A 112016-nucleotide genomic window follows, 5' to 3' on the forward strand; every position below is an offset into this window, starting at 1 on the left:
TTCTGGTCACGAAAGTGCACGAGGCCATGTGGCCCAGAAGAGCGAGGCACGTGCGTGCTGTCGAGGTCGGGAAGTTTTGGAGGCCATGAATGATGGTCATCATGGACTAGAAGCGGGCCTGCGGTAAGCACGCCCTGGCAAGATTTGAGTCTAGGATTGCCCCAATAAAGTCTATTCTCTGTGTAGGTTCCAGAGTGGACTATTCAGTGCTGAGCAGCAGGCCGAGTAGCTTGAACAAGCTCATGACTAAACGAACATGAGACCGCACCTGCAGCTCGGAGGAACCTCGAATAAGCCAGTCATCGAGGTACAGAAATACTTGTATCCGATGTCGGCGGAGCGAGGCCACTACGCCAGCCACACATTTTGTGAAGACTCTTGGCGCTGTGGACAGGCCGAAGGGAAGGACAGTAAATTGGAAATGCTGCTGGTTGACCACAAAGCGAAGGAATCGCCTGTGCGGCAGGTAAATCGCTATGTGGAAGTACATGTCCTTCATGTTGAGGGTGATGTACTAGTCTCCAGGATCCAGGGAAGGGATAATGGTCCCCAGGGAAACCATGCAGAATTTCAACTTTACCATGAATTTGTTGAGTCCGCGCAGGTCCAGGATGGGCTGTAGACCCGCCTTTGCCTTGGGGATTAGGAAGTAATGAGAGTAAAACCCCCTGCCCCTCAAATCCTTCGGGACCTCTTCTACTGCTCTGGTAGCCAGGAGCGCCTGTACCTCCTGTAAGATGAGTTGCTCGTTAGAGAGGTCCCTGAAGAGGGACGGGGAGGGAGGGTGGGAAGTGGGGGGCGAAACAAATTGAAGACGGTATCCAGTTTCCACCGTGCATAGGACTCAGTGATCTGACGTTATGCGGGACCACGCAGGGAGGAAATAGGAGAGGTGGTTGAAGAAAGGTGGGAAAGGATCCTGCAAGGAGACTGGTGCTCCGTCCTCAAGCACCTTCAAAAGTTTTGTTTGGGCCCCGCTGATGGTTTTGGGGGGCCCTGATTCTGGCCTGATTGAGGTCCAGATTGTCTCCTCCTATTACCACGGCCACTAGTGAAGTCTTGCTGTGGTCGAGAGTTAGGGTAGGTGCGCTGCAGCTGGGGCCGGAAGGGTCTGCTTTGCGTCACCGGGGTATGCATGCCTAGTGGTTGTCCTTCAAACTCTGAAGCCTGGGGTCAGTTTTATCAGAGAATAGCCCCTGACCATCAAAGGGCAGGTCTTGAATGGTCTGCTGCAGCTCCGGTGCAAGACCGGACACTTGTAGCCATGAGATGCGGCGCATAGCCAGCCAGAGGCTAGAGTTCTAGCCGCTGAGTCCGCCGCATCTAAAGATGCCTGCAGGGAAGTCCTCGCCACTTTCTTGCCCTCTTCGAGCAAGGCCTCAAACTCCTCTCTGGACTCCTCGGGGACCAACTCTTTGAACTTCCCCATCGAGGTCCAGGTGTTATAGTTAAACGGTTCAGGAAGGCCTGCTGGTTAGCTACCCTGAGCTGTAGACCACCAGCAGAATAAATCTTGCGCCCGAATAAATCCAAGCGCCTAGCGTCCTTGGACTTAGGGGCGGGTGCTTGCTAGCCATGTCTGTCCATCTTGTTCACCGACTGCACCATGAAAGAGCAAGGGTGGGGGTGAACATACAGATATTCATATCCCTTGGAGGGCACCATGTATTTCCTCTCCACCCCTCTGGCTGTGGGAGGAATAGATGCTGCGGACTGCCAGATCGTATCGGCATTAGCCTGGATGGTCCTAATGAAAGGTAGGGCGATGTGTGGGGGCATCGGCCGATAAAATGTCCACCACCGGATCCTCCAATTTCTTCACCTCCTCCACCTGCAGGTTCATGTTCTGTGCCACCCTGCGCAGGAGATCCTGGTGTGCACGAAGATCCATAGACGGTGGGCCAGAGGAGGACGTGCCTGCCACAGCCTCGTCAGGTGAGGAGGAAGAGGATACCCCCGGGACAAGCGGATCCTGGGAAAGGTCTGGTTGGGGAGGGTCCTGCTGCTGGGAGCCGGATCGGTACCGATCGTACTGGGAAGGAGATCTGCGTGAGGCGGAGCGGTGCCACGAGTACAACCGGCGCCGAGATGGGGATTGGTGCCGGGACTGCGAGCGGTGCTGGGTCCAGGACCATCTCATGACCTGGACCGGGACTGAGATTGGTGCCGAGCTGTCCTACTCTGTGAGGAGGGTCGCATGAAGGCAGGTTTCCCTATGGATTGAACAGTCCGCACCAGCAGTGCCGGGGACTGAGGCAGTCCAGGCTCTATCTGTGCAATCAGGTCGCGAGTGGTGGAGAAGGTCTCTGGGGTGGGCGGCAGGCCAAGCTCAATCACGGTGTGCACTGGGGAGCTTGTGTGCACCGGACTCAACGGCCCTTGCGGCGCCGGAATCGATGGTGCCGAAATCGGCAGTGCCAGAGTTGGAGCCTTAGTGGGATGGTCCAGTCCAGGCTGTTGCTCCAATGGGGCCACAGGTGGTGTCTGCAACTGTATAGAAGCAGCAGGTGGTTTGTGCTGCTTCTTGGGCCACGGAGACAGCGAACAATGTCGAGACTGTACTGGTGCCAGAGATGTCCGGCGCCGAGAGTCTTTGCTGGTGCTAGGTCGTTCCGGTGCCAGAGGTGTGCTTTGGACTGATGGCGTCTGGTCTGCGCGTGGTACCAAAGGCTCCGGGCTAAGTGCCGCTAATTGGAATCAATATGAGCAAGCACTCGAAGAAGAACTTTTAGTTTCAGAAGATGGAGGAAGTAACATGGGGGATTTCTATGTTAGATTTGATTCTGACTACTAGGAAGGAACTGGTTGAGAATCTGATGGTGGAAGGTAATGGGTGAAAGTGACCACAAAATTATAGATTTCATCATGATTCTAAGGAAAGGAAGAAGTGAAAGCAGCAGAATAAAGACAGTGGACCTCAGCAAAGCAGACTTTAACAAACTCTGAGCACTGGTAGATATGGTCCCATGGGAAGTGTATCTAAGGGATAAACAAGTTCAGGAGAGCTGGCAGTTTCTACAAGAGACAAATATTAAAAGCACAGCAGCAAAGTACCCCGCTGGGGAGGAAAAGATAGGAAGAATAGTAAGAGACAGCTCTTTACGGATCTGAAAATCAAAAAGGAATTGTAGAAAAACTAAAACAAAGACAAATTGCTAAGCAGCAGTGTGACATGCACTCCATATGCTTTATAAAAATGTTTATGATTGTGAATACGATGTAACTGGAATATGCTTTATGCAAAAGGTCTCTTGTAAGGTATCATTACAAAGCTTATGATCTGCTGAGTGTGTTCATCCTATTTGTATGTTGTGGTGGGCCTGGCACCACATCGCCCCTTTATGGCAGGGAGGGATGGGGTGTCAGAACCTCACCACTCCCAAGTTCATGCGCTCGCCTCTCTGTGAGCGGCCTGATGCGGCCTAATAGCCTGTCTCTATGCAATCGCCCCTCGGTCGGGGTAGTGGGCCCTAACAGCTAGTGTCCATGTAGCTCACGCCAAGAGTGAGGGCTGTGTGGCCCAACTGCCAGAGTCCATATAAATCCCCCCTCTCAGGTGGGGTAGTGCGGCCTAGCGGCCAGAGTCCAAGTAGCTCACACCAAGAGTCAGAGCCATGTCGCCCAATGGCCAGAGTCCATACAACTCCCCCCTCGCAGGTGGGGTAGTGCAGCCTAGCAGCCACAGTCCATGTAAATCACCTCAAGTGTCAGGGCACTGTGGCCCAATGGCCAGAGTCCATATACTTCCCATGTGTGGGGGCATGTGAGGCGGTAGGGGGACCCGGACCCACCTTCTCCACTGGGTCCCAACCCAGGGCCCTGATAGCAGCAAGTTCCCCTTGCAACTAGCCCGGCGGGAATCCACCCGCAACACACTGAGCATCTGTGCAGCTCTAATGCCGTTTGCCTCTGAAGTTCCCCTGGGTCTCTTCCTATCATAAATGTCGGGTTCTCCGCTTCGCGGAGGGGTCCTCCGGTCTGTTCCCCTCCTGTGACATACTCCTTCTGGGTCTCAGGGTGCATCCTGGCTTGGATGGCCTCCGGATCCTGGAGCACAGGCTGTCCCTCCTCGGGAGCTGGCGGCATGCCTCCTTCCCCTCCAGCAGTCCGCCCAGACTGAGCAGCTCTGCAGGCTTTTATACCTGTTCTCCAGTTGGAGCATGCCCAGCAGAGCTTCTGGGGCGTGGCTTCCTCTGCTAGGAATGAAGGGTTAACCCCTGTGGTACTGGTGCGGGGTCACTCTGCCCCGTCACATATGTATATATCATTCTTGTATCTAAAACTAGAAATATGAAGTATTACTCTGAAGTCCTATTGTAATTATGCAAAGTGTGGGCTATTAATGGTGGCTTGGAATCTTGATGGCTCCCATTAACTAGGACAATTTGTTGTGAATGGCTCTGTTTACTTGCAAAACTTCCTGGGTACCTGCCGGCCAGCCTGGGAAGAATGGAGACTAGGGTTCTCACAGGACATGTGACCATGTCACATGATATTGGAATCCATCTTAAACCTGGTGCTTTTCCATTTAGAAGGAGGGGTGGGAACCTGGAGAGAGACAAAGGATTCCTGCCTTATGCCAAAGCTATAAAATGGGGTGAAACAGAACAAATGTGCCCAGTCATGTGGAATCCCCTGCTTTTCACCTAAGATGCCTGCTGGAACTAATAAGATCTGTACCAGGAGAAAGGATTGGGCCCAGACTAGGAAGGAGTCTAGTCTGTGAAAGAAGTTTATTGGAACATCTCTAAGGGTGAGATTTATCTGTATTCAGTTTCTTAATGTATTGGGCTTAGACTTGCGTGTTTTGTTTGATTTTGCTTGGTAACTTATTTTGTTCTGTCTGTTATTACTTGAAACCACTTAAATCCTACTTTTTATACTTAATAAAATCACTTTTGTTATTAATTAACCCAGAGTAAGTGATTAATAGTTGGGGGAGCAAACAGCTGTGCATATCTCTCCATCAGTGTTATAGAGGGCGGACAATTTATGAGTTTATGCAGAGTAAAACGGATTTATTTGGAGTTTGGATCCCATTGGGAACTAGGTGTCTGGGTACTGGAGACAGGAGTACTTGCTAAGCTGTTTTCAGTTAAGTCTGCAGCGTTGGGGACGTGGTTCAGACCCTGGGTCTGTGTTGCAGCAGGTTAGTCTGTCTGGCTCAACAAGGCAGAGTTCTGCAGTTCCAAGCTGGCAGGGAAAATGGGCTCAGAGGTAGTCTCAGCACATCAGGTGACAGTCCCAAGGGGGTCTCTGTGACCGAACCTGTCACAATGAGTACAACAGAATAGCACAAGCATGCAGATCAAAGCCAGCTCGAGTAATTCTACACAAGCATCAGTCACACTTAGTGCTTGTACGCAGCCTTGCTTCACTCCATTTGAGATTTCAATGCATCAGAAAAGTCACCAGTGGAGAGCACTTGCACTGTCATCCAGTTTCAGAATCAGTAACTGGTTAAACGATGGGAAACAGGGTAGGAATAAATGGTCAGTTCTCATAGTAGAGAGAGGTAAATTGCGGGATCCTCCAGGGATCTATACTGGGAACAGTGCTGTTCAACATATTAATAAATGATCTGGAAAAAGGGATAAACAGTGAGATGGGAAAGTTTGCAGGGGATACAAAATTACTCAAGATAGTTAAGTCTAAAGCAGACTGTAAGGACTTACAAAGGGATCTCACAAAACTGAGTGACTAGGCAACAAAATGGCACATGAAATTCAGTGTTGATAAATGCAAAGTAATGTGCACTGGAAAACATAATTCCAACTATACATACAAAATGATGAGGTCTAAATTAGCTGTCACCACTCAAGAAAGAAATCTTGGAGTCATTGTGGAGAGTTCTCTGAAAATATCTGCTCAATGTGCAGCGGCAGTCAAAATGTTGGGAAAGGGATAGATAAAAAGACAGAAAATATCATATTGCCTCTATATAAATCCTTGGTATGTCCACACCTTGAATACTGTGTGCAGATGTGGTCACCCCATATAAAAAAAGATATATTGGAATTGGAAAAGGTTCAGAAAAGGGCAACAAAAATGATTAGGGGTATAGAACAGCTTCCTTACGAGGAGAGATTAATAAGACTGGGACTTTTCACCTTGGAAAAGAGGCAACTAAGTGGGGATATGATAGAGGTCTATAAAATCATTAGTGGTATAGAGAAAGTAAATAAGGAAGTGTTGTTTACTCCTTCTCATAATACAAGAACAAGGGGTCACCAAATGAAATTAATAGGTGGCAGGTTTAAAACAAACACAAGAAAGTATTTTTTCATGAAACACACTGTCAGCCTCTGGAACTCCTTGCCAGAGGGTGTTGGGAAGACCAATACTATAAGGGGGTTCAAAAGGGAGCTAGATAGATTCATGGAAGATAGGTCCATCAATGGCTATTAGCCAGGATGGGCAGGAATGGTGTCCCCAGCCTCTGTTTGCCAGAAGCTGGGATTGGGTGACAGGGCATGGATCACTTATTCTTTAATAACATGCCAAACTAAGCCTTTAAAATCATCTCTCCTTACTAAACCTAACCAAACACTCTTTCTTCTCTTTAATAACCTTTCTTTCCTTTTTTCCTCTAAACATAAGAACAGAACATGTTATTAAAGAATAAGAAAAATTAAATAAATTTAAAACGTTTTTAAATATAAAGTTAGGTTAAAAAAGAACACATGGCAAAAAAGGGAATTGTATAAAGCAGAGACTGTGTAGTAAGCACATGGTAAAAACATAAAGGCAGGTTAAGAAAGAAACATTTAAAATATTAAATATAAGGGTAGGTTAAAAAAAGAGCATTTAAAAACATTAAATAAAAGAGAAACATATAAAGATAGGTTAAAAGAGAGACCAGGGCAAGAAAAGGGAAAAGAAAGCCCCTTTGCAAAGGGCAAAGATAGACAGCACGTGGTTGAGTCAGAGAGAGAGAGAGAGAGAGAGAGAGAGAGAGAGAGAGAGCTTACCCCTTGCGGCTGCTCCTGGGTAAAGAGAGTGCTTCCAAGACTCACAACCCCTCAGGATTGTTATCACCGCCTTTGGGTGAGACCAATCAGATGCTGTTCTATAGCTGTGTCATAGAATACATTTTCCTGAACCAATCCTATAGTCCCAAGATTTTTAAACAAGAGCCATCTCTCTCCCCTCTTTACACCCCCCTTTAACTGCCTTATTCTTATCTAAAAAACAGACTTGAAGCATCTTTCCCACCATGTAGTACTTTTACATAAGTGTTTTAATAAAGGTTAAAACCATAAGCCCTTAGTAACAAATTTTTTTAAAAAGTTTTCCACTATATTTTAGACTAACATTGGTCATTTTTTAGTAAGAACAAATTGAAGCAGCATGCTTTTTCGGCAAAGCCACTGTTAGCAAAAATAGCATCTGTGAGTCAGTGGATCAGAGATAAGAAGGCTGCTTCTTTTTCTGCTTTTTAACGAAAGCAAGTAAAAGATATATTAAGTTTTGTCAAGGAATAAAGCTCTGCTTTCTAATCACTTGAAAAGACAAGCCTATATGAAGAAACTGCCCTTTATTTAGCACTTTTGCATGTGTTTTACTAAAAAATGGGCATGCAGAAACACTCCAGGGTTAAACCCACAAACACTTACTAACAAAATATTTATAAAAGCTTTTCCCTCTGCTTTTAGTGAGGACAAATTGAAGCTGCAGGAAAACAGCATCTGTGAGCCAGTGGATCAGAGAGAAGAAGATTGCTTCTTCCCCAACTTTTTAACAAATAGAGGTGAAAGTTAGATTAAGTCTTGTACAGGAATAAACACTTTAAAAGACAAACCTGTATGAAAACACATCCCTTCATTTAGCACTTTTGCACGTGTTTCAATAAAAAGCTAGCATACAGAATCATCCCAGGGTTAAAGACACAGAGAACCTCTTTATAAAAGTAATTTATAATGATAAAATAGTTTTCCCCTCCATGTTTTAGACTAATATTGGTCATTTTTTAGTAAGGACAATTTGAAGCAGTGTGCTTTTGCAGCAAAGCCCCTGTTAGCAAAAACAGCATCTGTGAGTCAGTGGATCAGAGTTAAGAAGATAAGAGATAAGATAAGAAGGCTGCTTCTTCCCCTGCTTTTTAACAAATACAACTTTAGATAATGCTTTTACTACTGAAAGGTATATTAAGTTTTGTAAAGGAATAAGCGCTTGAAAAGACAAGCCTATATGAAGACACATCCCTTTATTTAACATTTTTACAGGTGTGTTTCAATAAAACAGAGCATGCAGAAACACCCCAGGTTTGAAACCACAGGTCCTCGGTAACAGCCAGTTTATATTCCCCTTATTCTGTAATTCAGTGGATCAGAGAGAAGTTTATTTTCCTCCACACTTTTTAACAAAATTAACAAAAGTTATATTAAGCTTTCAGTTTCTTAGGACTTTTAGATTTAAGTATGAATTTTTCTGTTACATTATCAGAATGTCTTTGTTTTTTAAATGTTTGCAACCCATGTGCTGAGACACAGGTACACGATCCTGTGTTTGTTTTGGGTCCATAGATTTTATTAAAATAATACATCACAGGCTGGAGCCTTGGCTTTCTCTATATTTTAAAAACAGATATGACTAATTAGGCTAGCCAGTGATCCATGCACTATAGTCTTTACTTAAATCTCTGTACTTCTCTTTGATCCACTGGATTACAGAATAAGGGGAATATAAACTGGCTATTACTAAGGACCTGTAGTTTTAAACCTGGGGTGTTTCTGCATGCTCTATTTTATTGAAACACGCCTGTAAAAATATTCAATAAAGGGATGTGTCTTCATATAGGCTTGTCTTTTCGAGTGTTTATTCCTTTACAAAACTTAATCTAAGTTTCACTTGTATTTGTTGAAAAGTGGGGGAAGAAGCAATCTTCTTCTCTCTGATCCACTCGCTCGCAGATGCTGTTTTTCCTGCAGCTTCAAATTGTCCTCACTAAAAGCAGAGGGAAAAGCTTTTAAAAACTTTAGTAGTAAGGGTTTGTGGGTTTAACCGTGGGGTGTTTCTGCATGCTCATTTTTTATTAAAACATATGCAAATGTGCTAAATAAAGGGCTGTTTCCTCATATAGACTTGTCTTTTCAAGTGATTAGAAAGCAGAGCTTTATTCCTTTACAAAACTTAATAGTACTTTTATTTGCTTTCATTAAAAAATGGGAGAAGAAGCAGCCTTCTTATCTCTGATCCACTGAGTCAAAGACGCTGTTTTTGCTAACAGGGGCTTTGCTGCAGCTTCAAATTGTCCGCACTAAAAATTGACCAATGTTAGTCTAAAACATAGAGGAAAACTTTTAAAAATTGTTTGTTACTAAGGGCTTATGGTTTTAACCCTTATTAAAGCACCTATGTAAAAGTGCTACATGGCGGGAAAGATGCTTGGGGTCAGTTTTGTTAGATAAGAATAAGGCAAGTAAAGGAGTGGGAGGAGAAGGAAATGGCTCTTGTTTAAAAGTCTTGGGACTATAGGATTGGTTCAGGAAAATGTATTCTATCACACATCTGTAGAACAGCATCTGATTGGTCCGATCCAAAGGTAGTCATAACTAGCCTGAGGAGTTGTGAGTTTTGGAAGCACTCTCTTTACCCAGGAGCAGCCGCAAGGGGTAAGCTTTCTCTCTCCCTGAATCAATAGGGTGACCAGATGTCCTGATTTTATAGAGACAGTCCCGATTTTTGGGGCTTTTTCTTATATAGGCACCTATTACCTCCCACCCCCGTCCCGATTTTTCACACTTGCTATCTGGTCATCCTATTAATCAGCCATGTGCTGTCCTTCTTTGCTCTTTGCAAAAGGGTTTTCTTTTCCCCTTTCTTGCCCTGTTCTCTCTTATCCTATCTTTATATGTTTCTCTTTTATTTAACTCTTTTAAACACTCTTTTCTTAACCTATCCTTATATTTCATATTTTAAATGTTTCTTTCTTAACCTGCCTTTATATTTTTACCATGTGCTTACTACACAGTCTCTGCTTTATACAGTTTCCATTTTTTTTGCCATGTTCTTTTTTAACCTCATGTTATATTTAATCAATGTTTAAAATTTATTTAATTTCTTTTTATTCTTTAATAACATGCCAAACTAGTCCTTTAAAATCATCTCTCCTTTCAAAACCTAACCAAAAATCTCTTTTCTTTAATAACTTTTCTTTCCTTTTTTCCTCTAAACCTTACCAAATCTTTTTTTTTTTAATCTTTAAGCTCTCTCACTCTATTCTTTCAACCTTTTTCTCTAAACCAGTGGTTCCCAAACTTGTTCTGTCGCTTGTGCAGGGAAAGCCCCTGGTGGGCTGGGCCACTTTGTTTACCTGCCAGCTCCCAGTGCCCGTGGTTCGCTGCTCCAGACCAATGGGAGCAGTTGGAAGCAGCGCAGGCCAAGGGACGTACTGGCTGCCCCTTCCAGCAGCTCCCATTGGCCTGGAGCAGTGAACCATGGCCACTGGGAGCTGCAATCGGCAAAACCTGCAGATGCGGCAGGTAAACAAACTGGCCCGGCCCGCCAGGGATTTTCCCTGCACAAGCAGCGGAACAAGTTTGGGAACCACTGCTCTAAACAATCAACCAAATGTATCAAAGCACAAGCATGCAACATTCCCCCTATTCAAATATGAAAAATAATTTAAAAAAAAATCAAAATGGCAGACACCGCCAAACCTCGATATCAATGGAAACGGGAACGGAGGGCAGGACATAAGCATTAAAGGGGGCCTGGACACCTGTCAAAAATACATGGTGATGAATGCTATCAAGGTTATACTACTCTCAAGCTCCCCTTCTCTGAACCTTAGTCTCAGTTCCCTGTCCGGAGCTGGGAACACAACCCTGGGGTTAGTCAGCTTTGCTTTCCCTTATGATCCTGATAGGGTCAATTGCCCCAGAACTATTTTATTCTGGGATTCTGTTCTTCCATAGATTGACAGCTGTTTGACAATGGATCTTTCAACTAGAATCAGTTTTCTGGGCAAAAGCAGAAAACAAAAAAAAGTCATGGTCTGTTTGGGCCTTTTATGTTTGCTTGTTATTCCTTGGTTTGTTGTCTTTCCAATTCCCCCCATTTCACAGTGAAATGGAGGGTTGAAAAGGGGGAGGGGAAATGAAAAACAAAAAATGGCAAACCCAAACATTTCCAGGATTTTTTTGTGAAAACAAAATTAAAAGTAAGAAACGGAATGCAAATGGCTTCAAATTTTTCATGAAAAAATTCCCCTTTAAACCAAGAGTTGCCACTCATTAAATATTATTACTTTTGGGATGGCAGCAGCCCTACCATAGTTAAGGTTCCATCAGGCTCTTTGTTACAATCTGATTTTAAGTGTTCAGCAATCTACATATATTATCCAATTATCCTAAAAATGGGTATGACAGTAAAGCAATCGTTCTCAACCTGCAGCCCACGGGCCGCATGCAGCCCAATTAGCAGACAGCTGCGGGCGCGGCCCAGCTCAGCTGTGTGCTAAAGGCTGCGAGCTCTAGACTGCTGCTTGACCCTGCACAGCAGCTTGGGGTCCAGGGTCCCGGCTGAGTCTGGGATCTTGGTAGGGTCCTGGGTTGGGGTCCTGGCTGCTCCTCAGCCCCACAATGTTGGCGTCAGGGTCCCCATGGGGTCCAGAGTCCCCATGGGGTTCAGTGTCAGGGTCTCCTCCCTGTCCCTACCCCATGCAAGCATCTAACATCATTGGGGAGCTTCCGCTGCTTGTGGCTTTGTAACAGCACAACAGGAAACTGTGCAAACTGCACTCGAGTGGGGAGCAGGGGCACGTCTGGCTACACTTATAAATAAAAGACAGCCTGGTAGACTCTGTGGCTTATCAACTCAGGACCAGGAGATGTGTCTGCTGTGAGGACTGGTTCCCAATACTGGTATTACTTTGGCTATAGGTGAGTGCTATTCCAGCTTTACTTTACTATGAAAGCCCTCTATTAAAATGGTTGGTCCACCACAGTGTGTCTTACAGACCTTTAGAGCAGTGGTTCTCAACCAGAGATCCAAGGCCCCGTGGGGGCCTGAGAGCAGGTTTTGGAGGGTGGGCGGGCGGGGGGGGGGGCACCAAGCAGGGCCAGCATTAAACTTACAAGGGCCCAGGATAGAAAGCTGAAGCCCTGCTGCATGGGGTTGAAACCTGGGCCCTGAGCCCTGACATCCGAGGCTGAAGCCAAAATCTGAGCAATGTAGCTTTGTGGGGATTTTTGTGGCATGAGGCTCCAGGCAATTGCCCTGCTTGCTACCCCCTAATGCCGGCCCTGGCTTTTATATGCAGAAAACCAGTTATTGCGACACAGGTGGGCCATGGAATTTTTATAGCATGTTGGGGGGCGGGGATTGAGAGAAAAAGAATGAGAACCCCTGCTGTAGAGGGAGAACTCTGAGGGGAACACTTGTTGCCCCTAGGGATTGTACAGCCGGTGGAATTGACATTTAGCTATTAGCTAATGCTTTAGTTGGAGATTCTGTCTCAGTTAAAGAGCATGGGGCAGCACTTAGTGAGGTGGGGGTTTATACATTCTTGCCTGTCATAGCTGGGTTTATGGGGGAAAGATATTTCCCTGTGGAGTAAGAGTCTTATAGAATCCAAGGAATGGATATTTTATATGCTGCTTCCAATGCCTAGACCACTTTGAGTACAGGCTATAGATTTCTGTATCACCTGCAACTGAGAGGACCAGTCAGCTATTAACCCAAATGCTGGAATGCTGCTAGCTGTGCAGATTACTCCAGACAGTTTGTTTGCTGACAGGGTTCTCAGACATTTTAAAAGACTCAGATGCTGCCACTCTCCTCCAACTCTGAAGAGTTCAGGTGACACACGCTTGCATATTATGACTACAGATTGAGAAATCATCATCAGAGGGGAAGGTATTTTGATGTATGTACTAAAGTATAGGAAATGTTAGATTGAAACCTTATATTTGAATGTATATGAGAGGAACAAGGTGTGAAGGAAGTCTGTATTAGGTACACAAATTGTATGCAGGATACGTATAGCAGTGTTAGTCCCAGGATACTAGAGACCTCTGACCTGAGGAAGAGCTCTGTGTTGCTCGAAAGCATGTCAGGTCTGTTCAGTAAAAGACCCATCTTGTCTCTGTAAGGAACACCAGTGCATTTACTGCCTAACAGTTTTTGTTGAAGTTATTGATAGTGTTCCAAATGCTATTTACAATATTTTCTTGAGCATTAAATCTTTGTTTTACTGAGTGCTTGTCTTCATATACAGCGCTACTGTACGGTAGCACTTTAGTGAAGATGCTACTGCACCATTAATCCACCTCCCTGAGAGGCAGTACACACAGTTGCCAACTTTCAGCTTTCCCCAGGTGTGCTCCACGACCACTCCACCCCAAGGTCCCACCCCCAATCCCACTCCCACTCCACTCCTCCCCCAAGGCCCCACCCCACCTCTTCCTGCCTCCAGTCCGCCCCCTCCCCGAGAGCACCCTGCCCTCGCTCTGCCTCTTGCCCCTGCCCCAGCACCTCCCACCTGCTACCGTACAATTGATCAGCGATGGGCAGGAGATGCTGGGGGGAAGGAGGAGCTGATCGGTGGGGACTCAGTGGGTGGCTGCTGAGCACCCACTATTTTTTCCCCTGGGTGCTCCAGCCCCAGAGCACCCACGGAGTTGGTGCCTATAGGCAGTAGCCATGTCGACAGCAGAAACTCTCCCATTGACAAAGCGCTGTCCACACAGGGGGTTCGGTCAGTATAACTACGTCACCCCACACCCCTGAGCGACACAGTTATACTGATATAGGTCTGTAGTGTAGACCTGACCTAAGAAACTGTGTGGTACTCTTTGTAGTTGACTGGGAACTATTAACACCTATTTATCAGGGTTTTACATATAGCCCTAAAGTTGAACTCTGTGTAAATGGTTTCACAAAAGACAGAACTCTGGCCTGTGCTTCAGCAAAGGGCTATGCAGAGGTGAAGGAAGATGGTGAGTGTAATAATTATAGATAATATTGCCCCAGCACACATTTACCCCATCACACATGCTCGGTGCATGGCCCAGTACATGGCCCTGAGATCAGGGCAAGGGGGCAAGAGCTGAGAATGAGCATTCACTCTCTCTTCTCAAACAGGCACCCTATGAAATTAAAAGGCAACAAGGGTAAAGGTGGCAGATGAAAAAAACCTTCGGGTGCTTTACACAACCCGTCATTAACCTGTGCAGTTTCCTGCCCCAGGAAATGCTAATAGTTCCTGGGCACCTTCAACCTGATGTTTAGTGACTAGGGCTCTACCAAATTCACGGCCATGAAAAACACGTCACGGACCATGACATTTGGTCTCCCCCTGTGAAATCTGGTCTTTTGTGTGCTTTTACCCTATATTATACAGATTTCACAGGGGGAGACCAGCGTTGCCCAAATTGGGGTCCTGATCCAAAAGGGAGATGCAGGGGGGCTGCCCAGCTCTGAAGGCAGCACCCCACCAGCAGCACTGCAAAATTAAGGGTGGCAATACCATACCATGCCCCCCTTACTTCTGCACTGATGCTAGTGATGGCTCTGCCTTCAGAACTAGGCTCCCAGCCAGCAGTCACTGCTCTCCAGCTGCCCAGCTCTGAAGACACTCCCAATGCCAGCAGCAGTGCAGAAATAAGGTTAGCAGTACCACAACCCCCCAAAAAATAACCTGTGACCTCCCCACAACTCCTTTTCTGGTCAGGATCCCTACAATTACAATACCATGAAATTTCAGATTTAAATAGATGAAATAATGAAATTTACCATTTTAAAAATCCTATGACCATGAAATTGACCAAAATGGAACGTGAATTTCATAGACCCCTATTAATGCCACTTACATCACACCATCCAATTTATTTCCTTTTTTCAGGTGGAATTCCTCTTGTGACTTCCCTTCAGCCCCTGCTTGTATAAATCCTCTGGACAGAGAATTTGCTGCATCAGAGACCCCAGCTCCAATTCACGCTCTTCCTATCATCATGAAGGCTCCTTTCTTTCTCTGCATTCTCTTTGCTCTCCTAGGTCTGGGTGAGTCAGGGCTGTTTCTCTGCAGGGACTTGCATTCTAGTTTGTATAAAGTAGCAAGAGTCCAACTTGGTCCTTTGTATAAATTTGTTTATAAATGTCACCAAAAAGCCAGTATTGGGAAAAATGGGCCAACTGGACATGTTGAAGGGAAAAGAACAGATTCCTTGTGAAGTCCCGAGTTGGCATGACAACACGTTGAAATATTCTAGAAATAAGAGGAAATATTGATACTTGAGGTCCTCCAAGACATGTTCTGATTGGTTCCTTTTTAGAAACGGCTGGAAAATTGGTGTTTTATCCCCCACAAAAAATGTTGTGGGAAAAATCCACTTTTGAAAATCTCCTGTTGGGAAATGCTGATTTTCCTGTAAGAAATTTTAAAAATGGGGAATATGCAGCCAGGGTCAGAGGGTGTGTGTGTGTGTGTGTGTGTGTGTGTGTGTGTGTGTGTGTGTGTGTGAGAGAGAGAGAGAGAGAGAGAGCGAGAGAGCGAGCACGCACTGGCAGGTTGCACCAGTGTGTGTGTGTGTGTGTGTGTGTGTGTGTGTGTGTGTGTGTGTGTGTGTGTGTGTGTGTGTGTGAGAGAGAGAGAGAGAGAGAGAGAGCGCGAGCGCGCACTGGCAGGTTGCACCAGATGGTTTCTCTAAGAACCCAGGGGAAGGTGAGGGGGCAAGGGACAAATCTACATGATAATTGTCTCTCTCCTTTTCTAGGTGCCTGTCTGCAGTGTGAGGTTTGCTCTGAGTTCGGCAGGGACTGCAGGGGCAGCATGGAGACCTGCAGTTCTGGAGAAGATTCCTGTGCCATCACTGTGTTTGAAACCCTAATAGGTAGATGAGCCAGATCTCACATCAGCATGGTCCAGTGCTCAGAGCACACTCGGTTCTATTCCCAGTTCTGGGTGAAGAATGAGGTCTAGTGGGTTGCAGCAGGAGATAGACTGGGAGTCAAGTTTCCTGGGTTTTATTCTGAACTTGGGGAATGGGGCCAGTGGGTTGAAACAGCGATAGTTTTAGGGGGGATCACCTGAGGAACGGTCAAGGGTGATATGGTCAGGGGGGTGCTGTGCATCAGCGTAGAGATGTGCATTGCTGACTGGTAGGAGAGGGCCACAAACTCACAGAGGTGACCCTCAAGGATGTGAGGGAGATTCCCAAATCTGAGCCATTCTTTTTAGGTGGCAAATCTGAGGAACTGTCCCAGATTGAGGTGTCATAAGAGGAGGTTTTGGAACAAATTGATAAACTAAACCAGGGGTTCTCAGACTTTTGTACTGGTGACCCCTTTCACACAGCAAGCCTAAGTGTGACCCCCCCCCACGTTAAAAACACCTTTTCATATATTTAACACCATTATAAATGCTGGAGGCAAAGCGAGGTTTGGGGTAGTGGCTGACAGCTCGCGACCCTCCATGTAATAACCTCATGGCCCCTTGAGGGGTCCAAACCCCCAGTTTCAGAACCCCTGAACTAAACAGTAATAAGTCACCAGGACCAGATGGGGTTTACCCAAGAGTTCTGAAAGAACTCAGATGTGAAATTGCAGGACTACTAACTGTCGTCTGTAACCTTCTGTACCAAAATGACTGGAGGATAGCTAATCTGATGCCTGTGATGGGTTGGATCACAGAAACCCCCTTGGGACTGCCAACTGATGTGCTGAGACTACCTCTAAGCCTGTTTTCCCTGCCAGCTTGGGACTTCAGTGCCCTGCCTGGTTTGAGCCAGACACACTAGCCTGCTACAAACACAGACCCAAGTCTGGACCACATCCCCCACAAGCTGCAGGCTTAACTGAAACAGCTTAAGAAGTGCTCCTGTCTCCAGCATTCAGATACACAGCTCCCAATGGGGTCCAAACCCCAAATAAATCCATTTTACCCTGCATAAAGCTTATACAGGGCAAACTCATAAATTGTTCGCCCTCTATAACACTGATAGAGAGGTATGCACAGCTGTTCCCTCCCCCACCGGTATTAATACATACTCTGGGTTAATTAATAAGTAAAAAGTGATTTTATTAAATACAAAAAGTAGGATTTAAGTGGTTCCAAGTAATAACAGACAGAAAAAAGTGAATTACCAAGCAAAATAAAATAAATCACGCAAGTCTAAGCCTAGTACAGTAAGAAAACTGAATACAGATAAAAGCAGCAAAGAATCCTGTGGCACCTTATAGACTAACAGACGTTTTGCAGCAACGTATTCACGTTTGTATTCAGTATTCACCCACGAAAGCTCATGCAGCAAAACGTCTGTTAGTCTATAAGGTGCCACAGGATTCTTTGCTGCTTTTACAGAACCAGACTAACACGGCTACCTCTCTGATACTTGAATACAGATAAAATCTCACCCTCAGACATGTTTCAATAAGCTTCTATCACAGACTGGACACCTTCCTAGCCTGGGCACAATCCTTTCCCCGGTACAATCCTTGTTCCAACTCAGGTGGTAGCTAGGAGTTTTCTCATGACTGCAGCCCCCTTTGTTCTGTTCCATCCCCTTATATATATTTTGCACAAGGCAGGAATCCTTTGTTCCTCTCTGGGTTCCCACCCCTCCTTCTAAATGGAAAAGCACCAGGTAAAAGATGGATTCCAGTTCAGATGACATGATCACATGTTACTGCAAGACTTCATTACCCACTTGCCAGCACACAGGAATACAGGAAGACTAAGTAAACAGAGCCATCTACAGTCAATTGTCCTGGTTAATGGGAGCCATCAAAATTTCAAACCACTGTTAAGGGCCCACACTTTGCATAATTACAATAGGCCCTCAGAATTATATTTCATATTTCTAGTTTCAGATACAAGAGTGATACATTTATACAAATGGGATGATCACACTCAGTAGATTATAAGATTTGTAATACCTTACAAGAGACCTTTTGTAGGAAGCATATTCCAATTCCATTACATTCAAACTCATTAGCATGTTTTCATAAAATCATATAGAGTGTAACGTCACAATGCCAATTTTTAAAAAGGGCTGCAGAGGAGACCCTGGCAATTACAGGATGGTAAACCTGACTTCAGTACTGAGCAAACTGGTGTCAGACACATAGATGAACATAATTTGTTGGGCAATAGTCCACATGGTTTTTGTAAAGGGAAATCATGCCTCACCAATCTACTAGAATTCTTTGAGGAGGTCAACAAGTATGTGGACAAGGGGGGTGGGGTCCAGTGAATATAGTGTATTTAGATATTCAGAAAGCATTTCACAAGGTCCCTCACCAAAGGCTCTTAAGCAAAGTAAGCTGTCATGGGATAAGAGGGAAGGTTCTCTCCTGGATTGGTAACTGGTTAAAAGATAGGAAACAAAGGGTAGATATAAATAGTCATTTTTCAGAATGGAGAGAGATAAATAGTGTTGTCCCCCAGGGGTCTGTATTGGGCACAGTCCTATTTAAGATACTCATAAATGATCTGGAAAAGGGGGTAAACAGTGAGGTGGCAACATTTGCAGATGATACAAAACTACTCAAGGTAGTTAAGTCCCAGGCAGACTGCAAAGAGCTACAAAAGGATCTCTCAAGACTGGGTGACTGGGCAACAAAATGGCAGATGAAATGTAATATTGATAAACGCGAAGTAATGCACATTAGAAAACATAATCCTAACTATAAATATAAAAAGATGGGGTCTAAATTAGCTATTACCTCTCAAGAAAGAGATCTTGGAGTCATTGTGGATAGTTCTCTGAAAACATCCACTCAATGTGCAGGGCAGTCAAAAAAGCGAACAGAATGTTGGGAACCATTAAGAAAGAGATAGAGAATAAGACAGAAAGTATCATATTGCCTGTATATAAATCCATGGTACGCCCACATTTTGAATACGGCATGCAGATATGGTCGCCCATCTCAAAAAAGATATATTGGATATTGGATTCAGAAAAGGGGAACAAAAATGGTTAGGGGTATGGAATGGCTGCCGTATGAGGAGAGATTAGTAAGACTGGGACTTTTCAGATTGGGAAAGAGACGACTAAGGGGGAAGATGATAGAGGTCTATAAAATCATGAGTGGTACAGAGAAAGTAAATAAGGAAGTGTTATTTACTCCTCTTAACACAAGAACTAGGGACCACCAAATGAAATTAATAGGCAGGTTTAAAACAAACAAAAGGAAGTATTTTTTCACACAACGCACAGTCAACCTGTGGAACTCCTTGCCAAAGGATGTTGTGATGGCCAAGACTATAACAGGGTTCAAAGAAGAACTAGATAAAATAATGGAGGATAGGTCCATCAATGGCTATTAGCCAGGATGGGCAGGGATGGTGTCTCTAGCCTCTGTTTGCCAGAAGCTGGGAATGGGCAACTAGGGATGGATCACTTGATCATCACCTGTTCTGTTCATTCCCTCTGGGGCACCTGGCATTGGCCACTGTTGAAAGACATGCTACTGGGCTAGATGGACCTTTAGTCTGACCCAGTATGGCCGTTCTTATGACACATGGAGGGACGTGCCGAGATTTCTCCCTGCTTTCTCCCAGTGGAGGAATGGGGGTGCAAAGAGTGACGCACATATACTCTTCCTGTTCTCTCCCAGCCTCCTGCATGCCGCAAAACAGCTGATTGTGGCGGGAAGGAGGCATGGGGAAGGAGAGAGAGATACTGATCCATGGGGTAGCTGGGGAGGAGGCACGAGCTAATAGGGGGCTGCCAGTGGGTGTTCAGCACTTACCATTTTTTCCTGGTGGGTGCTCAAGCCCCAGAGCACCCACACAGTCGATGCCTATGTGGGGCAACGTGGAGCAACGCTAGGCGTTCCGTGCATCCAGGTCACTTTCCCCACCTGGGCTGTGCTGTGAGGCAAGCATCAGGAGCTGTGGCTCTCCTACCCTCCCCTTATGCAGGCCGGGAGCGGGGGAAAGTGACCTGGGTCTAGGGAGCCCTGACATTGCTTGTCGCTTCCACCCATGACTCGCTAGGGGTGCATGGATGAGCAGTGTTGGAGGGGGGAGCAAGCAGCAGTGTCAGCTGCTCCCTGCATCCAGGGCAGTTTCCCCATGTGGGCACAGAAGGAGAGTGCAAGAGCTAGGCGCGCAGGAGGAGGGTGCATGGGTTCGGGGCAAAGGGGGCATAGTGCAGGGTTTAGGGGCACAGTGCAGGGTTTAGGAGCACAGGAGGGGGATGCAGGGTTTAGAGGCACAGGCGGGGGTGCAGGGGTTGGGGCAATGGGGGTACAGTGCAGGGTTTAGAGGAACAGCAGGGGGTGCAGGGATTGGGGCGAAGGGGGTACAGTGCGGCACAAAGTAAGGGTGGCAATACACCATATACAATGGCACCCTTACTTCTCTGCTGCTGGTGGCGGCCTTCATAGCTAGGCACCCAGCTAGCAGCTGTCACTCTCCAGCCACCCAGCTAGTGCTTAATTTGTGCCGAGGTTTGCTGGGGCTGAGCTCCTCTTTCAATATCAATTAAGCACTGGGGGAGGGAAAGGCAGCAGGGCCCTGGTGGAGGGGGAAGCCTTGGGGGCCAGAGGTGATGGGGGGTGGGGAGCCCATGGTGGCCAGGGGAAATGGAGGGGCACCGTGCCCACGGGGGCCAGAGGTGCCAAAATACAAGTTCATCCAGGGCGCCATTTTCCCAAAGGCCAGCCCTGGGGTGGAGCAGGGTGTGGGCTAGGACTCAGGCCTCCAGGGTTCTATTATTGACTCTGTGACCTCAGGCAAGTCTCCATGCTTCAGTTTCCGCCTGGATAGACTAAAGATAAAGACACAGACGTCTTTTTGAGGAGCATGGGGATAGGGTGGCTAGGGTGACCAGGGTGGCAGAGTTGGTGAGTAAACATTGGTCTTCTCCTTCTGTACAGTGGGATTGGCTATACAGAAAGTAATCAAGTCCTGCATGGCATCCAGTGAGTGCAGAGCCAGCCCTGTTGTTACCAGGTTTGGGGAGGGAATGGCAATAAGGAAGAGCACCACCTGTTGTGTGGGGGATGCCTGCAGTACAGCCTCCGTTACAAGTACGTATCCCTCTCTCTATCTTCCCACCTACTACCACTCCCACACCAATTCTTCCTCTTCATTCCCCCTCCTCCCCTTCTGCCCAGCTACACCCCTCTTTTCTAGAACAGTCTCAGCAATGAGCCCTTGAGAACAGTCTTCTGCCCCTCAGGGGGTGCTGCAGTGAATTATACTGAGCCCTAAGAACAGTCCCACTGCCGGCAGTGAATAGCACTGGGTCCCTGGGGGAAGAGGTGGAATTAAGTGAATGTGGCTCTAGACTGCCACAAACTGCAGCTGATTCCACATGGGGCATGGTTCAACTGGTCTGTGCTGCAAACTGATGCCACTAACCTTACTACCTCCAGTGTCTCCTGAGCTCCTGTATGTGGGATGTGGGGCTGAGCTGTTCAACCCTAACCTGCTCTCTCTGTCCTGAAGCCTATTCTGGAATATCCCCTAAATTGACTGCATTTGCTTGGCTTCTTCACAGTGCCCCCAGAAAGTACAATCCCAAATGGTCGGCATTGCCCCACCTGCTCTTCTGTGTTTAACTTTCCATGCAGCAAAGAGACCTTAGCTTGCACTGGATCTGAGACCCAATGCATCGCAGTAACCGGAAGCATAACAATGGGTAACTTGAATTTATTTATTCTGGTATGCTATTTGCTTTCTTATTATTTCCTCTCAGATGACACCTATGGTCTGGTAGATAAGGGATTGGGCTTGGACTCCAGACACCTGAGTTCTAATATCAGACAGCAACCAGCCTATTGTCTCACCTCAGGCAAGCCTCTGTGTCTGTTTTCCCTTGGACTAGATCTCTTGCTATTGGGGCCCTGTTATGCTAGGCGCTGCACAGACCCTGACTGAGATTGGAAGGGTCCCCCATTGTGCCAGGCACTGCACAGACACAGCCATTCACCGCTGCATAGATTTTACCATCTAAATAGTAAAAGAACAATTATTATCTCCATTGTACAGATGAGGAAACTGAGGCCTGGAGAGATTGTGGCTGGGATCTTCAAAGGAGTTCGGGGCACTAGAGACCCAGATCCCATTAAAATTAAACTGCCGCCTATGTTACACTCCTAAAATCTGCACCTAGGTGATGTGCCCAAGGCCAATGAGGGAGTCTGTGGCAGAGCCAAGAATTGAATCCAGATATTCTGAGTCCTAGCCCAGTCCCTTCATTAACACAAGGACTCTCTTCTTAGAGATCCCACTCCCTGCCACCAGCTGTGAATTGTTTCGTTACTCAATGAAGAGTGGGACTAATACAAAGCCTACTGAAGTGAATGGGTGTCGTCAGTGGGTTTTAGATCTGGGGTCCCAGTGATTTGTCCAAGGGCACACAGTGAGCCTGCATCAGAGCAGAGGAGGGAGACTGACACTGACCAGCTGCTTCTTTTTCCTGGGGCAGTTTTATTTCCTGTACAGATCACCATGAAGGGTTGCGCCACTGAATCCGTCTGCACCCATTTAAAAGGAGATTCAGGGATCTTCGGAGACTACATAGACCTAAGCACGGCCACATGCAGGCCAGCCCCTGGCAAGTCTGAACTGACTAAGGGACCAGCCCCAGGTGCAAGTGGCACAGCTAAGGGACAAGCCCCGGTTACAAGTGGCACAGCTAAAGGATCAGCCCCTAGTGTAACCAGCCTGATTAAGGGACCAGCCCCCAGTACAAGTGGCACAGCTAAGGGACCAGTCCCTTTTGCAGCTGGCACGACTCCAGGACCATCTGGGCTTCTCCTCCTCCCAGTCCTCACAGGGTTATTCCTGGTGAAGCTCCTCTCCTGAGCCCCACACCATGCACTGGCGACACTGCACTGAATAACACCTGTTCAGCTTCCATTTGCCCTTCTCAGCTGCTGCCTTTCCATTCCAGAGGCTCTCCCTTTCTGGACGGATTTGCTTCCCCTTTAGTTTGTTGCAGTGAATAAAATAAACTGGAGATCAGAAAACTCTGGAACTGGCTGAATTATTTTGACAGGAAAAATTTGTCAAAAAGGTGATCTAGATTTATGGAGACCCCTAGTGATGAAATTAGACAGTACACTCAGGCCTGGTCTACGCTACAGAGTTAGGTCTAATTTAGCCATGTTAGGTCGATTTTAAAATGAATGCACCCCAGGGCCGCCCGGGCAGGGGGGGGGGGGTGTTGTGTATTTGGTTGTCATGGTTTTTGTTGCTATGGCAACTGAGTTAGATTATTATGGGTTAGCTCAGCCAGCTTCAGCCGGCTGAGTGAGCTCTCTGTCTCTGTAAATAAAATGGTGGTTTTGTTAGCTGTCAGCTCTCTGGCCTCAAGTGATTTCTTCCTAAACCGGCTCCCCCCAAGGATATAACAGGGGGCAAGTGGGGCAATTTGCCCCAGACCCTGGGCCCTGCAGGGGCCCCCCGAGAATATAGTATTCTATAGTATTGCAACTTTTTTTTTATGGAAGGGGCCCCCGAAATTGCTTTGCCCCAGGCCCCCTGAATCCTTTGGGCGGTCCTGATGCATCCACACAACCAACCCCGTTCTGTCGACTTAAAGGGCTCTTAAAATCGACTTCTGTACTCCACCCCGGCAAGGGGAGTAGCACTAAAATCAACCTTGCTGGGTCGAAATTGGGGTAGTGCAGATGCAAATTGATGGTACTGGCCTCTGGGAGCTATCCCAGAGTGCTCCATTGTGACCGCTCTGAACAGCACTTTGAACTCTGATGCACTAGCCAGGTACGCAGAAAAAGCCCCAGGATCTTTTGAATTTCATTTCCTGTTTGGTCAGCATGGTGAACTCAGCAGCACTCAGCAGCAGAGGTGACCATGCAGTCCTCCCAGAATCGTAGAGCATAGAATGTTTCTCTGCTCCCCTTATCATCTTCGTCCCTGAGGTTATCGCAGAGTAGAAGGCAAAAAAAACGCACTCGCGGTGACACGTTTTCCGAGCTCATGCAGCCCTCCCGCACTGATAGGGCACAGCTTAATGCATGGAGGCATTCAGTGGCAGAGGCCAGGAAAGAATTAAGTGAGCGTGAAGAGCAGAGGCAGGACATGATGCTGAGGCTAATGTAGGAGCAAACGGACATGATGAAGCGTCTGTTGGAGCTGCAGGAAAGCCAACAAGAGCACAGACCCCCGCTGCATCCACTGTATAACCGCCTACCCTCCTCCCCATGTTCCATAGCCTCCTCACCCAGACGCCCAAGAACGCGAAGGGGGGAGGCTCTGGGCACCCAGCCACTCCACTCTAGAGGATGCCCCAAGCAACAGAAGGCTGTCATTCAAACAGTTTGATTTTTAGTGTGGCTACAATAACAAATGTGGCCTTGTCCTTCCCTCCTCCCCCACCCCACCGGGGCTACCTTGTCCGTTATCTCATTTTTTTTAATTAATAAAGAAAAAATGCATGGTTTCAAAACAATAGTTACCTTATTTCGAAGGGGGGAGGATGGTTGGCTTACAGGGAATTAAAATCAACAAAGGGGGCGGGTTTGCATCAACATACAACTGTCACACCGAAGCCTGGCCAGTCATGAAACTAGTTTTCAAAGCCTCTCTGATGTGCAGCGCGCCTTCCTGTGCTCTTCTAATCGCCCTGGTGTCTGGCTGCTCAAAATCGGATGCCAGGCAATTTGCCTCAACCTCCCACCCCGCCATAAACGTCTCTCCCTTACTCTCACAGATATTATAGAGCACAGCAAGCAGCAATAACAATGGGAATGTTGGTTGTGCTGAGGTCTGACCTAGTCAGCAAACAGCGCCAGCAAGCTTTTAAAGTGCATGATGGTGAGCTGAGTGGGCTCCATGCTTTCTGTGGTATGGAGTCTGCATGGATAACCCAGGAAAAAAGGCATGAAACGATTGTATGTCGTTGCTTTCACGGAAGGAGGGGCGACTGACGACATGTACTCAAAACCACTCGCAACAAAGTTTTTGCCCCATCAGGCATTGGGAGCTTAACCCAGAATTCCAATGGGTGTCGGAGACTGCGGGAACTGTGGGATAGCTACCAACAGTGCACCGCTCCATAAGTTAATGCTAGCCATGGTAGTGAGGACGTACTCCGCCGACTTAATGCGCTTAGTGGGGACATACACAATCGACTGTATAAAATCGATTTCTAAAAATCGACTTCTAGAAAATCAACTTAATTTCATAGTGTAGATATACCCTCATGGAGTGCCTATGTCCAGCAGCCTTAATGAAAGATCCTCTATTCATCAAAGCCAAATCCTGCCACTTCTACTGGTGGTGCACCCTAGAGTAGGGAGCTGTAAATTTACAGTCTAATCTGGAAATTATTTTTCAAAATCTGGAAGAGATGACTTTTTGTGGCAGAGCTGGGAACAGAACCCTGGCCTTCCAAGCCCCACCCAAGCACTTGCATTGGAGTTACTCATGTTTATACTTAGGCATCATACTTAAATAACTTCCTGAAGGGGGACCTAAGGTGGCAGTCTATTAGCTCATGTGTTAGGCACATGGAGCTTTTCTCTGTGGTAAGAAAAAGCCCTTGATTTTCCCACTTAGTCTCCTCTAAGCAAAAGAAGCAAGTGGAGGGAGCATAATTAGACAGACAAGGAGGGGAAGCAAATAGAATAAGGGGGAAGGAGGATTTCTGCCCTGGGAAATGTTCCCATGCCAGGAACCATAGGCACCAACACCATGAGTGCTCTGGGCATCAAGCTACAACTGTTCTGTGCTGCTGCCGATCAGCTGTTTGGTGGCTGAGGGAGGTGCTTGGGGGAGGATGGAGAGAAGGAGGCAGAGCAGGGCAGGAAGAGGTGGAGTGAGGGTAGGGCCTCAGGGGAAGGGGCAGAGTGGTGATGGGGCTTTGGGATGGAGCAGGGGTGGAGCCCCCCCAGGAAAAATAAAAGTCAGTGCCTATGGCAGGAACAATCAGCTCCTGTGTAACAAACACCATGATTAGAGCTGGTTGAATTTTTTTCGACACTCTTTATGTTGAAAGTTGGCCTTTTAAAAAATAAACTGAAAATTTTGTATTTTTTTTAAAACTTTCCATGTTTTGGGGATGAAGCCCCCAAATTCCAGGGGATGTTTCCTCCTTTCTTCTTTTTTCAGCAGTAAAATGGAAAAAAGGAAGCGTGCGAGAACACCAAAACATGTCCATTTTGAACATTTTTTGAAAGCAGAAAAGCTCTGATTAAAATTTTTTACCAAAAAAAAAAAATCAAAGAAACAAACAAAATCTCCCTTTTAAAAATTATTTTGAAAATGTTCCCCCAAAATTATTCTGTTTTTCAACCATCTCTGGAGATCATGACTAAGCTAAGATTTTGTCATGAATATTTTTAGTAAAAGTCACGGGCAGGTCACAAGCAAAAAATAATAATTCACAGAAGCCGTGACCTGTCTGTGAATTTTACTAAAAATATCCATGACAAAATGGGGATCTGTGTGTCCCCACACTGCCTGAAGCGGGGCAGCTGTGCAGGGGCTAGGAGCTGCCTGCAGCAGCTGGGGGCTGCGGGGTACCTCTGCTGCCCACAGCTCCAGGGGCCATGGCAGCTTGGAGCTCAGGGATTCCCCCACTGCCCATGGCAGCTGGAGCTGTGGGGTACCCTGCCACCCGCAGCTCTGGGGGCCAGAAGCTCAGGGGTTCTGCCACCACCGCTCCCAGCCACCGGGAGCTCGGGGGTTCTGCTGCCGCCGCCCCTGGTGGCCGGGAGCTGTGGGGTTTCTCCTGGCGTCCGGGAGAGCTCTGGGGGTTCCTCCAGAGGCTGGGAGCTCTGGGGGCCACCAGATGCAGCGGGGGTACCCCACAGCTCTTTGCCCCTGTGGGTGGTGTGGGGGACCCTGCAGTTCCCGACCACCACAGGCTGAAGTCACGGAGGTTGTTGGAAGTCATGGATTCCATGACTAATAGCCTTAATCATGACCCTAATCCTGCACATATTTCACTGATGTGCTTAATTTTGCTGCCATGAGTTGTCCCATTGACATCGACAGAGAAAATTAGGGCGTGTGTGTGTGTGTATGTGTATTTTGGGGTGGGGGGAGGATGAAAGTTTTTGGTTCAGAAAACCTTTGAAATGGAATGTTTTCTAAACAAAAAAATTGTCTGTGGGGAAACATTCCCTCCCATCCACCCATTTCTGACCCATTTCTCCACTCCTTTTTTCAACAGCAAAAGGTTGATAGAACCAAAAATTTTCTATTTCCACTTTTTTTCTCTGGCTTTTATATTTCATTCTAAATGATGATATAATATAAAAGTCCAAATGAAAAAGTCAAAATGAAATGTTTTGACCTTGCTGAAATATTGTGATAATTTTGCTGTCAAATATTTTAGTGAATCTAATCTGATACCTCAAAAGTTTTGATTTTGATGATTCAGCATTTTCTGGGGAGTGGAGACAGGGAGGGAGCTCTTCTTTTGGAAATATTTTGACTAGCTCTAATGTTTACTACTTTACTAGCCCAAGCTACAAACCCCAGCCACAGTGTAATTGCTGCCAGCAACAGACAGAAAGTGGAGATGAACATAGTTTGGGGTTTCCTACAGGAAAGGCAGATTGAGGGAGAGTGTGACATTCTGTACCTCATTAGTAGCACCATGGCATCCCCATATTCACCATGGTGATATGATTATGACAGGTTTTGTACAAAGTATACCTTGCAAGGTATCATTTAAAAAGTCTTGATCTGTTGAACATTAGCATTCTGTTGGATTGTAATTGCAATATATGTTACCGACATATGTTTTGAGGTTGGGAACACCCACAACCAGCCTTTCAGGTACAACAGTGGAGTAGCTAGGCAGTGTTAATGGCTCATCAACACCCATCTGGGAAAGAATCCATTATCCCAGGGACTGTATGCAATGGAGAATTCTCAGAGAAAGCATGTATGCAATGGAGACTGCTTGACCAATGGGGACTGACTGACCCCCATATCACAGCATAGATCTTTCCAGCAATCTGGAAGAAACTATAAAAGAGGGGAAATGACATCATCAGTTGGCTTCACTCCCCCCACAACTCAACACCAGGAAACACGGCTGGAGGACAAAGACTTTGAACTGGAGGAAGGTGGCCCCAGGCTGTAAACGAGTCCCAAGCCTGTGTTTTGAAGACCTGTAACCTGCTTGTACCATCTGTCAGAGGGAGACACTGCCTGAGATAAATCCTGCGTAGTTTGTAGAACTTAGACGGCAACTTTATATTTATTTCTTAAGCAACCAACTTTGATCTCTATGCCTGCTGCTTATAATCACTTAAATTCTATATTTCTGTAGTTAATAAATCAGGCTGTCAGCCCCAGGGCAAAGTGGGATGGCTCCAGCTGTCAGTGCTCCACAATGCCTCACACATTTAAGTCAGTGGAAGTGCTCCTGGTGAGGATGCACAACACCGACAGAAGGGGCATAGTATGAACATGAGCCACCGTAGTACTTACTCCGGTGTCTCTATGTCGACCTAACTCAGGTCAACTTAATTTTGTAGTGTAGACTTGCCCTTAGAGTCTGAAAGAACTGCGCAGCTCACACCCATCTTGAGATGAGACTGTCTTAATGGAACAACAACTGAGTGAGTGTTGAGGCTCCAGCAATGGAAAGAGTCAAAGAAGATATGAGATATCTCAGAGGAATAGTGTGGCCATTTTGGCTACTTGTCAAGAGCCAGAGCAGCCCCACCCAACTTGTGTTATTTGTATATTTAATCTTAGCAAAAAGAAATGCTCACAAGCCTAATATTTGCATGTATCATTACCTTTCTTTGTAGATGAGCAGAAGTTGCTTGCTGCGTTGGTTCACCAGCAATAAAAAACTGCAGTTGGTCAGATTTGTTCTCCCTTGCACTTACAGGGAAATGGTAACATTTTAGGACTCTATAAGCTACTATGCGGTAGGTAGGTTCAGGGGGCTGGCACTGGTGACCTACCATGTCCCATCTTGTGATCCTAGATATTCTAGGAATGAGGAATTGCTAGACTGGATCAGACCCGAGGTCCATTTAGCCCAGTATCCTGTCTCTGACCATGGCAAATGTCAGTTTAAGGCTAAAAGGGACTAACAGACCATGTAGTCTGGCCTCCTGTATAACACAGCCCCTTGAATTTCATTCAGCTACTCCTGTGTCAAACCCAGTCATGCTACAAAGGAAGGTAGAAGATCCCCACAGTAACAGATTTGTGGTATTCTGGTCCCCCGCATTAGGTCTCATTCAGTATCTAACACTTGGAGATTGTCTTAAGCCCTGAAGCATGAGGTTTATACCCCTTCCAATGTTTTTGTTATAATTAATTATGATAACTGGATGTTGTTGATATCCACATAAACGTCCAATTGTATTTGAATCTTGCTGAATTCTTGGTCTTAATTGCTTCCCGTGGCAGTGAGTTCCACAATCTAATCCTGACTGAGTTGTGATTCTATCTTTACAATGAGTAGGACCTGTGACCCCAGTGATGTCATGAATCATTTAATAAAATAAAGCACTTCCCCTTTCTCTGGTGTCTTCCGTTCGAGGATTTCAGAGAGCTTTACAGACGCGAATGAGTTAAGCCTCACAACCTCCCCAGTGTGAGTGCATAGGCGCTGACTCCATGGGTGCTCCAGGGCTGGAGCACCCAGGGGAAAAATTGGTGGGTCCCTGCACCCACCGGCAGCTCCCCGCCCTGCCCCAGTTCACCTCCGCCTCCACCTCCTCCTCTGAGCGTGCCTTCCCCGCTTCTCCCCCTAGCTCCCAGCGCTTCCCGCCACAAAACAGCTGAGGGGGGGTCGAGGACCCACCAGTGCCGGGAAAAGTTGGCGCCTATGTAATAGTGCCTCCATTTTACCATGGGAGACATGGAGGAACTGAGTTGTCTGAGTCACACAATGAATCAGTGGCAGAGTCAGGAATGGATTCTTGTTTACGCTAAGGCCCTTTTACCCTGCTCTGATCTTAAATTCGGCACAAACAGCCCACTGGCTGGTATACAGCTGGCATAAGGGATCTGCCTTGACCCTGCTCCCAGCCCCAGGTGTATATGGTTTGGGGTGTGTGGCCAGAACACACTGTACTATGGCTATTCTCTGCTCCCCAGATCTCATAGGTCGGGGTGGAGCACACTGTGCTGTTACTATTCTGTGCTCCCAAGGCCCCCAGGAGGTAGATTGGGAGCAGGGTCAGAGCACACTGCTATGGCTATTCTCTGTTTCCCAGGGCCCATATAGGATGGAACAGGGGCTTCGGTGGAGTACAGTGTGCTGTGACTATTCTCTGATGCTCATAGGAGGACATAGGAAACAGAGTGTAAGTTAGAGCTGCCCTGAGGCCGGCCCGGCTCTCCATAGCTTCAGAATATGAGGAGCATAAAGGTGGCTTTCCCCCACTCCCAAATGCAGGGACGGAATAACCAATAATCTGGCCCCAGATGTCCTGACTCCTAGTCAAAACCAGACAAAACTCACTATCAGTTGCTTTTCATTGTGGCTAATAACCCACCTGCCTTGCTCCTCTACATCACAAAACCAACAGGTTTATTTAAACAAGATTTGCATACCTAGCCTCTGTTTGCCAGAATCTGGGAGTGGGCAATAGGGGATGATTCATGATGACCTGGCCCTTTTTGCTGCCAACAACACCTGGCAGAAGGGTTCCATGTTCATGATTTGAACTGAAGAATGACTAAGGATGGGTCCCCACACAGCAAATCTGTGTATGGGCTAGTTTACCTGAGCTAGCTTGAATCCAGCTAACATGGGTAAGCTAAAGAGCTTTTGGTATGTAGATGTACCCACAGTCTTGCAAAATGACAAGAGAGGGGATGGAATCCGGCTGTAAACAAAATATTGGATGTACTCTTTTGCTTGAGCAAAGAGTCACTGAACCAGATTCAACTCTGATGTTAGTAGGTGCAACTTTCCTGGACATCAGGTCTGAATTTGCACTAGTCTCTGCAGCAAACCCATTTCTCTCTCTCTGACTAGACCAGGGGTAGGCAAACTTCTTGGCCCAAGGGCCACATCTGGGTGGGGAAATTGTATGCAGGTCCATGAATGTAGGGCTGGGCAGAGGGTTGGGGTGTAGGAGAGGTGAGGATGCAGGAGGGGGTCGGGGTGCAAGCTCCAGCCCGGTGCTGCTTACCTTGAGTGGCTCCGGGGTGGCAGCGGTGCACAGCGGAGCTAAGGCAGGTTTCCTGCCTGCCCTAGCCCTGCACCACTCCTGGAAGTGGCCAGCATGTCCGCCAGTGGCTCCTGAGGGTGGGGTGTGGCAGGTGGCTCCGCCACACGCTGCCCTCGCCTGTGGGTACCACCCCCGAAGCTCCCATTGGCCGCAGTTCCCTGTTCCTGGCCAATGGGAGCTGTGGGGGGGCGGTGCCTGCAGGCGAGGGCAGCGCATGGAACCCTCTGCCCCCACCCTACCCCCAGGTGCCACAGGGATGTGGTGCCAGCTGCTTCTGGGAGTGGCGCGGGGCTAGTGCAGGCAGGGAGCCTGCCTTAGCCTTGCTGTGCCACAGGGCTGGCAATCCCGTGGTCCGGACTGAAAGCCTTGATGGACCGGATCAGACAGAGTGAACTGGTTTGTGAGTTGAGGGAACAGACTGTCACCCAGTTCCCAGAGGTCTTAGGATGTCTGTAAACAGCTTAAACTTACCAGGATCTCCAGGTGGAAGGTAGATTGGCATCTGGTAAGCTAGACATGCATAGAGTCTGTTTGTAATTTTAAGATCTTTTTCCCTGAAATGCTTTTATTCTAAATAAACAATACTTTGCTTTAAAAGGCTGTTTGTGGTCATTGCTCCCAGCAGGAGTGGACTGTAGGTTCTAAGCCTAAATTGAATCTGACGAGATAATCAAGATTAATACCAGTGGACTGCAGCTCAAGGCCAGTCTGAGAGTGGGGGAACTGTGTGATTCCACCCTGAAAGATGTGGTGACTCTATCCATGAGACCTGGAGGAAGTGCACCCATAAAGACCAGGAAGGAGTCAGAGAGGCAGTTAGGCCAGGAACCCTGACAGAGGGAAAGACGCAGAATTTGCTGAAGTTGTGAATAATCAGCCAGATCCTCAGCTGTTGTATATTGGTGTTGCTCTATTGACTTCAGTGGAACTATGCCAATTTACATCAGCTGAGGGTCTGGCCCTACAAGTCTAGTTGATGCAGGGAATAGGAAGTGGAGTGATGAGTCTTACCCAGAAAAAGAATGTCTCGAAATATTGCTCACACGTTTCCCATTCTCCTTCACTTCTGCCTGTTACTGTCAATTCTCCTACCTGAGGCCGGGTGGCAGGTCTGGGTTGGGTCCATCAAGGCCCTCATTGTTCATAGCCGTGAGGCATCCTCTCCATCCTCTTCTCTTCTTTCTTCTTTTTTTTTCCCCATTCCTTCTCATCTCTGTGCTTATAGCTGTTCCTTCTCTCTCCAGCCCACTGTCCTCTTCCTCCCTCACTGAGAACCAGGGAGTTAGCCTAGGGTTGCCACCTGCCCAGGTTTTCCTGGGATTGTCCCTTTGTTGAGGTAGCTGTACTGGGGAATCTGTAATATTGTGCAGCACACACTGCCACTTGTCCAGTTTTAAGGGCTCAGGATCATCCTGGATGCCCTCAGAGGTGGCAACCATATGTCCTTCTCAGAGGTACTGCTAGTCATGCACCAAGCCTGGTGCCTAGGGTGATGCTCCGGAGCAGTAGGAGAGACTGAGAGTTAATCAGAATGCCCCCTGGGGAGTGGGAAGCTGGGTATGGGAGTTGGAAAGTGGCATTTGGGGGTAACAATTGAGTAGGAGCTGGAGGCTGAGAGAATGCATCTGGGAGGAATTGTTGGGTGGCAGGGAGGTGGCAGTTTGGTGGGTGGGAGAAGGAAGTTGGCAGCTGGGAGTAACTGTTGTGTGGTTGGTGGGAGTAACTTGGGTGGCTGGGAGGTGGAAGGTGGGAGTAACTTGGGTGGATGGGAGATGGCAGTTGGAAGTAACTGTTGTGTGGCTGGTGGGAGTAACCTGGGTGGCTGAGAGACAGGCGCTGACAGTTGAGAGGCACCATTGGGAGAGGTGGTAGTTGGGATGGGAGTAACTGTTGGGTGGCTGGATGGTGGCAGTTGGGATGCACAGTTGGGTGGCTGGGTGGGGGCAGTTGTGTGGCTGAAAGACAGACGGTGATAGTTGGGAGGCACTGTTGGGTGGGAGATGGCAGTTGGGAGTAACTGTTGGGTGGCTGGATGGGGGCAGTTGTGAGGCACGGTTGGGTGGCTGGGTGGTGGCAGGTGTGTGGCTGAGACACAGGCGCTGACAGTTGGGAGGCACCGTCCAGCCGCTGGCTAACAGGCAGGGCAGCAGATTCAGTTCGAGGCTGGCTATGTGCTCTGAGGTATTTCTGAGGGGAGTGGAGGAGGAGGGATCCGGTGGTCAGGTACGGTGATGGGACTGGAGGCGCAGGGGCTAAGCACATGGAGGCGGCGTCATGGCCACCAGCAATGTGTCCCCATCACATGGCACACGGGGGATGAGGGGCTTTGGGTGGCGAGTGTGGTCTGACGTGAGAATTCGGGGAGGGATCCGCCTGCGCATGGGGAGTCATGGTGACATAGGCTTGTGGGTGGCTGTGTGTAGGTGGGGACACAACTTTCCTACTGAGGTACTATGTGAGGGGACAACAACCCCCTCCCCACCCCAACTGGCAGTTGGGCAGAGCCTTTTGGGCGGGAAAAGGCTTCCCACCCACTCTCCCTCTTCTCCTTGCCCCGCCGTCCCTCGCTTGGGACTTAGCCCCTCTCCTATACTGTAGCCTGGCCCCGCCCCGCCCCTTATTTTCCCGCCCTCATCGCCCCGCCCCTTAGACCGCCCCGCCAATCACCGGGCCCCACCCCCCAAGACGCTCTTCTCCACAAAAGCCCCGCCGCTACTTCCACGCTTCCCTATTCACACACGCCGGCAGCGCGCGCCTCAGCTCAAGGCGCTCGCGCGCGGTCTCTAGGCTCCTCCACGCGCCCGCCCGCGCACCGGGAACCCGACGCTCCCGGGGGGCCATGGCCGCGTGCAGGGACCGCGTGCGCCTCCGAGATGCCGGGGAGAAGGGCGCCTCCAACGGGGAGGTCGGCCCGCAGGACGCCGGCAACGGGGCCCTCCTCCCCGCGCCGGGCTCCCCCTCCAAGGCCGCCCGCGTGCGGGGCTGCCTGCGCGCCAACCTGCTGGTGCTGCTGACCGTGGCCGGGGTGCTGGCCGGGGTGGCGGTGGGGCTCGGCGTGCGGCAGGTGCCGGGCGGGCTGAGCCGCGCCGGGGTCCTCGCCTTCTCCTTCCCCGGCGAGCTGCTGCTGCGCCTGCTGAAGATGATCATCCTGCCGCTGGTGGTCTGCAGCCTGGTCTCCGGCGCCGCCAGCCTGGACCCCGCCGCCCTGGGCCGCCTGGGGGGCTGGGCCATGCTCTTCTTCCTGCTCACCACGCTGCTGGCCTCGGCCATCGGGGTCAGCCTGGCCTTCATCATCCGGCCCGGGGAGGGGGCCGCGGCGCCCAGCCTAGGGGGCGAGGGGGGCGGAGCCGTGCCCGAGGCCAAGGAGGTGGCGGACTCCTTCCTGGATCTCATCAGGTGAGGCGCTGGGGAGGGGGCAGAAGCCAGTGGGGAGCCACGTGTTCCCTGGGGTAGATGATGCGTGTGGGGGGGAACGGGAGCAGGGAACACGGGCGGGGGACGGCGCTGTACATAACTCGGCGCTGGTGTCTGGGGGGAGCTGGGGAACGTGGCGGCCTGTGTCTTAGGCAAGACCATGATCCGGTAGCGAAGAGGAAACGGACACGTGTCGTTCTGTCCTCCACCCCGGATCTAGGAGGGACCCCAGTCCCGGCTGGCCCTGCTGATTCCATCCCGGCTCCAGCTCCGTGCCTGGAGGGGGGCTGCAGATCCCTTCCTTCACCTGAAGGTGCCTTTGCTACCCAAGCCACCTGAGTCGCCTTTCAGGTGGATGGGGTGGGGGGGGTCTTCCTCCCCTGCTAGCCCCGTGGTAGTGGCTGCTCCAAGGCCTGGATAGGACAGCTGGGGGCTCCGGTTGCAGGTGGTGGAGAAAGATAAGCAAGAAATGTTGGATGAGAATGTGACTTGCCACCTGCACAGCACTCCCTCCATCTGGAGCTCCCAAGAATGACTTTAGTCTCCCTGCCTCTTTTCCCAGTACGGTTGCGGAAACTGGGATACAGTGTAGGTATCTTGGGCAGGTCATCAAGCAAGTTTATGGCAGAGCTGGGCATGGAACTTGGAGCTGCTGACTTCCAGTCCTGTGTCCTGCTCCCAACTCCATTCTCCTCTTCTCTCCCCCCCCCCCCCCCTTGCTGAAGGCATGTTAAATGCTTGCTGTGGAAAGTCTTTTTGCTTCTTAGGTCCAGCAACCTGGATCCTATGGGAAGCTTGTAAAGACCTGATTGGCACTTCAAGCCACGTAGTATTGATGGGAGATCCAACAGGAGGCCAGAGGAATGTGATAGTCTCCGAACACTTCTGATTCAACACGGCCTGCATATTGCGTGTGACATAAATGTCACATGTCTGTTACTGACATCCTCTTCCTCATGCTGTATGTATGCAGAGGCAGCCTGGCCTCTAGGCTGTTAATTCGTTAATACTCAGTTGGCATGTCAAGCTATACAAGTGTTGCCAAAGTATAAAAGGGGGAGATCCCTCTGGGCTGTGTCAGATGCTGACGCTCTACCAGGGCTTTACTCTTTTCAGGGTCTCAATTGCAGTCAATATGGTCCATTTGCAGTAGATATTCCCGATCTGGTTGCAGACTGCTACGTAGCAGCCTGCTACTGTGAGAAACATGATTGCATCTCTCAGTCTCTCTCCAAGGGTTAAGGGCAGGTTTTTTTTTCTCTCATAGCTTTTAACAAAAAGCTTAGTAGGGAGAGTCTATTTGTGATAGCAGTTGCCTGGAACAGGGACCATCTTCCCATTGAATCTGCTGAGTCACAGTGAGTGGTGGTTGAATTCAAGTCTCTCCTTGGTAGCTGGGGATGAGAGAAGTGGCATGCAGCCCATAAGGAAGAGAATTGTCACAAAACCTGTAACTTGCTGCTGAATGAGTATAGCCCTAACCCACCCCAAGGGCAGAGGCATTGCAGGCAAAGCTGAGTGAGCTGAACCATCAAATGTTCTTTGTTTCTGAATTATACTAATAACTAGATCACATCCCTGCTCCACCCAGACCGGGAGGTAGGGATTATTCCTATGTTGTGACTTGCCTACAGTCATGCAGGCTGTGGCAGAGAGGGGATTAGAACCACAAAGACCAGCCTTCTGTAGCATCTTTCATATTAACTTTATGCCCAAGGGAGTTGACTTGGAGGAGAACAAATAACCCCAGATCACAACTGATGAATGCAAAGGCTCTTTGTGAACGGATTGGTTTGAAATCTGGGGTGACGACCATGTTGTGCTGGTATAAATCTGATATCCTGAGTCTGTGAGGTGGGAGTTGGGATTGGTTGAGCTGCTAGTCTGGACTGGCATTGGGACACAGAGTGAAGGAGTCAGGCTTGTTGCTAACGGAGAGCGCCTGTTGTGGTAACAGGCTGCTCCTTGTGTCTGTGAGAGCTGATGCGTGGCGGGGGAGGATGAACACTAGCATTGGCTATTGTCTGTCTTGGCCAGTGCAATATCTTTGATCACTGCACTGCCAGTCATGGAGCCCCAATGTGAGAGATGACCAAACTTTGCAATAGCTGCAAGCTCCTATGCTTCATTTGTGTCTATTTATATGCTTAAATCAGATGCCCTGTTCCTGTTTTGATGGATGAACAGAAATTTCTTGTTGCAGGAGTTTTCCATCAACTAACACCCCTGTATAGATGACTTATGTCCTAGCCCCACACTTGGAGTGTCATGCCTATTGGCCAGAGAACTAGCTAGCTGTGTTTTGGACACTTCCTCCGAACTACTCTCTGGTCTTGTTGGCTTCATGGCCGAGGTGCTGCTGTGTCCCTAACAGCCTGAATCTTCTCTCTTCATTGGAACAGCCTGTCAGAATTTCCTCTCTTCCTGGCAAAAGCATAACGTCTTGATTCATGCATGATTCATGTGAAATGAGTCACACGAACTGACATTTGAACTGTCTCTTTGGGTTCTTTATGGGCTTTTTATGTGGCTCGGGGCTAGCAAGCTAGCTACTGAAGCCATCCCTTGCCAAAGGGCTCCAACATAGTGCTCTGCCAGTGGCTAGCTTCCACGTAAGCCCGTGTCTTATGCTGAAACTCCCTCACTTCAGCGGAATGAAAATGTAGCTTGCATTAGATGCCCTGGCTTTTTCAGGGACCAAACCAAACGGAGGGGGAGTCACCACTGGTCCTGTCTTTAGGAGATGCAGGGGTTTGAAGTAGGTGGAGTCCTGTCTGTCTGATGCAATGTTGACTGTATGTTGAGTCTGCTGCCAGGCAAAGCAAGTGCTGCATAGGGTGGGGCTGAGACTGGAGCGCTGCTCTGGGCAGGCATTCCAGCACTAGCCATGCAGAGGCTGGGTAGGGGGCTGCTAAAGCAGAGCTTTGAACTGTCAAGCATGGGTTAATTTCTAAAATGAAGCTGTCTGCCTCAAGTCTAGGAAAAAAGGCTAAAAATAGCTCTTAGGCGCTCCTGCGGGGACATCAATGTAGCTTTATCTATGCCCTGAGGGCAGCACAAGAAGTCGGTGGTCTTTGGGGAGCACCACTAGAATAGTAGTGGGGGGGGGAAGTGAGAGGGTTAATTAACCCAAACAAAATAGTCTTGTTGCCTGTGTTTGTAAATCAGAAATAGCAGCCCAAGTGTAGGTTGTTTCCTTGCCTTTTGCAAGGGTGAGTTAAGGGTGCCAATGCTTTAGTTGCTTGGCTGAGTCTGGATCAGGGATGCAAATGGCTCTTACGAAAGAGGAGAAATCTCGACCTGCCTATTGCCAATGAATTATTAGTGCCTTTGTCCGAGTTCAAATAGGTGGAATTATAACTGTCTATTGCTATTATGCCGCAAGGTGCTCCTGGGTGCCAGCAGGTGTGGCTGGAATCCAAAGTCAATCCCAACCCTTGTTAAAGCCTGTGGGTTCGCCAAGTACTCCTGGAGCATGGCTGCATTTGAATGTTAATTTAGATTCAAGTATGTTGTGGATTCAAAGCTCAATAGCTGTCCTTCTAGAACTCTGTGTATAGACAAATCCTTGAACTATGTCTTCACTGTCCAAAAAAAGAAGAAGAAAAAGTGGGTGGGTAGGTCTTTATTTTGTTTGCAGCAGGAAAACTGTGGAGACAAGGCCCTGTCATTGGGGGGGCTACCACCAAAGGCACTAGGATGCATGGCAGGTCAGAGTAAAGTTGTGTGGACTGAGTTGCCAATGAAGGAGCTAAGAGTTGGTGTTGGATGCAGAGAGCCAGGACAAGGAATTGTGAGCATGACCCTCAGGGGAAGCTCCTTTGGTATAGAGCATGCTAGAGTGGCAGGCTGAGGAATTTCAGAGCAAAGAAACTGCCTTGCTCGGAAACAGGGCTTTGGCTGTTGTGAATAAACAAGGTACCAAGAACACTGACTCATCTATTTCTCCTCCTAATAGAAATGACCTTGCTGGGCCCGGGGTATTGGCCAGCTGATCAGACCAGAGGGGCAACTCTGATCATTACCTCTAATTATCCAGTCTCCTCTAAGACACTCCCCTTTGGAGCCTTTCCAGTGAAGTGTTCAGCAGAAAAATGACTAACTGGTGGTGTGGTCTGTCTGAAACTTGCTGATTCCAGATCAAACAACCTTTTTTTTTTTTTAAAGCCAAAAGATGATGAACAAGCTAAGGAGAATCTAAAGAGCCCAGCTGGGCTTTCTGCATCAGGCCTTCTCTAGTGGCAAAGGAGAGTACAAACTAGATCTCTATGCTCGCTCCCCCATCTGCAGGGCCAAGAAAGCGTAACTATTCTGGAATAGTGTGTCCACACACAGCTGTTCTAGAATAGCGTATTTGGTGATAGCTAGGCTGTGTAGACACTCTCTGCTTTACCCAGTTGCTACTTGTCGGGGACACTTACCTCCTTGCCCAGGATAGCACCTGTTCTACATGGGCCAAAATGGACTACCTTAAACCAAAACTTCTGGGCAAAACAAATGCTGAGATAAAACCACGCACAGCTTAGAGAAAGGGATCGTCACTAATGCATCTGATATTTAATGGGGTTTGCATGCTTTCTCTCTCCAATTTACTACCAGATTTGGAGGTGAGTAGATATTGGACTCCTGGATTTTTATTCCCGGCTCTGCTGCTGTCTTGCTCTGTCACTCAGGTCAAGTCTGCATTGATCTTTTTTTGAGGCTGTGTGTAAATGAATACTGCAGCTGGCTAACGCTTGGCAGGCCCCAGAGGCTGCCATGGGATTGGTAGCTTAAACTAATATAAACTGCTTTAACTGTCCAAACTCTTCAAGCACAGTCGTAAATGGGCTTGGAGTGGCTGGGTGTGATTACAATGTGCATTCTGCTGCAGCTGGAATCAACTCTGTAGCTTTCATAAGTGACAGTAATCCAACATAAGGGGAATTTGGCTCTTTTTTAAAAAAGCCACCGTTAAATCTGTTCCCAAAACAAATACGCAGACCTATGTGGCAGAACCCAACAGTTCCATTCAGCCATGGTGCTCTGTCCAATGAAGGGCCTGTGCACTCTGCATGAACTGACAATTCCTTATGGAGTGCTTCTCGTCAGCTCTCAAAGTGCTTCACGGTCTAATGTATTTACCCCCAGAATCCCCCTGTAGGGCACAGGACTATTACCCCACATTGAGGGGATGGGGGAATGAGGCACAGAGAGGCTAACTGACTTGTCCGAGGTCACACAGGAAGTCTGTGATGGAGCAGGGAATTAGGCTGGGACTTGGGGTGCCAGCTTTCATGTTGTAACCAATGGACCATTTTTTCCTGAAGTGGCTGGCTCGTGCCTAGTTGTCCACAGGACCCAGGTCAAAAGGAGCGTTTAAATTGATTAGACCAAGCTAAATAAGTTTAGAAAGGTTATTTTGGGTCCTGTAACTGTCCTGAATCTTTTCTCACTGCTCTTCCCTCCCAGCCAATTTGTGGGCATTACAGTCTTTAAAGAGTTTTATGTCTGACTCTCACACAGAGCTGGGAATAGCTCACAGGTGTGACAGTGAAACTTCAGAGAGCAATGAGATGCCCAAAAGAGGCAAAGAACTTGTTCTAACAATAGTGATCTTGGGTGTCTGTAGCAAGAGTAGGATGGTGGAGGGGTGGGATTTGGGCCAATGTGATTGATGGGAACCTGTCCATTTACCAATGTGCATTCTGCTGCAGCTGGAATCGACTCTGTAGCTTTCATAAGTGACAGTAATAGGAGTGTCAGCTGGGTGGCAGCACAAATTTAGACAGATGTCAATGGTTCTGCTCATGCAAAACTGCTGCCCACTTGAGACATCCGTTAGAAGTGGAAGAGATACCTGAGGGTATGGCTACACTTGCAGCTGTACAGCGCTGGGAGTTAAAGCTGTCTTCGTACAGCTGTGTAGGGAAAGCGCTGCAGTGTGTCCACGCTGACCGCTACCAGCACACTGTGGTCACATTTGCAGCATTTGCAGTGGTGTTGGGAGTGGTGCATTATGGGGAGCTATCCCAGCGTTCAAGTGCTTTTCAAAAGAGGGGTGGGGTGGAGTGTGACAGGGAGCATGGGGGAGAGAGGGAAATTGGATTTTTGGAGCCGACACTGTCAGCTCCCTGCCTTGCAAATCAAAGTGTAGTGTCTGTTCTTATCAGTTTAATATCTGATAGGTCCTTTATTTGAGAACTGTATGTTAAATTGATTTTTAAAACAAGGGGATGGTATAGGAGCTTGCTCTGTCTACCCCATGCATTGACCTGGTATTGCAGTGTCTCCAGGACCAGTGCTTCTCCTTCTTGGGAGGGAGGGGATTCTGACCTCTTCCCCCACCCCTCTCTCATTCACTAAATGCAAATAGCCCTCTTTGTTTTTTCCTCACAGACCAGATAAGCAGCTGCTCCAAAATGGACCCCACCCGCCCGCTGTGTTGTTTTCTCCTCAAGCAAACACTAGCTGTGGACATTCCAAAGGGATCCCCCTGCCTGCCTCATTCACAGCAAACAGTAGCTGTGTTTGTTTTTTTAGATAAGCCGCTCCGGGAGCCCCCCAGTTCACAACAAAACAGAGGCATCACAACAAAACAAAGAGTGTAATCTTTACTTAAAAGCATTATGGGGAGGTTCTGGAGGTCAGTTACAGCACAGTAAGATTAATCACTGTTTACACTGGCACCCCAGCGCGGCAGCGCTGTTCTCTTTATTCCTCTCGTGGAGTACATGCAGCGCTGTAGCCAGGGAGATACAGCGCTGTATGTGCCTTGCCAGTGTGGACTGGGAGTGAGTTACAGCGCTGTAACTCTCAAGTGTAGCCAAGGGCTAAGATAAGGCTGCACCCAAAACTGCAGCGCTGGACTTCCTTAAGGCAGATCTTTTGTCATTAATAGGCTCCATCTCATCCCTTTGCAGCAAGGGGGAATTGAGGACAGAGTCCATTGGCTTTACATTGGAATTTCCTGGCATTTCACTAATCTTCAGTGATCCTGTTTTGTGGTTTGTTTTTTAACCAGGACTTTGCTCCATGTGTCTTGAGTATGCTAAATCCTCCCTAGTGCCAAGTGACATCGTAAGCATGTTTATCCAGAGGGGTTAGAACAGGCAGCAGCAGCTGGGATCTGAAATCTTCTGGTTTGAATCTGACATGGGTTGAACATCTGTTTGCCCTCTTATGGCTGCTCAGCAGCCTGTGTGAAATAAGTGTGGTCTCAGCTCAGTTCTAGCAGGCAGGTATCTATATCCAACGATTACTGCTGGCATTATTAGTCCTGTTCATGACCCCTAATCCCGCACTTTCCCTCCCCCACTGGAAGCTGTGCTGAAGCCTCTTTCAAAGGAGAACTGTGTACACAGTCAGAACTGAACAGGTCAAAATGCCCATCCAAGGGCACCTGGGCACATCTGAATAAACTGCTTCCTCTCCGCTTTGCTCCCAGGAAAATGGATGATCCCTACAGCGTGTTTGGATCCTCTAGGTCAGTGGTCTCCAAAGTGGGATGCGCAAGAAGATCCTTGGGGGTGTGCAGCAGGAGGAGCATGCTTTTTTTTTATTTGGTGCGTGGCAGGGGGTGCATGCTCAAATTTTTTACTGATAGGGGTGCGCGATCAAAAAAGTTTGGAGACCACTGCTCTAGGCTCTGCTATCCTGATCAGAAGAGGGGGAGTGAATGAGCAACTGCCAGAGCTGAGGACCCTTCTGGGAGGCAGTGTGGCCTGGTGGTTAGAGCACTGCACTGGTGTGCTGTAGACCTGTTCACTCTCACTGGCTTGCTGGATTATCTTGCCCAAGCCACTTCCTCTCTCTGTGCCTCAGTTTCCCCCTCTATAAAATGGGGGGTGAATGGTACAGACCTCCATTGTAAAGTGCATTGAGCTCTACAGATGAAAAGCACTGCTGTACACTGTAGGTATTGCCACACAATTAGTGCTGCTGGCTGAGGCATGCCTGGGTGTGTGGTCATCCTGCCTTTGCCTGCGCTATACCTGCCCTGGGGATACAGGAAGCGCTTCAGTCTCTGGGGGTGGCAGGATAGCACTTTATTTTGAGATTAAATCAGAGAAGCTTGAGGATGTTAGATTCTGTCCCTACTTGCTAGGCTTCCTGCACTGAGATGTGTGATTGTATCAAAGCATCCGTGTGCGCTTGGTTATAAAAGATCAAAGACCTTATCCCTGCTACTGGAAGCTCTGACACAGACACCGCCCTGGGAGAGCCAGAGAAATGTTCCCGCTGGGCTTCTGCTTGTCCGGAGCGAGGGGTTTTCTCCCATTATTTCTGCCAAGGGACTAGAAGTTTCAGAAATGTGTAGAATCCATCTTAACAACCAGTTAAATTTCCTGCCATCAGACACCAACAATCTCCTCTATTTTTCACTAGTTCTAACCAGCACTCATCTGAATCAGCTGCACAGACTGGCTTGTGCTCAGAGAAACCTTCCTAACAGCTTGGGTGGAAACAGAAGGAAACCGTGGCCTATTGATCCTGGGGAATGTGAGGAGGAGAGATGCTGGCCTGGGATGCTCTGACATGTTTGTGGACGATCTACTGCCTTCCTGAGCTCAAGGGCAAGTCTACACTGGAGCGCTACAACAGCGCAGCTGTAGCACATCTGCTGAAGCGCATCGGCACTCTCCAGTCAGCAAACTTACTCCACCTCCGTGAGAAGCTATGTCGGCAGGAGGTGTAGCGCTGGTGTGGCAAGCACTTAGATCGATGTAATTTATGGTGCTCAGGGAGGGTGTGTGTCTTTTACAGCCCCATAGCGACATAAGTTACATAGACTTAAGGGCTGATCTACACTACTGCTTAATTGTAAAAGTCAGCTGGACCCAGTGTGAGAATTATCACGCAGACATCAGAGCTAGGAGGCCTACCTAGAGTTGGAGCAGGGGCTGATAAGATTGGATGTGAAATCCTGATCTTATATGCCTTAGGTTAGTAGAGCATGAGTGCTCCGTTATCAGTATCGTCCCCTCTTCTGGGGAGGCCGGGCAGGATATTAACTCCATTGTACAGATGGGGAAGCTAAGAAACAGGAAGTCTGGTAAAATATGGTCTTTAGCTGCAGGTGGTGGGGTTGGGGCTGGGCCTGCAGAGGCTATAAAGGGAAGAGACGAGGCTAGAAAGCCACTCCTTGGTTTGAATGGAAAAAAACAGAACCACTTCAGACATCTGGGAGCTGATTCTGTTGCTTGTGGGATCTTGTCCAGTTGCTCACCTCAGTGCACATAGTGACATGCCACCATGCTGATCTGGTGGTGGTTCACTGATGCTTTGCACTAGTGAGAACGAGTCACAAGGGCAACAGTTGGGCCCTATGAGTTTTCCCCCATTAGTCCTTTCCAGCCAGCATAAACCAGTCCTATGTTGTTGTGGATGGGACCAGTTAAGGCTGCTCAAACTCCAGTTCAACTGGCGCGTCTACTTAGAGGGATCTGACCCCTTGCAGATGGGAATGAGTGCCATGAATGCAGGGTATGAATTCAGACTGTCAGTCTGTGAAGAATGGCGCTCTAATGAATGTGCCCTTCTCCCCATGGGATTGAGACCAGCAGGGACAGAAGCTGCTGCAGGAGACCCCTGTGCTGGAGTAGAGCTCTGTACATGTGCAGAATATCACCCTGCCCCTTATGCTGGGCTCTGTGACTGGTTGGGGAGTCCTGTAAAGGAGGGTGACTGGGAACTAGATCCCTAATGCAGTCCATGGCAGCGCTCTGGGAATTTGGCAGGAAGGCTCACACTAGCCCTGTTGTGCGGGATTAGCTGGGGGCACATGACAGCGGAGTCTGCGGAGCTTTGTTGCTTTTGGTACTTAGTAGCTGCGCTTTGAGAGGAAAGCTGGCTCCTGTCTTTGGGTAACTTGGGGACAGGGTGTTGTGTCCTTTAAGAGGATCACAAGAATGGCAGCCATATACTTCCCTTTCCAGAGCCTGCCTGAATACTCCCTTTACCTCTGCGGTGGGTAAGCCCCTTCCAATGGTGGACAGGGGGAAACAGTCCCCCCTACCCACCCGCCTCCCAGCTAGGGCTGAGCTGGGCTCATGCCATGTTTGTTTTGGATCAGGATAGTTCTCTTGTGGGCAAAATGCAGTCGCTCCCTTTAGAACCAGTCCTGTGTTGGAATGTGGCAATCGCTGGGGTTTGATTGTGGCGGCCCCATGTGACTGCTGTTTCGTGATTCAGGGCTGGCTGCTGGCAGAGAGGATGCAGGCATCTCCCCACTGCCCCAAGGGGTTGTGCTGGCCTGTGATGGAGTCTCTCAGCCAAGCTTCTCCACGTGGGCTGGGAGAAGCTGGGTTTGGACTGTGACGTGAATGCAGCGCAAAGTGCCTGGGTTACTCTCCAGCCCACCTCAGCTGTAGAGGCACAGATCATTCAGGTCTGCTTTCAGCCTTGGGAATTGCTGGCTCTACCAGGGGAAATCCCCTCTCCCTGATCTCATCTAAAATATCTGATGGAAGTAGCTGTTAGTGTCATGTTGCCCAGGGAGAATAAAGCCCTGTTCTGTGTGGCTGAGGTGCAGCTTTGGGAGTCAGGACTCCAGGGTTCAATTCTCATCTCTGCCACTCGCTTGCAGTGTGACCTTGAGCGAGCCACCATCCCTTGTCTGGGCCTCAGTTTTCCCCATCTCTGAAATCAGGAATTGCCAGACTGCATCAGATCAGAGGCCCATCTAACCCTTCCACTGAACCCAGTGCCAGCTGCTTTAGAGGCAGGTCCAAGAAACCCAGCAATGTTGGGATAACCTGCCCCCAGAGAAACTATACCCATACCCCAAAAGTTAGCAGCTGACTTGCCCCTGGAGCAAGGAAGAGTGTTATCCCTTCCAAAGCTCCTGGCTTTTAATATTAATGACCAACTGTGGATATCCTAGTTATCCTTATGAACATCTAGTTCTCTTATGAATCCTGCTAAGCTATTGGACTTCATTTTGCAGTTAAATTAATGGTTTCAAAGAGCTTGGAGATCCTTGCAGGGATGGGAGGTGCAGAGAGAAAGGAGGTGGTTCTTATAGTCAGGGGATGTAGTGTTGGGTCTAATCTTGTCCAAGCTATGCTACTCAATTCCCTGGAGGAGGTAAGACAGATCTGTGGGTGATCCTTAACTAAGAGGGCTGGTCAGTATGTTTAGAGGAAGGTGGTGGGACCCAAAGGATCAATGAGGGGCTGATGGGTCAAGCACAATGTAACATACAACTGTGTGAAACTGACCAAAGGAATACTGACCAAAGGAGGTGATACCCATAGAGTGGGTATCACAACTGCCTTCTGGGTGCCAGGCATAAATTCCTTTATCTAATCAAAGGCAACAATAGAAACTGCAACCGTCCGGGAAAGAGGTGATGGATCCGGATATCGGAAACAACTAGTTAGGTGCAGCGTAGCATGCTCCAGGATACGCAGCTAAGCTGGTATTTACTCTGCTGGGAACAGTCATTCTGTTGTCTAGTGGCTCACCGGAGTGGATGATCTGATCAGACAGATCACTACTAAATGAAAGTGACACAGGCGCATGAAAAGGCCCCATGAACAACTTGTGAGGCAAATACAAATATTGCCTTTGTGCCAAACCTCTGATAAAGCGGGGGTGGAGAGCAGGGGTGCTGTTACTAAAAATTCCTTTATAATATGGTCCTGTCGTCAGGTGATGGAGTTCTTAGCACCTTGTTAACTCAGAGAGCAGCCTAGATTCTAACTCTCCTCAGATCAACAGAATTGTCTACCAAGTTCCAATCCAACAAAAACATTGCTGCAGATGACAGTGTGCTTCCCTTGGAAAATTCGTCAACCTGATGATTGCAAGAAGGAATGAAGAAGCATGGCCCATTGGACTGGGGCTTGGGACCTGGGTTCTAGTTCCAGATCTGCCAGTGACTTGCTGGGTGACCTTGGGCGAGTCACTTCTCTTCTCCCCGCCCCAACGCAGTGCCTTGGTTTCCCCGTTTGCTAGATGCAGGTACTGGTCACAACAGTGGGACTCCCTAAATCAGTTGAGACCTCTGTGCTACCGTAATACGTGTAAAGTGAGCCCACTGGGATAGGGGAGACCTTACAAATGTGGGGTTCCATGGTGCCATCTTTTAGTGGCTTTCAGGTGAGAATATCACTCCAGTGCAAGTCCATCTTGGAGCACACCTACCACTCCCCTACCCTAACTCGTAAGGACGTCACTGAGTTCTGAGCACAAAGGGCATTGCAGGTTCCTGCTCTTTTTCTAACCAGGTATTGTGCTGCTAGCAAGGAACCCGAAAAGCCATGCAAACAGGGCAGGTCCAAAGCCTCCATGTCAGGACTTCTGGGTTCTATCCCCAGTGTTGACACTGCAGCCTTGGAAGAAGCACTTGATCTCTGTGATTTTTGTAAAATGGCTAGAAGCTCACCGTGGTTGTGAGAGTCAGGGCTTGTCTAAAGAGGGATGTTGCCAGATCAGGCTGTTCTAGTGAATCCTATTTAGAACAGGAGTGACTCCACTCTACAGTTTGTCTGGTTAAGGGTCATATGGATGCATTCCTAACTGTTCTGCTGCTGGCATTCCTCCTGTTGCTATCCCACGCTGCACTGCTTCACAGCTGGATTGGCCTGTCTGTGCTGCTTTCTGCTTTGGGCTCATCTTGACTGGATGCATACTCTGTGGTGGCATTCAGCCAGCTTTGCCCCTCTACAGTACCAGGTAGGGGTGAGTTCATGCCCTGTATTTCCTGGAGACCACCTGAGTCTGCTTGCAGTGTCCAGCATTGGACTGCAGACATCTACAAGACACTGAGATGAGGGGGCAGTGCCAGGCCTGGTTCCAGTGCCCAGCCAGAGGAAAGGTGCTCTGTCAGAGGTACCTGAAAGGAAGGGATGAGAACAGGGTTTCCAGTAATGCTCATCACAGGAGTAGGTAATGGGACTGGACTCCAGTGATGACATTCTTAGGGGCCGTTTTCTACAAAGCATCCAAGGCAGCATGACAATATCCAAGATGTCTAGGGTCTGTTCCCCACCATGGGGTCTAATCCAGAGGAGGTCTTCCTGGGTAGACAAGAACTGTGTGACACAGCACGTGCAGAGTTCACACAAGAACCCTCTGTGTGCAGCCTGACTGAAGCTGCCATGGAGGAGAGAGCTACCAGCAGTCAGTTTCACCATGCTGTGGGGGGGAGGTGTACCCGTATTATGTGCCGTGTTACAATACAGCTACCTAGGGGGCGTTAAACAGCTCTTCTGGGTACCAGCTGTCCTCTGAGCAGAGCTCAAAGACAAACCGTCAGAAGTTATCATCCATCCTCCTCTATGCTCAAAAGGGCACCTGTGCCAGAGACTTAAAGCTATAAAATAGCAAATACCACAGCCAGTGCCATGGTGGGGGTTACTCGTACACAGTTTATGCTTGTTGTAGCAGCAGCTCCAGCAGGAACTGTACTCTGGGTCCCAGGTTGTTCCAGTGCACTTCAAGTGAAGATGCAATTAAACTGTATGAGGTAAATGGCCAAAATCAGCTTATGGAGCCACTCCAGAATCACAAGGCACTTTCTATCCCCCTCCTACAGGCCGTTAACCTTTGTGTTTAGTTGCGGTAAAGGTTTATTTTTTTACACTTGTTCATAAAAAAATTAAGGCAGAGGGAACGCTGTGCTTTAGCGCACGTTTCATGGCCATATACGCCCTGTAGCGCTAGTAGTCTCCTTCCATTCCTGCAGCAGCTGGGCAGACCCCATCCTCAGGAATAGCAGCGCTGCATCTCTCCTAGGTTTGCCCATTGCCTTCTAGAACCAGACTGCCTGAGGCCAGTTCTCCAGCATGAGGATGGGATAAGCACCCCTGCAGGCTAATACTTACCTGCCCCCTACCCAGCACTGCTAGAGGGCTGTACAAGTGGGAAGAGAAGAGGGGAAGGGCATTCTGAAATCCGAGGGAGAAGCAATGTTTTGTCACTATTGGTATGGGGACTAGCACTGGGAGAATACATGTGATCATTCTGATTGCCCTCAGCAGCTGGTTCCCATGGCCTGTGCATCCAGGCTCCTGGCACCAATAAAATTAGCTCAAGTCTCTTCCTCATTGTTGGAGATAAGAGGAAACCTTCAGGGAACTAGTGCCTGCAGCCTATGAAGGCAGAAGGGTGGAGGCTTATAGGAGAGCGTGTGGCCCGGGGAAAGAGACATGGTGGAGATTTTTTTGTAGCAAAGGTCAAGCACTGCCCTGAAATCTTGCCCTGCCCTGCCAACTATGTGGAACACACCACACTGGGATTGCTGTGGTGTGGAAAGACCTCAACCCTCTGCAGCAGGATAGGCCTGAGTGCCCCTCCTCCAGGAGATTGTGAGCACCCCCTAGGCTGGGTGTGACACACTTCTGTGGTCTACATTCTTAGTTAACTGTCTGGGTTTCTTTTATTAAAGGAGTAGTGTGTTTGTGGTGGGTGTTACTTTTTAACTCAATGGATCTTTTCGTCCAGCTTGGCTGGGACATTCTCTTACATCACTTATATAACTTTCCTCCATCATATGAGTTCCTAATAAATCCAGTGCCCAAACATGTGAGTCACTGTTTTAGTTGCAGCACATTCCCTTGGCCTCAGTGTAGGAGCACGATTGCATCACTGCTCCTGTTTCCCTGAACTCTTGGGACATGTTTTCTCAGAGGTTGTCTAGAATGTTCAGAAATTCTCTCCACCTCCTGTCCAGGTTCTCTTCCCTGGCTCATGGGTGTTTTGTGATGAGCATTTGCTGTGTTCTGCACAAGGTATACAATGAGGAGAAATAGCCAGCCTGGCTCGGTGCCATGGCTGCTTTCCCTTCACTCTTCCAAACGCAGGTGCCACTGTCATTTTGCAGCTGCTCTGCAGCCCTTGTTAATATTGGTGAACTTTGCCCAGGGATCAGCCAGGCTTTGCAGCAGCATTTTCATCAAAATCTCTGGCCTGGGGTGTGGGGGTGGTGCAAAGAAAAGGCACTGATCTGGTAGCAATCGCTCCTGTACCATGCAGGCCCCCCATCTATGCAAAGGCATTGCCAAACTTTGACCTGGGGCAGTAGCATCCTGTTAATAGCCTTGCACACCTCCACAGGACCAGCCCAAGCAGCTGATTTCTCTTTCCCCACCCCCAAAACAAAACTCCAAATCACTAAGTGTTGACCACTAGCAGTGGAGGGGGGAGGAGATGAGCTTCCAAATGGCCCCACACTTCTCTGTGCAGAGGGGAATTCTCATGTTGGGCTTCTGCTGCTCCAGGGTGAGCTCTGCAGAGATCTCTAGGAGCATAGGCTGCTGCAGCTACTGCTGGTCAGCCCCATTCTGCAGCACTGTCCTGTCCTCCATCTGCGCTAGTTGACCAAGCCCCAAAACAGCAGTGCACTCAGGAAGGCTGCTTCGGTTCAATGCCCTGCTGAAGTAACTGCTGGATTTCCTCATCTCCCCCTCAGTGGCCGTGTCACTGCAGCATCCAAACCTACTGAACCCAGACCTGTTAGCTGAGTGACTGCCAGTACACGTGCCTCATCCTGACATGAGCACGGCGCTCCATATGTCCCCAGCGTGGCCTGATTAGCAGTTTGAAAATGGCGCTGGCAACATACAGATGAATTATGGGATGTTTGGAGGGGGTGTGTTTCTCAGATCTCCTTCCCCAAATCTCAGAAGTCCTCTAGGTTCTGGGAGGCTTCCCACTATTCAATGCGAGAAAAATCCTAGAGCATTGAGTTGAGCGGCAGAACTTGGCACTATGGGGATAGCTGTCCAGAACGCTACCTGCTTCATTTGAACAACTGCAGAGCTGTGTGGCTGCAGTAATTAATAAGGGTTGTACCTTAAGGTGATATAACGGCTCCATGCTGCGTACTTCAATTCTATACGGTTAATTCAAGGTACTGAGAGTGAGACAAACCTTTGCTCTGAGATCTCTAATGCAAAGGGGGCCGATTTAGTGACCTTGTATTTCTCTGAAGCTTCGCTGTCTAAATCTTTTCCTTCTCCACAGAAACATCTTCCCTTCCAACCTGGTGTCGGCGACATTCCGCTCGGTAAGTGACTCGCTGCATCATCCCACACGCTGTGCTTTGTCCCGCAGGTCTCCCCTTATTAACCGATCTAGAAACTGTCATTGGGCTGGTTGTCCAAGTATAGGAGGCTGTCCTAATGCCACCTGCACTGCAGATCTCCTCCGTGTTGGGGGCAGAACAGTCCGTCGCAGTTCAGTAGTGTAGCTGGAACCTAGTGTGTTCCCCAGTTTTCATACTACAGATGGTACCCTGTTTTGTGCATGTTGCTGGCAGCCAGCTCCCCAGCACTGAATCCAGTGGTGTATTGCAGGACTCTCAAGAGCTGCCTTCCATAGGCTTAGCGTGGGTGAGAAGTGCCCTCAATATGTTTATACAGCACCTAGCACAGTGGGGCGTCTGGGAAGAGAATAAACGATGTCTAGAGCAGGCATTATGCACTGTTGGGTGCATAATGCCTGCTCTAGACATACAGTGGTGGTTTTGCTGTGTCACTCTGAATTAGGATCAGGTAGATCAGTCTCTCCAGGTTCTTGTAATGGTCTGCCATGGTATCTGACGGCCTCCTGAGACTGAAAAAGGACAATCAGTGCGTGCCTTTTAGAGAGGGAGAGAGCCCTTAAAAGAGAGCTAAGCTCAGGTGGGTGGGGTGGTGGGGGAACTCAGGCTGAGAATTATGTTAACAACCAAGGCAAATCCCAGATGGGGACGTAAATGGGCCCCTTCTCCATTGTGTGGGAACTGCCTGCTCGCACTGCAGTGCATTTCATGCACCTGGATTCTAAAAATACACCTGGGAACTGGCAAGCTCTGTGGCTAAGCACCTGGTTATAGGATTTGGATAGCAGGTGAAGGCCTCAGTGTAAGCACTGTGGTAATTGCAGGGTTTACATACAATGTTGTTTGGCAGGTGCAGTTACTGCTAATGGAACAAGGGGGTCATAAGCAAATCTGTCACAGCGCTAACCTTTGGGTTATATTCATTTGTGGCAATTATGCTGCGGTTATAGATGTAATTGCAGTGTAACTAAAGTGTAACTGGTCACTATGCTGTACAGTGTGACCCCTAACTTCCTTCCGAGCGCGCACACTCCTCCACCCTGTTGGCCATTAAACAACATTGGGCGGGTTTTTCCATCTCAGCCTATCTTGTGATTAACCCCACACGGGTTGGGGGCCTACAAGACATGGGTGAAGCAGTTTATCTCCCCTTTTGTCTCTCCAGTATGCTACCCACTACAAGCTGGTGGTGACCAGGAAGAACATCACCGATGAGCTGGGAGTTTTCAATGAAACTGTCACAGAGGAGAAGGTAAGAACCTCATCTTGGGGAACGGCGCTGCTACAAGCCGCTCTGGTCTGATCCCTGCTGAGATGAACCTTCAGCCTTGCCTCTGCTGCTAAGAACACAGGGAGCAGGTGAAACTGCTGTCCTCCCAACCCCTTGTCAGAAGCTGCACACGCAGGCCTCTGCTTTACAGCAGAGCCAGAGACTAGGCTGCCCTGAGTTGGTCCCATTTGTTCATATGGGATTGGTTAGTGGCCCAGTTGGGGTGGGACCATCTAAATCCGCTAAGCTGTTGTCTCTGTTCGGATTGGAGGGGACTTGGTGCTAAGAGTCCTGTCCAGACAGGAACTCTCCAGTCCCACCCTAATTCCTCCTTGTCTGTGACTAGGACACTGCTGGTGCCCCATTGGCCTCTTCTCCCTTGCTCTGGAGTAGAACATAGTTGCAGGGAGCTTATTCCTGGTCTGTATGTAGTAGTCTCTCAAAACTAGAGGCTTTGCATCCTGCTCTGTTCCCTTCCCAGCTGTGTCCAAGGAACCCCTGGGAGAGCTGGACAGGCCTCCTTAGTACAGACATGGTGCTGTTGCCCAAAGATGAAGCCCCGTTTTTTTTTTAAATTGGATGGTGACTGGATAGGTATGTTCTAAGAACATGAATCTGAGAACAGGCAGTTCCCACTGCTCCCCTTTGTCCTCAGTCAGGTGGTCATGGAAGGACTCTATGTATGATGCCAACCTTCACAAATGCTATCCAGACCATCTCCCTTATTCCTGGAGATGCCACCCAGCATAGTCTGCTATGGAGGCTCATGACTGTACAGACAGTACAGTAGTGTGAGTGCTGGGCAGAGGATTGCAAAGACAAGACCCAGACAGTGCGTGTGTCTGTGCCTCGCAAATGCAGGGAGGTCACCTCTCCAGGTTCTCCAGCCTTCTGAGACCTTAAAGTACTGATGGCTAAAGTTCTACAAGGCTCTCCTTCCTTGCCAAACTCATGCCTGTCAAGCATCCGCAAATAGCTAGAGCCTTTCTCTGTTCCGTGGTCTGTTGTCTTCTCTGAGCTATCTTGTTCCTCTGATGACAAATGTTGATCTCTTCTCTGCTCAGGTTCCCCTGGGAGATGAGGTGGAAGGGATGAACATCCTGGGTTTGGTGGTTTTTGCCATCGTCTTTGGGATCGCTCTGCGGAAGCTTGGGCCCGAGGGGGAGAACCTGATAAAGTTCTTCAACTCCTTCAATGAGGCCACCATGGTGCTGGTCGCCTGGATCATGTGGTATGAAAGGGCAGCTAGTTGCACCTATGGGGGAGAAGGGGGTTGATTCAGTGAGGGGTGGGCAGTGACTGGTAACTTGGTGAGAAGACTGTCTCCTGTAGTGCGTCGCCCTGGGTAGATAGCCAGAGCTGGGGGGCGGTGGATGCAAAGGCCCGTGCGGATAATTATAGAGCTAGATGAGCTGGTGATGGGACTCTACCAAGCTGCTCAGACAGCTGTGTGGCGATTCTGTGCTGTAATGGAGACTGGTGTATCATAGACCATTCCACTTGGCTCAGTGCTAATTTGTTAACATTCTCGCTCTGGAAGAGCTGGGCTCACTCACTAGTGCGTAGAGTTAGTGCCTTGCTTTCAGACCCTCTGAGAACTGGATGTGAGCCTGATTACAGAAAGGGAGATGTCAAGTGATTCATCCAAGGTGGAGAGTCATCTGCAGAGCCACAAATAGAACCTATCCCTGCTCTGCTGACCTCGGGTCAGACACATGCCGGGGGCGTAATATTATACAGCAGCTGCTCTTGGACACGGTTGTTGGCACTTTCTTTCCCGGTGTGCCAGTATGCCGGGTGTAGCAGTGACTATGCGTTAGTGCTTACACCCCACTCTGCCTCCTCCTAGCAGCTGGACGTTCCTGTTCTTCCTGCACTGTTGGGAGATGGGTAAATGACTTGCTGTATTGGAAACGCTATGGTGTAGTGTGAGATGGGAGTGGAAGGATCATGGGAGTTTTTTCCCTAGTTGAATGGGGGGACCATTAGCGGGTTGTGGGGTTCTTTGCTTCTGGAAGGGTCTGATGCTCGCATCTCTGGACCGGAAAGGGCAATAAATAGAATCCTCTCTCTGGGCTTGAGGAGTGGACAGCAAGGATCAGCAAAAGTCCTCCTGGCTATGGCTGGACTCCTTATCCACTTCTCCTGGGATCCTGTCCCAGTGAGTGCTCTTGTTGTATTTGGACTTTCAGAAAGCCTTTGACAAGGTCCCTCACCAAAGGTTCTTAAGCAATGTAAGCTGTCCTGGGATAAGAGGGAAGGGCCTCCCGTGGATCAGTAAGTGGTTAAAAGACAGAAAACAAAGGGTAGGAATAAATGGTCAGTTGTCACAGTGGAGAAAGGGTAAATACCGGAGTCCCCCAGGGGTCGGTACTGGGATCAGTGCTGTTCAACACCTTCATAAATGATCTGGAGAAAGGGATGGTCAGTGAGGTTGCGAAATTTGCAGATGATACAAAATTACTCAAGACAGTTAAGTCCATAGCAGACTGTGACTGGGCATCAAAATGGCAGATGAAATTTAGTGTTGATAAATGCAAAGTAAAGCGGATTGGAAAACAATCCCAACTATACATACAAAATTATGGGGTCTAAATTAGCTGTCACCACTCAAGAAAGAGATCTTGGGGTCATTGTGGATAGTTCTCTGAAAACATCTGCTCAGTGTGCATCTGCAGTCAAAATGTTGGGAAAGGGATAGATAAATCAGACAGAAAATATCATAATGCCACTATATAAATCCATGGTACGCCCACACCTTGACTATTAGATGTAGTTCTGATCGCCCCATCTCAAAAAAGATATATTAGAATTAGAAATGGAAAACAAAAATGATTGGGGGAGTGGAACAGCTTCCATATGAGGAAAGATTAAAAAGCCTGACTGAGGCTGAGAGATGACCAAGGGAAGAAATGATAGAGGTCTGAAAAATCATGAATGGTGTGGAGAAAGTGGATAAGGAGGTATTATTTACCTCTTCCCGTGACACAAGGACCAGGCGGTCACCCAATGATATTAATAGGCAGCAGGTTTAAAACTAAAGGAAGTACTTCTTCACCCAGTGCATAGTCAACCTGTGAAACTCATTGCCAGGGGATGCTGTGAAGGCCAAAAGTATAACTGGGTTCAAAAAAGAATGAGAGAAGTTCCTGGTGGATAGGTCCATCGATGGCTACTAGCCAGTATGGTCACGGGCACAACCCCGTGCTCCTGGTGTCCCTAAACCTCTGACTGCCAGAAGCTGGGACTGGATACCGGGATGGATCACTTGATAATTGCACTGTTCTGTTCGTTCCCTGTGAAGCATTTGGCATTGGCCACTGTCAGAAGACAGGATACTAGGCTATGTGGACTCTTGGTCTGACCCAGTATGGCCATTCTGATGTAACCTTCTCTCCACTCACGAGCAGCATGTGCTGGGCAGACTTGCTTCAGGAGATGTGGATTCCTCCTGACCTATGAGAAGTAGCATGAACTAAGAAAGGGATTTGGCCCAGATTTCGGTGGAAGTTAGGGAGCTTGAATATCTTTGAGGATCTGAGCCTGGAAGCCAGGACTCCTGGGTTCTCATCCTGGCTTGGCCACTGCACGCAGATCTGGGGAAAGACCCTTAACCTGGCTTTTCCCATCTACAAAATGAGGATAATTGCCAACCTCTGGGAGGTGTTAATTGGTCATTGTTTGCAAATGTCCTATGCTGGCTGGCATCATTGTCCTGCCATAGTGGCTGAGGGGGGGGTCTGCCTGTCTTCACTGGTCTCTCCTGCCCTTAGGTACGCTCCCCTTGGTATCATGTTCCTGGTGGCTGGCAAGATTGTGGAGATGGAGGATGTGGTGGTTCTCTTCACCAGCCTGGGCAAGTACATCTTCTGCTGTATCTTAGGGCACTTCATCCACGGCTTCATCCTCCTCCCAGTTATCTACTTCATCTTCACACGCAAGAACCCCTACAGGTTCCTCTGGGGCATCTTCACAGCACTGGCCACTGCCTTCGGCACCTCCTCCAGGTATGGCAATGCTAGCTGAGGGCACAGGTGCTTAGGGGCTTGAGTAAACCTCTCATAGGGAGGCTTCCATCAGATCAGGGAGGCCCTGGCTGCTCGGCCTGGCAAGGAGAGAGGGTGATAGATACTGGGGTTGTTAGAAGGTCCCTTCATAGAGTCCAAGACCAGAAGGGCCCACCAGCTTATCCAGTCTGACTTCACCACCCCAAAACCACCCTGTTGCTCGCATACTGAACCCAACAATCTCTTTATGTGATACAAGAACCAGAGACCGTACTTGATTATGCTGAAAGTCGAGGAGAATGCTACCTCCTCTTCAGCGGTCCTGGGCTGCAGCTACTCCCATTGACTCCTGCTGGGTTTGTGGTTGCTCAGCAACGCTTAACTTGCAGCCACAGTGTTGTGTTAGCCTGTAGAACTCACTGCTGCATGATACTAACAAGTCTAGTATCTTTAAGAGTCAAGAAAAGTACTCAGGTTTTTCTGGGCAGTAGAACCATATCCTAGGGAGGATGCAGTAAGTAGGGCTCTCCATCCTTGGGCTTCAGGGCATAAACACTTCACTGGGGTCAGGAAGCAACTTGCTTCTGTTAAGTGAGGTGCATTCATTCTCCTGTGAAGCACCTGGCTTTGGCTGCTGCGCAGCAGAACATATAGACCAAGGAGGTAACAAACTTGGTGGGGGCTGTTTCCCATTTGTAGCGCAGCCTACGGGTGCCCTTCTCCCACAGGGAAGGGGGCCTGTGGATCTATTAGGAAGTTCTGCATTGGCCCCTCCCTACAGCTGGGGGGCTGCCTGCCCTTACGTACACACCTGGCTCAAGGCCTAGCTGGGCTGGTGCGTGAGGACTCAGCGTACACGCTCTGCTCTCTCCACAGCTCTGCCACGCTGCCGCTGATGATGAAGTGCGTTGAGGAGAACAACGGCGTCTCCAAGCACATCAGCCGCTTCATCCTGCCCATCGGGGCCACGGTCAACATGGACGGGGCTGCCCTCTTCCAATGCGTGGCGGCCGTCTTCATCGCCCAGCTGAACAACATCCCGCTCAACTTCATCCAGGTCATCACCATCCTGTGAGTGGGGCAGCCCGCACCCTGCTCTGGCGCTAAAACACCGAGCCACAGAATCTGCCCCACCCCACTCCGAGAGCTGGGCTGGTTATTAGCTCTGGCTTGCACGGGGCGAGGGGGGTCCTGAGGCACAGGGAGGTGATGGGACTTGCCAAGCGGTGGCAGGGCTTGGAATAGAACCCAGGTGTCCTGTCTCCATCTCAAATCATGAGACCATGCTTCTGCCCAGAGGCGAGAGTCCTAACTCCCAGGTTCTTGATCTAACTGCTAGGCACCGTTGTCTGGCCCCACCCGGCTGTTCCCCTTCCTCTTGCGGCTTTCTGCCGGAAACTGGGAATCTCCCTGCTTGCCTCCCATAGGAAAAATGTGGTCATGAGCTTGCTGCCGAGACCAGGGGAGATTCATGTGACGCTGGCTCACGGCAGGAAGTTGATTCTGTTTTATAACTGAGCTCAGTGAATGACTAGCTGAGCCCTGGCACTAACCAGTGCGTGTTACAAGGGTTAGCAGCCAAGAGGCTGAATGTCCTGCCTCTGCATCACTCCCAGGTCTTGGCAATCCAGGGGCTTGGGGAGCCCATCTCCACCCCCCACACCCGCCACGCTGTGCTCTTAAAAAGCGACCTTCACGCCTGGGTTGTGTCTGCATTTCCCCAGTACAGACACTGCTGGGGCGATGTTTGGGATACGGTCGCTGTCTGAGCTAAGGCACAGATGAGCTGTTGTCGTAGGAGCTTTCACTTCACCCAGCTCCTCTGCCCCAGCCCCGAACCCCCGTCCCAGCGTGGGCACTGAGTCAGACTGGGATATGCCGTCGCCTGTGAGTGCGGGGCACTGAGCCGTGCCGATCCATCCAGTACAGATCACACAAGGGGACCAGAGGGTCAGTGATCAGATGGTCCCGTGGCTCATTAGAGCCGGATGCTTCCTCCTTGGTCGAGAGACGCTGCCCACGCTCCTCCCCAGCAGTGGGTGGAAGGGGAAGAGCTCACTCTGCCCTTGGCTTTGCTGGCTGGCGTGGGGCCTGTCACTGGCTGGTCGTGCTGCTGGGAGGTCCCTTCTCTGAGCAGTGCTGACACACATCCCTTGGCCGCGTACTCAACTCAAGGATCATGTGGTTAGGGCACTACCCAAGGACTTGGGATACCTGGGTTCAAGTCTCAGCTCCACCACAGACTCTGTGACCTTGGGCAAGTCACTTGGCCCCTCTGTGCCTCAGTTTCCCCATCTGCACAATGAGAATAAGCGCCCCAGGGGAGTTCTGAGTGTAAGTGAGTTACACTGTGAAGTGCTTTGAGATTCATCAGTGAAAAGTGCTATGTAAAAGCACTCCTGTTGCACTAGTGACGTGTCTGATCTCTCTCTCTCTCTCTCTCTCTCTCTCTCTCTCTCTCCCCCTTGCAGTGTCACAGCTACAGCCTCCAGCGTAGGGGCAGCGGGGATCCCTGCTGGTGGCGTCCTCACCCTCGCCATCATCCTGGAAGCCATCGGGCTGCCAACCAACGACATCTCCCTCATTCTGGCTGTGGACTGGCTTGTGTAAGGGCAGGACAGGAGGGCAAAGACACTGACGCGGGCTGTATGGGGTAGAACAGACAGATCCGTCTGAGGGGCTCGGTGGGTGCAGCTGCCTGGAATGGGCTGGCTGGCTGGGTCCATGGGAATCCGCTTCCCGGGGGCCCCCTACGTTTCCGCAGCCTCAGCAGAGCAGGTTAAAGCAGCTGAGAGCAATCGTGCACGGGGAGAGCCCTGGCAAAGTGACACAAGGCTGCACTCCCCATAGGCTGTCTCCGCTTGGACAGGGCCGTTCCTTTGGCTGGCCTTCAGCTCAGGCTCTGCAAGGCTGCGGTTGCTGCGTTCGCCTGCCGCGCAGCCGCACCTGCTCCCAAAGGGGAAGGGACGGTGCCACGTAGACAAGCCCCGCGGCACAGTGCAGTGTCGCTTTGCCAGTGGGCAGCTGAAGCAAGGGGGTGCATGGGTTAGTCTCCAACGAGAGCAGCCTTTGGGGCAGATGCCTGCGAGGTTGCCCTTGCGTGTAACCAGGCGTGGGAGGGGGGTGGGGAGGTCAGGACGGAGGAGTGTGTCTCGGTCGTGGGCACGATCAGTGCGAGGAGCCTGATGCTGGCTCCTGTCCAAGGTGAGCTAGGGAACTAGCTGGCCTGGTTAGTGGGCTTGGTGCTACTTCCCCGTGTCTGAACACTCCGGGCCTAGCAGCTAAAAAGCCTGATTGAGTGGGACCAGCTTGGAGCAAATCCCAGCTCTGAATGGGATGTGCCCTGGGGCACAAGGGTGGATCCTGCGGGGTGCAGCATTCCTCCTGCTCTAGAAATCCTCTGGTGGCATCTGCCACAGTCACGCATCCAGCCCAACCAGAGGTCAAGAGCTGCGTGAGGGTCTCTGGGTTGCTGGGCAGGGGCTTTGTGGTGGCGCTGGGCTGCCGTCTTCTGGTGACACTGAAGCACCTGCCCCTGGTTCAGAGCTGGGGAGCAGTGTCTGACTCCCTGCTGTCGCCTGTCTGCTCACCCACCGATCCTCCTGTGTTTTGTTCAGGGACCGCACCTGCACCGTCCTCAACGTGGAAGGAGACGCCTTTGGAGCCGGCCTCCTGCAGGTGTACACAGAGAGGACAATGGGGAAGGCTGAAGCTGAGGAGCTGGTGGAGATCAAGACTGAGTCCCTGGGCCCCAGCAAGGTTCCAGGCGAGGAGGAAGGCTCCCCACTGATCAAGAGAGACGGGCCCATCCTGCTGGCTGCCGTTGGCTCCTGCGAGAAGGAGTCTGTGATGTAATCAGCGCCCGGAGCGTGGTCCTGGTCGGAGACTTTTCCTTTTGTAGGGTTCCTTTTTAAAGATGTCAATCAGGGCAGAAACGGCCACTTCTGGTTTTCTTAAGCCGTGAACCTCCTGGGCAGAGGCAGTCTCGGTGAGGGGGCTGATTAGCTCGAGACAATCCTGACAGCTCTCTAGAGTGACCCCCTGACACCCACCAATCTGACTTGAGTTCAGGGAGCCGGAATCTAGGCTGGGCTTCCAGCCTCACCTCTTATTCCTTTTCTGTGTCGATCCCATTCTCCTTACACGGGGGCTGCAGCCTGTACTGGCTCAGGGGCCTCTTCAATCACTCCTTGCCTCTGACCACCTGCTGGCTGCCCTCCACCCTTGCCCCCTTCCTGTTAATTTTCTGGACCAAGCAAGCACCTGAACTGGCCTCCCTGCGCTTTAAACGTGCTGAAGCATCCGGCGTTTCTTGAATGACAGGTAACGCCACTTTCCGTTGTGCACTCGGCTGCTCGAGTGGAGGCCGGCTGGCTCGCGGGCCCCTCCTGACCTCTGACCTCTCCTTGCCTGAAAGACTTGATACTCTAGCTCAGCCAGAGCTCCGGCTGGGGGTTCCTGCAAGAGGTCCCCCCGCATTCTTTCCATGTGGCTACAACTCGGTTGTGAAACAGCTTGTGCCTTTGTCTGTGTGGCTGTGGTCCAGTCCTGTCTGTCACGCCGGTCCCGGAGGAGCCAGCGCTGACGTTGGTGTGGAATCGTGTGTCTGTGTCCCACGGTCTCTTGGTGTCCTGGTTGCTCCAGCCAGGCTGACGTAATTTATTTTGCTATTTAAACGATACGAGTGAGTTGGTCTCTCCAGAATAGAGGGGAGGGAGCCCTTAGACAGCACCAATGGACTGGAGCCTGCACCTGGCATCTGCCATGAAAAGGGGATGGGACAGATCCTGGACGGATGGGTAACCCTGTATATCAACACTCCAGCTAGGCATTGCCTTAATTATTTGACTCCAAGCCCTGGTTCTTGGGCTGGACACTCCAGCCCAGGGTTACAGCTCGGTGCTGATGTGTCAACCCTCTGGCGCTTCAGCGTAACCTCTGACAGGCTGCGGTTCCTCTGGCCCCATTCACTCCTTAGCCTCGTAGACCCAAATCCTGCAGGGCTGTTCCCATGCCAGCTGGACCCTGCTGCACTCGCCTGTGCCACGATCAGCCATGTGAGGCTCTGATCTGGGGCTGTTCTCGGGGGGAGCGGAGGGAATGGCTTGTTCTGTTCTGGCCCCCAGCAAGCCGTTCTGGGGGCTGTCAGGCCCTGGTAGGGGCTAAGCTATTGACCTTGGCCATGGCCTCAGTCGGGTGGGTTGGTCCGTTTGAATCTCTGTCGTATCTGCCCCAGAGAGGCTTTGTGGTGAGGAATCATGGGGGCAGGGGGCTCCTGGCTTCAAGGTCCGATCTTGTTTTAAACAGACGGGGGGGCAGGCTGGGAGAAGATACCAGGCCCCTCGGTAGATCTGACCGGGGAGGGTGTTTGCAATACTGGCCGGCTCAGGGCCAGGCCAGATCTTGGATGTGATTGCTCTCTCTGCTGGCTCCAAGTGCTGTTACTGACCTAGTGTCTCTGGCTGATTCCCCCCTGGGACAGGGGCTGGGCATTTCCGTTACTCAGACTGGCTCTTCAACCCTGGTTTTCCTTGGGTTTTTGGAGGCCCTTCGTTTGCCCTCTAAGGATCCCTCAGCTCAGGGCTGAGCCTGGGGCTCACTGGGGGGTGCTGGGAGAACCAAGACATTCCTGGGAGATGCCAGGGCTGCCTGCTGTGCCCTGTCTGCCCGCAGGCTGCGGCTCTCTGCTAAACCTAGGCTGGTGCTGCTGAGCTGCGACAGCCTCGTCCTCTGGGCTGCCTCCCTTCTCTGAAGAAGCAGCAAAGAATCCTGTGGCACCTTATAGACTAACAGACGTTTTGCAGCATGAGCTTTCGTGGGTGAATTTCCACTCTTGCATCCGACGAAGTGGGTATTCACCCATGGAAGCTCATGCTGCAAAACGTCTGTTAGTCTATAAGGTGCCACAGGATTCTTTGCTGCTTTTACAGAACCAGACTAACACGGCTACCTCTCTGATACTTCTCTGAAGAAGAAATTTGAGCTGCTAATCAGGCGGCCTGGCCTGGGGTGGGGGGGGGAGTCGCACACCATCCACCAGGGTCTGGTTCCTCTTAGCAGCCCCAGGCAGCCGTGCTTCCACCCAGGGCGCTCCTGGCACCAGGCGAACATGTGGGCAGCTGCTGCAGATTGGCGATTCCCCCCCCCCCCTTCGAGCCAGGCCTCGGGGGTCGAGCCGCTTGCTGGTGAGAACAAGCCCCGGCTGATCCCCCTGTGAACTCCCTTTTCGGGGGGGGGGGGGGGGTTGTGTATTTTTAATGTGGCTCTCGCTGCTGGGGACATTGGCACGAAACGGGCGGTTCAAGGCATTAAGTGGCCTTGTGCCAAGTGTGCCTCTGGCAGCCGTCTCCATGGCAACCAAGCGATGGCAGACAGGATCATTACTCCAGGTGAGGGAAGAAACTGGAGCCGCGGGCGAGCTGGCTCTAGAGGCACCAGCTGTACTGCCAGTTGTGCGGCTGTCTTTGGGCTGTAGCGTGGGCCTCTTGACCTCTGCCATAGCTTCACGGCGACCTTCAGCCAGTCTCCTTCCCCGGGGGAGACAAATGTCCTTGGCTGCGCAGATAACCTGGGTTTTAGCCCAGCCATCTACAAAACCTTCTGGCCCAGTTTGCTTTAAGGCTGGGCCAGCTAGCACAGCTGGGAGAATCTGCTGATAGTCCTCCCAGGCCTGCCCACAATCCCCCCACAAGGATAGACCCATTCTGCAGCTGCCTCGGAAATAATCCTCGGTCCAAGAAGCAGTGGCTGTGCCCCCAGATCCACACAGACAGGTCGGATCTAGCCCACAGTAACACAGGTAGGGCTTTGCAGGGGCGTGCTCCCACCTGGGCTAGCCTGCGCCAGCTGCCTCTCACCAGTGGGGCCTAGACAGAGACTCTATCCCCTTTGTTCCAGCGGGGGGTGAGAAAAGGCCCAATAGGGGGGATAACTGAATCCTGGGGGTGGTGATTTGAGGGGCATCCCCCACTGGGATATGACTCCTGCTCAGGCCCCATAGCTGCTACGGTGATACAGCACTCCTCAAGCACAGCCCTATCTGCAGTCTTGGGTCTGTACTAACCCAGGATTTCAGTGGATCTTTGCCATCCTAGTCCCGGGGAGATGGAAACACAATTTGAAGCAAGAGTAACTAGTGGCAGCTCCGTGATTTTCAGGCAGACTCTACTGGGGGGACTGCAGGTTGTCTCATCAGCTGTTGGGTTTGAAAGCCAGCCCTGGGCCCTATCCCTGGAGACAAGAATTTCCATCTCCAGAAGGTACCTGTGCGTAGGAGCAGCAGAACTTGGTTTACACTGGCCAGGCAAGGCTGGCCCACAGATCAGTGCCTGTGGGTGCAGGCAGGTTGGGTACAAGTCTATCTGAATCTGCTTCAGCTTTTTGGAAGCACGAGCAAATCCCTAGACTGGTCCTTCGGCTGAGATCTCCCCACTGCCCCTGAGCTGGATGGGGATGCAGGTGCAAGTCCAAAGTACATGATGCCAAAGGAATTGCTGGTAGGAGCCCTGCAGGGGCGGTGCTGCTCTCAAGGGTGCTTGGCATGGGTGGTAGCAGTGTCTGTCCTCAATGCTGCAATGACTGTAACTCTAAAATGTGTCCAGTCTTGACTGTGTAGACAATAAAACAGACTGTCCACAGGTGTGTTTGTGCTTTATATGCTGTGACTCTCCTAGCGTGGCCTTGGGGGGGCTCTGATATGGCCTGGGCCTGGGCGCCCTTAGGCTGGCATTGGAGGTGAGCAGTGAGCTAACCCTGAGATGATGGGTGTCAGACAGGATGTGTGGGGAGGGGAATTCAATAAAGACAGCAGAGTAAAGAACCAGGTTCTAGCATGTGGAGGAAGCAGGGAACACTGGTTCAGGCAGGCCCTGGGCTCTTAGATATGGGGCCAGCTGCCGATGGTGCTGGGGCCGGGCTTTGCTTCCCGGCTGCAGTGAGTCAGGTTGGCCCAGCCATACGGCTCTCGACTGGACCCCCGAGCTGCCTCCCCTGGGGCCAGCCACTGAGCCTTTGCTCTCCCCCATCCTAGGGAAATCCAGTGCTCCACAATCACCCAGTGCGAGCAAGTCTCCAGCCGGCACCAGCCTTGGCTTGCAGCCTCTGGGGGCCTGGAATCTGCCTCCACTCACTTGCATGGGCTTCGGCACAGCAGAGCCTGACAATCATTAAACTGCTGGCTGCACACTGGATGACTGCGGGTGAAAGTTGGTGAGCAGGTGACAGCACGAGGGCTGGCGGGGGGAGGAGGCGCTGCCCTCGTGTGCACTGCTTAGAGAAGAATAAAGATTTTCTGTGTCCCCTTTTCTTTCCCCACCCACTGCTTCCAACCAAGCTGTTGTCCTTTAAGGGGGGGGGGATAGCTCAGTGGTTTGAGCATTGGCCTGCTAAACCCAGGGTTGTGAGTTCAATCCTTGAGGGGGCCACTTAGAGATCTGGGGCAAAAATTGGTCCTGCTAGTGAAGGCAGGGGGCTGGACTCAATGACCTTTCAAGGTCCCTTCCAGTTCTAGGAGATTGCTATATCTCCAATTATTACCCTATTATTACTGGCCCACTCCACTCTTGTTCGGAAGAGGAGCTCCAATAGGACAACTGCTGTGAACTGGGCCCTTTCCAACACGGTGTCCCTTCCCAGTGTCTGTCTTACACCTCCTGGTTCTCCAGTTGGCCACAGCATTGTCTATGGTAGCCAAGACAGGACCTGACTTTCTACTGGTAACCTCTCAAGCTACCCTCTTAAGTGCATAAGGAAGCATAGCCCAAGCTGTTCTTCCCCTGTGGGCCAGATTTAAATGATTGATCTATACTCCCTTTATTGTTAATAATTGTTTGTTATAGGGGATGGCATTTGTACAGCCCCTGGCACAATGGTAGCAGTCTGCCCTCCCGGGTGGACAATTGAACAAGACCAGACACAGCCCGGGCTGGGGCAAGGGTGGAGCGTGAACAATGTGATGGCATCAAAGGGCAGGTTCATGCTATGATTTTATTTGGGTGGGTTTAGGAAGGGAGTGGGGAGCAGAGAGGAAGAGGGTGAGAGGAAAGTTCAGTCCACTGCAGAGTCCCTAGCAGCTCCTGGCTGGAGTCTCTAGTTAGTTCCTTTCTGCAGTTTTTCTCCAAGGCCTCATGTCAGGGGCTCTGAGAAGCACCAGTTCCCCCAGAGAGAGGAGGTGGGTCTCCCCTGTATGGTTCTGGGTCTGTGGGCATAGGCGGCAGGTTTGTATAATTTTTGGTGGGGCCCAAAATGGTGGTGCCCCCCCCACTCCCACCCTTTAAGCCGATATAAAATGAAGCTACAACGCGTCAGTGCCGCAAGATTACAAGGTTGGAGAAGGGGTAGGGGGTTCCAGGGGCCAGTCAAGGGACAAGGAGCAGGGGGGGTTGGATGGGGCAGAGGTTCAGAGGGGCAGTCAGGGGACAGGCAGCAATTGGATAGGCATGGGAGTCCAGGGGGTTTATCAGGGGACAGGTAGGGGGTGGGGTCCTGGGGGGAAGTTGGGTGGGGTCTCAGGAGGGGGCAGTTGGGGACAAGGAGAAGGGAGGCTTAGATAGGGGCTGGGGTCCCAAGGGGCAGTTAGGGGCAGTTGTCTCGGGAGTGGGTAACGGGGGACAAGGACCAGTGGTGCTTAGATAGGGGGTGAGGGTCCTGGGGGGCAGTTGGGGCAGGGGTCTGGGGAGGGGGCAATCAGCAGCCAGGGGCTGGGATTCAAAGGGCTCTGAGCTGCTGGCAGCCACGGGGAGCCCTGAGCCCTTTAAATCCCAGCCGCCGCGGCTGGGATTCAAAGGGCTCTGGGCTCTCTGCCCCTGCGGGCAGCCCAGAGCCCTCTGATTCCCAGCCGCGGCTGAGATTTAAAGGGCTCTGGGCTCCCTGCGGTTGCAGGCAGCCCAGAGCCCTCTGATTCCCGGCCACGGCTGGGATTTAAAGGGCTCTGGGCTCCCCGCCGCAGCAGGCAGCCCAGAGCCCTCTGATTCCCGGCCGCGGCTGGGATTTAAAAGGCTCTGGGCTCCCCGCAGCAGCGGGCAGCCCAGAGCCCTCTGATTCCCGGCCGCGGCTGGGATTTAAAGGGGCGAAACCTAGCTCCAAATATTGGTGGAGCAGAGCCCCTGATTTTGAATATTCCTGGGGCTTTAGCTCCATGAGCCCATATAAGTTGGCACCCATGTCTGTGGGAGGTGGCCCTGCATCAGCTCTCACAAAGGTTCTCAGTCTGTGGGTGGATTATTTATGGGAACCTCCGAGGGAAACTGAGGCAGGGTGGCAGCAGGCCACTGGGGGTGCTCTGGAGGTGGTGACCCAGCTACACTGGGCCAGTCGAAAGGGGGGGTTTCTAGGCCTGCAGAACAGCAGAAGGTTGAATCAGGGTTTCAGGGTGTTCTGCTGTAGAGAGCTTGAGCCGGGCTTCCCTGTAACCCTGCCCCTGCCTGCTCAGGCCAGGAGGGCAGCCCCCAGTGCTCGGACTGGAGACGGATTTCCCATCTGTGTCCAGCAATGGCATGTGAAGATGAGGGTGGATGGTCGGTGCTGCTCTCTGCTGGCAAGAACTGGGTTACACTGCATGGGTTTGGCAGGCCCTGCGGTAAACATGCCAGGCCCAGGTCGCCTGCAGAAGGTCCACACGGCTTGATTCTCTATGGCGGGGGTCGGCAACCGGCGGCACGCGGGCTGATTTGTAGTGGCATGCTGCTGCCAGCCAGGGTCTCAGCCACCAGCCCGCTCAGCCCACTGCCGGCCGGGATTATGGACCCCCAGACCAGCAGCAAGATGAGCTGCTCAGCCCGCTGCCGGTCTGGGGTTCTGGATGCTGGCCCCTTGCCGGCTGGGGTCCCAGCTGCCGGCCCCGCTCAGCCCGCTGCCGGCCTGGATAGACGGAACCTGGGCCGGCAGCATGCTGATGGGGGCTGGCGGCTGGGACCCTGGCAGGGGCTGCCGGTCTGGGGTTCCGTCTGCCGCCCACGCTGCTGGTCTGGCACGCGAAACCTTAAATTAATGAAGACTTGGCACACCACTTCTCAAAGGTTGCTGACCCCTGCTCTATGGTAACAGCCAGTCCTGGGATGAGGCTGTATTCACTGGAACCGAGTTAGTCCCTCAACTCCTACTTTGGCCACACAGCGCAACTCCTCATCTCCCTCCTAATCAACCCTACGTGTCTGTGCAGGAGGCATTTCCGCTTCTCTTTTCCGGAGGTAGAGCGGCTTATTTCCTCTGCAACCGGCACAGGACCCAGCTTCCCTTCCCCCCAGCTGCACTACAGCTAGTGGACATAATTTTACTGATGCTGGGAGCTTGCTTCTGCCCTATTCTCCCTCCAGCATCTCCCTGATGGCTAGATGGATTTGTTTTTACCACTCTCAGTTTGGGAGATGATAGCCCTGTGACAGGATCCCTGGGGTGCAGCCTGGGACTGTGGGACCGCTGTGCCACCTTAACTCTCCTGCCTGGGTTGTCTCTCGCAATGTTTTGCTAGTGACAAACAGCAAACCCCTCAGGTGTTGTGATCACTCAGCACAACCGCATGTGGAGCACATACCTGGCTAGATTGCATGCATGCTCCCAGAGCCACTCATGAATCACACGGAGAAAGGCACCAGCCCAATCCCCCCAGCTCCTGGCACTGTACCTCAGGAATAGACCGTTTTGCACTGCTCAAGACAAACAGAGCAAGTTTATTAATTAGTTCCCCACTTCATCAATGGAAAGTGGATGCATCTAGGAATGCAACAAAACCAAGGGCTCATAGGCAAGAACTGATGATAGGGTGAAGGAAATATGCTAAAATGCAGGGGATCCTGCAGCAGGAATGGGCACTTGCAGGCACCTAACTCCCCTCAATTTCCTGCGAGTTAGGTACCTAAATAACTTTGAGGAGCTGGGCCTAGCCATTTCTTCAAGAGCTGCCTGTCCATGCCATGAGCCTCCATTTATTATCAGAGGGGTAGCCATGTTAGTCTGGATCTGTAAATCTATAAGGTGCCACAGGACTCATTTATTTATTCTCATTTTAGATTTCTAACTAGGGCTCCATCGTTACAACATTGTGGATTTCTTTACTGCGAGGAATGGAGAGAGAGAACTGCCCTGGTGTGTCTCGGGGATGTTTTCTGACAGATCCCAGGGGCAGCTATCAGTTGGGGTGAGTTTTAAACACAGCACTGCTGAGCCTGGGGGTTACCGTGGAGCTCCAAAGCGCTATCGGCTCGCAAAGCTCAAATCAGTTCCCATTTGGGCCCAGATCCTCAACACTTCAGATTCCCCAGGCCAGAAGGGACTATTGGGATCACCTCGCCTGACCTGCTGAATAGCACAGGCCAGAGAACTGCCCCAAAATAATTCCTAGAGTGGAGCTTTTTAGAAAAAAAATCCCATCTGGATTTAAAAACTGTCAGTGATGGAGAATCCACCATGGCCCTGGATAAGCGTAATTACTCGCGGTTAAAAATGTATTTCCAGTCTGAATCCATCTAGCTTCAGCTTCCAGCCCTTGCATTGTGGTAGGCATTTCCCTGCTAGATTGAAGGGCCAGTCATTAGCTATTTGTTTCCCATGTAGGCTGAGATCAAGTCACCCGTAACCTCTTGCCGTAGGCTGTAGGTGTTTGCCAGGTAAGGCAGGAGTATAAATTAATGCAGTAATGCAGTGAGCCGACAGGCCTCCAAGGCAATAGCTTAGCTAAACTAAGCAAGGCATATAGCCCCCAAAACCTTCGCATGAGCAGCTAACCTTAGGAGTGACCCTGGCTCAGAAGATCTCACAGGACAGAACACGGTGGTGACTAAACTGCTCTCAGGTAGTCACGAGATGCTCCGTTTCTATCAGCTTGGGGGGATATTTTAAGTTAGGAACACCAGCAGATGGCTGACCACAAGGGTGCCATGGTAACTAATTGACATATATGCTAATAAGCGTGAGGTAAACAGGCTAGCAGCCTATGGGAGAAGGGCCCCCAAGGGGGAGAAGCCCCTACTGAACATTAGGCATAGTGATGTCTGTGTAACACCTTCAGAAGTTGTATCCTGGCCTGAGTTTCTTGGGAGATGTAACTCCTGGGAGGTGCCAGGTTACGACCACTGGTGATAGTGACGAGGATAATAACTAACACTTCAGGTTGTTCAGCAAGAGATGGTGCGAGTATATAGATACTCAAATGCACTTTCTGTATTATCTCTATCTATCTTGCTGGCTTGGCGTGTTTGCAATTTTACCAGTCGTGTTAATAAAACGAGTGCGAGTGTTGCAACCGAGCACACCTGGGTTCCCAACTGAATTTTCATTTTAATAATATTGGGCCGGCGCTGGAGATAAGAACCTACCAAACCTCAGAGTGTTAATGGGGAATTCTTAAGTAATTAATATAATTAATAAACAATCAATAGGTCAGGCAACAGTTAAGCTAAATAGTTTGAGCTCCTGGAGTCTGTCGCTGTAAGGCAGGTTTTCTAATCTCTTAATCGTTCTCGTGGTTCTTCTCTGACTCCTCTCCAGTTTATCAACATCCTTCCTGAATTGTGGGTACCAGACCCAGACACAGGATCCATCAGTGGTCACACCAGTGCCAAATACAGAGGGGAAACAAATAACCTCTCTGCTCCTACTCAAGATTCCCCTGTTGATGCATCCAAGGACTGCATTAGCCCTGTTGGCCAAAGCATTGCTCTGGGAGCTCATGTTCAAGTGATTGTCTGCCCCCTGCCCAAAATCTTTTTCAGAATCACTGTTTCCCAGGCTAGAGTCCCCCATCCTGGGAGTACGGCCTGCATTCTTTGTTCCCAGATGTACACATTTACCCATATCAAAATGCCTATTGTCTGTTTGCGTCCAGCTTACCAAGTGATCCAGTTCAATCTCTATCAGTGACCTGTCCTCTTCATTATTTACCACTCCAATTTTTGTGTCATCTGCAAACTTTATCCGCAACGTATGTCTTCTTCCAGGTCACTAATAAAAACATTAAATAATGTTTAATAACGTTAAATACACCTGTGCAAGGCTGATTCCTGACTTACAGTTACATGTTGACACCAATCAGTGAGCCAGCTTTTAATTCATTGAAAATTCATTTAATTCATTATAGCTTTCTAGTTTTTTACTCAAAATGTCATGAGGTACGAAGTCAAACGCCTCACACGAAGTCTGTTATATCAACACTGTTATCTTTATCGACCAAACTTGTGATCGCATCCAAAAAAGGTATCAAGTTAGGTTGACGGGATCTATTTTCCATAAACCCATGTTGATTGGCATTAATCATATTGCCTTCCCACGTCAGCCACTCTATTTTGCCCGGGATTGATATGAGACTGACAGGCCTCTAATTATCTGGGTCATCCTATTTACCTTTGTACAATATTGGTACAACATTAGCTTTCTTCCAGTCTTCTGGAACTTCCCCAGTGCTCCAAGACTTAGTGAAAGATATTATCATTGAACAGTATTTAGATTCCTAACTTCTACTGAAATTAATGAGTTAGGTGCTTAAATATTTTGAGGATCTGAATTCAAGGAGGTCGAGATTCTCTGACATTGTTCACAGCCCCATATGCGATCAAAACAAAGGCTGAACCAGATGGCAGGAGATGCCAAGAAAATCAGATGGGGAAATCACTTTGAGTTTTAATGATTATTTAAAATAACCCCCTTGGTGGACTTTGTCCTGAACTCCACAAACGAAGGGACTAGGTCTACAGTCCTTCCTGAGGCAGAACTTCCACTGACTTCAAGGCCGTGTGGGTATGGGGAGCTTGCTGGAAACTGTTGCTTCCTGTCTGTTCTGCTTAAAAGGGCAACATACTTGAAGTGGGGTCAGCATACTTAAAGGGGGAATGCACTTTGGAAAGTCAGCACCTGTGCAGCCGTGCATGCGCTGTCAGGAGGAGGGAGTGGTGCTCCAGCGTGGGATCATCATGTTCAGTTTTTGCAGGGAAGTGTTTGCAGCTACTGCTCTGCATCTATTGTGTTTCCTCCCTCCTGCCTCAGTCCATGCTGCCCTGTAGAGCGTGAGGCTACATTAACAACAGCGTATTAACCCTTGAGCGCTCAGCCAAGTGCTAGTTCATCATTTAGCAGCAAGGCATTCCCTGGGAACTATCCCACCCTCTGACTCCACCACCTCAACCAAGCTTCACAATCATTCATTGCTGTGTACAATATTCAACTGTTTGTTTTAAATTGTTTTAAATTTATACTGTAGGTGTATAGAATGTCTTTTGTCTGGTGAAAAAAATATCCCTGGAACCTAACCCCACCCCCCTCTTATGGGGAAATTGGATTCGCTTAACATCGGTTCGCATAAAGTCGCATTTTTCAGGAACAGAACTACAACGATAAGTGAGGAGTTACTGTACTGAAGCCGCAGCTCCAGGAACTGTGACTGGGTGAAAATCTCATGTTTCACTGCAAAATAAAAAAGTGTCTATCCCTCATGCTTGCACAGAAAAGCTTGAAAACCTGATCCAAGGGCCCCCTAAAGGCTTAATAACCAGAAAGCAGAGTAAAGGAACCCAACGTTTACTATTCTTTAAAATCTCACGAGTCTTACGCCAATCTCATGATTTTTAAGCATGTGGGGCTGGCGATACTGGCTGCTGGACCAGATTTTCTGTAAGTGTATTCAAATTATATTAAGAACTTGGCCTTTCAGCTGAAGATCCCCAGCTTTACACACATGAAGCAAGCCTCATGCTTCCCCATGGGAGAGGGAGGGAAGTATCATTAGCTCCATTCTACAGGTGAGAGGAAGTAAGCTGTCCTACGCTTCACACAGGGAGTTAGAGAATAGAACCCGGGTCTCCTAGCTCACATTTGGATGCTTCCCCTGACCAACGGGCAAATGCCTGGGATTTCCTTGTTATTAAATTCTCGCATTTCTGTTACTCCTGACGCCGTCCATGAGTAAAACAAAGGGTTAATAAACTCAATTTCCTTTACATTGTGGAGGCAGTTTAGTTACGTTTCTACACTTTGCTCAGCTTGGGGCAACAAAATGTGGCTGGTTATTTTCACTTCTTGTTTAGAGGCAGTTTTGGTTCCTCGTTCTCCCACACCAATCCTGCGCTGCCCTGTTTGGGTTCCCAGAGCTATAACAGGAAGGCTTAAACTAAACCGAAACATCCCACTGAATCTTTAAATGAGAACATTTCAACTCCTAGCTGTACAGATCGTCACCTTCTCCTTTCCTTTTTCCTTAAAAAACCGAGCCGGGGATCAACCAGGGCATGGGCAGCTAGGCCTAGGGGGTGGAGCCGAAGTCAGACACCAGCAACCAGAGCCGAGGATCAAAGCTGGAGTCAAATGCCAGGATAGGGAATGGGCTGCAGCAGGGCTTGGGAGAGGCTAGGAAGGGGGATTTGTCTTTCACAACTTCCTGGTGTTCCCTCCAGGCTTAAGTAGCGTGCCTGGACCAATCAGGGCCTCTGGGAGCATGTCTTGTGGTGCTTGGGCCCACAGCCTGTGGATTGCTCCTCAGCCAGAGCTCTCGTGTGGCTGTGTGAATGCAGCAGTCGCTCAGGGACCAGCAGACCCATGTTCTAGAGCTGCAGATCCTCCCACAAACTACCTGCTGGGCCTCAATTCCGTGGACTGCACCATTTTGAAGGGGTGAGTAAAAGACCTTGCTGTAAAGGTGTGAAACAGAACCAGCTGTGGTTATAAATATGTCTGCAATATCCCACGCCGGGCTCTTGATTCTCTGGGGTCACTTACAGCCAGTCACCATAAGAACCACACTTTGCAAATCTAGGATGAGACTCTATCCTGAGCCCTGCTGAAGTCGATCACTGAACTCGCATGACCTTCAGTGAGAGCAGGATGGGTCTCAAAGTGCATCACCAATACTAAACAGCTGCACCTCCCTGCCAGGCCTTGCTCTCAGGCCTAGGCCTCAGGCAGGGTGAGCAAATTCCCATGTGCTGCTGCAGTTCAAGCTAAACATGTTACAGTGATGGATAAGAGAGTTGGACAGAACCTATTGGATCAATTAGTCCCCTCCCCCCTCTCTTACGGTGTAGATCCCCAGCTGCCGCCTGTCATCGGTTGTAAGCTTCTGTCTCTCTCTAGTGCCAGCAGCTTCGGAGCCTCCCAAAGCAAGGCAGAGCCTCACTGAGTAATTAATCTCCCTGTTCAAGTGCTTCCTTCTAGTTAGCCTGAAGTTGTTCATGACCCCACAGCTGTCCCCCCACTTTAAGCCTCAGATGGGTAACAGATCCCCAGCCCCTAAATGAGGCGGCAAGGGGGACAGGCATTAAGTTGGTCCTCTTCCCGCTGATCAAAAACAGCTGTGGCTTCTCACGTCCTCTCAGAGAGCAGCCCCAAAACCAATCCATGAACTGCAGACCTTTGCTAGAAAGCAGAGTCCCACCAGTGACCCAGTGAGTCTGGGAGACGCGCTGAGGCAGCATCTCCATGAGGTCTCCCCTGGGTTGCTTTGTTAATTGTCCTGTCTTTGTGGTCAAAGTGTCTCACCTCCAAATGGTCACAAGCCCTTTGGACAGTCCCCCCAGCCCCAAAGCTGAGCGTAAAGTCTCCCGGCTTCAGTGGGCCGTACCAGCAGCAGTGGGCAGACAGCTCCCCTAGCAGCAGCATGGTTCACACCTTCTGTTGGCATCAGTGATATGTTCAAGAGAGAGAGATCCCTGCTCCCTGGGCCTCTGAGTCTGATGCTCTCTTGGGCCCCAATGCAGAGGCAGAAGCCAGGGTCCTTGCTTATTTCCCCTTATCCAGCTTCTTCTGGGCTGGGTTTGGATATTCTGGATTCTCGATCACACCTGCACCGAACTTCAGCTCCAAAAAGCTCCGGTAGTTGTTGGGCGCCAGAGCCGTGAAGCCAGCAAACGGCAGGGGTAACAGGGGCTTGAGGAAGTGCTCTGGGAACTCCACGTCCTGCCGGTGGTCCATCCACGTGTCCTTGGTCATCAGCCCGTTCTTGGGGTAGAAGGGCCAGAGGTCAACATGCAGGTGGTTGTGCTCACTGTACTGCACACGGTAGAAGTCGCCCTCGATGGCCTTCTCCCAAACAAAGCCTTTCTCGTCCACGATGGAGCCAGACTCTACGTTCCTGAGGAGGTCACAGTTGGGAATGTCCTCCAGGTATATCCCTAGATCCACGTCATAATCCCATGGGATGATGTCCTGATGTCGGGCAGCTCCTAGGAGCGTCCCGCCTTCCAGCCAGTACCGCACCCCGGAGGACTCCAAGATGTTGATGACGTACTTTGCCGTCTCCCTCAGGGCCTGTAGACAGCAAGGCGGGGTCCAGCGGTTCTGGTACAGATATTCCGGCGTATCATCATGGACGGTGCCGAAGCAACGCGGCGTCTCTTTGCTGCACCCAAACCACTGCTGCTTCCCATCCTCCAGGAGAACCTGCTTGATGCCGAAGTCTCGGAAGAGCTGCAGCCGGCTGGCTTTGGCACGGTTCTCTGCCTTCCATTGGTTGTGAGAGGAGCTGAGCAGAGGCTGGTGGGCTGAGGAGAAGGAGACGTCAAGGATTCGGACCGTCCAGCCCCGCAGCGATGTCTGGATGAAGAGGGAGGTCAGCAGGGGCTTGGCCAAGGGAGTGGAAAGGTTGAAGAGATCCTTTGTGCGTAGCAGAATCACGGCGTCTCCCTTCAGAGCTGTGCAGAGCCTGGTGGACGGCGCTACGCTGTATTCGGCAGTCCACTTTCTAAGGCTGACCTTTAGGGTCAAGCACTGGAGGGGAGCAAGGGACTGCACGGGCGCTGCCACCATTTGAACTCTGCCCTGGTTGGCTTTGAACTCTTCTAACATACGATCCAGCTGCCTTGTGGAATCAACCTTGACTCCATCAGGCACCAGGGCCACATACTCCGTCTTCACGTACATCTCAGGCCTGGACACATGGGCAGGCTGGTCAGGGGCTGGCTTGAGGATCACAAGCTGGACGTTGGGAGCATCCGGTAATACAAGCGGCGGGTACGGCAAGGTATCCGCTGCCACCATGACTGGCTGCTCCGGCTTCTGTTTCAGGAAGGACTGCACCACATCAGGGACGTAGTTCTCAAAGTCCTCGAACTCCCTGATGATGACGGTCACCCCGGGCCTCTGGGGGACAGGCAGCAACCGGGAGCTAGGCTGGACGTGGTCTCTGTGTCTGTGCAACATCCGCTGCTGCAGCCTCGAGACGTAGTACAGTATCAGCAGATTGATGACAATGGCGAGCGCTAGGACCCCCTGACAGAACGTGATGCGCATCTTGCGAGGCAGTTGGGTCTGTTCACCTGGGGAATGATATTATGTGGCTGTGGTCTCTGCACGAGGCAGCCAGCAGCTTCCCCAGGAGGCTCTGGGCTCATCCATCCCAACACAGCTTACTTGCTGGTCACCCTGGAAAGAAATGCACATGGAGTGTGAGTGCCAGGGATGTTTGTGGCTAGGGAGAGCCTGCGTCCACTGCTCAGGGGCTGCCTCCCCAATCCTATAATTGGAGCGGGGGCTACTAGACTAGATGGAACAAAGGGTTTAAAATAAATGGTCTGATTAAAGACAGATGCTCCCCCCAGCTGACTGCCACAAGAAACACAGTCCCCTGATTCTTCAGGTTCACCCAGGGGCATCTCTAAATTAAATCTCTCCGCTGTCCCTCACTGAGACTGCATGGTCTAGTGCAGTGGTCCCCAACGTGGTGGGCGCCATGGCGCCTGCCAGGGCATTTATGTGTGCCCGCCTAGTGCCTAGCAGGGGAGAGAAGCCACAGCCCTGCACCTGCCGGGGACAGAGAACTGAGGCTGCCAGAACGGTGTTCTTGGTCCCTAGCAGGCGCGGGACCCGCCTAGTGCTCAGCAGGGGAGAGAAGCTGGGGCCCCGCGCCTGCCGGGGACAGAGTACTCCGGGGCTGCGGGCACCGGTGTTCTCTGTCCTCACGGCTACTCTCCGGTTTTTCTCTGGATTCATAGATTATGATGAGCTAAGAGGTGAAAACATTATTTAAATATGATGGTTTTTTGTATTATTTAATGTACAAATACAAAACAAGCCTTGAAAAATTGTTGGTGCCCGCCACACTCTTCTGAAACCATGAATGTGCTACTGGCCACAAAAAGGTTGGGTACCACTGGTCTAGTGGGTAGAGAATGGCCAGGGACTCAGGACTCCTGTATTCTGTTCCCATCTCTGTCACTGAACCACTGTGCATCCTTAGACAAGTGACTGCCGCTCTGTGCCCATTCCCCAGTCAGTAGCAGAACCAGGAATAGGCTGTGGGAGTCCTGTCTCCCAGTCCCTCCCTCAAAAGCGGTGTTCAGATTCCAGTCTGAGCCTCCCTCAGTCTGTGTTTATTGGCTGGTTATCAGCACAGCTCAGCCACGGAGCAAAGCCAGCCAGTCAGCACAGGTTGGAACTGCCTGACTGAACTGCCACTCCCAAAGGAGCTGCAGCCAGCGGAAAGGACAGACCTCAGTATTGTAGGCATGTCTGAACTCAGGATTCCTCCTCAGGCACCTGGAGCTTCCGTCTTGCTGGGAAAATAGGAGCAAAGAGACCATCCAAAAGTTCTGAATTGTTGCACACAGCTTCTCAACCTGCATTAACTGCTAAAGTTCCCAGAACAACAGATGTGCGATGTTGAGGGGGCTGCTTTATTTAATCTTGTTTGGATCAAGCTTGCTCATTTCCCCAGAGGGATCAAGGCCTCCGTTTTAAGCACTAATTTCTCTGCAAATCCACCTTCCCCTGGTGGGAAAGGAGTGGGCAACACAGAGCACGGTACCCTGCACAACAAAAGCCCAGTTATCAGGAAAAGAAAACCCAACTGCCCTCCTAACCTGGGGGCACTGTTACGGGGAGGCCTGCTGAAAACAATTTGGGGCTCTGGTACATCATGTTCACTGGGGCCCCACCTCCTCCCATTTTGCTTTATTTACACAGAAGGTTTTTTTGGGGGGGGGGGTTCCCCATGTGCTTGAGTCCCTGCTACAACTGTCCACCCTTTCACTCCCTCTCTCGTCAGCCCTGGGAATACCGCTCTGCACTGTAAGGAGCCAGTCTGTCAGTAACACACCCTGCATCCCAGGAGAACTCTGTTAATGCAACTATAGCCCCATACCCTGTACCTTGAATCACCAGGATCTCCGTCCCAGGTCGCATGAGACAACCCCAAGCCCCGAAGCTAAGACCCAGATCTGAACTTTCCCAAAGTTTGGAGGTGTCTCATTTGGGGGTTCTTGTCTGAACTCAAGTCTAATCTAACACAATGCTCTCAGCAAATGGCTCGAGGCAGCTGCTCGCCTCCAATCCCATTGTCAAGCAGCTAAAGCTCTGAATGAGACCCACTGCGACAGATAGAACCTGGGGTGAAAACATCCTCCAGATTCTACGTCAGAAATCCCTATTTTTGTGAGACTTTTGAGGAAGCAGTGTTCTGTACTCCCTCTACTGGCTGAGCTGCAGCATCCAAGTAATCAACGTCGTCCCCTAGAGCTGTGCACATTCCTAGTGATAACCATGCTCAAACAAGGAAGCCCAGCAGGCAGATTTCCTTTGTTGCCTTGGAGAGTTTAGGAGCTCACAATGCGCTCACTTTCCTTTAGTTAAAGCTACTCTCCATCCAGTAGGTCAATGAGCTCCTGGAGCAGCCACACGGTTTAAAGTAGAGCAAGCCCTGCTGTGCCTCACTGTGCTTCTTCAACGCTGCTCCCGCCTTGAGATGCAGGAATTTAGGAACCAAACCTAGAAAGAGGCAAATGTCACGCAGCGATTCGATCAGGGGAGCTGGAAGTCAGTGTTGGCTTAGTGGTCAGAGCAGGGTGTCCTCCTGCATCCCATTCCCACCTCTGCCACTGATTCACTGTGTGGCCTTAGACGCAACTCCTGAGCTGTCTGCACCTATCTCTCAAGCTATAAAATGCAGGTATCTTTAAATCCCCCCATTCTTTTGGGAGATTCAGCTAGGAGAGCTCTACACTAGCAACATTTGCCAGGATATAATGTAGGTTGGGGAGTGATTTTTGGATGACATTTCTATGCTGGCAAAAGTCCTCGGGTAGACACAGTTATGCTGCTATCGCTTATTTCACTCAGGGAACTGGCATAATCTATGCCAGCAAAAGCACTTTTTTGCCAGCATAAAATGCATCTGCACTAGATCATGGATTAAAAGGCCAGAAGGAACCATTGTGATCATCTAGTCTGACCTCTAGCTATGCCAGCAAACCTTTTCCAGTGTAGATTTGATCTTAATTAAAGTGTATAAAGCACTCGGAGCTCCTCAAGCAGAAGGTGCTGGAAAAGCGCAAACGATTATTAATTAGTACTAAGCCAGACTCCTTTCTGCCTCGGACTGCAGCAGCCAGGGGCGGCTCCAGGCCCCAGCACGCCAAGCACATGCTTGGGGCGGCAAGGCACGGGGGGCGCTCTGCTGGTCACCGCGAGGGCGGCAGGCAGGTTGCCTTCGGCGGCATGCCTGCAGAGGGTCTGCTGGTCCCGCAGCTTCGGCGGACCTCCTGCAGGCCTCCCTGCGGAGGGTCCGCTGGTCCCGCAGCTTCGGCGGACCTCCCGCAGGCCTCCCTGCGGAGGGTCTGCTGGTCCCGCGGCTTCGGCAGCGCCTGCGGGAGGTCCGCCGAAGCCGCGGGACCCTCCGCAGGCAAGTTGCCGTGCTTGGGGCGGCAAAATGCCTAGAGCTGCCCCTGGCAGCAGCCTAGCCACAGTGATCTAAGGCAGCTGTTAAAACTGTATGTTATAGACTAGAATTAAAAGAGGAGGCAGTAGTGTCACTTGAAAGATGAACTGCCCTCAGAATTAAAAACATCTCTGGCTTTGTCTACACTACACAACTTTTAGTGAAAAGTCGGGCAGTGTAATGCTGTTTGTTTGCCGACAAAATACTTCCACCCCCTACAAATACTTCCACCCCCTAGGAGTATGGTTTGCATTGTTGACAGGAGAGCGCTCCTGCTGACAACGAGCCGTTTACACTGCCACTTGCCCTGGAAAAACTTTTGTCTTTGGGGGTGGGGATGGTGGGGATGTTTAAGCACCTGTGAATGACAAAAGTTTTCTCATTCAGTTGGCAATGTAGACAAAGCCTACGATTCCCCAAGAAGGCTGAAGCTGAGTTTTCTCAGCATGCAAAGGAAGCCTGGTCTCAGGGAAGCTTTTCCACTAGCGGGCTGGCTGCATTGTTAAGCCAGGCCTCTGTAGCTGTTTTGTTGCTTGCAGTCTTGTCAGCATGGGTTTAGTTTTTTAATCACTTGTTTATAAGCACCACCGACCTTAGTCTCCTCCCCTGCTGCTTTGCGGGATTGAAAGGGATCCTGTGTCAAGCAGCATTTAAGAAGATGGGTTTAGATAAGATTGAAGTTGTTAAAAAGCCATTGTATTAATCTCTGCTCCATTCCCAATGTGTGTAAGTGGGGGAAATCTATGTAAAATTGGAAAGGACAAAGCTATATTAAAAGGCACTTAATAATCCCTTGCCCTGCTCTAGCACCTTCAAAGCATGGTTCTTAAAAGACGTTAATGAACTAAGCTCCACAATCTGCCTGGGAGAGAGGCATTGTTATCTCCACTGAAACTGGGGCACACAGATGGGAACTGGTTTGCCCAGTGTGAGTCAGTAGCAGAGTTGGGAATGGTAGAACCCAGGAGTCCTGACTCCCTCCTACAGATGCCAGAACACCAGTGACACCCCTAAAAACATCCTACCCCACAATGGTCCAGGAACAGACAGGATGAGAGTGAGAGGCTAGACAAAATCCAGATGAAATGTGGCGGGAGGCATATTTACCTGCCTTCTCTTCCAGGGACATCTGAGAAAGGGGACCCTGAAAGGAGAAATCAAACAGGTCAGATGAATTAAGACCTAGAAAGTGTTTCACCAGCCCTGTCTTTTTTTTAAAATGCTGTTTCCTTTCAGACAGGAATAAGGAAGTGGAACAGAAACAGAAAGTTGGGCCGGAACAGAACCTCAGACCCAACCCTTCCTACCTTCTGGAGCCAAACTTTATATGGATAAGAATGTTCATAGTTATGTTAGATAGGTTAAAAAGGGATATATGTAATATATTACTTATATATATTATATGTATAATCTCATATATATATATAAAGGAGATAAACCCCATTGCTTCTGGGCAGACACAAACCTTTCACAGGGACGGGGTGGGGAGAATTTCTCCTCTATGGTTAGGCTATTCCTCAAGTAAGGGTTTGTTCTGCCCTTTCCTCTAAAGCAGGTGGTTCTGCCCACTCTTGGAAACAAGGTACTGGAAAAGAAGGATCCAATCCTCCAAGTTTCCAGAAGAAATCAGCTGGAATTTTATTAGTATATAGCATTAAACGCTGGCCTGTGTGAAATGAGTTGGGGGGCTCAGTCCAATTCCTAGTGGACGTATGTCCACATTAAAAAAAAAATCAACAATCCCCCATCCCTATTGGCACTAATTGGCTGCCAGGTGGGAAGCCGCAGCAAAGACCAAGGAATGAGCGAGCCCCCTCTTACCTCTAAACTGTGTCCCTCCAGGGAAGGAGGAAGGCACCCAGTGTAGTGTGTTTTTAAGGGAGTTGGTTATCTAGTTGCCTGTGCTGTACTTGTGGGGATGTCTCCGGGGTTGTCAATCTGGCCTCTTTCACCAGAACTAGAAGTAAAAAAGAACATAAAATGATTGACAGGAAAATAATCTTCATTGTAGCAAAGTACTCCATAAGGCAAAGTTTGTAGCTAAATGTGACATCAGCAAGCACTCCAGAATGTGTGTTTCTGGCTCCTGTCTCCCTTCCCAGCTCCTTGTCAAAATCCCCTGCTCAGTCATACAAGAGGAGTCAAGCAAACCATTAGACTCTATGACTGCCATTACAAACAGCTCCCCGACAGTTATGACCACAACCTCTCCGCCTGCCTAGGTTCCAGCAGGAGACAAAAGCCCCAAGTAAGAATTCCACACATATCACAATGCACAACGCCATAAAACACAGCGGGATTCAATCAACAACCATTGATCATAGGCTTCGTAGCCCTAGCTTCTGAGTCGGTGTTCTGTTCCTTCCAGCAACGCTCCTGAGGCCTTGGATTTCAATGGTCTTGAAAGGTCTGTCTCTATTTTAACGCAAAATGGCCATCTTTCTAGGCTGTAAACAAGATGCCTGAGGTTTTCCACTCACCTACATCTTCCTCCTCCTAGTTTCTCGCTTTTGAGAAGAAGAAAAAAGTTGACATCACATTATATATTTTTAAATCGGGGAAATGACTGATGCCTGAATGTAAGTGAATTTGTGTAAGAGTGGAGCCCAAGGATGTCTGGACAGAGTCCCATGTCTCTGCTTCCTCTATGTCTATTCTACCCCAATTTCATAGCGCTTCTGGACTTGGTTCCTTTGCCACAGCCAAGAATCTCAAGATTTCTGGAGGCAGCCCTGTGAGTCCTCCTAGGTAAGACAGGTAAAGCACATTGATAAACCTGAACACCAACCAGTGGTGGATTTGGGGTAAGGAAGGCAATTTCCCTAGATAAGAAGGTAGAGGGGGAAAGGAGATGGTGAGCACCCTGAATAGTTGAGAGGAAGGGACAGTGACTGCTCTGAATAGGGGCCATTATGGAGCTAAGGTGATGGACCAAATGTTCCAGCAGTATGGTTGGGGAGATGAGTCAGGCTTTGATTTGTCCTCATCCAAACCAGACTGAAGTTTCAGCTCTGTGCTAAGAAGGGATCTGCCCTGGAGGCAGAGAGAACAGTACTTTGGGGAGGGGACTGATCTGGGAAGGAGGTGGCCTGTCAATGGGGTGGCCTGTGCAGTCCTGGGTGGAGGTGAGGGGTGAGACTGTGCTTGCAGTGGTGAGGCGCCTGTTGCCATGGGGATCTCTACCTGTTTGCTACGGGTGGATGAGAGGCCTGTCCTGCGGGAGCCTGATCGAGACCCCCATTGAAACGGGAAGCTCTCCCTGTCTGCTCGGGATGGGGGTGAGAAGAGACCCTATTCTAGGGGGAACTTGGTTGGGGTCCCCAGTGTAATGAGAATCCCCCTCAGCCTGTTCTGAGTGGGGGGTGAAGCAAGTCTGGGGAGGGGGGCGTTGCCATGGGAACCCCTCACTGGATGGACCTCTCCTTGGATGCTTTGGGTGTCTGGATGTGTGTGGGGGGGAGAGCAGGCGGGAGGGGGGTTGCCCTGGGAACTGCTCCCTCCCAGCTCTGGGTGGGATAAAGCAGGCTGGTAGGGAGGGGGTGTTACCATGGGAATCCTTCTCCTTGCTGGGGGAACAGTAGGAGGGTGAAGCAGGCCTACCCTGGAGGGGCCTGTTGCCATGGGAACCCCCCCTGCTCAGGGGGAATCAGGCCTACCCTGGGGGGGCCTGTTGCCATGGGAACCCCCCCTGCTCAGGGGGAATCAGGCCTACCCCGGGGGGGGGCCTGTTGCCATGGGAACCCCCCCCTGCTCAGGGGGAATCAGGCCTACCTGGAGGGGCCTGTTGCCATGGGAACCCCCGCTGCTCAGGGGGAAGCAGCAGGCCTACCTGGAGGGGCCCGTTGCCATGGGAACCCCTCCCTGCCCCCGTCCCGCGGCGCGGGCCCCATTTCCTGGTGGCTCACTATCTGGCAGGAAGTGCCCCCCCTAACGGCTCCCTATGTGGCAGCCGCCGGGATCCATGATGGAGGCTGAGCGGGTGCTAGTGCGGGCCCAGCAGGCCCCGGGCCCGGCGGGGGCAGAGCCGCCACCCCCCCCGCCGCAGGCCCCGGGCCGGGCGGCCGCGGGGGCCGGGCCCGGCGAGCTCAGCCTGCCTGGCATCCTGCACTACATCCAGCACGAGTGGGCCCGCTTCGAAGCCGAGAAGAGCCGCTGGGAGGCCGAGCGGGCCGAGCTGCAGGTGCCGGGGCCGGGCCGGGGCGCTGGGAGACGCGGGAGGGCGGGCGGTTACCGGGGCCGCCGCTGCCTCCGCCGCTGCCGCCATCTTGGAGGGAAATGGCCGACGGGACCCCGGGGGGGTCAGAGCCCCCCCTCAGGACCGGGACCCCCCGTGGGGGGGGATGGGGGAGTGTCAGGGTCCCCCCAGGACCGGGACCTCCCGTGGGCGGAGGGGCAGCACCCCCCAGGACTTGGGACTCCTTCGTGGGGAGGGCGGGGGAGTGTCAGCCCCAACCCCCCAGGATCGGGGACCCCCATAGGGGGCCGGGGCTTAGGCTTGGGGAGAGACCAGGTCGTTGAAGGGAGAAGTTGGGGTGAGAGATTAGAGCGAGATGCTGAGTGGGGCAGGTATCGGGGTGTCTCCTCCCAAAATTGGGACCCCTTATTTGCAACTAGGGCTGGTGGCTGCTGCTGTCCCAGAAGGCATGAGGAGGCTTGGGGTGAGTGTGAGGGGTGGGGTACGTGGCTGTCGCCTCCCCGTAGCACATGGGGAAGGAGTGAATGAGTTGGGGCGAATGCAGCTGTCACCCTCCAACAGGGAGTTGGGGTGATCATGGGGGAGGAACATGGCTGTCGTTCCCTCCATAGTGACCAGTGAAGGAGTTGGGGTGAGCTTTTGCGGGGGGAGGAAATGCAGTTGTCAGCCCAATAGCAACAAGCAATGGAGTTGGGGTGAATGTTGGGCCAGGAAATGTCTGCTGCTGTCCAAGAGGGATGGAAGAAGGAGTTGAGGTGACACGGGGGAAATGTAGCCATCGCCCTCCAATAGGGACTAGGGAAGGAATTGGGGTAAGGGCATGGGGGAGGACATGCATCTGTCAACCCTATAGCAACTAGGGAAGGAGTTGTTGGCGGGGGCACAGCCAACATCCAGTCCATTAGAGGGTGGGGGGAGAGAGAATTGAGGCGGGACACCTCATAGAGACCGTGGAGGGGGTCACTTCCCTGAATAGCCTCCATGGGTCTGGTCAAGAGGAGCAGCTCCCCGGTTATTGGTGTTTGGAGCAAAGGGAATGACGCTTTCCTGAGATACTGTTTAAGGAACAGGGGACTGTGATCTCCCTCAATAGAGCATGAAGACCAGCAGGGCTGTTCTCCCTGAGTAGCTCTAGGGATGGAATTGGGATGGGAGGAAATGGGAACCTCTCCAAACAACAATGCTGACAGTGCCCAGGGATGGACATTTCCCTGAGTAGTGGCTAGGGCTGTTACCTGCATTAACTTCTCTGAATAGCCACAGCCAGCGGATCTGGGGTTAGTAATTCAGGTGAATTCACTTCCACAGGGTTGGAGGGATGAATTGGTTGGGATGGAAATAGGTGCTGAAGATGTTAAGGGAATGCCCTGTCCCAAACCGCAGCTCAGGTACAGAGAATTCTCCTTCCCGTATACCGGTGGAGAAGGACGGTGAGCTGAGGACCTTTCAGATCCTTGGCAAAGGGTGTCTGAATGAATGGTGGTACTCATCAGCGCCTGGGTGAGAGAGTTACTACCCATTGAACGTTGATGGGTTTGTAGATCACAGGAGAGAGGCAAACAAAATTGGCCAGATCTCATTGACTTCACTTTGTTGCTCTGCTCACACATGGAGAAGAGGTGAAGAGCAGTAGCTTATCATGTGCCAGGTGAGAAGGCCTTGATGCCAGCCTCTGGCATGTATGTTGGATGCTGCAGGCTGTAAGGCATCCCTAGAAAATGTTTCAGATTTCCAGATCCTCATAGCTGGTTGGCCCTGAGGCATAAACTGCTTTTTGGGGTCCGGGCTTGTATATATGATGGCTTATAGCTGGTCTGTATAGCAAGGGGAATTGAAGTGAGCCAAGCAGCGGGGTTTGATGTGAGCAGGGGGGTGAAAGGCGATGGATGGGACAGAGTTGTAGGTATTCAGGCAAAGGAATATTCAGGGATTGAGAGACCGAATCTGGCTGGAGAGTTTAATGAGATCGGGATGCTAGGGAAGCAGTGAAATGGCTTTAGTCTGCAGGGTGAAACTGAAGAGAGTTGTGTAGGAGGGATTATGAATGGAACAGGAAAAAGGCCATAGAGAATTGCTTATAAAATTGAGGTGTGTCCAGGGGCACAGGTGGGAGGGTAGCAGATTGCATGAGACCTTGGTCTGAGGGAAGAGAATCATGTGAGTCAGCAGCAGCAGTATGGAGAAAGAGAAACTGATCAAGAAGAGGAAACTGCAAGAGGAAGATGAGATGGGGCTTTCAGAAGAGAATTAGGATGCAGTCTTGGCTGTGACTCTGATGCCAGCTCCATAGCCCAAACAATGAGACTCTCTGGGAGTAGGCTGCCATGTGCTCAACACTTCTATAGTGCTGTCTGTCCCCCTTTGTAAACATTAACTCATTAAGCGTTGTAACTTCCCCATGAGAATGTTTCAATATTCTTGGATTTGGAAACTGAGGCACAGAGATGGGCAGTGACTTGACTCCTCTGTATTTGTGGGCGCTGTCAGAGCCATGATTAGAAATTGGGATTTTCTGGCTCCTAGTCCTGTGCAGAGACCACTTGACCATATCTAATTCTCAAGTGAGAAGAGGCAGGGAAGCATTGCTTGGTCTCAGTAATTCCATGGATATCAGTGTCAGGGACGAGGAGGGACTTGCTCTGGAGAGAGCTGATGTTGACATTTACCCAGGAGAGCGGTTAATGGCTGAAGAATGATGGAAAGAGGATTGGGATATTTCTCTTAGAGGTAACAAGGGCATGTTTTGGGGAGAATGCTTCGGGACCATCTTTGGGAGCTATTAGCTGGCTGTGCCTGGTATAATATGCTTATACTCTAACTTCCCTGCAGCTGCCTAGATTTCGGATTCATCCAGCCAGCTCTGACCTCAGCCTTTCCTGTTTGGAAGAGAGAGAAAGAGAATTATCATGAGGGCTAGGAAACAAGCAATGCATTCTGAACCCAGCCAGTGATACTGGAGTTAACCAGCTGCAGCAAATGTGCATTGCTACTGAAGGGAGCGGGGATGTGGCTGAAAAGCCAAGTGGAGGAGAACAAACCCACCACAAATCCTCTTGCCCACCTACATTTCATAACTGTGGGTAGGGAGCACTGTGGCAGAGGAGCACGTAAAAGCGCAATCAGAGCTCAGCCTCTGTGTCTGTAAGCATCATGGGAGCATCCTTGTGGCAGCTGGGACTCCAGGGGAGAAGGAAGGAGCCAGGAAGAGCATGATGAGGAGCAGTGGAAGAGGGAACATGAAAACAGCTGCAAGGATGGGCCAAGGGCTAGAGCCCTACCCAGGGCTGTGGGAGACCTAGGTTCAATTCCTGCTCCACCCCAAACATCCTGTATGAACCTAGGCACGTCACTTTGCTTCTCTGTGTTTCAGTTCCACATCTGTAAAATGGGCCTAAAGATTGTGTGGCACTCAGATAGTATGGTGATGCGGGCCAGATAAATATTCAAGATAGCTTGGCAATTCACATGAAAAGTCCCTCAAACAATATTAACTGCATCACGTCAGCATGTGCCTCGCTTACACATCCTTAAGGAGACAGATTTAGCTAGAGATCATGTATTGCTCGGTGGGTTTCACCTGCGTTCTCATGCGCCAGTGCAGCTGGTGAAAGGAATTGGCCACTCGGTGTATGTGGCAGCATTTGCAAAGAAACCTTTGCATAATAGAGCTTCTGGATTGTTGCCCAAGGAAGGTTGCAACTTCCGGCCTTCCTGCAGACCTCATCTGCTAACTGTAGGACAGGCCTATCCATGCTTCGGTGCAACTTTGTATTGCCCCACTAAAGGCACCCATTTTAATGCTCTACGTTTACGTTGGCCCTGCTGCTGCTAGGAAAGGACATATATTACAGCGCACAAACCCATGGCTTCGGCAGTGTAAGAGGTGGGCATGGCTTAAGACGTTCTGATTCAAAGGTTGCAGACTAAAAGTCCTTCCATAAAGTCCCATTGCTTTAGGCCTGTCTAGTTTCCCACATTCCTGGTGGAAATTCTAAGGTATGTGTTGTCAGAGAGAGCAGTTTGGTTGTGTTACTGCTGTGCTTTTATCTCCACTCAGACCTTTCATAGCAAAATGGGACATACAGGTGAACAGGGTTAAGGCTGTTTGGGATCTTAATTTCCATACAGGCCTTTCAATTATCAGTTGATTGATTTTAGACTTCAGCTTGGAATTCCTTGGTTTTCTACAGGACTAGGTAAAACTATAGTGTTCTTCACATTTTTCCTTCTTCAAATACTTTCTCAGTCTTAACTCCATCTTACTAACTTTTTTTTTCCTCATGCAGGGAACTTCCTTAGTCTGACAAGTGAAGTACCGATCCCCTTCCTATATGGAATTATTTATTCTACACCAGGCACTCAAAGTACGCTGTAGCCTTGGTTACCTGCATGTTATTTAGCATACTTTGATGTCATCTTTGTTAGAACTGCACTGCTGTTTCTTCAACGCTTTAGCCTTTAAAAAAATGGTTCAAGCTGGCCAGTGTGCATGTGGACTCCAAGAAGTAGGAATCTGAACATTTTTGCCTTCATGAAATCTTTCAACCTAGTAAGAGCTGTGAAGTATTTTAAGCAGTCCCTGTGGGTCATAGGCTCCTTGGGAGTGATTGCATTAACCTGCGGGATGGTTTGTGGGGTCGAGTGTGATGGGCCAAGAATCTTTGTCTCAGTCCAGCAAACTCTACATAAGAACATAAGAAAGGCCGTACCGGGTCAGACCAAAGGTCCATCTAGCCCAGTATCTGTCTACCGACAGTGGCCAATGCCAGGTGCCCCTGAGGGAGTGAACCTAATAGGCAATGATCAAGTGATCTCTCTCCTGCCATCCATCTCCATCCTCTGACGAACAGAGGCTAGGGACACCATTCCTTACCCATCCTGGCTAATAGCCATTTATGGACTTAGCCACCATGAATTTATCCAGTCCCCTTTTAAACATTGTTATAGTCCTAGCCTTCACAACCTCCTCAGGTAAGGAGTTCCACAAGTTGACTGTGCGCTGCGTGAAGAAGAACTTCCTTTTATTTGTTTTAAACCTGCTGCCTATTAATTTCATTTGGTGACCCCTAGTTCTTGTATTATGGGAATAAGTAAATAACTTTTCCTTATCCACTTTCTCAACATCACTCATGATTTTATATACCTCTATCATGTCCCCCCTTAGTCTCCTCTTTTCCAAACTGAAGAGTCCTAGCCTCTTTAATCTTTCCTCATATGGGACCCTCTCTAAACCCCTAATCATTTTAGTTGCTCTTTTCTGAACCTTTTCTAGTGCTAGAATATCTTTTTTGAGGTGAGGAGACCACATCTGTACACAGTATTCGAGATGTGGGCGTACCATGGATTTATATAAGGGCAATAATATATTCTCAGTCTTATTCTCTATCCCCTTTTTAATGATTCCTAACATCCTGTTTGCTTTTTTGACCGCCTCTGCACACTGCGTGGACATCTTCAGAGAACTATCCACGATAACTCCAAGATCTTTTTCCTGACTCGTTGTAGCTAAATTAGCCCCCATCATGTTGTATGTATAGTTGGGGTTATTTTTTCCAATGTGCATTACTTTACATTTATCCACATTAAATTTCATTTGCCATTTTGTTGCCCAATCACTTAGTTTTGTGAGATCTTTTTGAAGTTCTTCACAATCTGCTTTGGTCTTAACTATCTTGAGTAGTTTAGTGTCATCTGCAAACTTTGCCACCTCACTGTTTACCCCTTTCTCCAGATCATTTATGAATAAATTGAATAGGATTGGTCCTAGGACTGACCCTTGGGGAACACCACTAGTTACCCCTCTCCATTCTGAGAATTTACCATTAATTCCTACCCTTTGTTCCCTATGACTTTATGCTTCCCCAGAGCTCACATAGGGTTCAGCAGGCCAAGAAGTTATAGTGTTAAGTTAGGTTCCCTAGGAGTTGCTGTGGGAAGTGGAAGCTCTTTAGGAATGAGTGTACGGGCACACACTGGAAGGTGTTCCTTGATCCAGTCTCTGAGCGGTGGTTAGCACAGTCCTTTTCCATCTGCAAAGTGCTCTTTCCCCACCCCCCACCTCTAGTGAGGTTGGTCGGTCGGTGTCAGTATCCACACTGTACAGATTGGGAAACTGAGGCACCAAAATGGGAAAGGCCTTGCTGAAGTCCCTGTGAGTCAGTGGCAGAGCCAGGACAAGGACTTCAGATTCCTCGACTCCTAGTCCTGTGTTCGTTCCATTCGACCAGAGTTTCAGCCTTTGCAAGTAGGCAATCCCTTATCTGAAGTTAAAACTTTTTGCCACCCCATTCCGCTTACTATAAAAGTTAGCCTCAGTACCAATATATATTTTTAATCTAAGTAATTGATTTGTGTGTGTGTTTCGAGAGCTCGACAGAGAACATATGACCTTGAAGGGTCAGAGGATGTGGGAAGTGGGGTAGCAAGATCTTCTTTGCTTTAGATTGTAATAAAAATTTCAGTGCCTCACGATCCTTCCCACTTCCCCCTCGTGGGGGTTGTGACCCAATGTTTGGGAAACACTGCACTAGATGGTGGTACTCTAAGGTCGGTTATGTTTGCGAAGGGAATTCTAGTCTTGATCCTTGCACGATGATCTGGTATGCGAAGGCAGGCTGAGTTGAGCTAGATCAATTCTTGTAGCCAGAGAAGGCTCCAGGTACGTGGCCAGAAGGAGAGAGGGATTGTGAAGGAGATGGGAATGATCCCTACATAGATGACGACAGTGCTCCTTTGGGGTTCGACTCTGCCACCCTAGAGCATTGGGCACAAGTAGCTGACGTTAGAAGCTCAGAAAGCTGGGCATATGCCATGAGTTAAATGATTGGAAATGAATCTGTAACAAGTGCTTAGCATCACTGTTTGCTGGGACAGGGTTTGACTGATGGGAGCATGTCGGACCGGAAATCTGGCTAATAAGCAGAAAATCTGTGTTAATAGACTGGTGGTTGGGGTAGGGGGTTTAAGAAGGTGTCAGCTGGCGGATGGTGGAGCCAGCTCGCAATCTCGCCTTAGGAGCTGGCAGGCAGTTTGGCATATGGTGCAGATTCCCGCGGCTTAAGCCAACAGACGGTCATTAAGTGATGGAAACGTTTTGTGATTGGGTTAAATTGCCTGTAGAAGGGTGAGAAAATACACACACACGAGCTCAGTCCAGAGTGGAGCAGTCTCTCAAATGCAACGGAGCATGAGGAGTGGAGTGAGCTCCTCGCGGCCCCTGCCCAGCAACGGGCAGGTCTGCAATTAGCTGGATTGCTGCTGTGTGAAAGAGATGGAGGAGGGAGGTGTTGTGGATGCCTTGCAGTGCCTTGGGCTGAGTTCGCCCTGGCATTAGCTGCCTGATGCCACTGAAGTCAGAGATGCACCTGCAGGACAATTGGCCTGTTGTTTTTATCAGAGTTTTGGCACTGACATCGGAGGGGAAGGATGGTTTTGTGGTTAGGGCAAGGGAGCCGGAAGTCAGGACTCCTGGGTTCTGTTCCCACCTAGGGGGAGTGGGGTCGAGCAGCAGGGCTGGGAGTCAGGATGTCTGGGTTCTGTGCCCACCTCTGGGTGGGGTTGGGTGGGTTAGAGAAGTGGGTTCTACTCCCACTTCAGCATTTAGGCAACTCCAACTAGTATAGAATGTGTCAGCCTGTGTCCTCAGCAACACAGCTGCTGGAGCACATCAAACCTGTCCTGCACTCTCTATACTGGCTTCTTAGAGCATATTGAATCAAGTTCAAGGTCTTGGTCCTAATCTTCAAAACGCCACTTGGCCAGGGCCCAACATATCTAAAAGATCATCTAAAGCTCCCGGAAAGGCTGTGGTCGACAGCTCTGCTCCTCTGGCCCAATGGATCTCAACAATAAGAGTAGAGAGAGTCCATGCGGGAGACAGAGCCGTCTCTAGGAGTGGTCTGAGACTGTAGCCCGAACTCTCCCAGGAACTAAGGATTATCGTAACCCTCACCACCTTCCACTCCAACTGCAAGGAACATTTCTTTGACCTGCCTTCTATAAAAACACAGCAACAAGTACCCGTATATTAAAAGAAAACAGACACCCCTATCAAAACCAGACAGTCCACTGCATGGCATTTCTCCCTCTGGGGAGAGGAGGAGAGACCGGCACATGACCGATGTGTAGTCATGGTGCGCTGCTGGAAGGCACTCAGATACTACGGTGATAAGTGTGGTTAAAATCTTCTGTGGAATAGACCAGAGTGGGGGCTAGTGGTTAGAGCGGCGGTGGGGGAGCTGGGAATGAGGACTCTTGTTTTCAATTTGAGACCCTGGTCCTGCTTTTCTATCTATGGGATTCTGGGGCGGTCACTGCGCCTCTTGGTAAATCTGTAAAATGGAGAATAATGGCTTCCGCTCTCCCCAGGGAGCTGTGAGGCATCCTGTGTTACGGGGGGTGATTTTCTTTCAGATCCTCAGATGAAAGTGGCTGAATAAATTAGTGCCTACGCCCTGCACTGATTGGGAATGTTGGCACCATACACAAGCAGCTGGGCTGGTATAACTGGCACTGTTTTTTGGGTTCTGCTGGAATAAGTAAAAAAAATAAATAAATCATCCTTTACCCATTTCTAGCACTTCCTGTATGGGGATCTCCAAGCATGTTAGGGCAGCATAGGTATGAGCCAACAACCTGCGCTCCAAGCCCTTATGGGACCTGACTGATCTTGGGCTTGGTTCTTGTTCCTACAGGCCCAAGTGGCATTTCTGCAGGGAGAGAGGAAGGGCCAAGAGAACCTCAAGACAGACCTTGTGCGCAGGATAAAGATGTTGGAGTATGCCTTAAAGCAAGAGAGGTAAGAGATGCGGCCGCTAGAGGAGATGGGAACACCCGGGAGGGCGGTGGCTTTGGGGAGTGGGCTGGCCTGCTTGTCACTCCCCACGTTTCGGGGGATCCTTGGAAACTTCCCCTCCCAGGCAGACTCCCCCGGCTTCGTTTTCTCCAGCAGCAGAACAGGTGCGGGGCCCTTCACTCTCAGAGAGGGCCCTGTAGTCTGTTAGGTTACCAGGGTTAGGATCTGAAAGTCTCAGCCATCAGTTGTGATCCCTTGAAATCTTCTGCTACTGCCGTCTCATGAGTCCAGCTGCAAGGGTTTCCGAACGGTGATGGGTGCATGGCCACCCCCCATCCTCCTGCCACCCTCCCCCGGCTCATATACACACACGGCAGCACACGGGGGTGTTACTGGCTCTCGGGTAGAGCCTAGGGAATCATGAAGGGGCCAGACTACGGTCAGTGTCTGACTCTGGTCTGGAAGGATGCCTTGGCCTTCTAGTGGTTAGACTAGATGAGAGTGGAGAAGCACATGTTATGACTCCTGGGTTCAATTCCAAGCTCCAAGGGGAAGGATTGCCAGGTGGTTAGAGCAGGGGTGCACGGAGAGTCAGGACTCCCGGGTCCTGGTCTCCATTCTGAGGAGTGGTTGGAGCAGACTCACTGTATGACCATAGGCATGTTGCGTCACATGTCTATGCCTCAGTTTCCCCCTCTATAATATGGAAATCGTGCATTGCCTCAGTTGCTTTAGGTTCACCTCAAACTTCGCTTTTCCACATTCGTTCAAGGTCAAAATACCACAAGCTGAAGTTTGGCACCGAACCGAACCAAGGGGAGAAGAGAGCGGATCTGTCAGAACCAGGTATTGTACCATGCGAGTGCTCTCATACCCACGGTGTCCTATATGTTCTGCCCAGTCCCCTGCTCATGGATACAGACATGAGTTCTGTGATTGCGTATAGCTGGGATGTGGGATACTATGGGCTCGTGATCTCAGGGTTAGATTCTTTCCAAGGGGTTAGCCTGGCACTGACAGGTAAGGGCTTGGGTTTGAGGCTGCTCCAGGGCCGTGGGTGACTTACGGAAAAGCTGGTGCTGAAGCCAGAATGGAATCCCCATGCCGGGTATGCGTCACTGACACCCTTTCTTTACTGTCCTCTCAGTTTCCAATGGTCCAGCGGAAACAACTTCACTGGAAGGCAACCCACTGGTGTGGAAAGAAGGGCGCCAGCTGCTCCGGCAGTGAGTATGAAGAGCCTCCTGGGAGGGGCTGAGGCTCAGGAACTGAGCCCCCAGGGGAAAGTGGGCGAATGGGGAGCTGTGTGATGGCACAGGGGAAGGAGGAGTTGGCTGAGACTAGTGTCCCAGTCCTCCGGCCATCAGTTCAGTAGCATTATCCCCACGTGTACCGGGTGGGAACTGAGACACTGAGAGCGCAAGTGACTTGCCCGAGGTCACCCGGCAAGCCTGTGGTGGTGCTGAGGGGATAGAACCCAGTTCTTCTGACTCCCAGCCCTGTGCCTTATCCACGGGCCCACCCTTCCTCTCTGCAGCTACGTTCCCTTTAATGAGGCATCTGCCCTCTGGCTGGGAGAGCCACCGCCCTCTGAGGCTCAAATGCTGCTGGCAGCGTGGAGGGCTGTCATGCTGCACCCTCCTCCAGAGAGGGACTCGGAGGATCTGCCTGGGCCTCCCCCACGCCCCCTAAGTCTGTGCCGCCTGCTTGGCATCACGGACAAAGTGAGGGAGAGCACAGGACTGCGAGGGGGAAGTGGTCGGGTCTGCTTTGCTGACCTGGAGCAGTCCCTTTCCCATGCCGGCTCTGGAGAGATTGCTGACCCGCAGTGTCTCTAAAGTGCTTGGAGATCCGCAGACGACGGAGAGTGTTATGATGTCCTGCCCTGCGCCCCCGCGCTCAGCTCGCCTTTCTCCCTCCCCGCAGGTACCTGGAAGAAGTGGGCTACACAGACACCATCCTGGACATGCGCTCCAAGCGAGTGCGCTCCCTCCTGGGCCGCTGCTCCGTGGAGCTGAACGGCACCGTGGAGCCCAGCGACTTGGGGCTGGGCCCTGCTCCGGGCCCCACTGGGCTGAACGGGGGCGAGTCGTTGCTTGTCAAACAGATCGAGGAACAGATTAAAAGGTGAGTGGGCAGCCCTCTGTCCTGTCCGTACACCTTGCTTCCCTCCTGTAGGGGGCATCGCTGTTCTATGCCTCCTCTTGAGTTATGTCAGGGGCTGCGTGCTTCTCTTCACTGGGGGTTGTCTCACAGGCTGCTGCATGGATGGAGTTTGGCTGCTAGGGGAGGGGTTGCTCTGCTAGATGGATGGATGGGGATCTGGCTGGCAGGGGAGGGGAGTTCCAGCCTGGAGTGTCTTGTGGGGCAGGGTAGGTCTCTGCTGGATGGGGGGGTTCTGGCTGGTGGGGGGAACGGGGGGTGGGGGTGGAGGGTGTCTCTGCTGGATGCATTCAACCCAGAGTCTGGCTGGTAGGGGAGACAGGTGATGCACTGCGTAGAGGGGGATACACCCGCTGCAGGGAGGGGTCTTGGCCCTGATTCTGCTTGGTAGAAAGGGGGCATGCTGCCTAGATGGCACTTTGCCTGGAGTCGGCCTGGTATGGGGGAGCTGCCCCCACTGAGGGGTTTTGCATGATGTGTCTCGTCCCCAATGGGATGTGCATCTGTTCGCTGCAGAAATGTTGATATCCAGCTGCAGGGTGCCATGGGAGGAACATCTTGGCCGTGGAGATCTTCTAGCATAGGAAGCGGAGCAGGATCCTCAGTGGCTGGTCCTAGCTGCTTCAGAGGAAGGTGTGACAGGAGACACCTATGGCATTACCTGCCCATGGAGGCAGTTAGAACTCAACTAGGGCCCTGAACCAGGGAGGTTTCTGTCCCTTCTCCCCGACTTCCACAATGCACCTGCTCTCCTTTCCCTCTGCCCAGTGGGCCATGCTGGGTCGGGGGGCCGCAGTGCAGCCTCGCTCTCTAACGCTGGCCTGGTATCGACTCTGCATCTGGCAGGAACACTGGGAAGGAGACAAAGGACCGGATCAGCAGCTCGGTGATGGAGAAAATCCCCTTCCTCCAGAACTGCGAAGACGAGGACAGCGATGAAGAGGAAGATCTGGAAGGCCTTCCTCTCGAGACCCAGCGGCAGCACAAGAAACAGCGAGTAAAGGCAGGTCTTACGAGGACAGGAGACTGTCCCATTTCAGACATTAACATGTCCTGGGCCACTCTAACAAGTACTCCCAATAGGTTTCTGATGGCAGGGGCTGGGCATCAGAGCTCTTGGGTTCTCTGCGAGGAGAGTGTAGTGGATTGGTTAGAACAAGGATTCACTGGGAGTCAGGACTCCTGGGTTCTGTTCCTGGCTTTGCTACTGTCTCACTGCGTGGCCATGGGCCAATCCTGTCCATGTGCCTCTGTTTTCCCCAGCTGTGTAACAAGGTTAATACACACTCGCCTTTGTAAAGTGCTTGATAAGCCTCTGCAGAAGAGGGCTATAAATGGACAAGTAACATAATGATCAGATCTCCTGTGTTTGCCTTGGCAGCCAGATAGGAAGTTGTCCCCTACTGTGGGTGGTGGGAGCTGTACATGAAAGCTTCCAGCAATGATAATTCTTGGCCTTCCTCTAGCATTTTCATCCAAGGATCTCAAAGTTCTTTAATTAATCCTCACACTCCGTCCTGCGGGGTGCACCTCCATTTTGCCCATTTTACGGATGGGGGATGCGAGGCACAGAGCAGGGAAGTGACGTGCCCAGTCACGTGGTGAGCAATGACAGAGCTAGGGATAGAACCCAGGAGTCCCTGATTCCCAGCAACCTACCCTGCTCTAACCACTAGACACACTCTCCTCCCAGAGGTGGGATTAGAACCTAGGCCTTCTGGCTGCCCCTGTGCTCTAACCATTGCCCCATATACCCTCTTTTTCTTGGTTCCCCTTCCCTTGCTGATGGGGGAGTGGTGGTTTCTTCTGCAGGGTTCCCTTGTCCCCTTTCTACCGATCTCTGGCTGCTAATGAGATCCGTGCTGCAGCAGCAGCTGTGTGGCAGAGACTGCAGAGGGGTGGTCTGACCCCAACTGCCATAACACAGCAATGCCTGAAATGACTTCACCTTCCCACCTCCAGCCTGCCCCATGGTGAGGGACCTGCCGCCCCCGTGCTCAATCTGGGGGGCATGGTAATGGGACAGCCAGAGAAGCCCTACGCCGTGTTAATGTCGGTGCACGCGCGTGTCCTAACACGCATGCGCAGAGCCCTGCGCTGTGCTCGTGCATATGAGCGGCTATTGGCCTTGTACAGAACAGTTAACCCTTTAGTGACTGAAGCCCTATGTGCACACTGCTCCCCCTAAGCACTTCGCCTGGAGAAAGGCAGCATGTGAAGGTGTGCCCGGCCCTAATGAACCAGTAGTGATGGCTTTCCTTGCCCACGGTCTTGGATCTTCCTCCCCCAGCCCTCCTGTGTTGAACAGAATCTCCCGGGACCCCATCCCAGGTCTGGATCTATCAGTCCTGTGGGCTGGTGTCTCCGCGTTGTGTCCCCAGACTGCGGGGAGCAGACTAAGCTTGGAGCCCTCCCCACCCTAGGCTAACTCTCTCCAGTCTGTGTTGCCAGCTTGCCACAAAGCCCCTGATGCCTGAGGTGGAGGATGAGGAGGATGATGAAGACTCTGAGGATGCCTTGAACGAGTTTGACTTCTTGGGCTCTGGGGAGAACGGCGAGGGCTCCGGGGACGCCCGGCGCACCGGGGACGGGAACGAGCTCGGTAATGGGAGTGTGTGGATAGGATCCTAGCGCTCCCAGCAGCCATCCCCACAGGACTGAGCCCTCCAGTCTGGTTCTGTGTGTCCATGCGATGGGGCTACCCCCTTCTCCTGCCCCCTTCTCCGCATGTCCCCGGGGGAGATCTTTTCCCAGTTCCTTACAGCCCACGTTAACCCTCGATTGCTGCAACTTACACCCGTGTGTCATCCAAAGGAATTCCCCACCCACCTTTGTGGTGACATCCTTCAGGTATATGCAGCCAGCGACTTGTCCCCCCTACAGCTTCCTCGTAGCTTAGCCAAGCTGTGCACAGAGCACGTGGCTGCTGGGAGCCAGGATGCCTGGGTTCTATCTCTGGCTATGGGAAAGGATGGGGATATAATGGCTGGCCCAGGGGGGCTGGGACTCAGGTTCTATCCCCATCTCCGGTAGGGGAGTGGGAGTCTAGTGATTAGAGAAGGAAGGCTAGGAGGCAGGAAGAATACCTTTACCCTCAGCCACCTCCTGGATCATTTCTGTTTGTCAAACTCCCTCCGGATCGTTCATATCGTCCCGGGACCATGGTGCCTAGTACTGCCCATAAATCCCAAGAGCCCTGTAAAGAGGAGCTGCCGCCTCCCTTCCCTGGGATCCTTGTACACACTTCCCACTCCCCAGGATCTGTTGGGTCACGCTGCAGACTCCTGTTTAACTTCCCAAACTGGGGAAGGTTTCTAGCAAGATGAGAGAGCCACTGACTCCCAATCTCTGCTGCAGGGATGTGGGGTTCTCTGCCCCCTTCCTCCTCCAGCTGTGCTCTGAGCTTTCAGAGGGGAAACGCAGACTTCCCGACAAACACATTACTAGCAGCAGCCACTGTTCCCATGTCCGGTCGGGATGATCCTACTTTCCCCTCGGGGCTGCCCTCAACCAGCCTTCGGCAGGAAAGCACCGAGCAGCTGCACTTCCTCTGCAGGCTTGGATGGCATGAAACGTTCTTCCTCCCCCGTTCCCCCCCCACACACACACATACAGTAGTCCATTCTCCCACCCCCACCAGTGATTCCAGCCTGGCTCCTGGCAGCTCCAGTTCCCAGCAGTGAAGCTGGTCCTAGCCCCTGGACCTGAACTCCATATGACGTGAGCACCCTCTAGAGCTGCTATAACCTTGTGTTCTCAGGAATTTAACACTCTATTTTCCTCCCGGCTGCAATGGGCCATGCAGTATCCCAGCCTGGAAGGAAAGCTTTCCTTTTAAATGGGCGTCGTCCGTTTCAAACCATGAGTCGAAGGCAGTTTTGGGCAGCAACGCTGGCTGCCGTGAGCATGTGTCACCTGTCTTCTGCCCTCTACACTGGCAACCTGTTGAAATTGAATCTAGTTCATGGTCTCGGTCCTTATCTTCAAGGCACTCCATGACCTGGGCCCAGCCTATCTAAAAGAGGCTCCAGGGTGGGGAGCTTGGCCCATGGAACTTTGTTACCATCAGGGTAAAGCCTGTCTGCACAGGAGACGGATCGTCCTCGGGGGCTGGTCCCAGACTGCGGAACAAACTCCCTCAGGAGCTAAGGACTATCCGAAATCTGCCCACCCTTTGCTCCCAGTGCCAGGAGCGCTGCTCCAACCAGGCTCCTCTAACAGAAACACAGAGCAGCATGGACATTTTAATAAACAACAACAAAACTTTACCAAAACAACCCACCCACACAATCCCCACCCCTCATGGGATAGAACGAACCACAGGGGAGAGGTGGTTATGATGTCAGTTACTGAGTGACTGAAAGGTGCCCTGATGTTACAGTGATGAGGGTGAGGTAAGAACCCCTATCGAACAGAATAGGTCCCAGGCCTGTTCCTTTGGTTCTTTTCCTCTTTGTAGATTCCCAGGCCAGAAGGGACCATTGTGAGCATCTAGTGTGACCCCCTGCATAGCACAGGCCATAGGGCTTCACTGAATGAATTCCTCTTCTTGCATTTTTCTCTTTCCCCTGTGGCTGGATGAAAGACTTCCAACCAAGAACAGGGGAAGCAGTGGAACTGACAAATGCTGAGGGCATACCCAGGCTCAGTATATTTTAGGGGTCTGGTCCCAGAGAAGCTACCTGTCTCTTACCACGCTGCCAGGGCCTGGATTGTAACCTTCCTCCCTCATCTTTCCTTCCTCTGCAGAGAGCCGGAGAGTTAAGCTTCAAGGCATGCTTGCCGATCTCCGGGATGTTGATGGGCTCCCCCCTAAACCATCTATTCCATCTGCCATCTCCAATCATCCCAGGGCTCATGAAGGTAACAGCTAGTCCCTTTGTTCCCCTCCTGTTTCTGACTGTGGGGTGGGGATTGAGTTATGGAGGGGAGAAGTTGTGGGGGTCCATCATGCTCAGGCTGTCATGTTCCTCAGATCTTCTTTGGACCTCTTCAAGCCAATCCCTAGTTACAGAGGCCCTACAGACTACCTCCCACCTTGGGGTGCCACCAACGTACCCTTCTCAAGCTTGGAATACTACCTTCTTTCCTCCAGTCGTAAACCCACTTCCACCTGGCACCTCTCCAGTTAGCCCTGAGCTTTGCCTCTTCTCCCCTTGCAGCAGGGTCGCTTGGCTTCTCCTCGGACGTGTTTATCATGGACACCATTGGCGGAGGGGAAGTAAGTCTGGGGGACCTGGCAGACCTGACCGTCACCAACGACAACGAGCTCAGTTGTGACGTGAGTAGCCAGCGTCATCTCCTCGCCCCAGCTTTCCGAGGTGGCCTTTAGCCCAGGCTCCGTGAGCATTAGTCAGTGCCGCCTGTGGTGCCAGGCATCCGTGGCACAGCACCGCTCCGTGCACCCAGTACGTCCCGTTCCAGTGGGCTCTAATACCCAGCTGTCCTTTGCACTGACATCTGCCCATTGAGATGAGTCTAATGAGCCCCACAGGCTTGGGATCTGTCTGCCTCCTGGGGTCCCTGGGCAGAGCAGTGTCCAGGATTATCTCCTCCCATTCATCCCCTGGTTGGAGTTAGCAGTCGTGTCTCTCCGCAAACCTAGCTACTGTCACCCCCAGCTTGGACTATGTTGTAATGCCCTCTGCAGGAAGTAACTTGAGGATCTCAGCTAGTGCAGAAGCCAGCTGCCTGCATGCTGGGGCGGGAGTTCCATGCAGGGACCCCTGTGCTCTGGGGGCTGCGCTAGCTTATTTGGGTGTGGAACAGATGGGCAGATCACATGAGTGGGTCTGACACAGATGCCCTCTTGCTCCATGTGCACCAGGCAGACAGTTGGGATCAGGCAGGACGTGTCTACTAGCAGTCCCCAGATGGGAACTCTAGTGGGGACTAGGGGCGGGGCCGTAGTTTCATAGACTTAAGGTCAGAAGGGACCATTATGGTCATCTAGTCTGACCTCCTGCACAATGCAGGCCAAAGAATCTCATCCACCCACTCCCGTAACAAACCCCTATTCTGTGTCTGAGTTATTGAAGTCCTCAAATCGTGGTTTAAAGACCTCATGGTGCAGAGAATCCTCCAGCAAGTGACCCGTGCCCCATGCTTCAGAGGAAGGTGAAAAATCTCCAGGGCCTCTGCCAGTCTTCCCTGGAGGAAAATTCCTTCCCGACCCCAAATATGGCGATCAGTTAAACCCTGAGCATGTGGGCAAGACTCACCAGCCAGCAGCCAGGAAAGAATTCTCCGTAGCCTTCTCGGAGTCTGTCTGGGACATATGGAGCAAACTCTGATTCCTATGGGACCACCAGAACACCCTCCTGCATAGCCGGTGAACATACCAGTATGACCAGTCTCTACTGGGTTGCTAGTTTCCCTTCCAAATATGCTGCCGTTTTCCAGTGCAGGAAGGAGTATGAGGCCAGTTTGGGTTTCTTTGCTGCCTCTTTTAGCTCTTCTGACAAGAGTTTTGTTTTAATCCACCCCTGCTCTGTCCTGAGCATTCCCAGCGCCAGACCTGAGCGCATGGCTCCCAGGGCCAGACAGGAGGTAAACTCAACCTTGCTGCAGTGCAGGGAGGTGGACTAGAGGACCTCTTGGGATCCCTTCCAGCCCTGCTGCTCCATGATTCCATAAAAAGCCACGTTGCTGTTGGCATCAGCAAAAGTGTGTAACTGAACCTGTTGGGGTGGAGAGGAGCAATGGCTCAGCGGTTCTGATTCTTGCCTGGCACTTGGGAGACTGATTCAAGTCCCTACTTTGCCTCACGATGCCTCTGTGACCTTGAGTGAGTCACTGCCTCAATTTCTCCATCAGTGAAATTATTATTATTATTTATTAGGTGTATTCCGTTAGGGCCTAGGAGCCCTAGTCATGGCCCAGGGCCACGTTGTGCTAGGTGCTGTGCGAACAGAGGCAATAATAATAATATCCCTGCTCTGCCCTGCCTCACAAGAGTGTTGAGAGGATAAATATTGTGAGGTGCTCTGATACCGCAGGGATGGAGGCTATATAAGGACCCAGTGTAGTTAAGACAGGTGTGGTATTGAGCCAGCAAGCAGGCAAATGTTTGGGATAATCACCCACAAGTAGAACATAAGAATGGCCATACTGGGTCAGACCAAAAGTCCATCTAGCCCAGTGTTCTGTCTTCTGATAGTGTCCAATGCCAGGTGCCCCGGAGGGAATGAACAGAACAGGTGATCATCACGTGATCCATCCCCTGTCACCCATTCCCAGCTTCTGGTAAACAGAAGCTATGGGCACCATCCCTGCCCATCCTGGCTAATAGCCATTGATGGATCTATCCTCCAGGAGCTTATCTAGTTCTTTTTTTGAACCCTGTTGTAGTCTTGGCCTTCACAACGTCCTCTGGCAAGGAGTTCCACGGGTTGACTGTGTGTTGTGTGAAAAAATACTTCCTTTTGTTTGTTTTAAACCTGCTGCCTATTGATTTAATTTGACGACCCCTAGTTCTTGTGTTATGAGGAGGAGTAAATAACACTTCCTTATTTACTTTCTCCGCACCAGTCTGTCATATCCCCCCTTAATTGTCTCTTTTCCAAGCTGAAAAGTCCCAGTCTTATTAATCTCTCCTCATATGGCAGCTGTTCCATTATCTAATCATTTTTGTTGCCCTTTTCTGAACCTTTTCCAATTCCAATATATCTTTATTGAGATGGGGCGACCACATTTGCACGCAGTATTCAAGATGTGGGCATACCATGGATTTATAGAGGCGCGATATGATATTTTCTATCTTATTATCTATCCCTTTCTTAATGATTCCCAGCATTCTGTTCGCTTTTTTGACAGCCGCTGCACATTGAGTGGATGTTTTCAGAGAACTGCAGAGGATGTGCAGAGGTAGCCTGGATGCTGGTCCCTGTTGGGGGCTCTGATTGGAAATGGACAGAGGTGGCTTGGCCCAGCTCAGAGGAGGAGGAGAGCATAGCTGTGCTCACGCGGCCTTGTTTTGTGTTTCCAGCTGTCGGATGGCAAGGACGCCTTTAAGAAGACCTGGAATCCCAAGTTCACACTCCGGAGTCACTACGATGGGATCCGGGCCCTTGTTTTCCACCACACGGAGTCCGCGCTGGTCACTGCCTCTGAGGACGGCACTCTGAAGCTGTGGAACCTCCAGAAGACGGTTGCTGCCAAAAAGTAAGCCCCGCCTATAGCTGGGGAGTATGCCAGGCTCAGAAGGGCCAGCAGGAGGCGCTGCGTGGGGGAGGGCTGGGAAGGGTTTGCCAGGCAGATGCGTTAACCGCACCCTGTAAAAACCAAATCTGGGGAAGGGAAAACATAAATACATCCACGTGTCTAAGGCGTCTGCCAGCCAGCAGCCCCTAAAGGTTCCCCCCGGCATCCTACATCATGCTGCATGTGGGGCTGATTATTTTGGAATGAGGAGATGGGGAAGGAGAGCACTGCCAGCTGTTACCCTGATTTGTTCAGTTTGACGTGGTCACAAAAGGATTAAAATTACAGCAGAATCCCCTCCCCTTCTCTCCTGATGCTGAGGGAAGGTCACACATTGAACCCTGGGACTCTCCACTGCGGGGTCCTGTGGTGTCCCTGAGCCAGGCCTGCTGGGCAGTAGAGTTTAAAGCATCAAGCCGTGCCAGCAGTGAGTGGGACCCAGGTGTCCGTCCCCCCTAACCTCGGCCCTTTCCTCTCCTGCCGCAGGAACGCCGCACTGGACGTGGAGCCGGTCTACGCTTTCCGGGCGCACAGGTGGGTCCTGGGGTGTTAGGCTGATGCCTGGTACTGCTACCCAAAGGGGTGTCTCCCCACCCATGTATTGATCCTAGGGTCCAGAATCTATGAGTAACTCTGGCTAGATCATCTCCCTAATGGACTCTGTGGGCCCAGAGAGCCAAGCCCGTGATCCTAGAGTCTGGATCCTTGGCCCCAGTGCAGCCTTTGGGATCGGACGGTGGAACCCTGCTCTCAGCAATCTGATTTAATGAAGGGGTGAGGCTTAAACCCACAGGAGATTGGGGCGAGAGGGTCAGGGCTAATCCTGAACCCCCAGCCGACCCACGAGTGCAGCTAGTGCAGCTCCTGTGTCCCGCAAGTTCATTAAACGACTTCGTGCGAGCGGCGAGCTGTTCAGTCCAAGCAGGTGCTGTCTGAAGTGCCAGCCGAGCAGCGTCATACTAGAGACGTTGCCACTAGAGGGTGCTCTGACTCCACAAACACCTTCCTGAAGCCCAGTGCTCAGATGGGCTCCACGCATCTGGGAGCTCCTTTCCCCTAGTGGGTGGCTGTGGTTGGCTCATCCTGTGTGGTTTGCACCCATGCTAGCTCCTTGGGAGAGTCTCTGTGAGTGTGGGGCAGAGAGGGGAAGCCCCATCCTACAGCTTTGGAAGTCCCCCGCCCCCATTCTTTGCCCCATTTCCTTCACCCTGCCCTTCATCTCGGTGGCCATCCTGTTTCTGCAGGGGTCCAGTGCTCTCCGTTGCCATGGGCTGTAACAGTGAATATTGCTACAGTGGAGGAACGGACACCAAGATCCGCTTCTGGAGGGTCCCGGATTTGAGCATGGATCCTTACGACAGTTATGGTGGGTGCAGGCAGCTGGCTGTCTGTCCTCTCCCCGGCAGTCCCTATGCACTGAGCAGACCCCAGAGTATCCAACCTGTCTCCTGACAGCTGGGAGGAAGGCAGAATGAGGCCCAAATGGGAGATTTTTGGTGATTTTCTGGGTGGTTTTGTCTCCCTGGGAGTTTTCCAGGGCGGCAGTGCTGGGGAGTGGGCGTGCCGGTGCCCAACAGAGGCCTGGGCTGGAACCTCTTCATGTGCTGATGGGCTGTACCTGATGTGTACAAGACTCAACAGGGTGCAATGGCTCTCGATTTTACCTGTGAAGGCTACAGCTCCCAGCATGCACTGTGGCCTGGCCACTCCAGTGGAGGTGGAGCGCTGTATGCTGGGAACTCTCAGCTCAAGGAGGGCCCTGGGGCAAACTAGGGTGAGGCTCCCCAGCTGGGAGCCAGGATCCAGCGTGACCCCTCCTTGAGCCTGGCTTTGTTTCTGGCCCAGATCCAGGAGTCCTCAGCAACGTCCTGGAAGGCCACACGGACGCGATCTGGGGCCTGGTATTCAGCCCTTCCAAGAACCGCCTGGCTTCGTGTTCAGCAGATGGCACGGTCAGGATATGGGACCCTAGCGAGCACCCATCCTGCCTCAGCACCTACAACACGGAGCGTGGTGAGCGAACCCTACCCAGGGATTGCAGAGCCTGGCTGGGAAATGGGGGCCTCTTTGAGAGGATGTTCCCCACCAGATTAAGGCTTTGGGGGGTTAGAAACGGGATGGGGAGCTCCCTCTTCTTGGGTCAGTCTTGACCCCCGTGCCCTAGCACAGTGCTAGGGAATGCTGTGCTACAGTAGGTGGAAGGATGGCCCATTGGTTAGGGCACTAGCCTAGAACTTGGAAGACCTAGGTTCAAGTCCTTGCTCTGCCACAGACTGCCCGTGTGATCTTGGGCAAGTCACTTAGTCTCTCTGTGCCTTGGTTTCCCTATCTGTGTAATGGGGATTATAGGCCTGCTCTGCCTCATGGGCATTGTGAGGATAAATCCATTAAAGATTGTGAGACGCTCATATACTACAGAGATGTTGGGGGGGGCACATATGTTCCTTAGATAGGTGCCATCTAAAACGAGGGCCCTTCTCTCTTGTGGGCATTGAAGATCCCTTGGTAACTTCCCAAAAAGTCACAATGCTGCCTGATGCCCTGGTCAAATCCCAACTCAGGGAATGCTGTTCCGCCTCTCTAACAGACCTCTAGTTTCAGTTGGCTACAGGGCACTTCTTCACTTCCTGTCGTAAACTATGTGCTGTTGCTGTGTGCACGTGACATGCTCCAACTCGGAGATGGCTGCATTTTGGTTGAGACCTGTGTGTTAGTGCGGTTGGAATGCTTTGCTCTGTCAGGCGCTACAGCAGGTGCGGTCTTGGCGCTGAAGCGTTGGTCCCATAAGGCAGCCGTCATTGTTCTGTGTCCCCTCCCGCAGAGTACGGAATCCCTACCTCTGTTGTGTTCGCCAGCACGGACCCTGCCCATGTTGTGGCCGCCTTCCGAACGGGCAACACGGTGCTGTACGACCTGGAGACCTCCCAGCCCATCCTGATGCTGGAATCCAAAGCCGCCACTGGTGAGCTGGGGCGACTCCTGCGTTCTAATCCCAGCTGTGGGAGGGGAGTGGGGTCTAGTGATTAGAGCACAAGCGGGGAGGTTGGGAATCAGGACCCTGGGTTCTGTTCAAAGCTCTTACTGATTTGCTGTGTGATGGTAGGCAAGTCACTGCCTCTCCCCGATTCCCTCCCTCCCCGCCGTGAAGTGTCCATTTCCCAGGCAGCGGTGAGGACCAGCACTTCAATTTGTGCTGTGAGAGCCTTGACTGGATGGTGTTTCTCCAGCAGGAGGCGGTAGAGGGATGCACACAGGAGGGGTCAGGCCAGTTTAGCCGCTCTGGGAAGAGGGAGATGATTGGTTGGTCCTAGCCTGGCAGCTGCTCTGGTGGGGCGGGGGGAGCATGGATAGTTCGGTGGTAACCTGCTCCCTCTCCCATGTTCTGACCCAGGATTCAGTCAAATCAATCACGTGGTGAGCCACCCGACGCAGCCCGTCACCATCACGGCGCACGACGACCGAGGGATCCGCTTCTTGGACAACCGGACAGGTAGGGCAGCCATCTGGTGGCAGCTGGGACGGATCTGCAGCCTGCTGCCCCCTCCTCAGCCCCATCCCCTGGCAGGAAGGCGGCCAGCCCAAGCTCCTGGGGCGGAGAAGGGCCTTGCCGTTTCCCAGAGCTCCACCTCGTGCGGCCATCTCCCCACAGCCTTGAGGCTCTTGAGGGAGGGTCTGACATCACCGTGCTTTGGGGTCGTGCCTTGAGCGTCCCCCGTCTGCTGGGGGTGGGAAGAGAGGCAGGTGGCGGTTATGGGGCCGTTTCCATTGAAATCCGTGATGCAGGGCCCAGCCCCTGCCGTGCCTCCTTCTCTCTACCCAGGGCACACGTGCGAGCCTCCCCATGCGCCCTTCGCAGGGAGACTGACTCACCCATGATGTGATGGGATCGGCCCCCTCTCGAGGCCAGGCACCCCCTGCCTGGGGGCTCCTTCGTCCCCAGCTAATACATGCCCGTGTCCCTCCCAAGGATCAGTCTGCCCTCAAGCTCCCCTCGCCTGCCTTGAACTGACTGTGTCTACAGATCTGATGGCTCCCAGCCCTCTCCCGCTCACCCCCTGGGGGTGTCACTGTCTCCCCCTTCCCCAGGAGGGTTCAATCCGCTCTCGCCAACCCGGGGGCCCCTCTGTGCCCTCCCCTAAGCATGCTGCTCCAAGACCCCCCCGTAGAGGGAGCTGCCTTTCCCATGCCCATGGGGGGAATCCAGCACTGTAAGCTACCCCACCCCTTGGGCTGTGGGGAGCGCACCTAGTGGTTGGAGCAGGCCCCAGGCATGAGCGGGAGCTGCCGTATTAAACCCTTCTCCTCTCCTTGCTTAGGGAAAGCCATCCACTCCATGGTCGCTCACTTGGATGCTGTCACCTGCCTCGCCGTGGACCCCAACGGGGTCTTCCTCATGTCTGGAAGTAAGTGTCTCTCTGCCCCACCCTGCTCCCCCTCGGCTTTCCGCTTTGAGAGTCATCTGCGGGGGAGTGTAGCAGTGATCCGGGGGTTCAAATCCATTGGGGACCAAAAATCTTTCCTGTCCGTGTGGCCCCGGCGTGAAATGAGTTTGCTGGATCTCAGCCGCTTCCGAGCAGGGCACCCGCCATTGCCGCTGGCATGAATAGACCTGCCCTCTTGGCTGCGTCAGAGGGGCTGAGGACTGAATGGGTCATGGGGGCTGGGCTCTTCTCTCCCACCCCTGTACCTCCAGTGCAGGGAGCAATGTGGGCACACTTGGCCTGGCACTGCCCATGCTGGGCGTGTTCAGTGGGAAGTGGATCCAGAATCCGGCACTAAGTGCGGTAAACAAGTGACCCAGAGTGTCAGGAGGGGGAGGTCTGGACTTTGCTGGCTGGGCTTTGAGGGAAGAGCAGGGAAATGGGAACCAGGACTCCAGGGTTCTATGCCCAGCTCTGGGAGGGGAGTGGGGTCTAGTGGTTAGAGCAGGGGGGCTGGGAGCCAGGACTCCTGGGTTCTATTCCCGACTCCGTGGGCAAGTGTCTTTTCCCCTCGACCCTGGGTGACCCTTCTCTGCTGGCTCTCCCAGGCCACGACTGCTCTCTGCGCCTCTGGAACCTGGACAACAAGACGTGCGTGCAGGAGATCACGGCCCACCGCAAGAAGCACGAGGAGGCCATCCACGCTGTGGCCTTCCACCCTAGCAAGGCCCTGATCGCCAGTGCCGGGGCCGACGCCCTGGCCAAGGTCTTTGTATGAGCAGCGGAGGATCCTGCAGGTGAGCTGGGGCTGCGGGACAGGGCAGTGCTGGAGCGGGAGGCCAGAGGCCCCTCCCACCCTGCTCTCTCACCTGCCACCGGCCTGCTCCTCTTGTGTCTCCCAACAGGTGGGTCCCCGGGACTCTCCAGAGGTGCTAACCCCGTCTGGCGATGAGCGTATCCCCCCCACCTCCCCACAGCTCAGGACCTGCTGCCAAGGGGCAGCTCTTCTCACTCAGTGGAGTGACATGGACGTGTGTGGCTGGGGAGGGTGGGCAGGGGAGGATGACAACCCCGTGACCGCCCCTTCCTGTGCCCTCAGGGCCCAGCAGCCAGATTCTGGAATGTTTTCTGCTTGTTTCAAGGTTGCCTGGTTTTATTTCCCAGCCAGCGAGTGGAAAGTTCAGGGCCAGGCACGGCTAATGGCGGGGAGGGGCTGGGCCCAGCTGTTCCATGACGTTGGGCACTCGTCCCCTCCCCAGCACCAGGACAGCCCTCGCTGCCCCTAACTCCCCTGGGCAAGGCTCTGCCAGGCCACAAAGTAACCCCCGGACCTTTAGGGTTCACAAACGCACCAGAACTGTCTCCTGGCCTCTTCCTTTCCTCCCTGAGCTGTCCCCTGCCGGCCCCTTGCAGAGCCCCCGGGTTCCAGCCAAGCTGTCCCTGCCGGCTGATGCCAGGGCCGTCAGCAGTAGGGGTTTGGGGGCCGGAGAGCCAGGGAGAGGGGGGCACTGAGTGGAAGAGGGGGCCAGCTGGGAGGTTGCTCAGATGGACCTGGAATAAGAGGCCCCATTGCGTTGGGTCAAGCCAGGAAGGTTACTTCCTGTGGGGAGCAGAGTGGGGGTAGCAAGGCAGTTCCCAGGCTGCTGCCCGCACAGGCGAGTGACTGGGACAGTGGGACGGGACTCACACCCAGGAGTTACAGCGTTGACAGTGGAGGGGCTGATGGGTGCTGCCCTCTCCTCTCACCCCTGCAGGGGGCAGCGCTGCTGGGCCTGATGCAGAGTGTTTGGTCTCCAGGGCTGCTGCTGCCCTCATCCCAGTTTGCAGGCCGGCCAGCCAGCCTCCCGTGGCAGATCTCCTCGTCCTGCCCCTGGCCTGCTTGGCGCTGCCCTGGATCCCGACCCCATCAGGTCCTGGGGGGCAGCCCTCGGCCTCCTTGGCTTCCTACCTTATTGTAGCAATAATCCCTTCCCGTGAGGGGAGGGGGTCTCCGGGCAGGCGGCTCCTGTGTGACACTACTGCTCCCTTAGCACAGGGGTGCGTGCCTGCCCTGTGATGGGAGCTCCATTCATCCACGAACGGTTCGCCTGCCCTCCGGCTGCAGCCTGGTTCTCAGCCCATCCCCAGCGCAGTCCGGGCAGAGCCTGGCATCTGGAGTGCTCCCCCCAGAACACTAAACCCCCCATGCTGTTCCCAGCGGGCAAGGCCATCTTTGCCAGGACTGGACACCAGCGGTGTTACCTGGGATGGCTGCATCGGTCAAACACTCCCCCCAGAGCAAGCCAGTGCCAGCAGGCCGGGTGTTCCCCTGGCAAGGGTTGGACACAGCCATGCACGGAGCCTGATGGGTCCCACGGCGCTCAGAGCCGGTTTGCGGTAGAGTCACCCTCACCATCACCCCAGCAATAAAGGCCACATTCTCGGGGCTCCAATGCCTTGACCCACCCCCAGCTTGCTAACGTCACCTAGACTGCTAACCTGCTTGAAAGGCAGTGGGGTCTAATGGTTAGGACAGAGGGCCTGCTGGGAGTCAGGACTCCGGGGTTCTGTTCCCACTCCTTGGGGAAGTCACTTCCCTCCTGGCATCTCCCTTTCCCTGCCCCCTGCTTGCAAAGTGCATGGTGCCGTTGAGCGGCCGAGGGTTACCCTCGCCACATCAGGAACCATCTCCGCAAGGGTGATGTCCCCGCTTTGGCTTGGACACTAACCCATCGCGCTGTGGGGTGCCCCCTGGAGCCTGTGCCTTGTCACGGGATTCTGCATGAAGCAGTGACGCCCCCAGGAGCCAGACCGACGAGGGGTGGCTAAAAGAGAAATGTTAGCTTTGATCGCAGGGCTCTCAAACCTCTCCAGTGGGGTGGGGGCTGATTCCACCATGGCCAGAGGGGTGCAGATCCCTGCCCCCTGGTTGGTATCCCCTGCCATCTCTTCTTCATTTCGTCTTCTCGCCTGTAACAAAGAAAAACTCCTTGTATATTCTGTACAAATGAAATCCGATTGCAACTGAACCCAGAGACACCTAAAGGGCTGAAGCTCGAGTGACTACAAACCATGTTATCACTGTGTGATAGTCTCTACCGCTGGCATTTTCAAACCGACTAGCGATTGTGGGGTGCCAGCTCTAAAGGGGGGTGTTGCTGAGCCAGCTGCCCTCTGGCAATCAGGCCCCGTTAGGCCACGTCGAGGCAGGGGAGCTGCCCAAGAAATCAGATCGCTAGCCGCTCTTGAAAACCTCGGCCTACGTCCCCAATATACTGTATGTATCGGTGTGCTGTATTTATCCAAACTGAGAGCACTCGCCTTTTTAATGCGGATTAACTTTTTATTGTATATTTATTTGACCTCTTTGGGTTGTTTTTTTTTTTGTCCTGTTTAATCACAAGACTGAATCGTATGTGAAAAAAATCTGCCTCAATAAACCCCCTTTGGAATAAGAAGCGGGTTCTTCCCCCTCCTTGTCGCTGCATTGGGCTAGGTCTATGCAGCATTCATTGGTACAGATGGGGGCGCACACTCACTCCCCTGCTGAAATGCAGCCACCTCTGGGGCGCATCGTGTAGTGATGTCGCACAGAGTAGGTCAGGATCAGTTTAGGATAGGAAGTGAAGGAGAATCTGTTATCCCATTGACACTGCAGGGGGAATCATCCAAGCTGGGCTCTGCCCTGCACCTCAGGTTTGACGCTGACTCGTGGGTGGAGGGTGGTGGGGAACAGGACATGCCCTGGGAACTGCAGTGAGCGCAAGGTTTCAGGTTTAGGTCTGTCTGGCTGTGCCTCCAGCAGCACAGCACAGCACCTCCTAGTGCCCAATGCACCACTTCCTGAGGTTTCCGGGACCCCTCCCAACCAAGCCCTGACCCTGCTCAGACCCTGGTGCGGGGCAGCTGCTGCAGGCCCCCTGCGTAGCACGTGGTTTGTCTCCTGTGTGCCTCTGCTCAGACATAAGCCTTTCCCAGGGACAGCATCCTGTGCCTTCTTCCAAAGGTGTCCAACTCCGGAAGGGTCATTTGCTAAAGTATCGGGGATTTGCTTTGCCTGGAGCCAGGAAACTGGGCTCGAGGAGCCTGATCCAGAGTCGCAGGGAGGATGGGGAGGGACCGGGCTAGATCTGTGATCTGCAGCGGGGCAAAGGGGATCCCAGGCAGGTGGGCTGTTAATCGGAACTGGCCTGGGGTGTGTGAGACAGGACATCCGTCTAGATGGGCCTGATGGTCTGAGCTGGTGGGGATGGGGGGAGATACTGGACATTCAAGATTTGCGATATTAAAACAAAACAAATGTGACAGATCCCGCTCTGCACTGCTCGCTCCGCCGCATGGGCTGCAGGGGCCCCATTTCCCATCCCGCGGGGCCTGTCAGAGCCCCCCCCTTCCCTGGAGTTACAATATTTGCCTTCCTGCAGCCTCAGAGAGGGCCCCCAAGACTTGGCTTCCAGGCCCAAGAGTGACTCGCAGGGGTTTGTATGGTTGGCGAAGGGAGAGCCCAGCTGACACTCCCCGGCACAGGCACAGGCACAGGATCAGCTCAGCGGGATGCCACTCGCTTGGCAGAGAAGCTCCCCCTAGGGGTGGGAGAGGGGTGATATCCGCCCCCCTCTCCAAACCTGCCCTCGAGACCGCACCACTAGCAGCTTCCCGGAGCCCATTGCAATGGGAGTAACTCCACCTGCAACTATCTCCCCTGGCCGATGTTACCGTGACCCTGCAGCGCACCCACCCCCAGCTGGGAGCGGCGCCTGGTCCCCAGCACCGGGGCTTGTTTCAAACCAAAGTGGAGCTGGATGGTAATGAATGGGCGTTTACCTGATAGCCCCCAGGTGGCTGCTGGTACGCCCCTGCCAGGCTTCCAGCGTTGCAGAGGAGAGTGAGGTGAGCCCGATTGACTCCTTCTGTGGCCCGGAGCAGAGCTCCCTTGTGGAAGGGACTCGGGGGGCGAAAGGGGCTGCAGGGGCAGCTGTCGGGAGAGACGTTGTCGTGGGCACATAGTCTCTCGACAGGAGAAGAGGGGGTGTACGTGGGGGGAGGGAATCTCTTTGCCCCATTGTGACTCCACTTGGCTGGTGCCAGCAGGGTCCCCCACGCTCCCAGTGGAGCAGGTAGGTGCTGAGACCCCAGCCTTCCCCCCGCCAAAAGGTAGGGAGCAGCGAGAGGGCCCAGCCTTCCCAAAGAAGAGTGGTAATGGATCTCCGGAAGATAGCTCTTGTGAAGGGGGGTGGGGGACAGGGGCGGTGGAGGGCTTTGGTGGCCACCTTCATCTGGCCTTGCTTGGGTGTCTCGGAGATGGACTCTGGTTGTCATCTAGGGGCTGAAATCTGCTGGGCCCCTTGAGCTGATGGCCCCTGGACATGTGTGTGTGTCTGGGAGGCCGTTCTCGGGGGGGTGTTGGCTCTTCGCAGCAGGGGGTGTCTCTGTTCTGTGTTTGTACAGCCCCTAGCACAATGTGGTCTGGTCCAGGACTGGAGCGCCGAGGCGCTACCATAATACACCTAATAGCAATAAAAATGTACAGCCCCTAGCACAAAAGATGCTTGGTGTTTGTCTGGAGTGCCTAGCCATTACTGTAATACACCTAATAGCAGTGAAAACATCGCTAGCCCTTAGCTCAATGGGGTCCTGGTCCATGAGGTGCTACCGTAATACATCTAATAATAATGGGGAGCTGACTTGGTGCTTCTGCCTTGATCCCATGCACAAGACTGTTTCCCCTGGGATTGGCTAGGAGGGTGGGGAAGATGTTAGCTTCCTAAAGGCTTGGCTGTGCCTAGAGCTCAGGGGCAGGTGTCTCTCAAGGCCCTGATTTCCGGAGG

General features: G+C 51.3%; 4 protein-coding genes and 1 pseudogene across 17 annotated transcripts; 4 read left to right on the plus strand and 1 right to left on the minus strand.

Moving 5' to 3' along the window:
• The first annotated feature begins 11803 nt into the window (after positions 1-11803).
• LOC123349954 (phospholipase A2 inhibitor gamma subunit B-like) lies at positions 11804-22997 on the plus strand. The gene is made up of 6 exons (XM_044988275.1): positions 11804-11885; positions 14849-15006; positions 15720-15836; positions 20830-20982; positions 21456-21596; positions 22386-22997. The coding sequence occupies exons 2-6, from the start codon at positions 14958-14960 to the stop codon at positions 22763-22765; spliced, it is 840 nt and encodes a 279-aa protein (XP_044844210.1). The 5' UTR covers positions 11804-11885; positions 14849-14957; the 3' UTR covers positions 22766-22997.
• Positions 22998-33054: 10057 nt separating this feature from the next.
• On the plus strand, positions 33055-61653 carry SLC1A5 (solute carrier family 1 member 5). 2 transcript variants are annotated; one of them, XM_044988272.1, is made up of 8 exons: positions 33055-34482; positions 50452-50494; positions 51696-51782; positions 52865-53031; positions 55574-55807; positions 56684-56878; positions 58279-58413; positions 59425-61653. In XM_044988272.1, the coding sequence occupies exons 1-8, from the start codon at positions 33926-33928 to the stop codon at positions 59660-59662; spliced, it is 1656 nt and encodes a 551-aa protein (XP_044844207.1). In that variant the 5' UTR covers positions 33055-33925; the 3' UTR covers positions 59663-61653. The 2 variants fall into 2 exon arrangements, with proteins under 2 accessions (XP_044844207.1, XP_044844208.1); XM_044988273.1 differs by having other exon boundaries at positions 33249-33267; positions 59425-61649.
• Positions 40614-40791, plus strand: LOC123350694 (annotated as a pseudogene).
• A 6939-nt stretch (positions 61654-68592) lies between the features above and the next one.
• On the minus strand, positions 68593-82692 carry LOC123349786 (fukutin related protein). 10 transcript variants are annotated; one of them, XR_006573649.1, is made up of 6 exons: positions 82666-82692; positions 80915-80941; positions 80256-80391; positions 79542-79578; positions 72804-75145; positions 68594-69742 (listed from the first exon to the last, which is right to left on the minus strand). XR_006573649.1 is itself a non-coding variant. In XM_044987960.1 (3 exons), exon 3 carries the CDS (start codon positions 75011-75013, stop codon positions 73505-73507), a length of 1509 nt encoding a protein of 502 aa, XP_044843895.1. In that variant the 5' UTR covers positions 75014-75145; positions 79542-79578; positions 80256-82180; the 3' UTR covers positions 71026-73504. The 10 variants fall into 10 exon arrangements, 1 of the variants encoding a protein (XP_044843895.1); XR_006573647.1 differs by lacking the exon at positions 82666-82692 and adding an exon at positions 82264-82342; XR_006573643.1 differs by lacking the exon at positions 82666-82692 and adding an exon at positions 82206-82327.
• STRN4 (striatin 4) lies at positions 81692-109651 on the plus strand. Of its 4 annotated transcripts, none has more exons than XM_044987959.1 (18): positions 81692-81712; positions 91323-91426; positions 92196-92269; positions 92571-92649; positions 93350-93550; positions 94433-94589; positions 96038-96188; positions 98336-98449; positions 98749-98867; positions 101574-101749; positions 102275-102322; positions 103033-103154; positions 103634-103801; positions 104610-104750; positions 105180-105278; positions 106105-106191; positions 106818-107006; positions 107115-109651. In XM_044987959.1, the coding sequence occupies exons 1-17, from the start codon at positions 81707-81709 to the stop codon at positions 106985-106987; spliced, it is 2016 nt and encodes a 671-aa protein (XP_044843894.1). In that variant the 5' UTR covers positions 81692-81706; the 3' UTR covers positions 106988-107006; positions 107115-109651. The 4 variants fall into 4 exon arrangements, with proteins under 4 accessions (XP_044843894.1, XP_044843891.1, XP_044843892.1 ...); XM_044987956.1 differs by lacking the exon at positions 81692-81712 and adding an exon at positions 82342-82614; XM_044987957.1 differs by lacking the exon at positions 81692-81712 and adding an exon at positions 83063-83092.
• Positions 109652-112016: the final 2365 nt, after the last annotated feature.

The sequence above is a fragment of the Mauremys mutica genome, chromosome 15 (assembly GCF_020497125.1).
Source record: "Mauremys mutica isolate MM-2020 ecotype Southern chromosome 15, ASM2049712v1, whole genome shotgun sequence".
NCBI classification, from domain to species: domain Eukaryota; kingdom Metazoa; phylum Chordata; order Testudines; family Geoemydidae; genus Mauremys; species Mauremys mutica.

What these genes read in the sequence shown, in the direction of transcription:
- STRN4 (XM_044987956.1), top strand. Translation starts at nt 82,375, where the DNA reads ATGTGGCAGCCGCCGGGATCCATGATGGAGGCTGAGCGGGTGCTAGTG. An exon ending in GGGCGCCAGCTGCTCCGGCA is followed by an intron (nt 92,650 to 93,349) that starts GTGAGTATGAAG and finishes CCCTCCCCGCAG; the next exon opens with GTACCTGGAAGAAGTGGGCT. An exon ending in GGAATCCAAAGCCGCCACTG is followed by an intron (nt 104,751 to 105,179) that starts GTGAGCTGGGGC and finishes GTTCTGACCCAG; the next exon opens with GATTCAGTCAAATCAATCAC.
- SLC1A5 (XM_044988272.1), top strand. Translation starts at nt 33,926, where the DNA reads ATGGCCGCGTGCAGGGACCGCGTGCGCCTCCGAGATGCCGGGGAGAAG. An exon ending in TCCTTCCTGGATCTCATCAG is followed by an intron (nt 34,483 to 50,451) that starts GTGAGGCGCTGG and finishes CCTTCTCCACAG; the next exon opens with AAACATCTTCCCTTCCAACC. An exon ending in ATCCAGGTCATCACCATCCT is followed by an intron (nt 56,879 to 58,278) that starts GTGAGTGGGGCA and finishes TCCCCCTTGCAG; the next exon opens with TGTCACAGCTACAGCCTCCA.
- LOC123349954 (XM_044988275.1), top strand. Translation starts at nt 14,958, where the DNA reads ATGAAGGCTCCTTTCTTTCTCTGCATTCTCTTTGCTCTCCTAGGTCTG. An exon ending in CTTTGCTCTCCTAGGTCTGG is followed by an intron (nt 15,007 to 15,719) that starts GTGAGTCAGGGC and finishes CTCCTTTTCTAG; the next exon opens with GTGCCTGTCTGCAGTGTGAG. An exon ending in AACCGGAAGCATAACAATGG is followed by an intron (nt 21,597 to 22,385) that starts GTAACTTGAATT and finishes TTCCTGGGGCAG; the next exon opens with TTTTATTTCCTGTACAGATC.
- LOC123349786 (XM_044987960.1), bottom strand. Translation starts at nt 75,013, where the DNA reads ATGCGCATCACGTTCTGTCAGGGGGTCCTAGCGCTCGCCATTGTCATC.